Below are 121896 nucleotides of genomic sequence, written 5' to 3'. Positions count from 1 at the left end.
TAGCCCAGATGACATACAGTCATGATTCATACTATGCCCTGGAATACATTACCATCATGTTAGTTGCAGTTGTGGTTTTCATTGATTTTATGAAATAGGTAGACTGGGGTAAAAATTGTTTAAAGGTCTTCAGGACAACTTCCATCATTTGCTGAGATGAGTAATTAATGCACCATACTTGCTGAACACCATCGCCAAAAATTTGCTATTTTCTCAAATTGAACTCCCTTCTCTGCGATGCGGAGGTGGCCCCGATGCTCATGACAAGCCACAAGTCAGTCAGCTTCCCTCCTCAAGCCGGTTTGTGCCGGTTAGAAAAGCTGTTCCTCATCCTGAATGTCATACCTAAATACTGTCTCTTCCTTTTGCTGAGCGCACTCAAATTTATGATAATCATGTATCCTTACCGTGATGGTAATAATAAATAATTTGAATTATAAAAAAAAGTATATTCATTTTTAAATTCCATTAATTCTGCAGATTAACAACAACCATAACATATTATTATTATTATTAATGGTGATAGAGTGACATTGAAATGCTGGGTTCAATGTCTTGGTCAAAGGCAATCCAAGGTCTTTCCCAAAAACAGTCCAACTAAGGTGTGTAAGCAAATCATAAACTCAAAATACTCTGGTGTACACTTACTGCACATTTATACTTGGACATTTCCAGTTCCTGTTTTACACTATGCTGTGGAAAACATGTTCAACCTTGTATTGAAGAACTCAAAGCATACATTTAAAGGTCTAAAACACAATGAAGGGACACAAACTTGTAATACTGTGTTTTACACCATGTCCTTGTGAAAAGTGCAAACATACACAATAATAATACCATCATTGCCATAACCCCGCTGTTCCAACACAAAAAAAAATTGATGCTGCAGATGAAATATATGATTTGTCCTTTAGTAGGAAACAAACAAAAATCAAGATCTAGTGCAGATGACATCCTGTAGAACCAAAGAGTCTAATCCAATGTCTTGGGGCCTGCAAATATAACAATTTTTATACAGTATATTCCCACTTTGCTTCTCTAATCACAATATAATTCAGATTGCGGAAGAGATTCTTTTTTTAAATCTACTTAACACTTTTTACACCTCTAAAGTTTCATTTTCATGTATTGTAGTCAGTGAGTGATTTGCACCATAACTGCCTTTCGGGTTCTGTCTTTAGTGAAGTTCTGCAGCACTCCATTGGATGGTTGCTGGGAGAGAGAGGAGAAATAGAATAACGGGTAAAGAGCATGCATTTGTACGGCAAAACATATCATACCTAGGGTGTGGAATGAGAGGCAACAAAAAAAAAGATGACATATGGGAATTTTGTGTTCAATGTATACCCCACAGTACTGGCTGGAAGTTCCCATGTTGTCATCACTCTGTTGTGTTGCCCTCAAGCGGAGCTGACTCTTGTAGGAGGCACAGTGCACCACGGTGACGGAATTTAAAATGGCCTGCACCAGCAATAACACCAGCAGAATCAGCAGCAAGATGTCGTAGGATTGCTGCAACATGGCCGTGTGGAAATAAGTGATTCTTATTACTACTTATTTGGGATTTGTGCTCCTAAAGCGGTCAGAGATAAATAGATTCATCCAACTCACCTTGGCTGTCGGCACTTCGTGTAGAAAAATGTCAATAAAGCTGATCACACTACAAGAGAGGAAGCCGGAGGCTGAAAAGAGGAGAGGAGATGTCACACTGCTGATGGCGATCAGCACCTCCACCTGAATGACACCAAAGAGAGCAAAGCTTGAAGAAAACGTCTTTAAGGGGAGATGTATTCAAACATAAAGTCACAAGCTGGTCCCTATTAACTTCCTCATAAAATACACCCGGGGCCAAGCATGCCGTAAAAGGTGTTAAAGTGATGGGATGTTGAATGACAGGGGATAAAGAAGACTTATGAAAAACAGAAGTCAGGTCTGTTTGAGAAAAATAATTAAGTGTGTTGTTTCCATTCCATTGCTGTTGTCCCATGGAAGTAGCACTTGCCTGTCCATCAATCGACAGCCTACAGTCTTTCAAGCTCCACCCTTTATGTACTATACACCAACAGTTATTTTGGTACTCTTGAACTGTATCTTTGAAGCCCAGGCAACTGTGTTCAAGATCAAATTATACTTGGTGGGAGAATTTATTTATTTGTTTTAAGCCACATTTTAAATAGGCATAAATTATATTAATAGAGTACAATGCTATGTATATGTATATACTCACCAGGCATTTGTTCGGGTATTCTGACACAACATGACTGGCGATTGCACTTGGAAAACACTGCAAACATGAACAGATCACATCCAATATGTACAATAAGTGACAAGGCCCAGAGACACAGCATTGATATAAACCTCAGCTGCTTTCTCTGTTTTATTATTGTCCATGAGAAGCAATGAAATTCGCTCCTCCTGGAGTTTATTCTCTGAACACCAACCAATCCTCTATATCAGGAGTCACCTCATGGCGTCCGCGGGCACCGAGTAGCCCAAAGGGTCCACAGCAATAGCCTGTGGATCTCTTCTAAAAATAGCTCACCAGTGATGGGACATTGTGATAACCTGGGTATACAGTATCGTAAAAATTGATCATTCAAAAATGTGGCCATTGGCAGAGATCTGTAGAAATAAAAGTAGCATATTCATTTTTTATCCGTTTCCCAATTATTGTGAGAAATCATACACATGATCAGTGTCTTCACATAAGTGAATATCAACAATTAATGAATGATAACGTCATTACAGGTAATTTCAAAAAATGTATTGTTAAAGTGTGTATCAAAGCACAGCCACCTTATGTTTCATATATGCAGTTGCATATATGCTTGTATCTATATCTTATATTGCATTCTACACTGTGTACAGTTCTTTTTCGGAAACTTATTTATTTTGTGCATGCAACACTTTGTTTTTTTGTTTTCTACCCCCGCCCCCAATTTGGCTGCTGTAGACTGCAAATTTCCCCAGTGTGGGACAAATAAATGTTATCTTATCTTATCTTAAACTGGGAGCCTTTAACACTTGAGTAGCTCTCAGATTCAAAAAGCTTAGCAACTGATGCTCTCCACACTTTCAGGGGATTCTACTACATATAAGTGCACGGCATAGGCTATTTTTAATGATTTTTTTTTTAATGGATAGCCAATGGACTTCTTCCAGTGCTCTTCTCCAAACTCCCATTGTTCTATATCAAAGAAAGAAGCATGTAAATTTAGACAATACACTTACTTTATAAGCGACTTTATAATAAAGTTGACTTTCCTCAAAGTTCTTTGCCATAAGGTGATACTGAACTTCTAATAACTGTCTTCTAATATAACTGCTCCCTGTTCATACCCGAAACCTTGTACCACTACTGTGTGACAGAACAATGGGAATGAAAAGAAAGGCCAAATGGGCCGATATGGACATTTGCACTCAGGGTGTACAACCGTATTGGTTGTGATTTGAAATAATACATTCCCTCACTACCTATGAGTTACCACACCACTCAGTTACCAGCTTTCTTGTAAAAAGCGAACAGAACTTACAGCCACAAGTATCCAGAAAAATGTGACGGACAAGTAGGGGCCGGGCAGCAAGGCATCCATGTTGAGCGCAATGATACCTCCAAACACAGCGGAGATTCCTACAATGACTTCGATCACCTGCCACAGATAGATTTCCGTCACAGAGAGCCGTGGAGCATGAAAAGAATGTCAGTCTGGCTGGCAGCAACTCACAGAGTAGGCTTTGAGGAGACGAGTGGGGAATACTGCAGGGGTTGTAACCAAAGTTCGTTGGTTTGTCTCAGACTGGTGGAAGGATTATAAGATGGAATAGTCAGAAGTGCGTGATCTTTGTGGAGGATAACATCAGATGGACACATACGCACCTTTCTGTGGCAGCAGCAGTCCTCTCCAGAGCGAGCTGACAGGATGACAGTCGTAGCCATCAACACCTCTAGCAAAATCATCAAGATGAGATTGAAGTTGATCTAGGCAGTGGGATATGAAGTAGAAAAGACAATGAACAAGAACATGGACTGCAATAGTTTACGTCGACAAGAGGTGTTCATATTATGGAACGCGATTCAAGTCTGAGGATGATTTTACATTGACCGCTGAAGGGCTGAGGACCAGTTTACATCCAAACCAAACCAGGCAGGTGGTCGTTACTGCAAAAGTTGACACATAGACCACCTGGAAATCTGACACCTTGAAAAAACATGAAAACATACAATAATACATTATTCATTCATTCATCTTCAGTACCGCTTGATCCTCACGAGGGTCGCGGGGGGTGCTGGAGCCTATCCCAGCTGTCTCCGGGCAGTAGGCGGGGGACACCCTGAATCGGTTGCCAGCCAATCGCAGGGCACACAGAGACGAACAACCATCCGCGCTCACACTCACACCTAGGGACAATTTAGAGTGTTCAAACAGCCTGCCACGCATATTTTTGGAATGTGGGAGGAAACCGGAGCACCCGGGGAAAACCCACGTAGGCCCGGGGAGAACATGCAAACTCCACACAGGGAGGCCGGAGCTGGAATCGAACCCGGTACCTCTGCACTGTGAAGCCGACGTGCTAACCACTGGACTACCGGGCCGCCCACAATAATACATTACAGATCATATATTTCCAACACAGCACATACAGTATTCTGTAAAAACATCGTCATGTGTGCCATGGGGAAAGTATCCAATTCCACTTCAGTTGTCAAAAATGTGTATTTATTTCCTATAAAAGTAAAAGTACCTTTGTTAATTTATCTATGGCAGGAACGTAGGGACTGGAAGAACAATTCAATGCCCTTCCACTAGATGACAGAAGGCACAATTAACCATGTGTATCCATGCATCTTTTCCATTCATACAACAGAATATTGGTATTATTTTCTCCTAAACAGGCCCAGACTTCACACTGAGGAACTATATTCACGAGTTCATTGATACACGATCACAATTATATGAGGAGATGTTATTTTTGTAATGGTAAATGGGCTGTCACTCACGTAGCACTTTTCTACCCCGGGTCCTCAAAGTGCTTTACACTATTTTACTCATTTACTGTACCTCCTGATGACGCTGCCTCAGGAGCAAGTGGGGGTTCAGTATCTTGCTCAAGGACACTTCGACAACCTCTGGCTCACTCTACCACTGAGCCATGCCGTGTCTCTTTGTGACACTTTTGTTTGGTGGCATGCCTTAAGATTTTTCTAATGCAAAGCACATGCCTCTGCTCATGAAAAGGTTGGGAAGCACTGCTATAAGACACGCGCCACACATCTGGATGAAAGGTGTTACAGTATTAATAATAATAAAAAAAAGTCGTCATTAATTGAAATTAATGTGTCTTTACTCCTATGCATAACTTACTGAAATATGTCTGTTCTTGGCAATAGCAAAGCTAGCAATTGCTGCTGGTATGCCCTGTTAAGAAAAATCACACAGTTCAAAATAAGTGCAAACTCTTAAATACATCTTTTCTTTTGCAAATGGCATTTATATTGAGGTCAAAGACAGTCAGAAGGGAAAAGTTAAGAATGTGATTTCACTTACTGAGCCTGCAGCACAGCGCAGGTAGTCCATGGCAACAGGAAAGCGATTTCCCAGGTACAAAGAGAACCCAGAGGTGATGAGAAGACTGCCCTGTGACCACGTACATGCACCCATTCAGGTGGGCATTGGCATTAAAAAAGGCAATAAATAACACCATAATTGTGTTCTTATACATTGAAGCACATTGATGACATCTAAAGTTATTCTGACCAAAACATTTCCATTGGAAAATTTGAGGGAATTAACCGCAATTTACATATAGATTTCCGTACGTCCATCCATTTTCTAACCCACTTATGAGGATAAGTGGGTTATCCTCATAAGGGTAAGTGGGTTAGGAGGAGCCTATCCCAGCTGTCTTCGGGCAGTAGGCAGGGTACACCCTGAACTGGTTGCCACCAAATCGCAGGGTACACTTACATGAACAACCATCCGCGCTCACAATTACAACTCGGGACACTGAACCTACGGTGCATGTTTTTGGAACGTGGGAGGAAACCGGAGTACCCCAAGAAAACCCACGCTGGCATTACTTGGCATAAACTGTATTTTATTCTTATCACGAACCAAGTTTTCAGTAATACGGTTTTCATGCACATATTGTACTTTGTTTATGGGCATTTGCATTCAAGCAGAACGTCCACATATGTTGCGTCTTTACAATAAAGTTGCCAGGTTTATAAATTTTTTTCATGTAAAGCGTAGTAATGTCATGATCAATAGTTTGTAATGCTGTGGTCACCATGAGCCTCTTCTTTACGAGTAAATGGGTGCCTTATTGGAAAAAATATGAATGATATGCTACAATATACAGTATTATTTTGAAAAGGCGTTGAAAAATTTGAAAAATGCGTTGCAGATAAATGCATCCCATTTGGGATGCAGGATGTTGCCCTTGCTCTTCAGCCTGATCAAACTGTTAACAAAGTACAGTAATGAATAACCAATGCTTGGTAATTAATAACCCCCGCCCCCATATGCCTTACTGTAAATTGCAGCATTGCTTCAACAAGAAACCTAATGAGCACAGGTAACGATTTTTGCTCATTGTACTGTAACATAACCAAGAAGCAGAGAATAAGATTCTTGTTACCATCACACCCAAATTTTCAAGAGTGAGGTTCTTCCGCATTGAAAGAGACCATGCCAAGCTTTTAAAACCTGTGTGGAATAGCCTGAAGTGGTGAATCCTATCATCTGCCTCCTCTTACCCCTATGAGGACGCTGTAGAGCCAGGCCCTGTAGCTGAAGCAGGAGTGCTTTCGAGGCTCCGGCTGGGCCAGCTGCAGGTCACTGGCCCTCACATCCACAGTGTAGCTGTCACGCTCTGACACATCCTGCTCCCCCCTGTCCACTCTCCTCTCCATTCCCCTGCTACCTCGTCTTCCCAGCGAGCCACTGCCTCTTTCCAGAGTGGACATGGGGCTGTAGGTGAACTCCTCTCGTGCCGACACCTCCTCGCGCTGCATCATGCGACTGCTAGTTGATATACAAAATCTAAAAACTACCGGTAAAAGAGCATAGAAATTTGTGATTGGTAGATTTGCGTGTGAACCTGTTTAGTTCCCTTTTCAATTATGCTGCATTTGCAAGGAACATGCCTTTTTGGAAGTACTGTGTGTACGTGACCCATGGGAAATTTACCGAATCTTTATTGACAAAATGGTTATTCTTCACATTTTCACCATGACATTTGGCATATTTTCGGGTCATGTTGAAGTTGAATTCGAATTTTATTGTCATTGCACATGTCACGGGTAAGGAACAGAAAAATTCATTTAACATTTTCAACCCTTCCAAGAACATAGAAGACAATGATGCCACATGGCGGGACAAGTCGCCAGGCACCACCACATTTTTTCGCTGAAAGAAAAAAATGAAAAAAGGAGGGGGGAAAACTAAACTATGAATCCTGTGGGATGTATGACAGAGGGCTCAGTGTGGGATCTCTGAAAAAAACATCAGCACATGTCAAGTTGCGCTTGAACTTACTTAAACTGCAAGATCTCCACTTGCGGATGACGTACTCAGCCGCACATGTGAGGTAAGCAATTGGAGACTGTTTTGCACCCACGACCAGCAACAGCCACCTCCCCCTGCCCAAAATCCCAAAAGTTGTGCTTCGCAGTCAGGGTTGTGCTATTAAAATATTTTCAATATCATAGTGATGACACAGTAAATAATTCAAATGAATTAATTTCTAAAATTATGCTGTTGTCAGATTTATGAATGAAATGTGATGACATCCATGACACAGATGCCGAATCTGTCTGCTTACGCCTTAATCATATAATGTAGACTAAAATCACGTTATTATATCTGCACCTCAAGATAGATGTGGTTGTAGATAGTCTAAAATTTAGTATATTTTTCCGATGTATTGCAAGATGTGGCGAGAGAGTGTAAAAGAAAATGCCCTCGGTCTGCAGAAATGCCAATCAACGTGCAGCGTGATGTACCGAATTCACAAACAGACTAAACTAGACTTTCCCCAGCACAAAAATGGAGATGTGCTCCTTTTTACGCTGAGCGCGGTCTACTTTCTGTTACCAAATTATCAGGTGCATCGGGGACGAGGCAGCTTCGTGTGTGCTGGAACGCCAAGTGTGACGCATTGCCATCACTAACATACAAGACTAGACTTGCCCTGGCTCCAAATTCAAGATGCGCCCGTTTTTAATGTTAAATAGTGGTGAAGAGAGGAAGAAACAAATCAATGCTGGCTGAAGACTTACACACAGCGTTGAAGAAATAAAAACTCAGCCATTTTGGACCACACAATAAGATGAAGGTAAAAAGAGTGCACTTACCTGCTATTCTGTATGTTGGCTGATCCCAAATGCTGTACACTCGATTTATCTTGAAAATCGAATCACTAAATCAATACCACCTGGTTTTGGACTGCAGCTCCTTCTATGCTCCATATCTCACTATTGCCACTCTCAGCCCCATCCTCTTTGCTCTCATTCTCAGAAACCCACACAACTGAAAAGTTTTTCAAAGTGTGGAGCAAACACATGGCTGTTGTCCTGCCAGCCAAATTCTGTTCCAAAGGGAGAGTGCCTGTGCATGACAACAAGGGTGGTATGAGGGGGCTCGCGCTGGGGGCACAGTTTCGGGGGCAAACATCCTTTTTCTTCTCTCATTTACTCCCACTGAACCTCACACTGAAAAGATGTCTCGGTTAAGAAGCGAAAACGCATCAACCCAGAAAGTTAAAAACTCAAGCATTCCAACACAAGAGATATATGACTCGAAGTGAAAATTGCAACATGTAGCCTGTTTGATGCTCTTTAACTGATGGTTGTGTAGAAATGATTCTTAAACTTCAAGTAAATGCTTTTGCGAGACAACACCTTTAGAGCATATGTGGCCGTTTCACAGTACATGTACTTCAGAATTCAATGCAGCCTTTAATGCAGCATTGTCTATGGGTGCGGTAACCATAGCAACACCTTAACAATGGCCTTCACCCCTTTCCTCGGAGCTTCTGGGCCATGCAGACACACTCACTGCAAATGTCAAACAAGAGAGTGGAAATGGGGAAAAAAGTGGTGGCTCAATCAGCTATATCATACTTAAAGCAGTAAATGAGAGGCTTGCTTTTATTTTGGCAGCCTTTCAATCACAGCAGCAGTTGCCTGACCTGAGATTTACTGGAGCACAAAGAGAGGCCTGTTCTTTCTAAGGACCCCTTGATTCCTTTCCTTTTTCTCCTTCGCTTCAAAGGGGTCCGCATCCTTTTGGTGAATTCACTGGTGAGAAAACAAGAGTGTCAATTAATGATGATGCAGCGGTGATGTCATGACGCTTGAGGACTTACTAGGAATCCACTTGCACAAAGCATGATGTCATCTTCTCTGCTGTTCACAGCACTAAGACATGAATTTGTTATTTCAGCAACAAACAAGGTTTGCTGGGGTGGCATCAAGAAAAGAATAGGTGTGATTCAATAGTTTTCAACACATTCACTTTTTTTCTTTTTTTTTGTTGCATTTTCCAGCTAAAGCTTTAGTGGCATGTTTTTTTTTAACTTGGAAAAGAAAACACCAGACAGAAGAAATTAAAATGAAAAAGCGAAACCAGCCATTTGTTTCTGGATTTCTAGCATCACCCTATCATCCCAATTTTTCTGTTACGCACCCCCCCCCCCCCCACCGAATGAAGAAGAAAATATTTCATGGCCCCAGAACTCTCCGCTGTGACTATAGTATCATTTGATTAGTTGTAAGTACACCTCTGCATGACATTGCACCCTTATCATTATAAGAAAAGAAAATAAATACAGATCAACTTACAACAAAGAATAACTCAAAATTGATTTTTTAAATCTCTCCATCTTTCTTTTCATCCGTTACATATTTAAAATGGTGTCTCTTAAGGGGTTTGTGCACTGACCTTCATATCTCCTGTTCTGTGACGTGTATGCACATGCTAGCTGCCAAGACACCTTAGCTCTGAAACTGCCCGCGCATACTCTGACAATGAGTGCCACTGCCACCTACTGTAGTTGGTGTGTAGTTACACTTAATTTTCATACGCCCCCCTCCTCCGCCAAAAAAAAAAAACCCATTATATTCCCAGGGGTCACACAGGCCCTCAATTGGCATTTTGTATCCCTCAATCCTATTTTGTAGACAGTGACGCTTAGGCTCCATAATATTTTGAAGAACATGCGATAAATCAACTTTAATTTACCTGTAAAATGTTGTTCTGTAATACGTTGGACTGCAGTCGATTCAGAACTGCATCAGCTGGATGCCAAATTAAAACTCTCCAACTGTGAAGAAAACCTTTCAGCAGGTGAGAGCCAGCTTTTCACGTCAAACAGAATCAAGGATACCCCCTTGTGGGTATTTTTTTTCTTTTTCTTTTGAGCCAGTTCAAGACAGCAAACTTTTGCACATTATCAATACTCTTTATGGAGGAAAGATAAGTCACACACACACATACATGGCATGTAGTTTCACAATTCCTGATGACGGCTAACAGCATCTCCGTTTCATGACTAAACACACCTTGAGCCTCTCAACAAGAATGACAACAGCGTTAAGAGTTTTAGACATTTAGTAACCCGTGCTGATGACAAATCAATTCTCACTCACCATCCACTCTTCGACGAAGCAACGACCTTCGTCCTCCAACACGTTCCCTTAGACATGCAACATTTAAACATAGATAGATAGCTTTTCTTTCACAGCATTTTTCAACAGTGAGACATGAGAAATTGGATATATACAGTGACTTACGTTACGGATCAATCTGCCTTTATCAACAATATTTACAGAGTAGAGGAAATTCAAGTTCTGATTTCCACATAAAACATGACGGATGCCACTCTATTTAATCTTACAGGTCCGTTTTTTTGGCCTGAAAGAGTAATCATCAGGACGGACAATACAAATGTATTCTTTACCACAGACGAGTGAGCAAGTAATCACAACAGAAAACACCAGCAATGTGTCCTTGCAGCATGGGAAGGATCATCAGTGGTACTGTATATTTATTTACAAAAAGCCTCGTAAATGTCTCAAGAGATGACGCCACATCCTTCCTGTCAGTGTCCATAACTCATCATGGAACAAACACTGCATCGTGATGAGATGAGTGGGAAAGGCTATTGTATGACTGTCATGGAGAGACAGCCTCCACCAGAACGGGCTATAACATGGCAACATGGCAGCCCAGGCATTTATTTATATCCATCCATCCATTTTCCAATCCGCTTTACTCTCACAAGGGTCGCGGGGGGTGCTGGAGCGCATATATATATATATAGATATATATATATATTTTTTTTTTTATTGCAATATCACTTGTGTTCCAAGCCTGCGATGGTTTTTATAAGTTGAGGAGTTCAAACGATGGACCCCTTGGATGAGGACAAGTGAATGGACTGGATGCGAACAGCCAACGTTTTCTCCAAGTTCTGAAGGATGTTATAGCTGGGACTATCTGGAGGTGCATCATACAGCAGCTGTTTAAATGGCTCCAGCTCTATTAACATGACCATGTTCTTTAGGAAATAGCCCTCGATGTAGGATGCTAGGTCTGGTGCATCTAGAAACTGGGGAAAAAGTAAATAAAGGGTTGTAATCGCATTAAATATTCTCAATGTAAAAAAAACCCTTTGTGTTGTTTGTACCTTCGTGTGGTTGTAGAGCTCCACGCAAGTATCTGTGTTTATGTTCTTCGTGCAGATAATCTCACAATGCCTCTGCAGCGCTTCCAACTGGAAGAATTTCGATGCAGACAAAAGCTGCAATAAAAAGTGTCAGGCTTAGGTCATGACGTAATTGGACAGAATTTCTAGGTTTTGAATTTAAGATGATTGAAGTATAGACTTTTCAACCATATATATCAGTATACGGTTGAAAAGCTCAAAGTGAGCCTTTACCAGTTATTTTATCTTCAATGCACACTATCCTCACAACTACCAGAACACTTTATTTCCCAGTTAGACAACATAATGGACGGCAAGAAGAGTTAGTACACGGGCCCGTGAAGTCTATCTACTGCACAAGTACAGAACAAGGGAGACCTGGCTGAAATGATTCCTGTCATTACACTGTGTTAGCCACGCCCCCAATTGGGAGCGTGACATACCTATCAATGAGTTGGAATTTTCCTTTGTGCGACTCCATGATTTTAACTGGTTTCAACTGGTAAGTGGGCAACAGTGCAAATAGATAAGGAAGACCATAAGAAGTAGAAAGGTCACAGCGATATAAAAGTGTAGCTCAACTCACGCATCAAATTACAGTACTTGTAACAAAGAGGCCTAAATCTAACGCTGTGTACACGTGCACATGCCCGTCCGTACGTACGTACATACATACAGACATACATACATTTTTCCTTTCCATTTATTTTCCTTCCATTGCATTTTTTCCCCAAGATGATAAAAAAAAAAAAAGAATTAACTAACCTCCATAACATCAGGGTTCCTAATGTGCAGAGCATCTGCTCCTCCACAGTAGAGATACTGCATCACAAGCTGAGAGGGAAGAAAAGCTAAGCTTTTTGCCACGCACGCATACGTACATTGTGTACACAAAGAAAGGACATGAGCATGGGGTTTGCAAAAAAGTAATTACCTGAAAAATGTGGTATTTCACGTGGCTTATTTCAATGCAGGTGTTTTCACCACAAGGTCGATTTGCAAGCAGAGTTTTGAACCTTCACAACAAGACATTGATATGAAAAGTCATTGAATATCATCTAAAATGAATGTCATGATAACCATGAACAAAATATTTCTTGTTGAAAGTTACCTATTGGAGGCTGTGAAGAGCAGGACTTTGTGGGCATAGAAAGGCTTCCCCTCCACCAAAAATGTCACATCCGACATCTCTTTATTGTTCAGGAAGTGAGGATCTAAAAGACACGAATGTTAATTTTGTGTTTAAATAAATGAAACAAAACAAGCAATAAACGTACGTCACGAATATCAAAAAGCACTATTAATTTACAAGTACCCGGAAATTATCTTTGACTCCCTATTTTTGGCCACGAGATGGCGCTGGGTACTCTTTCCATTCGTTCAGCATTCAGTCAAGCGTTGACCCAACAATTCCTCGGAGATTTGCAATTGCACAGCCATTTTTTTCATTACAAGTACAACAGGATTCAGCAGAAAAAGAAATTGCTTAAAAACACAGTGACATGCTCTCACCGAGGCGTGATGATTGCTTGCGTTTTATCTCTGCAAGTTTGGGGATGGGGTAGGGTCCATAGCACTGGGTAAAGATGGCTGACAGCTGTTGGCTGATCACTTCATTCTGACCAAACACAAAGTATACACAACAGAGCAAACGTGGATTTCATTTCACACATCTGAATGGGTTTTGGACATACATCAGATATGTTTTACACCTCAACTTCCAAAGGGATGAGTGAAAAGTACAACACTGTGAAAAGTGAAAAACGGGAAAGACATGGGCTCTATTACAGTTTTGTTCCCCAACTCTCCTGTGTGTGTTTGAGTTGCCAAAGCAGAAGGGGAAAAGAGGAACACTGCAATTCACGACAAGCCCCCTGTGTGCAGTAAGGCTGTTTGCGCTTAATGTGGCATGACACCAGCAAACAGCTAGTAACATCCACTAGGAATAAATAGGCCTGTCTATACTGTACACTGAGTCAAACTACAGTATAACTGAGTCCTTTCATATCAAAAAATTCACAGTTCCAGGAGGCCTTTCGGTTGTCAATTTGTTCAAATTAACCTTCCCCATTAGAAATGTCAACTGGCAAGCGTCCAATCCAAAAGTTGCCAGATCTCAACATTATCAAACAGTACGGGTCATGTGATGAGTATGAGAGAAGGAATAACAGTACAGTACGGTTAATAGCTGTATATGACTGTAATGTAGTGTCCAATGTGTGTAGAGTGTATACTGTCTTGTCTTGTATATAATTGTCCTAATTATGTTGCACTGTGGGCGGCCCGGTAGTCCAGTGGTTAGCACGTCGGCTTCACAGTGCAGAGGTACCGGGTTCGATTCCAGCTCCGGCCTCCCTGTGTGGAGTTTGCATGTTCTCCCCGGGCCTGCGTGGGTTTTCTCCGGGTGCTCCGGTTTCCTCCCACATTCCAAAAACATGCATGGTAGGCTGATTGGACGCTCTAAATTGTCCCTAGGTGTGAGTGTGGGCGTGGATGGTTGTTTGTCTCTGTGTGCCCTGCGATTGGCTGGCAACTGATTCAGGGTGTCCCCCGCCTACTGCCCGGAGATGGCTGGGATAGGCTCCGGCACCCCCCGCGACCCTAGTGAGGATCAAGCGGTTCGGAAAATGGATGGATGGATGGATGTTGCACTGTGTATGTGTATGTTTTTTGCTCAATGTATGTAGCAGCACAGAGGAAATGTCCTCCGAGGCAAGTTTCTCCTATGGGAGACCTAATAAAAAGTCTAATCAAAATCAGAGCAAAGATAATTTACAAAAGTGTTGTGGAAAGAAAATCGGAAAAACAACAAAACATGAAATAAACCAGCATTTTGATGAGTGGTGCTACCAGTCAGAAGTTTCAGTTTAATTTTTACATTTGACATTTGGATCTTTGGTATATAATCAGTTACCTCTTGTGAGGGTGTGTATGCTTAAAAAAAAAGAGCAGGCAAAACACATTGGGATGTCTCCATTTGCACAACATTTTTCAGTTTTCGGATTCTGGCTGTCATTTTGGACCATGATTGTATATGTTCAAATGCCAAACCATTTGGGACCTGTAGAACCCACTGTCATTTTACACATTTGACAATGGCTACGGAGTGGTTGCTCCATGATGTGACAGCGTGTACCTTGCTGGCTCTGAGGATCTGGAACATGAGCGGCAGGCCGTGTGTGATGAGCTCCTCAGTGTACTCATCTTCCTCGATGCAGATGAATTCTTTGAGAAGGCCCTGGATCAGTGGCCGGCGGTGCTGGGAGAAACATGTGCGCAAAGATTCCAGCCATGTGTGCAAAGTCCATGGCACCCCTGGCCAAGAGGTGTGGATGGAACAACGCAAGAAAAAGACAACAAGACATCAGATATTGAGGGGGGGAAAACAGTAACTGAGGTTTTGTTATTAATAAGTCAACTAACCAAGGCTCCGTATGTCTATGGTGATGTCTACATGTCCATGTTCTGAACTGTGGTACATGGCTTCTTTCAGGGCTTTCAGTTTGGCCTTCCCTGTTCGCATTAGGTCTGTCTCAGATGAACTTCTTCCCTCCAGCTCTGACCCTTCTGCCAGAATCTCTTCTAGGGATAAGACGTCTCCTTTACCTTTCTGTGTGTGTGACAGCAGCTTCCGAAAGACATTTCTGGAAGAAACAAGCAAAATCAAACAAAGTTTAATACTTTTACTGATGTTACTTTTCAATGAATGCACATCTTCCGTTATGCTGCACAGTTTGACTATAAAAGCAAAACACTGATAAAAACATGCCTGGTTTCGGCCATAGTGATGATTTTGAGATCAGTTCACACAATAACTATCGAGTGATTTGCAATAATAAGAAAAAGTCAACAAAGCTATACTTCACATTTAAATGTGATGTGATTGTCTAACAGTTGTGAGAACAACAAAATCTGCTAAAACATCAGCACTTTTGTCACAGAATGTTAATTTGTGTAATGACCAACAAAAACACCTTCCATGTGTTAATTTCATGGTCCTTTAAACTGCTGAGTAGATGAGTTTGTGGAGTGTATGGTATGTCATTTATAGTGCATACCGAGAAGGCGCGACAATGAGTGAGGGTGTGTGCAGCTGACTCATCCGTAGGTGTGCAATGGTGGTTGAACATTTAAGTTAGGTTTTACCATAAAGGTGCATCACCTGTGTCCGTGCGCTGCTGCCAGGCTGTAGGAGTTCATATCTCCCTGCGGCGCAGTAGAGATGCCATTGCGGGACATGGTTCCCAACATGGGGTCGGCCCCCCGCTCCAACAGCAGGCTCACCAGCTCAAAGTTGCCTGAGCATGAAAAGCACATATGCAGATGCGCTCCACAGAACTGAGAATCGACCCGATTATAGAGTCTCTGCCAGCGCTGAGGATAAATTCGCCTTTAAGTCACGAGTCAGCCAAAGATGAGACTGACATTCAGGTGAAGCTGTTAGAAATGGATTGGGAGGAGCAGCTGGATGGAAGTGGGGAAGAGGAGCCACGGTGCTTGCGTATACCTGCAGCAGCAGCCAGCTGCAGCGGGGTCTCAGTGTAGTTCTCCATCCCGTCCTGCAGGGAGCCTTCCACGTTAGCTTTGGCATCCAGAAGCAGCTGCAGAGTTCAGGTGGGGTGACCGAGGAGGACATGATGGGAAGAGAGAGAAAATTATTTAGCTGGGTGACTTTGAGCTTCTCTAACACGTAAGATGCAGTTAATGAATGTTTGATTACTAATTTAGAATACAGGCTGACGTGGAATTAATTGTGCTCTTGTTTCATTTAGAATGGAACTAAAGCCAGCTGCCACTCACTATCTTTAGCCAAATACAAAACAGGCAGACTGTGAGCCAGAGCCAAGAGATGCACTGAGCATCCAAGGATTATTTTATAATTAATAAATTCTCCTGTCCACAGGGGGGAAAAATGCGAAAGCTTCTCAAAGTTCCCCTGAGTTGGACACAATAAATATGAGGTTGAATCATGCTTGCAAAAAGAGAATATGCTTGTTATAAAGGTGGGGCTTTTTTTTTAACGTGAAACAACTTAAACCTCAAAACTCTACAGAAGGCATCATTTAACTATGCATACACATACATTTTTCTTTTTTCTACTTCAAAAGAATCTTACGCATTCACCCATCTCACCATGCGCAGCTATCATGAAACACTACTAACAAGAAACATTTTACAGTGAAAAGCTTGGGAAATTATTTCATGTACCCAGTAGTACATCTCTTTTTAATTCTGAATGGTATTTATTCAAGGGGAGATCAAAATGCCGGTTTAAAGCATTTTCTGTTAAAAGTAAATTACATAATCCCAGTGTGCACATCATTGAGAGGGCAGACTGAATTAGACAAATGTGTTCGATTACAATTAGTCCACTGCGCATGGTTCACCTTTCCATTTACCTAATGGAGCCTGTTCCATTTGCTGGAAATGGAACCCCTTCTTGATCATGTCCAAATAGAAATAAAAAGACAGAAAATGACCGTTGATTGAAGTGAAAATGACGACCAACCATGAGTTGAAGCACAGAGAGAGTCAACAGATGAAAGAGGACATCACTACCTGCACCACAGGCACATGTCCATGTGACACAGCAAAAGTGAGGGGCGTCGCCTGGCGCGTTTCGGGAAAGACTGAGTGGTGCCTGTGCACTGAATTTGGCACCTGGGGAATGGACATCGGGAGCGGGGTAGTTGAAGGAGGGGATGGGGGACATAAAAGGGAGATGAGGGAGAGAGACATGAAGCCATTAAAAACGACGACATGGCCAAGCAAGCACAAGACAAGCTATTGCAGGGAGGACAAAAAGCGCTTCGGGAGCACCTGGAGTAATCATCTAAGAGGCCTGGGGCGGCAGAGGACAACCTGTCAACATGCTGACCTTCTAATGAACACAATAAATTGATCTGTCTAGTTAGGCCTCATCCAAATGGATTTTCTCTGATCCGTCGTCCCTCCACTGTGGTTTCTCCGACAGGGCTTCGACCTACCTCAGGGTTATCTCTCGGGTGTGGGGAGAATGTAACAAATCAAAGTGAGGTTCTTGATGCCAATGAGCACACATTTTCCACAGTTGAGAATGTGTGATGAGATAAAAATAATTTAACATAATTAGCGGATCAATTAAAGGCTAAGTGATGCATAAATTGCACTTAGCATGTCTTTGTGCTTTGGCCGAGTGTCAGTGAACTGCAAATCAAAGCTGCGCGATGGCTGATGATGCATGTTGCTGAGGTGATAATGGGCACAATCAACTTGATGTTGTCTCAGACATCTTTTTCTATGGATTCTGTGTGACCTTCCCTAATCTAAAGGACATCACTGTCTCCCCCTTTTAAATCAGCACAATCAAACAATAACCAAAATAAAGTGAAGGCTTTGTTACTGAAGTAAATTATTCAATATGCATTTAAGTTGGTTTGCCTGCACATTCAAAAGAGCCCAATGGCCAGGCCGGCATGTGGGGTTAACAACATGGGCTGTAACTCCAGGTTTGAAAAACTCCTCCGATTGTCCCTTGTTTGTTTTAAGCCAATGTAGAGGTCCCATTTTGGGTCACATATTCAAAATAATTTTTTGACAGCGAAATGAGAGGGAAAAAAAACAGTAAAGAACGTTGTGGACAGAAAGTAAATAATGTTCATTATTTTTTTTAATGATGTATTCGGAAATACAATCACTATTATGGTGATTTTAGTTAGCAGTAATGTACAAGTGCACGACCCAACATAAAGTGTATTACAGTGGCACCTCTACTTATGAAATTAATTGGTTCTGGAAGAAATGTCTTCACAAGAAAATTTTGTAAGTAGAGACGCGTTTTCCATGTAAATGACCTAATCCGTTCCAAGCCCACCAAAATTCAGACATTGTTTTCTAAAGCATAAAAATGCATCAAAATATGGAACAAATTAATGTTACAAATTAGATTATTGCGCAATGTAAAAAATAAAGAATATAGTAAAGAATAAAAATGAGGGTTATTTAACTTTTAACTGTGTCCTCATCTTCTTTTGCCCTCTTTAGTTCATGTTCTCTCTCAGGAGTGTTTTTTGCCTGGCGTTTTGTAAAGAACTGAGCAAAGGACGTTTGCTTTTGTCGGCTTTTAACAATCCTTCGAAAATGCCCAAGGCAAACATCAGCAGAGTGAGTGATCGCCGGACTGGTGAACACTTTTTTCTGGGGATTCACATTTATGTAAAACTATCGGAACACCTCATGGCCCAAGAGGCGAATGACGAGGATGCTGCATAAACACACATCTATTGATCTACATGCATAGATACATACCGGATAGAGGTCCCTCTTAGCCAATGGGATGCCAGGATGATGATCAGGAATAGCCAATGGCAGAGCAGCTTTAAGTATGTTGCGTTCAGAAAACTGCGAAGCAACGCATACTGTATTTTTACCTTTCGTATCTTGAAATTTCTTTCGGAACTAGAGGCAATAATTTCTTGTTGAGGTGTTTCGCAAGTTGAAAATTTCGTATGAAGAGATGTTCGTAAGTAGAGGTACCACTGTATATCCAACACAAATGATATATAAGCTTGATTCCGATATTTAGCTACATGAGTGAAAAAAAAGAAAAAAAAACACCTCTCAGCTTATGCGGTAGAGTGCAGCGTTAGAACACAAGCACAATAATAAAGACGTTGTGAAATTATTACCTCTCTGTCGGTGTCCATAAAAACAGAACATTTTAAGTGGGATCCCACCATTTTAGGCAATATATTTTCGCAACTCTTGCACTGGAATTACGTTACCTAATGGTGTGTCCACTCAGGACAATCATTCCCTGATGATCATGAGTGCTTAAACAATAAACAGTACAATGCATGGAAAGGAAAATGAGAGAGATGAGGATCACTAAGTCTGTTTTTCTCTACTTGCTGCACCATACCTGTATACATTGAGATAGAGGGTTCTTACACAACAACGCCTTTCATGTCTTGGTACCCTGGAACATGCTATTCTCACTACAATACATAATTCAGTATTGCTGGCTCACATTTTTTTTTTGCTGTTGACCTTGAAATACCTTTGATGTATTACAGCCAAAACACTAACCTCACTGGTAATATTTGCTCCAGCATCCAGCAGCATCTGCACCATGGCCTCGTCTCCACGGACACAAGCATACATGAGTGGGGTCATCCCCTGCATGAGCACAAGCACCGAACACAAGCGCACAGCTGTGTCATATCTGAAGGTAACGCTGTCCTTTCAACATAACATCACATGCACACTTTCTTTTGGCTGCACAAGTCAGAATGGTCATTCTAAAGTGCCAGAAATGTAGCCTCGTGTTGATAAGATTTCTGAGGGGCTGGTAGAGTGGGAGCAACTTCAGATAAATTAATTTGTGCTTTTGTAATGATTTGGACAGCATTGTAGAGAGTGGAGCGAGCATGTCTGCCAAACAATCAGGGAAACTAGCTTGGGCTTTCCTGTATGGAATTAATTTGTTGACGTTGTGCATATGTGGTCCTCCACTTTCCTCCTCTATAAGGTTAATTGAAGACTCTCAATTGTTCATATAGGGTTGAATGCGAGTGTAAATGTTTGCTTGTCTAAATGCAACCAGTCTAGGGTGAACCCTGCCCAAAGTTGGCTGGAATATGCTCCAGCTCAGTCATAACCTTGGACAGGATAAACCTTGAATAGATGGATCTGAATCAAATATTGCAAACATCATCCATCAATCCTGAGCACCGCTTATCCTGTCCAGTGTCATGGGGAGCTGGACACTCAGCCAACTGATTTATTGCAAAATGTGGACTGCACCCTGGATCTGTCGCCAGTCATGCAACCAAGATGTCTATTGCATTAAAAACACTGACTACATACATTTTTTCAAAATTCCTGATCAATTTCCATATACATTGCACCCAAATTCTGGTAGTTACCAGCTCATCTACGGTGTCTGAAAGTTTTAAGGGAAAAAGAAAATCACTTCACATCATCTGTACTTTGCCTCTGGACCAAGGTTCATTCTTTTTTCCAAGATACAACCCTGGCACTTGACTGTGCTCTAATAAACTGCGGTGGTGTAGCAATTCATCATAAGGAGATTTTTCTTTCTACATTTTGACTCTGATAGAGTTCTTTTATTAGATTTCTTTAGAATGTTATTAGTTGCACAGCAGTGGACCCACCATAAACTATAAGCCATATAGGTACAGAAATGTTGTGGCCTTACACCAGGGGTGTGTGTATAGTATTAGATTAATTTTCATTTTAGGCCTCTATACACTCATGGTCTCCCTGAGAAGATTGGACCACAACAAATCTTCTCACAAGCTTTTGTCACGCATTCCAATGAAAACCAAGGTCAAACTTTTTGGCCATAATTCCTAAAGATATGTTTGCCGCAGGGGTAACCGACAGGGGGTGGCAGCATTTGTTTTCAAGAGGAACGAGGGACTTACAACAAGGTGGAGGAAATTATGAACAGTTTGAAATAGCAGTCAGCGTTTGCATAAAACTTTCTGGCTTCAGCTAGAAAGAAAAAAATAAACGTCATGAAAAGCCTGCTAGAACCGATGAACTCTATTTGGAGGGATTTTTAATGGCGGCAGGTGTGTGCTCACTTCCATTTGAATGTGATTACTTAATTCTGACTCTAGCCATATCCCAATTTATAAGAGAGTGTGCACAATTGTGCAATCACATTATTTTGTTTTTGTTTTTTTTAGTTCCCTTCCTGAAAGAATTTCAAGGAGTTGTACATCTTGTAGGTCATATTCAGGGTGGGAATTTTTATTTTCTTGGGCTCATTTTATTGTATGAGATAGTAGCATTTCATCAGAGGTCTGGAGACTTATTTTATCTACTGTATTTTGCATGTCTGCATAATAATCAAGATGAAGCAGCCGCCGTTTACTTTTGTTCCACAGGCAGTGTGACAACTTTCTGTGCACATTCAGCAAGTGTTAATGTGCTTGAACATAAATGATTGAAGTGAGCTGCCTGTCTCTAACCTGCTCACTCATGCTGTTGATACCATCCGGCCCCAGCAGGTTGACAGCCTGCTTCACCAAGTCTGTGCGTCCACAGCTGAGCATATGGAAGCCCAGGTTCTGCAGGAGCTTTGCCTCGGTTGAGGCAGCATCCAGTTTCCTTGAGGCGCTGAAGCAGTCATCCGTTCTGAAGGCCAAAGCGCACCAAGTGAGTTAGGTGGATGTTTTGATGTGCACAACGTGCAACTGATCACCCAAAACACAAAGTTTAAATTTTTTACAAAACCATACAAGCAAAATAATTCCTTGCTGAGATGAGTTGAGTTTTGGAAGGTGTGTGTGCATGTGTGTGTGAGTGCATGCATGCATGAATGTGTGTGCATTGTGAAGCCTAAAGGACTGCAGCTGTACCGGAGCTGGCGGGGCTCGCAGTCCACTCCAGGCAGCAGCAGCCTGGCAGCCTGCCGAACATCATCGCTGTCCACAGAGAAGCTCCGTCTGTGCTCAGTGTGAACAACAGCCACACGCACCCACTCCATCAGAGGCGGTAGCACCATGAACGGCCTGTGGGGGGAGATCGAAACACATGTGGCATCAGCAAGTGTGCAATAGACGTTTTTTTATATATATTTTTTTAAATCCACCTCAGATACAATTTGCATATGTTATCTTAGCTCGATTGCCCAACGAGATAGTACTTTCGTAAAAGATGACCCCTGCCAAGTAAATGGAATTAAAGACTGACTGCATCTGAAAGAATTGCATGAACATTATAGGGTATAGCTCATGCTGACACATATTATCCACCCAGCGGCTAAAAAGATCTTTCATAAATGTTCATGATTTGGCATTTTCATACAAAGTCAAAGCAGAAAAAAAATGTGATTCGCTCAACTTGGAATTCATCCATCCATCCCTTTTCTATACCGTTTGTCCTCATTAGAGCTGAGCTCGAGGCCTTTCCCAGTTGACTTTGAAGAGTTTATCGGGCTACAACCGGCAATGGTAGGCAATTTCTTTAGTCCACAGGTGTCAAATTCAAGATTTGCCATGCCACGTCATTTTATGTCGCTTATAAAAGCAAATTATTTGTATCAGCTTAATGTTTCCTGCTACAATACCACTATTGCACATTGCCTTCACTTTTAAAAATACAGAGACATTGCAAGCATTATTTGTGACCAATCCCTATTTTAAGATAAATGTAATAAGATTTGCTGGCCTCTGATTTCGAAACCATCCATCCATTTTCCGATGCGCTTTATCCTCACAAGGGTCACGGGGGTTGCTGGAGCCTATCCCAGCTGTCTTCAGTCAGTCGGTGGGCGACACCCTGAACCGGTTGCCAGCCAATCGCAGAATAGTACATGTTGCCAATATATAATGCATTAAGATTCCTTGAATTACCACAGTATAATACGTTGTTGTGGTACATTCTTGATTCGTGCTTGGATTACACAACCACAAGAAAACACTGTCATCGAAGCCAAACAAGCAGATGGAGTGCATCTTTCACACATGCCAGCATACTGAGTTGTAAGGTGGTAAGGGTGTACTTGTTAGCAGTCCTGCTGAGACAGATGCAGGAAATGACAACCATATGGCTGATCCTGACCCCAGTGTTTCCACTGTTTAAGATGAGGAGTATCCCTGAATTCAATAATGCAACACACACACTGACACATGGAAGGGATCTTATTCATGCAGTTGAAAATATGCACATTGTACGTATGAATGGCATAAATCGCTTTATTAATCCTAGAGGTAAACACATCCTCGGATTTTACTGCAGTGATATCACTGAAAATACGCAAGCATGGTTCTCTGCATTTCGACCTTCACTGATGTACCAACAGCATGTTATGCATACCAATATGCACTTTTTCCACTTTGGCAAGTAAATGAGCTGTCACCAAAACATGTTCCAAACATGGCAAGTCCCTCCAGCTATGCCTAATTACATTACCGGTACATTCATTTTGCATTCTAAAAACAGAATTTATGTTCATGAGGCATGTGTTCAATGCGGCCATTAGAGGGTACACGTGATTATTTGGTTATTGAATGTTTCATCTCAAATCGGGAAATAAGTATTATTGTGAATGTTATAGCACCAACATATATTATTTGATATAAGTATGTTTTGTGCACTGATTGATACGCAGGGCGTGAACTATCTTCAGGCTCTCATATGGTGATTGCTATTAACCTTTTGAAGAAACTTGGTGTGCTGCCTTAAGGTTTAAAACTGGAATATTAAGAGGGTAAACGATACATGTAGAGAGCTTGGTGTGCAAGTGGTACAAACCTGTCAATGGTTGTTATTTAATCACTTGTATGTGCCTCTCTGAGTTCAGAGGTATCATTGACCTTTCATATATCCAAGCAGAGCCATTTAAATTTTGCTAGCCTCATTAAAAAAAATGCAGAATGCTTGGAATGCTGTGAAAGCCATTCATTTGTTCAAATTGCTTCCCAGATGTTGAAAGATCAGTGTTTTTAAGTTCCACAGAGCTGTGACTAAATGTGCAACATTGTTACAATCACCGTGATCATTTTTCAAACTAACACAGTTGAATAAATGTTAAACTGAGTAAAAGTGTTGGTGAGATTACACATACTATTTTGAGCTCTTAGGTTGTTCATAATTTATTTAGTCAATGAAAATTCATTTAATATAAATATGTTAATAATTGAATTCTTTGCACTAACACAAAGAAAATTGGTCTTATTGTGAGTGTACTGGCCGGACCCACTTGAGATCAGATTAGGCTGTATTCGGCCCCCAGACCAAAACGACTTTAACACCCCTGCTCTTCAGATATCACTTATTTTGAAAAGGTCTAAATCAAGTAGGGCTCTCCCTAGCGGTTAAACCTAATCTAGGCCTAAATCAAGGATAGTGAACTCTGGTGTTTGAATTTTTAGAATTGCCAATATTCATGCCAATTATGAAGCCGTTTATCAAGCCAGTTGTCATGGAATTCAATTCATTTAACCTTATACCTTTCATTACACCCATTATATCATAAGTGCCTATTTCCACCCCACTGTTCTTTCCTCTTAAAACATGTCACCGCTCCACATGTCATGATCGAGCACAGCTTTACTAAATAAAGAGAGGCACTGCTAATGTGTTTAATATGAGAAAACCACAAGTGACATTGTGTGTGTGTGTGTTTTTTTTAAACAAATGTCGTGAATGAAGATTCTAATTGGACATCCAAAAGACCCGCATCAGCTGAAAGCAAAAATGCCCGTTGCCCACAGTGACGGCCTGCTCACACTCAACGCCATTCTTGCATCACACCATGCACAATGCTGCCAGCTGACGTAGTTTTCCGCGCCATTGCAGACTCTGTGCACAGCTCAAGATACTGTCAAAATGCCAAAAGATAACAATATACTGTACATTTGACCTTCAACCAGTGGCGGTTCTGGGGGGGGCCAGCGGGGGGCAGTGCCCCTGTAGCACCGATTCTGACCCCCCCCGTCGCCCCCCCTCCGAGCGCAGATTACGCAGTCGTGCCGAGTCGCCGACGCGAAAGGTGGAACCAAAGTGCGTGATTTAACATTCTAGTCGGACCCTTTAGTGCGCTGCGCCATTTAAAAATGAGCGGGAAAATGAGAAGCAGTCCGCAGAGAAGGAAATTACCACGACACGAGTGCTATTTGCGTGTGTGTGCGCGCGCGTGTGTGTGTGCGTGTTTGTGTGTGTGTGTGCGCGTGTTTGTGCGTGTGTGTGTGTGTGTGCGCGTGTTTGTGTGTGCGTGTGTGTGCGTGTGTGTGTGTGCGCGCGCGCGTGTGTGTGTGTGCGTGCGTGTGTGTGTGTGTGCATGTGTAACTTTTTTAGTCTCCCTTTTTATTTTAATTTTTATTTAACAGGATCAATATATAAGACATTGCCTTTTAAAATTTGGATAATTATATGCATGTAAAACATCTAGCTTCAGTGTATTTGCAATGTTTGTCCCCGGCGGGCTGGTACCATATCATCCCCTGGCTTGAATATTCTCAACAGATGGACACGGCGTATTGTTACGCTTGCAGACATTTTAGCCCTCCTAATACTGTTTTTTTCTCATCACTGTAATGTTATGACTACAATTTCAAAGTCTGAAGAAATAAAAAGTCAAATAAGATTTAGAATCTGTCTTTTTAGCCCTGGGTTGAATGTGCCACCCCCCCCCCCCCCCCCATCAAAACCCCTGGCCCCAGCCCGGCCCCCTCAGTGAAATTGATCCAGAACCGCCCCTGCCTTCAACCATTTACGAAGACTGTCTTGTGCCCCTCGTTATCCCCTGAGACAATTATTACTTGGATGTAAATGACTTGTTCAGAAACAAGCAAGCAATTGAAATAACATGAAATCACTGCCAGAGCCTTACATCATTCTGACATACTGAGGATACTGCTACTGCAGCATCAATCAATACTGACTGCATTTGCCTGCTGCAATGACTCCTTCATGCAACTCTTCAGGTCATTTAAAGGACTTATTCTGTTTTTTTAAAGTTACTTTTAATAGCTATTCTATGAGTGCTTGGGAATCTGGTTGGGCACTGCGGGAGGAGGTTAAGGAGGTAGAAGTAAATACAATCTCAGTTAGCAGAGTTGCATAAGCAATGTGGAGTGACAAAGGAGTATTACCTGTGGATTGTACACACTGTATGCTGAGGTGAGAGGGGTGCATACTTTCTGCAGGGGTGTAAATTGTAACTCCGAGAAAAGTCCCCCAGCAGTTGTCTGCTGTTGAAATATGATGCTGGTGATCATCAAGGATACATTTTGTTTACTCGACACAAGATGGGAAGCAGCAGGAATTGGACAGATAAATCAATAAATATCAGCCCCTATGGGGGTGGTTCATTAAAAACGTGTCTGCAATAGCTAGATTTTTTTTTAAATCTGAATGTGTGACAAATAAAAATGAATATTTAATGAGACAATTTACTTCACTGGGAAGATTTTGCCATAACAGCAACAGTGATTCTGACCATCTGTTTAATAATCAGGATATGGAGTCTTTGTTCTGTTTCGGTTTGTTTCCATTTTCCTTGATAAAGTGCATGTGGTTGTTATTGTAATACTGTATCTTAAAAAGACTAAACTGAAGAGAACTGAATTTCACAGCAGAACCCACAGAGTTAAACTTGGTTAAACATTTACTAAAATAACAAGAACTTGGACCAAACAGCAGGCTCCCGAAGCGTTTTGTTGTACAACGTGACATGTGGATCAACCACACTGTGTTTACACAAGTCATTGAAGTCCAAAACACACTAGTTGCATCTTATTGGGGAAGGTACAGTTTCACACAAATCATCATGTGTGCCACTACACAGGGAGGAAGAACAAAGTGAATATTTAGGCTTGACACGATCAAGATTATGGAGCCGAGACCCGATCAACAATTGAAGGAGGAATGACCCCTGCTGCTTGACAGTTTTTTCAACGATTGTTCGACAGGACCTAAATTTAGATTTTTCATTCTACAAGTTCTTAAAATGACTTTAACATTACAGCGTTTTCACGACCTTACGACACACTGTATTAAAAGTCGTAGTGTCAGTTACGGGTGATATTTTTGTATCTAACACATACACAAGACGCATTCTTTTATTGGATGCAGGAATGGTAAAACGTACGCAATCTTAAAAAAAAAAAAAAACTGACGTATGCATGTACTGTAGTGTTTTTAAAAAGGCACCGGGAGCAAAACTGAGTTTGGTTGTACTTTATTGAAGTACCGGTATTTAACGTTATTTTTTGATCAATCCTCAACCTCAAATCCATCAAGGTCCTAATCTTCTGCATCCGAAATGAACAGCTGGGCAAGTTCACAATCAAACATGCCAGGTTCCCTCGCGTGATTGTCAGAGTAAATCTCGTTGCCGTGCAGCTCCTCAGAAATGATGTCGGCTTTTACGAAAGCTCGAACAACAGCACAAGGAGACATGTTAGCACAAGGATCCACAATCCAATTACAATTTGCGGCGTAACTTGCCCGGCAGTGCCACTCAGTCTTAGTAAAGTTGCGCTCGCCGCTCGCAACTTCACTTGGGCCATTTCTGTCCATTAGCATGGCAACCAAGCACAACGGTAAAAGCCGACTTCACGTGCCCCGTTGTGCGTATCGCTAGCGGGCTGGTTGCCTTCTTCTCTCCAGTGTGGTTCACCGGGATGTCAAAAGTGAACGGCACTTCATCCAGGTTGGTGATGTGGTTGGGCTGGATATGTTTGTTGGCAATCTTTTGTTGTCTTTCAAAATGCAAAGTATGCTTGTCCCACATCACTTGCCGTAGTCCAAGCGGGTTTGTGGGGACTGATTGAGAGAACAGTCGATCATGGCATCAGTCAGTCAAGCGTACCCCTCATCGAAGTCACACAACAACATTCACAGATTTTGGAACTTTGTGCACATGGCCACCCGCATTATTAGACGTGCTGTCCATTTTGGAGAAAATGTAAGACTTTTAAGTGTGTATTTTGGCCATGAAAATATGGTACTCAATTAGCCTGTCTTTTTGCATCATATGTTAGCATTTAAGTTGTGGCCTTTTGTTCGACAAAATTAGATGGGTTGGTTCAAAATGTATGCATTTAAATATATAATTTTTGATTCTCTTTTGTGTGCTATTTTTGTAGAGAACTAGGCGTGACAAATAAACAGCTTGAAAGAGCATGCTTTGAACTGTGCGAGCAAATGATGAACGAATGTGTTTTAATAAGTTTGGGAGGGACAAAATTAGATTAAAAAAATATTTTATGGTCTTTCTATGTTAGGTGTTCATTATTATGGATGCATCTGAAATGTATGCCCCAAGATAAACTGAGGTACAGTGATAACTCGCTCTAACGCGGTTCACTTTCCGCGGCTTCGCTGTTTCACGGATTTTTTTTTTTGTGCAGTTTTTTAAATGCTTTTAACCCTTTAAATCAGAACGTGCCGGCGGCGCCGCGTGTCGACAGTACAGTATTTCCAAAAACTATTATAGTTATTTGTTGAAAACGTTTGGGGGGGTTTTCTTTGTAATTGGGCCTGAAAACAGGTTTTGGTCTTTGATTTCATTGTATATATAGTTAAGTATTGTACAATAACTGTAAAAAAAATAAAGTTCACTAACTCGCGGATTTCACTTATCACTGGTTCTTTTCGGAACATAACCCCCGCAATAAACGAGGGATTACTCTATACTGTAACATTAACCCACCTTCGTGAATGGTGATTCCCCATGAACAAAGAAAAAAGAGATGCAGAAAAAAAAACACCCGCCAAAACATAGAAACTATCCTATATCGTGAATAGTCCCTATCTAGCTTGACAACAAGTTTGTTTCGATTGTTCATTTACGTAACTTTGCCGTTTTGCATCTTACCTCTCAGTTTGTAAGGGAACTTTTGATGGCTCCACGTTGGGGTTCTCCCACTCCATCTGGGGGCAGTGCATGAAGTAACACAATGTGTAGATGGCCTCGGGGGCCCAGTGTATCACTGCGCTCTTCTGGTGGATGGGTGTCCCGTTGTTGTGGTTCTTGGTGTACAGTGGCTGGAGGTAGTGCATAGCTCGTGACACCATGTCACCTACACATCATACCCAACACATTCACACCATGGAGGGTGGGGTGGGGGGGTAACAAAAAAGGACACAAGCCATTAGGGTTCAGTTCAGTTTAGTATATGTTTCTTTTTAGTGTATAACTGGCCTTCATTTTCTTCCAATTTGCATCCTGTTCACTTTCGAACTACCGGTACATTGATTTACAGTGTTTTCCAGTATATTCCAAAGGAGAACAATTCTTTTATCTGTGAGCCATTTGCATTTGAAGAGTCTACCAGTTAGTCCCAATAGAAAAGACGTGAAATTACAAGGTAAAATTATGGACTTATAAAAGGCAACAAGAAATACTTTTTCACACAACAATGCTGGCATTCCAAACTGCGTAAAACAGTATTCAACAAACAAACATTGATGATTACCACAAGGAAGCTTATTCTGTGCCAATTACGATTAGTCAGCAAATGCTTTCCCAGGTAAAAATGCTGAAATTATTTTTAAATCTGATCTTAATATTCTTATCAACAAATAACAGGCATAGCCTGCTGCTAAATGAAACCCATTGTCATTGCTTTACCGTTATCATTTTTGCTGCATTTCCATTTTGCTGTAAAATGATAGTGTGCATGTCTAAATAAATTCACGTTCCTGTTTATGTGTTCTGAGTGCATGCGTGCGTGTGGGCGCATGAGTATAATAGCACAGTTACAAACTCTTGATTACACAGACATAGCCTTTGTTGAGTTCTGAAATTGTGCTATTTGGTTCCGCCCAGGTGTCCATTTAGCCTCAAAGTGAGCGAGGAGTGTGAAATGGACGCCTGAATGAGGCTGGAGCATTTGGCAATGAAGCTGTCTATCTCCTTCAAGAGCAGCAAGGACCGCGACTGGACATCACCAGCTTGTGAGTCGAGGAACTGGAAATAAGCATTGTGTGCAGACCTCTCTGTTGTCATCTCAAAAAAGTTAAAGGTGCAACAACAGTGTGTTTTCCTGAGCCTTTTATAGCATTTCAGCCTCAATACAACACTTTTTAACTCTACCTACTGGCTCTAGCTATCCATTTATTGGTATCTATTTACCAATTTATCTATTGATCTCTATCTATTTACCATCCATCCATCCATCCATTTTCTAAACCGCTTTATCCTCACAAGGGTCGCGGGGGGGGGGGGGGGGGGTGCTGGAGCCTATCTCAGCTGTCTTCAGGCAGTAGGCGGGGGACACCCTGAACCGGTTGCCAGCCACTCGCAGGGCACACAGAGATGAACAACCATCCGCACTCACACTCACACTCACACTGTGGGACAATTTAGAGTGTTGAATCAGCCTGCTATGCATGTTTTTTTGAATGTGGGAGGAAACCGGAGTACCCGGAGAAAACCCACGCAGGCCCGGGGAGAACATGCAAACTCCACACAAGAAGGCTGGAGCCAGGATCGAAGCCACAACCTATGCACTGTGAGATCGACGCGCTAACCACTGGATCACCGGGCCTCCCTTATCTATTTACCAATCCATCTATATGTATCTGTCAGATGTCTGGACAGAATGAGGATTCCAAAATCATAGACACAGATCAGAAGTTTCGCTCAAAAGGATATTTATTAACAAAAACACAAGACCGACAAAGTACAATGAATCATGCTGGTAGCAAAGAACCAGGAAATGGGGAGACCAAACAAAAAGTGTTTGCAAAAGGCAAGGAACGAGATAAAGGTAAATTGCATGTCAGCTAAAAGGACAAGAGCATCCAATACACGGTGAACTCAAACAGAGAATACATAAGGAATACTTACAAGAACCAAAATACTGTACTATGAACAAAGGAGGAAAAATGTCGAGGGGTGTTTAGAAAATCAAGCACTTGGAGACAGAGTCATGAGCAAGGCTAATAATCCGACAGTCGGTTGTCGGCATGGCCTGGCTTTTAAGGTAAGGTAACAGGTAATGAGGCCAGATTCGAGAGAGGTGTGACTTGTGAGTGAAGGCCCACTCACCATCTAGAGACTGAAACAAAAAGCAAACAGTACAGGATCATGACGGTATCTCTCTTATCTATCCATCCATCCATCTACCGACTGACCGATCGACCTACCTACCTACCAACTTGGTATTATACCTCAAATGAATTGTCTACCTCTTTATCAAATTGCTTCACCGCTGCCATTTTACAGTGTAATCTCCACAAAACATCTGTAGTTCAATTTTCTTTGAGAGGCTACTCCCTCCTCCTGACATGCAGTTATTCTCTTTCATTAAAAGTCAACAAAGCCCTCAGAGCAGAGGCTCATAGGACAAGAGCACAGACAGTGAAGCTCTACCTTCACACTACACTGGCTTGTTTTGTTTATGGAAACCAATAAAGCAGTGGAAACTAATAGAATAATGTATATGCTGTCATACGCGCTCCCGGTATGTTCACTAAATTCATTATCATACATTTTTACAAGGATAGAACAGTTAAGACCAGAGTGACACCATTTTGTTTGGCATGACTGAGTGATTTCTCCCTCAGTGTTAATGACATCTGTAGGTATGATAACATGGTTTCAATTCAAATATGCTAATACGGCCTTTGGCAGAAGAGAAAATTAAAAAGAGGCAATTTGAAAGTAATGCTCCACAAGAGAGCGAAATGCCAGTGACTCCCTGAGCAGGATGCAAATTTGACAGCAGAGGAGTATCTCATTTTAAAGCGTCTTCCAAACAAATCACAATCATCTCATTTTATTTTTTCCCCTGCATCTTGCCTTCTTTCAAATAGAGATTGTGACAGCCCTATCGATGACAGCTATGCTTCACTCACAGTTATTCTTGTTGTGTATTTACAAAACACAGTTATTTATGGATCCCCCCAGTGAAGATGACATTACCTCTGGACAGGGCTCTCCTATTATCCACCAGCCGCTGACTTGTGTTGCCCTTGTCAACATATGATGAGTCCATGCTCGACCTCATCAATATAGAATGGATGGAAGGCCCTCAGTGGTTCCCCCACTAACTGTTTACTATCCCGATGAAGCAACATAATGAAAATAATGAAAAGGTTCCTTTTGGCGAATTATTGTTTTTATCTGTATCTGTTTTAGCCCAAGTATATGTACTTTTCAAAAATAAAAACACTTTTTTGTTTCTTTACTTTATTTGCCTTTTATTTAACCTACAAATGTGTCAGATCATTTTGCCTGACCCTGTGTGTGTGTGTGTGTGTGTGTGTGTGTGTGTGTGTGGCTCAAAATAATTCTATTTAATGACACAGCAACTCCTGATGATTCATTTCTGCTTAAGATGCACATTCATACGCACACACAGGGGTTGTACAGTGGCAGATTTACTAATGTAGCGGGGCAATATTTGGGCAGAGCTGAACGCTGCCACGATCATATTAGCCTGTCCGTCAGTAATGTCAGCCAACACAAATGTGAAAAGTTTAAAGCAACAAGATGAGCATATTTGACCTGAAAATCACAGCTTGAAAATGATTTTGCTGCCAGACTGGGGCACAATAACAAGAGTTGCACTTATATTACTGTATTATTCATTGGTGTATTGTGTTGAGTGCTTGCACAAATGTTGTGGGATGCCAAAATTGGCTGATTGTAGAGAAGCAGATTGAGAGCGGTAGTGACAGTGACACATCCATCCATCCATCCATCCTTTTTCTAATTCGCTTATCCTCACAAGGGTCGCGGGCGTGCTGGAGCCGATCCCAGCTGTCCTCGGGCAGTAAGGGGGGCACACCCTGAACTGTTTGCCAGCTAATCGCAGGGCACACATAGACGAACAACCATTCCCGCTCACAATCACACCTCGGGACAATTTGGAATGCCCAATCAATGACAGTGACACAGTCAGAGATTTAACACAATAATAATAATAATAATAATACATTTTATTTATAAGAGCTTTTCAAGACACCCAAGGACACTTTACAATAACAAAAAACACAAAACAATACGGGTTGAGCAGCGGCAGCAATGTTCCTCATTGTAGTTGCAGTTCGTTGTAGTGCACAACACTGAGGTGTGTTTAATATACTTTGTGTGTTTAATATTTTTTTAACCGAGGGGCAACACATTAGAAAACCCTGTCAGTGCTGCAAAACAGTTTCATAGCACGACAAACTACAGTCACAATAATATGTATGCAGAAGGAATCACTCACTGAGTTCAGAGATGCTGCCCACTCGTGTGGCCAGTAAGCACTGTTCAACAGAGCGCAGTTCAGACTGGCTGTAGGCGTTTCCCTCGCCATTCTTTCCTGTTCGCTGCTGCTGCAGAGTCAGACCCTCAGGTAGACTGAGCACACCTGAAAGAGAGAAAGAGTAAGAAAGTAAGTGAAGTTGTCAAAAAAACAAACAAAGAGAAATAGCATTGTTCTAGTGTAGAAATGGTGGTCTGTAAGTTTACATACATTGAAAAAATAAATCATTTTTGGGCTTAATTTTTGTGGATGTGAACGTGAAAAAAACCCCATCCCGATGACACTTTCACTCAAAGCAGTGTTAATGTAGTGGCAGAAAGTTTGGTATATACTGTATTTCAGGTGAACCCAATGTTGGGAGTGGAAAGTGTAAACACCATCTTTGAATATTAGATATGCAAAATAATTTGAATAAACAATGTCATACATAACAGACATAAAATAAGACTGCATCTAAGGTGTCAAATAATAGTAAAAAAAAGTTATATGATAGCATAGAGATAGTTATATGATTATGTTTTCCACTATGATGACATTATTCCCAATTTTGATATCATAATTTACACATATTTTGTCCTCTGGATGAGTGTTTCAGTCCACAGGAAGTTTCCTCAGCTACTGCATTTGATATAGAAAACTAATTCCAAAGAAGTTGGGACTTTGTGTTAAACATAAATAAAACAGAATACAATAATTTGCAACCTATATTTAATTGAATATACTGTACTCCAAATACAAGATGTTTAATGTTCAAACTGATAAAGTTTAGGATGTTAGAATTTTATGACTGCAACATGTTCCAAAAAAGCTGCGACAGGTGGCAAAAAAAGACAGAGAATTGGAATCAGATAAAAATGCTTGAGCATTTGCTGTAGCTGATCAAATTACAGCCATCGGACTCATGAAGCTCAGGCTCAACTGATTGACATGAAAGACACCAATTCACCTGAATTTGCTTGAAATCACATTTGGCTAAAAAAAAATAAAAAAATCATTCAGAAAAAAAGTATCCATTTTCTAGTACGTTGACCAAAAGCACCCCCTCGTTCATGTTTTTTGATTGTTGTTTCATGTTTTTTTCTCCTTTTTTTTAAAAATTTTTTTAAATGGCGGTTCTGGGGGGGGGGGGGGGGCAACGGGGGCCAGTGCCCCTGTAGCACCGATTCTGGCCCCCCCTGTGGCCCCCCCTCCGAGCGCAGATTACGCAGTCGTGCCGAGTCGCCGACGCGAAAGGTGGAACCAAAGTGCGTGATTTAACATTCTAGTCGGACCCTTTAGTGCGCTGCGCCACTTAAAAATGAGCGGGAAAATGAGAAGCAGTCCGCAGAGAAGGAAATTACCACGACACGAGTGCTATTTGCGTGTGTGCGCGCGTGTGTGTGTGTGTGTGTGTGTGCACGTGTTTGTGTGCGTGTGTGTGTGTGTGTGTGCGCGCGCGCGTGTGTGTGTGTGCGTGCGTGTGTGTGTGTGTGCGTGTGTAACTTTTTTAGTCTCCCTTTTTATTTTAATTTTTATTTAACAGGATCAATATATAAGACATTGCCTTTTAAAATTTGGATAATTATATGCATGTAAAACATCTAGCTTCAGTGTATTTGCAATTTTTGTCCCCGGCAGGCTGGTACCATATCATCCCCTGGCTTGAATGTTCTCAACAGATGGACACGGCGTATTGTTACGCTTGCAGACATTTTAGCCCTCCCAATACTGTTTTTTTCTCATCACTGTAATGTTATGACTACAATTTCAAAGTCTGAAGAAATAAAAAGTCAAATAAGATTTCGAATCTGTCTTTTTAGCCCTGGGTTGAATGTGCCCCCCCATCAAAACCCCTGGCCCCAGCCCGGCCCCCTCAGTGAAATTGATCCAGAACCGCCCCTGCCTGCAGGATCAACAGTAGCAAAAAAAAAAAAAAAGATTCCAATAAACTGCTGGTGGGGCAGATTGATGACCCACAGCCATTTAAGACTATCTGCTCTCAATATGCCAATCTGGCACAAATGCCCCAAGGTGCAGTGCGCATTCTGCTCACTGATAATAACCAGGTATTTAGCATATCCAAAGCGCAAAGCAGCTGCTAAGCGAGCATTCGACCAGAGAGATGACACCCACTGACGATGTGCAACAAAGAACAAGAGACACTACCATCTGCTTCAAGTGTCAGGTGTCTTTGAACAACTACATATTGGATCCAAATATCCCAGCCAAGTCTGAAAGATCAATGACTGAGAAAAGCATGAAAGAAAAGTAGCAATTCTTCAGGATCCGCAAAACACCCTTTCTGTTTTGTTAGTTTTTAAAGGTAAAGATCAAGTAAATCCATCCATTTTAAACAACGGGGGGCACCTTGAACTTTCCTCACTGCCACATTCTTCTTCAATATTTATATAGCACAGTGGCTGCATGGCCTGTGGCGAACAGTGGTGCTGTGAGCAATTGCCCTACTCCCAACAACCGTATGCTCACTATTCTCCATTAATGATCAAGACAAGGTTGACAGGAATGTCATTAGTATGTCATTATTTGGCCTGGTGTTCATTTTGTAATGTTTAAAATAACAAATGTAATTATAGTGGAACCTAAATTCCATGAAGCTTATACAATTTTTAAATCCAACAAATCTTTGTGAAGTATGCCATAAATGTCACATACAATGTGACAAAAATATAACCATAACAGCCTCTCGTTGGTTTTAACTCGACATGCATTTTGCTTTTTAGATGTACAGTATAATTCTAGACAACAAGTCATCATTCACAAGTCGCAGTGCTGAGTTTGTGTTATAAGCTTGTCTTGCGAGTTGCCAGCTAGATTGGCTTGCGAGCTCCCAGCTCGCTGGCACATGCTTGTCACGTTCTCAACAGGTCGAGCAGAACACATTTGTTATGTTTTCATTTCAAGCTTATTGAGAAGGTTAAAAAATTAATTTATGAGGAGAATTGAACTTAATGACTGTGAGAAATGGCATTGCCCGTACAGTTAAACAAGGTTTTATAGCAGTGACAGTATTCCATCCATCCATTTCCCAATCCGCTTATCCTCACGAGGGTCGCGGGGGGCTGCTGGATCCAGGGACGTGCGGTCAGGGGAGGCAGGTGAGGCAGAGCCTCACGTCTGAATGCGCATTGCATTGCGCAATCATCACAAACTGGGTTGATACATGCAACTGGCTCGTGCTGCTTGCTGTATGACAAATATAATGTTTAGCCAATTGAATAAGCTATCCTTTTTGCTTTATATATTTGTAAATGTGACACTAAAGAAGTCAGTGCCTCACCAACCATGAACCTCACCGCACGCCACTGGCTGGATCCTATCCCAGCTGTCTTCGGGCAGTAGCCGGGGTACACCCTGAACTGGTTGCCAGTCAATAGCAGGACACACATGGACGAACTACCATTCACGCTCACAATCACACCTAGGCACAATTTAGAGTGTTCTATCAACCTGCCATACATGTTTTAGGAATGTGGGAGGAGACCGGAGTACCCGGAGAAAACCCATGCTAGCACGGGGAGAACATGCAAATTCCACACAGGAAGGCCGAAGCCGGAATCGAAGCCTGCACCTCTGCACTGTGACGTGGACGTGCTAAGCAGTCGACCACCGTGCAGCTCTGACAGTACAGGTATTCCAAATCCGATTAATTTCAATGGTAACATCCATTCATTTCATGCAGCGCTTGTCATAATTAGGGTTGCAGGTGAGCTGGAGACTATCCCAGCTAACTTTGGCAAGAGGAAGTATCATCCCTGGACTTGTCGCTAATTATTGTTCGGGCACACATTGATAAACAACCATTCACACCTGCAATATGTACAATTTTGAGTCTTAAAAAAACTATTATGCATGCTTTTGGAGTGTGTGAGAAACCCATTGCACCCAGAAAAAAAAAAACCCACACACAAGTAGCGGGGGAACATTCAAACTCCCGAAAGGAAACGCATAACTCACAACTGAGGCAGACATGCTAACGACTAACTCACTGTGCTGCCCTCAGGGCAAACATTTGCTTTTACCGGAGACAAATTCTTTGTGTGTTCTACATACTCAACGGCAATGAGGTCAATAAAGATGATTCTGATTCTGATTCTGATTCTTTAAGAATAAACAAATCAGAGGTCGACCAGGATCATAGAAGAGATTTTATTCAACTGCCATCCTAGTGGTGAAAAAGATACCTCACTGACAATCTTTATTAAAACTGATTATTATTTGTTGAAGGTGTCGCATAAAACATTGATGTTTTAATGTCCTGTCACCAAATAATCATAGTACAATAATAATACATTATAGGGTCTCTGAAGTGCCCGGTCACCCATCAAGTGAAAAATTAAATAGCCAAGTAACAAAAATGCTCCAGAGAGCGAGCTGTTTTGCACTACAGGGTAACAAAAGGGTAATGGCAACATGTATGATTTGCAAATCAAAGATAAGAGGTGGGGATTATGAATAAATTAAGCAGTGGTGGCATCACGCAAGGTAAGTAGAGGTATGGCACAGACTGCTTTGTTAATGCTGAGAGATGTTGTAATGTCTCCTTTAGGAAGAATTTCTGATACAGCTCTTGTATTTCATCTTATTGGATTGGATTGGATTGGATTGGATACAACTTTATTGTCCAATCCAATGGCACACTTAAAGATAACAAAGCGATTGTTCATGTCATTCATGAATAAATCGGCAAAATTAAATGTGAAAATAGGAGCATTTAGTTGTTCAGCTCCTTCGCTTTAGTTGGGGGGCAAAACGATGAGGGGCAGAACTGACAGTGAATTGCTGAATGCTCTTCGGGTGGACTGAGGCAAGGTGACTCAGTGGGTCTCCTAATGCGCAGTACTGTGTGCCCTCATGGAGTCACTGAAGGAGCGCTTACATGCCGGTCAGCCAACGTCTGTGTGCATTTGCACCATGAGATGTGTTGTCAGTATCTTACGTCCTGGTTGTCAGCATCTGTTCAACAGAGCTCCCTCTGTCTCATGGGAAGATGCACAAGATATTAGTGGGGAGCCATGATCAGACTAATGTTGTATCAAACTTACTTTTGAGCTGCATAATGATGTGTGGGCTGATATTAGACACCTGCCTTTCTTTATGTGGACTCAAGAGGTCGAGCAAAAAAAATGTGTCAATCAAGTGACGCTACTTTTTTGAGATACGAGCAGTCGTTAAGTCAATTTTTTTTTTCAACCTGTGAGCACAAACTTGATAATATAAATGATATGAACAGTGTTTACTGTCAAATCAAACATAAATCAACGTCAGTTACACATTTTGTATTTAAAACAACCATATCGTTTAGTCTTTACTCCACTCGCTTCAGAGCCATGCTAACATTAGCAATGCTTAACATCTATGTGGCTGTGCTATAGCCAGGGGTGCACATTAGGAGTGCGCAGGTGCGCATGCATACTGTGAATCATCATGCATGCATCAGATTCGACTGCCTCAGCGCGCTTTTACGTTCTAAATATATTGCAGCCATAGACTCTGTGATTGCAAGTCAGTGTCGAAAAGTCAGTCAAGGATATCAGCCACAAAGATTGCTTCCAAGGGTTAACTTCAGAATAAAAGATTCCTAAGGCATCAATGTCCATGTACAGCAGACATCGGCAACTCAAATGCTGAAGGCTGGGGCCACCATTTCTCATCAGTGCTACTGGGGGTGGGGGGGGGGGGGGGGCGTTGTCATTTTGAAGAAATACAGTCCACGTCATTTTATATTGAGAGAGCAAAAGCTTCACAGTACAGTATTCAAAGGTGCTGTTACACTGCCACTGAAGAAAATGGGAGGGGAGACAGAAGGAGGCTGAGAGTCGCTCCGAGCTAGACATCGTTACTGAAGAATAAATAATGTGCAGAAGCTCCCATTAACGCATCCTTCAAAGAAACTTCCTTAGTTTCTGTGACAACAGAGGCAACCGCAGTCCAACACTTGCATACATACAGCTAACAGTTCAAGTAACCCTTTTCTGTGAATGTAAAAATTTGTGCTGCTTTTTAAATGATTAGCCGTATGATTTGTAACACTTCAAGACATGCATCAATAGTATACTTTTGGTCACTGATCGCCATGCCTGGGTCATGACATCAAGTTTGTGCATTTGGATGCACGCTGCACCGTCTCAGGGTTGACTAGAGCAGTAGAGCAGGAATGCCAACCTCGATGTGGCTCCTACCCTGCTCTTAAAATCTATTTTGGAGGGGCTCACTGAGACGACGTACACATCTTCAAATGTAGTGCTGCTCTCGACGAACAACGGACGTGCCTCGACATATCGAGACAGTGGAGTCAGTCCTTGATTTGGCAAATCACAATATGAAAAATGAAGTTCAATGATGTTATTTGATGCATTTCGACAAGCAAAAAACAAAAATGAACAGACAAATGGAAAAGGTGAACTGCAAATACAGGCTCGAAAGAGTTAATCATGGTGTAACGGGACATGGATACATGGAGTACTGGGCTTAGTTCTGTTGTGCCAGGCCAGATGGCTACCATATGTATCTGAGCGGGTGATCATAGAGGGAAAGCTAGCAAGACGGAAGGCTGACATGTGGTGTATCATAACTTCTTTCCTATTTCATGGCATCTTAAACTATTTTATATCTTCTCTGCCGTGCATCCACTGGTATGAATAACGGTGGGAAAAGAAAACAGGGGATCCCGCAAGACAAATGACGTCATCATGGCAAAGGAGACTATGAATAGTTCGGTTTGGATTCTGCGGTGACCAGTTTGGTCTGATGAAACCACAAGCCTGTAATACATTAGTCGTATGTCAGCCACAACGACAAGAAGTACCTAACTATACGAGCAAATGTCAGCTAAAATTAAGAAACTGGGACAAACAGAAGCCATGCAGCAAATACATGCATGAAAATAAGTGGTTAATATCCACCTTATGAATGCAAACATGAAGTGCGTACAGTGAAAAGTCAGAATTTCCGGGACTTGACCAATTATTGATGTGCTTTCTGCAGAGAACATGGTCGGCTAATTTATCTATTGTTGAGCTAACACAGGATCATGTTAAATGCATTTCACCTCTCCGTGTGAAAATGAAAAAGATCGGCATCAGCAGAAACAGCACATTTGAATAAGCCTGATTTGTCATTAAAAAAAATAATCAGTAGGAAATGCAACCGTACTAGGTTGTCAGCAAAACTCTGAGTCATTTTCGCTGTTAAACTACCTTTGAAAAGTAGTCTGATGTCTTTCGTTAGCCTATACGGGGCACTCGCTTCGTGGCTCGCTGCTAGCGACTAGAAGCTAATGCACTCAAACGGTGACGTATGTCAGCGTAATTATTTTGATTTGATTTTACCATCTTTAACTAACTATTGAATGTCACATGATATATCAAGATGACATTTCGATGTTGGTGGCAATATATGAACTGTTCCCAGCTACAGTCAGCAAGATGAGTCAAGGGAGCCGCCACATCACCGCATGCTGCCGGAACATCAAAATAAGAGCGTGCAAAAGCATTGGATTGTTATTATGCTTCTGCAAGGCTTGCTGATAAGATGGTGATTTAAATCAGGTGTGTTAGAGGAGGGAGACATCGAAAACACTGTGGACAGGAGCCCCCGAGGACTGAAACTGGCGACCCCTGATCTAAAGCTTTACCTCAGTATCAATATTTTGTTCAATATGACACTGGACTGAAACAGGAGTTTGTAACATCCAGAGATTGTCACATCCCAATAAAAACAATATATATATATATTTTTTTAATAACAGCTACATAACTGATTGTTTTTGACCCATAGTTAATCACTGGTATTAAGATTAAAATGCCCAGCCCTTTATTGATCAAGTACAAATGAAATTGCTACATTTTGAAGAGGAGGTTTTGCTTGCAGGCTTGCTTTTAGGATAATGGACGCGACAACACACTGATTCCAATAAAGTGCACTAATAAACTCGTTTAATGGTGTCTCCCAATAACTACAGTGCAATGTCGGTTATTTATACACACAAGGGAGCATTTAACTGCTAATGTGCCATATATCTTCATAATTAGAAGATGGAAGTCTGACGAGTCCTGAAATAAGCGTGAAGACCACCATTACAATCCAAATGATTGCTACCATTTATGCGTTTATTTGAAGAAATAAACATTTGGACATGAAATTAAACCATATTCTAAACAGTCTAATAGTTCTAATAATGTGACATTTTGATCCTTATAAAGTAACATCCCAAAGGGACATTTTAGGAAACACGCAGCGTTTATGAATCTAAAAAGGAGCTAATGCAAAAGGAATGTAATGAAAGGGCGTGGCGTTTGTCCCGCTGAATGTTCTCTGACAGTATTTGCAGTCATAATGTTAGATATGCCTTCATAGGATGAGGCGATCCAACAAACGGCTACACCAAGGACTTTGCCCCATTGCAAGCACACAGACAGTAAAAATTGCAGCTTTCAAGAGGTTCTGGGTTCAAACTCCGGTCCTGGAGGACCGCTACCCTGCATGTTTTAGATGTTTCTCTCCTTCGACACACCCGATTGAAATGATCAGCTCTTCAGCGAGCTCTGCAGGAGCCTGATCATGACCATGTACCAAAACATGCAGGATTGCGGCCCTCGGGGATTGGAGTTTGACACCTGAGGTTTGGGCCCTCCTGTGTGAGCTTTCCTCTCTCATCCTCCCCGTGCTTGCATAGGTTCTCTCTGCGTACTCCAACTCCGTCCCACATTCCAAAAACATGCATGTTGGGCAAAGTAAACACTAAAATTAGACATAGGTGTGACTGTGAAGCCCAGTTTTAATGGCAAGATTTTACATTTTTCAGCAGACTTCCAAAGAGACCCCATGCATGATAAGAAAAAAAAATCACAGCTGTACAGCCCCACGGCAAAATCAATACATCACGCACTAACCGATTTCCTTCTTGAACAATCCAACAGTACGCGCGCGCCCGCACGCGCGTGTGTGTGTGTCTGCAGGTTGGTGAAGGTAATTGGCAGCTGCAGCTCCTCAGTTAATCAACTGCTGCCCTTTTAAAACTGGATTTGGATGCCACGGTTCTGCTAGAATTTGTACAATCCATTTCAAGTTTGTCGTGTCCTGAAATTCTTTGTAACTTTGGAGATAGTGATAGTAATCCTGCCTACTTGTCTTTACAAGCTCTGGCCTGCCACCTGCCTTTGTTTGCTGCACATCTGCCTCGCACCTGGTTGCCGCCATCCTTACCTCAACCTTGCGCCCCATGTCTCCCCTGGCCTTAACCTGGACACATTCCCTATAGCCAAGGAACCTGCTCCATTTACCACAAATGTGTAACTCATCATTATATCTGCTGTTTCTTTTCTGCATCTGGGTCCTCCTCACAACCAGCCACCTAACAATTTTTTTGCCGGTTGTCCGAGGTTTCTGAAGCAAGGGTGATATAAATGATAAAAGTCTGACAAAATAACAGGTGAATTGAACGTTTTTGTCTTATGGTGTTGTCCTTCGCGTAGACCCGTTGTTGACTGTTCTCAGCGTTTTGGCCGCTACATTCGTCCAGGGAGATCTGTGCTTGATGGTTGTGCATTTTCGCACACTAGCACAAATTTTGATGGGGGGTGGGGGGTGAATGTCGGCGCTGTTAGACATTCGCCGCCTAACAACCGTGGGGAGCTTGTGCTCTTTTGCGCTTGTAATAGGCAGCTTTTTCCACAGCCCCATTTTGTTCAGAAATGTCAGTGCTGTTGGACAGTCTGCGTTGGTATGGCTGGATGGATGGTTGGTAGAGCTAAGGATGATGAGACTCGGCGCAGAGCACGATTGGATACTTGGAACTGAGAGTGAACGCTTGGAATTGAAGCGGATCTAATTGAACCAATCTCTGTACAGTATTTGTCAATAGACGCAACAGCTTCTTGTTTACTTTTCAAACTTAGCTAGGAACAACAAAGAATAGTTGTTACAATTGTACAATTGTCCATGGTTTATGTTATGTGCTGTCCTATTTTGGTTACATGTTAAATATTCAGTAAAAAAATGAAGATGTATTGTGAAATTCTATGGAATACAGTCATACCTCTGTTTTCGACCATAATCTGTTCCAGAAGGCTGTTCGAAAATGGATTTGTTCGAAATCCGAAACAATTTTATTAGCCCACGATTAGGGTCTGATACACTATGCAGAAATAACAAAAAACAGTCAGATTTGCATAATTCACCACAAACACGTCCGCTCACAATGAACGTTGCATGAGTAAGCGTGTAAGGAAGCCGCCAGGAGTCGAGCGGCGTATTTAGGTTTGCTTTGTTTGGTCAAAAAACGATTTTCGCTCGTAATCTGAGGCGTAAAAATCTCTAAATTTCTGGTCGAAAACCGATTTGGTCGAGAACAGAGACGTTCGAAAACCGAGGTATGACTGTAATTGTTAATTCGGGGCTCGCTTAACTGATTAGTCATGAGTGACCCACTGCCTTCCCACTCCATACTCGGTGCAAAATGAAAGCCTTTTATGAAGAGTATTTGTTGAATAAGTTTAAATTTAGATTTTTTGTTTTTGTTTTCAATTTGCAACAAGAAGCCTATTCAACTTCAGGAGCAAATGGCATGTAGTCACTTTGATATTTCAAAGGATTTTAAAAAATGTTGGAACACCTGTATTGTTACATTTTTACTTCTTGCAGGGTCAAACAAATCAAAATGTAAAAAGACTGAATTTTTCATACGGTTATTGTATTCTCTGCAATAAATAGAATGATGAATATAATGTGGCTGCCTTGTTTGCAAAAGCTGAGTAACACCAAAAAAAATGGGAGGAAAAAAAGACAGTCAGAGTGAAGATAAGCTAAAAAAAATGCACATGCTCGAACACGCAGTTCAGCATCACACAATAGAACGAGCACACACAGATATGACTTGTGACGGGTGACCGGCGCACAACAAGGGCGCAACTATTACGTAATCATATCCAATCAGAGTGAAACCAGTCTCCCTCCTGGCTGTGTCTTACTCAGCCCCAAGGTAGCAGCTCAGTTGCTATTATTTCATTCTTTTCTTTTCTTTTTTTTTTTAAATCTCTTTTCTGCCGCGAAGGGTAATAGGTCTGTGTGTGAAACCCACGAGTAGTGCAATTCCCGCGGGATGCTTTGCAGACAATACTGGCAATCTGCAACAAGAGGGTGGAGGGGAATTGTGAAGTCACTGAGCCATGCGCACACCCTCACCCGTCAACCCCCCACAAAGGTCTACCTTTCGATGAAGGACTTTGCTCGATGCCTCCCATGTCATCTGATTTGTAAAAGGCGCATGGTTTTGAGTGGTCTGTTTTAGTCAATAAAAGGAGGACAAAAACATGGCGAATTTGGAGGGCTCCTATTGACAGATTGTCCCAGCACTCCAGCTAAATGCAACAATGTTTTGATGTAATTGCTCATTTAGCACCGAGGGCACTCGAGTAATTAAAGAATATGACTAATGCCGTGAAAATGGGATTTTGCTACAAGGGGATGCTTTCCTCCGGGCCAGGGATGACATCAGACCCAGCTGCTTGTAAACACAGGCTGCTTTTAAACGAAGCCACTCGTGGACATGAAAACTCGGCAGCATAAACACAAAGCAAAGTGCAAAGCATATAAGACAGTAACACCTTCAGGCAGGAAAGGTACAGTCACTGGCCATGCGTAATGGGCGCATGGTTCTTACGTTTGTGTGTCTGCATCACTTTGTGTCTCTGTGTACATTTGTCTGCCTCTTTTCCTGCATAGATGAACAAAGCAAGTGTGAGCTTCTGAGCCGGCCACTACAAAGGAAAACAATGGTGTGCAAATGTTCACGAAAATATTTTCAAAGTTCCTGCTATAAAGAGACCCGGAAATAACTGTACTCTCTATTTGATGTTTTGATGTGTAGAAGACCAAATAAATCCAAACATTTTCTGGGAAGACCAGATGAACTTAATGTTAAAGGTGATGACAAACGATTCCTCCATCCATTTTCTAATCCACTTATCCTGATGATGGTCGTGAGCGTGCTGTAGCCTATCCAGGATGTTTTCGGGCAGTGGGCGGGTTACACCCTGAACTGGTTGCCAGCCAATCGCAGGGCACACATAGACAAACAACCATTTGCACTCACAATCACACCTCGGGACAATTTAGAGTGTTCCATTAACCTGCCGAGCACGTTTTTTTTGGAATGTGGAAGGAAGCTGGAGTACCCGGTGACGTTGGGGCCTGGAATCAAACCCTGCAACTCTGTTCTGTGAGGCGAACATGCTAACCAGTCACCCACATTGCCGCCCTATGACAAACGATGACAATGTAAAACAATAAGAACTATCAAACAGCTACACAGAAAAGGTCTAAAACCACCAGTCACAAAACACAAAATGCATCCATTTTTGGTACTTGTCGTATTCGGTTGGGTTGCAGGTGAGCTGGAGTGTATCCCATCTGTGCAAAGTTATGACTCTATGGGGACCTAACATGCATTGTTTTTGGAATGTGGGATGAAGCAGTCAACCACTGTAGATTCGCACCCTGGCCACAAAACAATTTGGGATAAAATTAGTCTCAATTGATTTTCAATCCTGCCTTCTCTTTCCTAGTGCTTGAATGTCTACAAATTGGCAAAAACAATCTGTTGTGGTCAGCGTGATGCAGACTGAGCAGATGCTTGCCGGCTCGCACGTCACAATGGAGATGTGATTGCCGCATTCTCACTCCTCATTTCAAATGTCTTGATGCTTAATTTTCTTGTATTTGCTCTAAGAAGGAAAGGTGTAAAAACAAAACCTGACGATCTAAACGTTTATTTCTGCAGATTTGAAAAGGAGACCTCCACTCTGCACATCTGCCCACCCTCACCACCAACTCCTTCATTCATACCCCACACCTGCTCCAGCCGACATAACCTGAAGCTGAACACACTCAAGACTTTATAGATGAATGTGACTTTCAGGAACCATCCTTCGCCACAGCTGCCCCTCACACTATCCAACTGCCCTGTGTCAACCGTTGAGACCTTCAAGTTCCTGGGAATCGCAGTCTCTCAGGACACGAAGTGGGAAGCCAACATCAAATCAATTCTGAAAAAGGCCCAGCAGAGGATGTACTTCCTGAGGCTGTTAAGAATCAGAATCATCTTTATTGGCCAAGTAGGTAGAACACACAAGGAAATTGTTTCCGGCAGTGTAGGCTACACTAGTACACTAGTATCATCATAAACAAGGAAGCACGGCCTGCAACAGCAACGACTGAGACAGTTCTACACAGCAGTCATCGAATCAGTCCTATGTTCCTCCATCACAGTCCAGTTTGGTGCCGCCACATAAAAGGACAACATCGAGCTATGGACACTTAGGACTGTGGGGAAAAAAAATCATCATTCCACCCTACCCATTCCTGAAGACTTGCATGCCACAAGAACCAGGACGAGGGAATGGAAAATTCTCTGGACCCCCACCACCTATTTCCCTCAGGTAGGCGCTATCAAACCATGCTCACTAAAACCAGCAGACATTCAAACAGCTTCCTCCCTCTCGCCATTAGCTCCCTGATAATTGTACAGGCTTGAAAAACTGTCATTGATCAACATTCTACAGCACTAGACACACGCATAATTGCGCATCCAAAGTTGCATTACCATTACTGCTCCTGGCCATTTAAAAATGGTGCAACGATTATCTGTCACATATGCACAACTGTCATAATATTGTAAGTACCGCACCACTGATCACTTTATCTCTGCTCGATGACTCTTCATATTGTTGCACAGCTGTCATTGGGTGTTACTCCTGCAAAAACGTACCCTGACATTACGAACTTACTTGTCATTGTCTTTGTTTATCGAAGTTGCTTGTTCCTGCACTAGTGGTGTAGCTCATACTATCTGAGACAATAAAAATGATTCTGAAATGCTGCGTATATCAGTCCTGTAAAAATACCATAAATTACCATTAAAGTAAACCCACATCTTTCTGAAATGGATTTCAAAATATCACCATATTGCCCTGGGTGGATCACAGCAATAACATGTGTGTGTGAGTTGTTTTGTCTTTAATGTGTCGGAGTTTTTCCTTTTAAAATGCCAAAACAATACAGTTGGAAGTAAAAACAATGGTCCCTGTACTCCTTTCCAAGTCCTAACAGCAGGTAAATTCTTTCACACCTTACTCTGAACTTTGTTCTCCAAACGTTGCTGCTCCCTGAGTGGTTCCAGGTTGGGAGACTCGCAAAATATGATGTATTGAGCTACAAATTGCTCAGTAATTGTTTAAGTCACCTAGTGTAATTTATCATCCAGACCGCGCACAGTCTCTGTGGGGCGCGTCCAAACAGACTGGAAGTGGGCCATGCCTGGCAGAGACTGATGAGGCCTGTGGCCATGTGCTGCTCCTTATTTCTTGCCCACCCCGACTACAGCGCATCCTCTGAGGAAGGACCCTCATTGTTCAGGGCCAACTCTAGCAAATATCTCTGTCACTTTGATAATGTGGGAACAGTCGTATCGGGAATGCCATCATTCAATGTGAAATCTCTCTTCTGGTACTTTATATTGAAACTATGGAAACTTTGATGAAAGTTTGGTAGGTTTGATGCATAAATGACTGATTGATGATTTGCTTTCGGGATTTGAAGGGTGAAGAGAAGTGTTGTTATTTCAGTCTTTTTTGCCAATATCACCTGCTGCTCCTCAGTTTTGGTAGTTCTCACTCCTTAACTTCCTCCTGTTGTAACCCACACCTCATCCTTCCCGCTTGGTACAAACTATGTCCTCCGCTATACTCAGAGTGGCCCTCGATTAATTTTTGAAAATAAAAATGGCTGCTGTTGCTGCTATAATACATGCACCAACCAGAGGATGGCAGACATTGCTTACCAATGCGTTGAAGTCCAAAGCTGTAATTGTGAAGAAGAGCGCGTCATGGCCTCTTTGGTTGTGTCCAAATTCACAGGCCGGGTCTTCCAAAGGCCGCATTTTTGGACACATGACGTCACTTCCGTTGCGACTCGGCCGCAAGTGGTGTCCAAATTCCCATTAAGCCTGTCCAAATTCATCAGTGTTCATGCAGTCCAAGGAGGCTACATGAGGAGGAGCCCTTTTATGGTGTTGAATGACCCAACCTGTGAATTGTCTTTCTAGAATTTGGAAACCGCGTGTGGTGGAGTCGCGCCGGAAGTGGCGTTATGCTGCCAAAAAATGTGGCCTTCAGAGGACACAGTCTGTGAATTTGGACACAGCCTTTCACATCAATCTCAAAAGTACACAACCAAGGTGATTTTATTTCCTTTTCTTTTTTTTTTTTTGGACAGTTCGTTTAAAATGCATAAGGAGAAGTAAATTTGTCTCCTCCAAAATCATGTATATATTCAATGCTTAATAGTGTTACAAACACATCTGGGTGCCTAACTGGACAAGTGATCATTTTGATGGACTTGCCTGACCAAGGGGATGCATCAAGGGGCCTCTTCTAATTCTCGTGTTTTTGCCTATGTTATGGAATTTCCTGTCCTATCCTACCGGAGTGAGATGACCTGGAAGTTCGTGGAGTATAGGATCATTTGAATTCTACAAATGCTAAAGAAAGCTGCCTGTATGTAACCTTTAAAGCCCCATTTAGCATAAGTTACTCCTGATCTACCTTGAGGAAAGGATATTTTCCCAAATTCTTAATGACAGTAACTTTGAAAGCAACAGGACACCGACACATTTGACAGCCTATGCGAAGACACTCAGGTTTCACACTCGACTTAAACCCCCCCCCCCCCCCCCCCGCCCCGCAAAAAAAACCCCCAGTCATTTAAAAAAAATAGCAATAACACGTTTTCTTTTTGTCAAAAGTGGATAATCAATGAGACAGAGAAATACACGTTCAAACCAAAAAGAGAGGTATGGTTCCACATAACAGAAATGAAATTTCCATACATACATACACATACATACATTTCCATAATTTATGATCCAAAATAAATAAAAACATCATAAGTGATCCCTCACATCAATAACAATTACTATTTCTATTATTAAACAAATATTTTGCAGGTTATGTCTGCAAGTCAGTAATACTCCTTGTTGCGCAATGACAACAGTTCGGAAAAGTGGAGTCAAATTAGTTTGAAACAGTGCTGTCCGTAACTATGTTGGAAAGGAAACACCTTTTCATCTCTCATTGGCCTGATGACCTAATCTAACAAAGGTGAAAGGTGGCATGAGTACTTAGTGTATTGTTGTTGTTGCTGTTGTTTTTGTTTTTTTGGATCTTTTCTATAGGCATTAGAAAATTAAAGTATATGAATATCCTCTTCTGTACATTGGTTGAATAAAAAAAATATGCAACATATGCGCATATTTTGTCATACATGTGGTTAGGAAGTGCACGGTCCGATGCAGCCCCCACAGTAGTGCTGATGAAAAATTGTGGCCCCTGCCATTATTCAAATTGGCCATCCCTGAACTAAACCCTTACTCTATAGCAGTGGCGTCAAACTACTTTTTGTTGCGAGCCACATTGTAAGTTAGGATTTCCTTACGTCCATTTTGACTGTGAACCAAAATAAACGTATGATTGTCACATATTACATAAACATAAAGAAATGGTGAATAACTAGTTTTGAAATGAGAGTGCAGTAAAATATTATAACATTAATTTTAAAACAGCTCAATGTTTTCAAAAGTGAAGACAATTTGCAATTTTGGTGTTGTAGTAAGAAACATTAAGTCGATGCACATAATTTGCATTGGTGGGCCACATCAAATGATGTGGTGGGCCAGATCTGTTCCCCGGGCCTTGAGTTTGACATCTCTAAGCTTTCGGGATCATTGCATTTGCCTTATTTACAACCCTCCTCAGTCCCCACGTTTGGTTCACAACTTGGAAGTCAGTCTCACTTGAACACATTAAAGAGGAGCTCAGTTGTCTGAATGCACCCCAGGGATAGGGGACAAAGGAGGCTCCAATGAGAAGCTATAATTGAAGATACACAAGTGTATCATTTGCATGGGAGTCTCTTAGTACATACAACACACAACAAAACACCAACACTAAATCAGTACAGCAAAAGCAGAGACTATTAAATGTGGTTGAAATATGTTTCATAATGCAAGACAGTGTTCCTCAAGTTTTTTTGCGCCTCAGACTGGTTCATACAAGTCCTTACATTTTGCACACTGGCAACAGGTGGGGTGGGGTCAGGGGGAATGATTAATAAAATGCTATAAAAACACAAACACAAATCCACTGTGTTTTTTTTTATGTACTTCACCAGCGGCACTAACACGATAACAAGGGTAACAACAATGCTTTAATAAGGTCACTATGGTAATGCTTTAACATATAACAGACACCACAGAACAATTTCATGAATGATACGAGCAACACAAAAACTGGGGTATTTTTTAGATAGATATACCAAATAAATGTCAAGCTACAGTTTTATGTTACTATAACAGCAGCGTGCACCTAAAATGTGCCAACAAGGCAACATGAAACAAGTACAAGGTGCATGAAAATATTGAATTCACCATAATGCTAAATCTAGAGCCGCTCTGCCGCATATTGTGCAGAGCGGGCTTTCTTCATGCGTGGGAATCACCTGTTGCCATAAATCCATTTTCAAGTATGTCTCCTGCTATTTTCTGTTGACTGCACATTTCTTTTTCTTCATGGGCTCTAGTGTTGCCTCATCACTGGGACTTTTCCCTGGTGAAAGAAATTTTCCAAATATGTCTGGGGTTTTTCAACTGGTGTGTGTGTGTATATATATATATATATATATATATATATATATATATATATGTGTGTGTGTGTGTGTGTGTGTGTGTGTGTGTATATATATATATATATATATATATATATAATTTTGTGGGAAACATTGCAGCTGTAATGTTTTATTTCGCGGAGCTGATCAATGACATCAGTAATCACTCAGCGAATTAAATACATTACAGCCCATCAAAAAATGTGCATAAAATACATAATTATCAGCCGATCAGATCTGTGTCAAGAGATTGACTGTGTAAAATCTATGAGTGATGTTTAAAAGAATTAGCGAGGTACTCCATTTTCAGCGGTGCCGACCGTCCCAAATTTCCTAAGATTTTGAGAGTGAAGACATTTACATATCCATCAAAATAGTTTTTTGGTCAACAGTGTGCATTATTATCAAGATAAAAAAAAGATGAAAACTGTTGGAACTAGATCAAAACGAGATGAAAACAGTCGCTATGTTTTGGTCTTAACAAGCTGTTAAAAATGGGATTAAAAAATTAGCAAATTGAATTTGAGGATTTCTCAATATACTCTGATCAGATGTACAATGCTCTGAATGGCCGCATTACTTTAGAAGGACGTCGATTCTCCCCAATGATATTACATTTTTCACTCAAATTTGACTATGCTTTTTAATAGGTAATTTCTACAATTTAAGGTCTTAAAAGTTTGGACATTTCCCAGCTCTAGCTACAGGTATGTAGCCAAATATAGTATACCAGGCTGCATTGATGAAGTGCCAAAACCAGCCATGCAGAAACATAACTTGTGTTTGCCTGAGCTAGCACATGGTCTGGCCTTGACACACTTCGGACGCCATCATGCCTTAGAGGTCTCTTGAGCTCAGTTTAAGTACCCTGCCCATGATGGGATTACGGTACAGTAAATTTATATTTTGTTGTTAATGGTGCACAACCCCACTGGATTGAGTGTTGCTGCATCGATGCATTTGTTTGATTAAGATGAATGGGCTTTCTGAAGATAGAATATAATCATCATTCCTAATAAAGTTTGGTGGTTTCCAGATGTTTGCTGCTCCATCTTGGGTATATGTGACACTCTTTTAGCAGTGCACTATTTTTGACTTTGAAAGGCTCCAGTATTCCTCTTTAGGTTTTTGAAAGCTTGGAAGTAAAGCCCACCCCAGGAACTAGGCAGAGGTATTAACTCCAAACTGAACAATGGCTCCCTTCTTGAATTTCTTCTCAACTCAAGAGCGATGCGGTACCATATTTATGCAGGGTGCCGTGAGATTTTTTTTTCAAATTTCGCACATTTGCATCTGTGTACAGTATGAACAGTATGCGTGTGTGTGCACACATTCAGACCTCCAAGCTTCGTGACACCATATTTGGGTTGTGGAGCGAAGTGGATTATGCAGGGCTTTTCCCGGCTTGCCAGTCTTTCCCACCTATTGCACTGTCACAGTAGAGCCAGTAATGCTGGAGGAAAATGTGCAAGGAGGGAGGTACAGGGTGTATGACTAGCCTTGAGCAAAATGCTGGAAGCAAAAAGATGATGCTACTGGGAAGGAACTGTGGATGCATGAAGAATATCTAAACAGGAAGGACCATAAGAGAAATTGGCTTGACTCCTTCCTGACAGTGTACAGGTACGCAAGTCAGAAAAGAAAACAGCTCAAGCTTTTTTTTTTTCCTGAACTGAGGTTGCCAAAATACTCGAGGACTTGTTTCAGCCCTCCATCGCAATATGCAAAAGGACGTCGACCGTCTGTGATGATCGATCACTCAGATTAGCTGATAGACTATGCGATAGGACAAAAAAGAAAGGCAGCGAAAAAGAAAATGGCATTATCCAGGAATTTTAAGATCGGCAAAACACTGCTTTTAAACCAAAATGCATGCAAGATTTATTCGCATACTCGTATACGAAGTATCGAGACCGCTCAGGTCTTCTGGGACAGGTCGATTGTGTGTTCCCAGAAGCAGAATTAAAGTTAAGCATTTAGTTATTATGTTTTTTATATCAGAGGTTTGCTTTTAATATCAGGGGTTTACTGAAATTCTGAGTTCATTTAAATCAGGGCTGAAAACATGATTGTTTACTGCAGCATTCTCGTCAATCGTTCTTTTATACTCTTGTTTAGATCTCCATCTGCACGCCATCTTTTAATTTTTTGGATGACTTCATTATGAATTGCACAATATCTTGATATTTTGTTTCTTTCTGTAATGTTTTTAATGTTTTATGGAAAGGACTTTGTATTGTACATGAAATGGGCTGTACAAATAAACAATGCCTTGATGGGCATTTTCTTGGATTTGTGTGAAATGTGCTCGATGAAACCCAGACTGTGGGTGGTATGATACAGAATGACACATGAATGCATGCATGCCTTGGCCACCACTTCCTGGGGTGTTGTGTCACCCTGGCCACCCCACTGAAAAGATTCTGGCTATGCCCCTGCATAGGGGGAAGCCTGACATTTCTTGAATGTCGAGAAAGTAGCAGTGCTCAAGAACTCAACTAGACAGAGGAAGATGCTATGTATCGGGAGATGAGAGTGAGGACTCGGTCACCAATGTTGTTAACTTTCTGAAAACCTGTTAATGTTCTAAACTGGCATGATTAAAGATTGAGAATGTTGGATTCGTTATATTTTTGTGAGTATGTGAACCTTTTTTTTTTTTTTTTGGTGGAATGCTAGATGCGGCACAGGCACACCCAGATTGCAGGTCGAGCGGCCCGGCCCACCTAAATTGAGTTGGAGACCTCTGATTTAGAGCCTCAAATTAACCTAACGAGCATGTTTGGGGAAGGGCATAGTGTAATTGTGGTTTGCACAGCTCGCATGCTCTCCGTGTGATTTCATGCATTTTCTTGCCCACACATGTGAATTTACATGTGAATACTTGTTTGTCCTGCGATTGACTGGCGGCCTGCAGTCGAGGTTGTAACCCCCCGCTCGCCCAAACTCAGTTGGGATGGGATCCATGACCCTAATGAGAATAAGTAGGACTGAAAATGGATGAATGGTTGATGGCAGGTTTCTACAATGTGGGAGGAAACTGGAAAAGTCACACAAGGAGAACCTGTGAATTCGACACCTACTATTACACTTTTGAAAACTCTGCCATCTATTTATTATTAGAAAAAAATCATTTTATAGTTGTACATTATCTGCATCCTGAACCATAGGGCTCTTCGTATGAAACAGTGTCATTCCTTCTGGGTATGTCAGAGCTGCACAGTGAAGCTGTGAAGCGAGCGTGGCTTACATGAAGCATGATCCCAAATGGGAGCCATTTTAACTCGCTATCCAAATGTTCTGCTTCCCTCATTTGTCCCCTCAAGGAAACGTCTGATTCCAAAAAAAGCCTAAAAGCACCTAACGCAAAGTCAGGGAGCTTCAGTAAAGATTACTGCAAAGATGCCTCCAACCAAGATTGTTCAATCAAAGACTGTTTGGTGATGTTGATGACTGCATCTTTTACGCAGTGAGTGCAATTTGCCACGAGGAGGCAAATGACTTCAACAGTCATGGACTTGCACACTTTGTGCCAACCTTATGAGTCCTGTGTCTTGTGCTCCAAAGTGAGAGCAGTAATGCACACTGGCCTGCCACAGATTAATATTGTGCTGTCAAAAAGTCGACATCTCCACTAGTTTTAATAAGCTTGAGATTTTTGTACAAACTGTTCCCGGTTCCTCATCTTTTTTTGTCTCGAGCTGCCACATTTCAGAGTAATGAGTTCCAGAATTGATTTTTATTTTTTCGTCGACACTACTTTGCGCCCCTAAGCCATCAAGAGCAACCTCTTGTGTTTTCACAATAGACACTCTTATATGCATTATATAATGCTGACTTAGCTGCCAGGGGTATTACAGTCAAGGTCTTGATGGAGGGCATGAGCACAGAGGCCTTCCGCCTCAAACTGAAATCCACCCTCTTTCCCAAAACACTCAGCTGCCTGTACAAACCAGAAGCTGTATCAAAGTGCTTCCTCATTCGATGTCTACACCTCCCTTATTTTCTTTTATTTTCTTCCAACACTGTATCCTCGTGAGGAGTGCCTATAGGTAGCCCCTTGCGTAAGTTTGGTATTCGTGCATGTGTGCAACCAATGCGTGCGGTGGTGACGAAGAGCCTCAGAGCATTCGAGCTTCCTCCATGAGCATTACTGTGTTTTCTACCTTACTAGAGATTGGCCTGTCTGCACACAACACTGTAAATCACCCTTTGACTCCTTTCATGTCATGTGAGCATGGCAGTGTGGTAGTAGTCCATATGAATCATGTCATGCCATGTCACATTAGCTACCTTTATGTTAACCAATGCAGGGTTACGCAGTCCCCCAGCCATGTCATAGTGACAGATGGATGACAGTGGCACGTCCTTTAAGCACGTCAGGGACATCAACATATAGAATCTATATGGTTGTTGATATAGTGGTTCCATATAGATGGAACCACTCAAAGACATCAGCTGTTTTGAAAGGCAAAGGTTATGTGAGTCACATCAACTTATATAGAAGACACACTGCTTTCTAATTTCAGAACATCCGTAGGGAAAAGGTGAGTGTATCAAACTTTGCAACATCCTTGAATTATCAAATTTTTAAAAAAGCATTAATGTGTATTTTGAAATATTTGAGGTCTACGGTGAAAAAAATCAAGAAATGGATTTGGTTTCATGTAGGGGTGGCAATTGACGTCAGCTGCAAGCAGTAAATGGTGTGTCATCATAACAGCATAACTCACCAATTATTTCAACTAGGAAAAGAGACAATATGATACAGTAAACACACGGGTGTTTTAAGGGAAAAAAATGGCAAATAAAGAAATCCTCCCTTAAAATTTTTTTCTCTCTAGTTTAAGACCAAAATTACCCTCCCACACTCGCATACACTCCAGTAACAACCACATAAAGAATAAATTGGAGAGTACAGTGCGCACATTGTGTAGTAGAGTTCAACCATTTATCATTTTCACATTGAAATCATTACTCCAGACATATGATCATGTGATCGCCAAAGACGTGAGGGTGCTTCAGCGCTTTTTGCCCCCCAAGCTTACTTCTCAGAGGCAGGAAGCTACTTGTGGACACAAAAACCACTCGGCTCCCAACAGATTAAAAAAAAAAAAAAAGGCACGTCCATTGTTGCACAGTCACCCATCTCACCTGAATTCCTGCTTTCCCAGCTGCTTGCAAACTGTGTGTGTGTGTGTGAAGGGGGGTGGGGGGTGTGAATAGTGACGTTCATCCTGCCATTGCTATGCACACCATTTGAAGAATCGATGTAAAATCACAATATCTACCACAAAAATCACAATTCTTTTCCTAAAATTGTTCAAACCTGCTGTGTAGACTAATTAATTGTTATCCATCCATCCATCCATCCATCCAGCCACTTTCAACACCGCGCATCCTGAACAGGATTGCCGGGGGGGGGGGCAGTACGTGGAATACACCCTGACCTATTCACCAGTCAGTTGCAGGGCACATGTAGAGATGAACAACCATTTGAACCCACAACCAGTGAGTGGGAATCGATTACACGCGGCCCGCACAGAAGTCAGGCGAGTGTACTACGACCCCATCTGCAACTCTAATTAGTTATTTTATGTAACTGTATTATGTAAATGTATTCATATGTAATGCGATTGGCTGGCAACTGGTTCTAGGTGTCTGCCGCCTACTACCCGAAGATAGCTGGGATAGGCTCCAGCACGCCGCGTGACCCTTGTGAGGATAAAGCGGATCAGAAAATGGATGGATGGATGGATATTAATATTTATGCTTACACACATATATAATGGTACCTTGACGTATGGATGCTTAGTCTTAGCATTTTTAGCATATATAAGGCGCATAAAATAGAAGCAGCAAAAGTGACTGCAGTTGCTTAATGCATGCACTAGATGGCGCCACGCTCAAGGAATACAACACAATACAGCTTTATATCGAGCTTTCACAACCGCAGCAGCTGTAACAAAGCGCTTGACAGAATACTTAAAATACTATGTCGAAGAAAACAAAATATTGATCCATATCCAAGTCCCGTCTGATTATAGGGTGCACTGTCATCTTGTGAGAAAATTGAATGCTTTTAGGTGCGCCTTGTAGGGCGGAAAATAAAGGTAATTACAACCGATGCTACGAAACTTGAATGAAAATTAATGATGACTTGATGATTGATGATCTTATCTCGAAATAAAATCCAACATAAAAACGACATGGGACATCCATGAAAAAAAGAATGGATTTGTTTCAAAATCTGATTTGTTTGAGATCCGTGCGTGGCAAGGACCGCTAAGACTGAACCCTTATGTAAAATGTATGACAACAATGGTGAGCATCCTGCATCTTCTTAGAATGTGCCATCTTATTACAAGAAGACAAGGTCAGTGTGAGAAAACAACATCTGCCTACTCTTTGTAGCTGAACCAAACGGTATTGCTTGGTAAGATCAAGGTGGATATCCTGCAATAATAAAAGTGCTGCCATTTCAGACCATCCTGAACACCCTGTACAGAAATTTAAATGTTTAGAACGCTAATGGACCGGACAACAATATGCAATTCCTCACATGCCTGGCAATGTTCACATTCGATGCTTTCTCTCCAAAACTATTTTTGGCACAATTCTAACTTGAACAGCAGCTGGTTGGTCAATAGTGAGATTTCACAATGTCAAGTCCAGCCAACAGAAGCATAGTGAGAAGCAGCACGAGAAACCTATATCTTAATTGTACATTTTGCACATCATCCACAATAATCATAAATTCAAGGCAAAGAGGAAAGACACGGAATGATATTTTATGATGGGATTTAGGAGAGAGGAAACCAAAGGTGAGTAATTATAAGATGTCAACTACAATATGAAAACAGGCAACATTTCATTTTGTTTTATAGTATGCTGAGACAGGGCCTATTTTGGGGGGGGGGGGGGGGGTTGTTGCGCTGTTAAAGTATGATCATGAGCTGCAAGAAATAAGTGTGTTCACAGGAAGTTATTCCCATAAAAAAAAGTGTAAGGCAGCAGAGAATTTTTGGCAAGTGTGTGTTTTGGGAAATTAGAATCTGTTTGTGGTTGATATTATTGTCAGTACTGGAGGAAATGACTTTATACAGAGGCTCATTTTTACTGTTTGGAAGAGAAGCGTGTTGTCAGAAGCTTCTGCAGCAATGGGGAGGATTAGCGGAAGGTGGTGTGCAGATTGACAATGCTTTCTCGTGTTTATCAAGTTCCTGGCTTTAAGAGCCTGAGTGGAAGATAAAAGGCACATTGATGACTGAAACTCTTGATGTGAAGAGGGTGGTAATTGTTACTCTATTACCTTTGGCTGATCCAAAAGCCTTGAATCATTAAAACCGCTGCAATGAGAACTGTTAGCCTGGATTATGCAATGGTGGTTTGTTTCCAGTGTGCATTCATTTTATCATGTTGATACCTACAATAGCCCATTCTCACTTTTCGCTGGACACTATTAAAAGTACGACAACATTTTTAAAAAAAATTAAAAAGCTCAATTTTATGACTGAAACATTTGAATTAATATTGTGACACTGTAAAATGCATTCAGTTTAAGGACCGAGAGAGCCAAACCCTTTCATGTGGAGACTGGTGAATTCACTTCCATTCAGACCACCTTACTTTCTGACTAAACATACACCTTGCATTAGCATGATTATTTCCTCAGATCATTTGAGACAGACTGTGTGTTAATTGAAGCTGTAAATGGGTTGCAATCCAGTAACATGCTCCCGTCGGCCTTATATGTCCATTTTACACTGCACTTATGTTAGTGCTAGTTCTTGGCCAGTACCCAGTTTAACACCAGGTGTTTCTTTTTCCACCATCAAAATTGGTTGTAGCTCTCACTCTGGTGCTTAAAACTGGTGCTTAAGATGGCGCCAATTATTTGTTGGGCCAGACTCTGGCACCAACTACGTCATGGGACGTTGGGCAGGGGGCGGTAAGCGGTGCTATCATGACGATCGCAGATGTAGAGGAATGACTACCTGAACACACACAAGTTTTGCGCAAACTGTTGAGCGGTGAACTCCGGCACAATCGTGCATCACCAGAAGAGCGATCATGGATGGGCCGACATAGCATGCGATCTCCGACTCACAGCCAGCCTCGTGATCCTGTACAATGATCAGGAAAGATCTAAGCATTTGCCGGTTGCATGTACCTGACTGTTATATACTACATACAAATATAATCGATGCTATGCTAAGTTGCCTAGTAGGTACTAAGAGCGCATTATTAGTATTGTTATGATTATTATTATTACGAACAGTGCAGGCGTTCTTGGGTAAACGTCGACATAAGCAGTGACGTTTGGATGCTTTACAATAATGTAATGACATAGCTCCTGCTTGGCTCTTTGCCGGTGGAAAACGAAACATGTTCTTCGGCCCTGGCGCCGACCTTTTTTTTTGGGGAGTCAAAATTTATATCAGCTTTTTTTTTTTAACATTTTGTTCATTCAAAATGGAAAAAAAGTGTTGAGAAATAGCAATTACGGAGAACCGTTGTGAGAATGAGGCACTCTGCGCTTTTTCACTCCTCCCATCTGCCTCTCCTGCCATAACAGCTGCCATCAGCACTGACAAAGAGTCTGCCATCAATACAAATCAGAACAAAGAAAACAAATGAAAACAATTTGCGCTTCAGCAAACAGGCACAGACACAAAGCAGGGTCCAGTTTGTAGCTGAATAAGTAGATGTATAAATACTAAAGACAAGCATTAGCTTATGTTTGTATTTTCAGCTTTGTAGTATATGACAGTCATGCAAAAAACAAACAAACAAACAAAACATTTCACTTGTGAGGCATTAGGATCAATAAATAATGGAAGGCTGAGCGGGCTTAGTGAGGGGGAAAAAAAATTCTGCTTTGGTGATGAGAGACCATCGTCCTGTAAATGAAAATAGTCTGTGGATTCTGTAGCAGCTTGTGCCACATCGGGGCCACTGAGCCCCTGCAGGGAATTTATATTGGCCAGAGATCTTTTATTTGCCAATAACTGATTGGCAAGAAAGTCATACCTTCCTTGAGGGCATTGAATTAGGGCAAAATTTACCCAGAGTCAGGGCTAAAACCTTGACCAAAAGAAATAAGACAATTTTCTTCGGTGGTCTTTTGTCATTTGTCACACACAAGTTAAACAACTTGTCCCCAGAGAGCATAAATACTGTCAGAACACTCTTTTTAAGTGGGATTTGTATCCATTAGCCATAGAACGGGGGGTGGAAGTAATGTAAGATGACATCTTTGCTTAAAATTACAGTAGTTATAAAAGAGGGGGTTTCCAGTGCGCTGCAATAATACGCCCCGACACAATGCATTCCATTTTATTATCATCATAATTGCTTCAAAATGTGTTCCTTCTGATGTACTGATAATCGTGAGCCTTGTTTACACTGAGCAGTATGACACAGTTTCAATTTCCATTTTAAATAGGGACCAAATGCAGCGCCTCCTAATTTATAGCCCGTTTTGTTGGAATTCTAGTTCACTTGTGTAAGATGGAGCTACAAACGCTGCTGTCTGTTAATTCGTCAACAGAGAGTACACGCTCACCTCGGTGTTCGTTTGGAAGGGAAAAAGGTGGAATGGGAGGATACGCGATTATGATACGTTCCCAAAAGAGAGTGAAGAAATATTTAGTTTGACTTCTTATATTTGCATCGTAAATAAGAATGACTTGAGCCCCTTCCTGTGTGCAAGCCAACCGGTAATGGAAAGTTATTTTTCGCTTGTTTTTTTTTTAACTGCTTTTTAAAATATTTTAGATTCATAGCCGAGAAGTGTTTTGTATTCACATCACAAAATGTCTTGACTGCTGCATTAGCTCAACTTGACGACAGAGACTACTGTGTGTTCCATTCAGAGTCAGGTGACGTCGGTCTCATAGAAACAGAAGTACAGAACTGCATCATAAACTCCGGCTTCTCTGTCCAAGGGAGAGCATTTTTTTCACCACGTTTCTTTTTTTTTTTTTTTTAATGGATAATGTCAGCATGAAATACTGTTTCTTGTTGGATTTATCTTCTTCAATTCTTTGAGAAAGTACCTGCACACACTCCAAGACTTACAGAGGAATTCTAATGTGAAGGAAACATGGCTTTTGGGTATGGACATATGCAACTGTTGACTGTTGTATGAGTGGCTTTTCCCGCCTATTTTATTTTGCAGACAAGCTTCGGTCTCATTTGTCCACCATGAGAAAAATCACCAACATCAAGGACATTTGTGTAGAAGGGACTACCGCCACAGAGAGACAGGAGCTACTTCTGTTACACACTTTTTTCTTGCCTAGTGATGAATTGAACTAAAGTGCTTAAAACAAAACGGCTTAACCTCAGACCACCATAAGAATGCGGCGAACATAAACAGATCAAGAAAGGAAATAGTGGAGAGTGACAGGTCAGAAGAGGATACAGAGAGAGAATCATTAAAGACATGGCGACCGTGAAGGCTAGTCAATACATTAGAAAAGATGTGCAGACAAATAATATCAAAACACAACCTTCCATGTTGTGATCGTCAATCGTGTAAGGGGAAAAAATGACTTGGAATGACCTTTGTGATGAAAGTTGCTTGAGTGGAAACTGGGATTGTGGGTCTGCTTCAGTTATGCGAGCGGCAGAGAAAAGCCTGCGGAAGCCTGTGAAACATAATCGTTCCACGTCAGCAGTAGGTCAGCAATGTTTGGAGCACCAAAATAGGCTTTTGTTCGCAACGCTTTTAATCTGTAGTCAGGAGTGCTGCTTCGTTACAGCTCACCTTGTTTTTATCTTACAATAAAACTTACGGATACGGACATTTTGTCGCTCTCAGACGGAAACCACAGATGTCCAATTTCATTTTTTCTCACAAGTCAATACTGGGTAGTTCTCACGTGGTTGGCTCCAACCTGCGGATGGCAGTTTGAGTGTCAACCTTTTTTCCCTTTAAAATAATTCACCAAATTTAGTTATTTCCAATGTTGCAAAAAAATGCATCTATTTTTTTTTTTCACTCCAAGCAAGCAAGCATGCTTGGAACGCGTGCGCGTTCGCGCGCGCGTGTGTGTGTGTGCGCGTGCGCGTGTGCGTGTGTGCGCGTGTGAGTCAGCAGGATTTGGAAAGGTATTTCAGCTGCTGGCATTTTGTATTTTGCAAAGTGAACGCTGATCAGATGATGGTGTCCACTGGACCTCAAAAGTAATGAACGTACACGGCGGCCATTGTTTCTGTCACTTCTCCATTCAGAGGTGATTTTTGATGTCTACTTGGTCATTTGTACCGGTTTACAACTGAGTGTGTTTGCATGAAGGTAGTGAAGCTGTTAAAATGTCATAATCATTTATTTAAAAATAATTTGTTGCCTGTACGCACGGTGTTTGGTGTGCATGTACCATCTGTGCCTACGTATCAAAACAGAATAGACCACGACATTCAACAATCTGCTGCGAACAAAGAGCTGAGTAAAATATCTTTATTTATTCATAGCACACAGCAGGAAGATTTGATTAAAATCATTTATCATGTTTAACTGTTCAGTTCAGTTTTAGTTCCAGTTTTGTTTTCTGAGAACAACCTTGTCAGTCCCACCGGCGGTCTGTTCCTTTTGACAAATTATTAAACTATAAAGTGTTGAAAATAGTTGGAGAACAATTCAATGTCTGATAACTCAAAGGAACATTCCCTTCTAGTTTTTTGGGGGGGTTTTTTTTTGGAGAATTAAAAATTCCACCCAAGGGCTGCCATATGAACAAAAAGAATAAGAAAAAGTTTCAAGCTGAGGGGAATTACTTACCTGCTCTTATCCCATAGAGACAAATAACTAATACGAAGCACATTTCCTTTGGGTGTTGGTAGCACAAAAGCTCCAATGACTTCAAGAGCTGGAGGCTGTCCTTGCCATTGGTTCACAGCCATCAAAGATTAACAGCTCCACCCTCATGCTGTCTCAAGGATCTGAAGAGTCTCATCCAGATGGCTGACAACCACTGGCTCAATCCAACAAGAACATTGCACTGATTGTGCAGAGACAAGAGTTGTGCATGGAACTGACAGAGAGAAGTGAGGGTAGCAGAGTCATTTGCTCGATTGACTTAAGACCAGTGGCAAGGCAATATATCTCACACACACACACACACACACACACACACACACACACACACACACACACACACACACACACACACACACACACACACACACACACACACACACACACACACACACACACACACACACACACACACACATCCCTCCCTATTGTCTTCCCCATCATTTTGTTTATCACTATCCAAACCAGAGGATGAATCAGTCATTTATGAAAAAAAAGAATCAAGCAATGCAGTTGAAGTGATTTTGAAATCTGACATTCTTCATATCGAACCGATATTTTGATTACTGAGTAGATGTTTACAGATATTAGATATATAAATATCTGCATTATTTAAATGGCAGCAGGAAATATTCATAATTGAAATCAGCATTACTTCTGTCAGGATCATTGAACACAGGTATAGAAAAAAAAAGAAAAGAAAGATTACAAAGCAGAGAGGTAGGTAAATGATGAACAAGGGGAATAACAAAGTAGTTCCAAGGGTTGCACACAGCCACTTCATGGGCGCAATGAGTTTCTGACCTGCAGGCGTCCAAGGACGTAAAGAGTAGCTCCAGCCCTTAATCAAACTCAAAAGGCAAAATGCTCAGCAGGCCTTGGTGACAGGGCCAGGCAGGATGATGAATCAATTTTGCATCAAGGTGGGAGAGCTTTCTCTTTCGTTGGTAAACTTTACTGATCCTCATCATTGCTTCATCGAGGCTGATCTGCATAATTAGAGCTGAAGCACTTTAAAATTCCCAATCGAATGATAAACAGCTTGAGGGGTGTTCACACGGCAAGATTTGGTCCGGTGCTACGCCGGGGCTGCCCCAGTAGAGCGTTCACACGTGCAAATTAGCTCCGGCGTAGCCCCGGAAAACAGCTTACACCGGACCAAATTTGATCCACCTCAGGGAGGTGGTTTAAAAATTTGCTCCGGAGCAAATGCTTGTTTGCGAAGCAGCACCGGTGTAAATTTGCACGTGTGGAAATTTAGGTGATTTCCCAAACGACTGGGTTAAATTTGCTCCAGAGCAAATGCTTGTGAAGAGTTTATGTACGGCGAGAATGCGTTGCTTTCGGGCTCTGTCGGACTTCCGTCATGTGTTTGTTTAATAACGACACAAGACTTGGCTGGTAACATCTTTCCTTTTGAAGGAGACTGGACTGTCTCGGAGTTGTTTGTGTAGTTTGTTCCTTTGTTGTGTGTTCACAACCCCCCGCCCCCCATATAATTTATTTTGTGATTTCCTCTCTTGATTTTCTGTTTGGCGCGTTACATTTTTGCTTTTCTGAGTGTCATTGAAGACATCGTTGATTTACGTTTTCGGGGGCGGTCACTCTCGAGCAGAAGGCACGGAGACCGAGAAGGAGAAGGACGTGCCTGTCCAGTAGTCGCTCGAGTTGAGTATACGTTTTAAAAAGAACCAACACGACAGCTCATTTGTTTTCTGTCGTTTTGCTCCGCTGCAGAAACTGCCGTGTGAACGCAAGTGGGGCTGCACCGACGCTGTGCCGGTGCAGACACGCTCAGCGGCTTTGTACGTGTGAACGCTCCACACAATTTGCTGCGGTGCAAAATATATCGCAACAAAATACATCGGTGCAGCGCCGGAGCAAATGTGTGCCGTGTGAACACCCCTTTGGACTCCGAAAAAGTTTACTATCTGTCAAACTTCAATGAATGCAGCTATTCCAACAACACCATTCTATTTATATTATTAGGGCAGCCACGATTAGTCAGCTAGTCACGACAGTAATTAAATTAATAGTTGAGTCATTTCTTTATATATTTATTTATTTCACATTTTGGTTTTCTGTCGAACCTGCCTTGTCTCCTGCTTTGCTGGCTGTAAGCTTTGGCTGTGACGCACATAAGCAGTCAGTCGAACCTCATTACAACGTACCTCGAGAGACATAACAAATCTGGACAGTAATTCGTTGTAACCATTTCCAATAAAATGGCCGCCAACTACGATGTATAATACAGAATGAACATTATATATACAGTAGAGAGAGAGAGAGAGAGAGAGAGAGAGAGAGAGAGAGAGAGATGTATGTATGGATAAACGGAGGAATTACAGTCGTTTGGGAAATCACCTTACTTAATGACCAAAACAACGTTTTTGTATGCAAGGGCTTGGCATCGAACAGCCACGCGCGACCATACACAGAGTGTTGCATTTATCAACTTGGACATTGCAGCACTCAAACTAACACAACATGACACGTTTCCCAAAAACCATCAACGGCATCGCATAATAAAAGACATACCGGTAACCACCTTGGTTCGCTACAATATACAGTAATCCCTCGTTTATCGCGGTTAATGGGGACCAAAACCACCCGCGATAAACGAAAATCCGCGAAGTAGCGTCCAATTAACATAAACAGGTAAAAAATATAGTGTATGTATACTGTAAAAAAATACAGTATATATATATATATATATATATTTTTTTTTTTTAAGTCCGCAAATGGTCCGCGAGAAGCTGCAAAACAACAGCAAGTCACATAGAGCAACATATACAGTACTGTACTCCATGTATATGTAAAAAAATTAATAAATAAAATTTAAAAATTTTTTTTAAATATGTTTGAAAAAATCCGCAATGCACTGAACCCGCGATAAACGAACCGCGAAGTAGCGAGGGATCACTGTACTAATTTACAGTGCTAAAAAATATGTTCCTCCTGAACTTTAATTTCTTTTTTTTTTTTTCATTTCAGGCACATACCACATTTTTATTTTGTTGATCAACTTATGCATTTTGGTGAATCAAAACAAAATTTTAAAAAAACAATACAATTTTTTGGTGTTGTTGTTTTCTTTAGCGTAGTGCAATTTCCTAATTTGCTCAATGGATTTCATTATCTACTACATGCAAAAAGGCTTAGTGCCCAAGAAGACTGATATATGTTTTCAGGCGTATTTCTTCATATATTTATAAATAGTTTCATAGAATTAGTGCAACTCTGCAGAGTGTTTAGTTTTTGGTTACATTTTGAAATGCACTAATCATTTACATCATTTAAGGCCACAGTATCGTCTTCAATTTAAGTGGCTCCATCATTTATAAATATGTCAAGAATGCTGGTACAAGGTGCTAAGTTTTGAACAAAAGATAAATGCACTATCATCTTAATTGTCTTTATTATGTTGTTGTATTTTTACGTACCTTAAAAAAAATTCTAGCTACTGATGGTTATAAAAGAGCCGCTGCTGGCTGGAGTGATATGCCATCATTTACATATGATCCGATTAGTCGACAAATGACGACTAATGTTGGTGATTAGTCGACTAGCTAAATAATCGTTTGTGACAGCCCTACTGTGAAGAAAATGAAAGTTTAAAGAGATGTAGGGTTTGAGTAAGAAATTGAAGGAGGTTATGAGTTTAGTTTTAACAAACAGATTCCTGCAATAAGAGTGACATGATCTGGAAAAGCAACATCATTCAATAAAACACACACACACTTTGCCGTCTGTGATTTGCCACAATGCTTCATTTTGTACCACTTACTCTGCTTAAATTGTCACGCCGCCCTGACACTCAAATGAGCCCGCACCAAAGAGACAAAAAAATATATATATATAGCAGAGGAACCAAAAAATGTGCATAAATACTCAAAAATGCTTTTCCAGTGCAGAAATAAAAAAAAAGAAATTAATTAATTGACCCTAACCATCGGTAAATATTTTGCAGTCCAACAGCAATTTCCATAAGACATGCACATACAGCCCCAGTGGGTGTGAGAAGCAAAGCAATTGAGATAACACCAACCCAATTAGACAAGAAGACTCTTAGGTGATGGAAGATTATCCTTGCTTTTGTCACCTTGATTCTCTTTGCGTAAATAGTAAAGGTCTAATATTTCAGAAGATCGATAAAAATCACCATTATGGAATGTTGGAAACCCATCCATCCATCCATTTTCCAAACCGCTTAATCCTCACTAGGGTCGTGGGGGGTGCTGGAGCCAATCCGAGCCATCTCATTATGTCACTCACCCGCTGCATGAAAGATTTGAGTGTTACTGCCCTGAAATTAGCCCTACTATGTCATATTTTGGAATGTTTTTTTGTTTTTGTGCTGTGGTCCATGACATGACAATGAACCGCAACTTCAGGAAAGCTCCAGTTCAGGAGTTTTGGAGTTTTGGGAAATATAGAGTTCCCAGTACTCCCTGGACCACCCTTGACCATAAAAGTCGCCCCTGCGAGGGACCCTATAGAGAAATAGCAAGGAGCCGGAGTCCCAAAGGCAGTTCATTGCGATAGGCAGCACTGTTCTTGCAACCCCTGCGACGTCATCGGAAGCATTGTGTACTGGCTTTTGCCTCTCCAGTGGATCTTCCTTTCAACGTGGCGAGGGAAGACTCGTTGCGTGGATACCAAGCTGTCTCCCACATTTTCTTACCCAGGCTCCACATGGGAGGTCGCTGTGTCTTCACTACACGACGTTGGAAAAACATGACAAGCAGCAGTTACCGTTTTTAAGTATCAATTGGCCTAGAGCTGGACGCCGAGGACTGCTTCTGACGTCATCGTGCCTCATTGGGTAGCTACAGCCTGCCTTACGCTGGGCAGCACCCAGTTCTAAGGGTGCCTCTCCATGGTTTGCGAGTCCCACTGGATATGTGGGGCTTCGGGTGAAAATTGACAAGCCGTTCCTTAAATGCACACCAAGCGATAAAAAGAAGACAAACTAAACCCTCAAATTGGACATTTGGAATGTGAGAACCACGACGCCTGGTCTTACGGCTGACCTCTAAGAGATGTTCAAAAGACTGTGAAGGAGTCATTTCATGTACATACATGTAGGTCACCAAGTTGACCGTTAGGTATCACCATTGTCACAAATCCTGGCCAATGTGTCTTACCAAGTACCGAATTGGCAAAACAAATGAAAATGGACAGTGCCTGATGGAAGTCTGCTGTCAGCAAAACCGATGCCTATAATGATTATACCAACAATTTCTTCAACACCTGGCCTTAGTACAGAGTATCTTGGAGGCATCCTCGGTCTCAGGACTGGCACCCGTTGGACTTGCTCCTCACCAGACGCCCAAGCATTGCAAACATCAAATTAACTCATGCATGTCTGGATGACATTTGTGACTCTTACAGGATTTTAGCAAAGAGTTTCTCAGTGTCATTAGAGTGTGCCACTCTAAAGAGAAGGCCAGGCCACACATCCATATCAGCAAGACCTGCCTGCAATCAAAAGCTGATCAAAAGAGTTCAAAGCAACAGTGGAGAAACACCTTTCAAAACCCCCAAGCTGTAACTGCTCAACACCTCAGGGACCATGTGTATAGTGCTGCCATAGAAAAAAAAAAAAAAACTTTTGGCAGAACGTAGGACGTAGGCAGGACGTACAAGACAGCAGACTGGTTCCAGGCCTAATCAAAAGATCTTACACCAATTATAGAGGTGAGGAGAAATGCGTTGTGCATATATAAAGCAAATGCCAGCCAGAGGAATCTGCAATCTCTTTGCGCTATTCGTCACAAAGTCCAACAATTTTCTTGACACGGTGCTCTTCAATGACTATTGGATGGATCTGTGCTCCAGCATACAGATCACAGCCGACATAGGATATATATAAAAAGTGCAGTGTGAGTACGAACAGCACCAAATGACAAAAAAAAAAGAAGTCCGCTTTTGTTCTGAACCAAAGAACTTTCTGGTATGAATACACCCTCATAGATCTGGGATGTCCACGCAGTATTGTGTTTGTCCTGTCAATTTGAAATAATTTCCTGTTTTTTAAATAGAGGGCCGGAAATTTTAAAATGTTATTGAATTTGATTCATTGATTAACCAAAAAAAAGTAGTCGATGATTGTAACAATGGTCATTTGCAGCCCTAGCTGTTAGCATTGAGAAGAACCAAAAACAACTCAACACTCACACCATTCCTCCTTCATCCTAAACGCACTGACAAAACAGTTTTTTGATTAATTTGATTTGTGAAGTAGTGTATTAATGCAATCTTTCATCTTGAAATGCTCCCTGTTGCTTCAACTAATCTGCCGACACAGAGTTCATTCGAAGGTTCCCACACCTGACTTGAACTATGCTGCTTATGTTATTTTATCACTCCAGTTCTGCTTGGCACGAGCAGAGTTCTTTTCATGGAGCTGCAACTGTGGGCAAAAGGCAACAAAGCAAGACGAGTGCACGCAGGGTGAAGGATCAGAGACACAGTATGACACGTTAATCTCCATCCCTCCAGGAATCTAACATTCACGAAACACAACAGGTGGGAGAAGATCATTCAAATACTTGTGTGATGTGCTGTCACAGACTCTCTTCCTTCTGTTTATTTATTATTATGATTATCTTGGCGAGTCCACTTCCGGGAACCTGTTTGTCTCTTGCTTTTATTTATCAGGCTGGTCAGAGTGATTTCCGCAGGGTGTTCCCACCCCTGTAGTTGATCAGCAGTCACCTCCTGTGTATAAGACCTCTGGTGATCTGCAAGCAGGTGCCAGATGATTCATGCATTATGAATGAAATTTTGGCCTTTACTAGTGCGCGCGCTTGCCATTTTGAACATTGGCGCATAACCTTTTGATTTGGATTGTCTTTCTACCAGTGCCACCCTGCCCAGCCTGCCTCCGCATTTCCTCCACGGACTACTTGATTCTACAGTACACTTCGTTCCATTCTTTCATCTCGTCGTCAGTTCTGCAACACGAAGCCTGAACCTCAGACTTGGATCATCAGACTTTCACTTTAATTAAACACTCCCTTTAACCTCTGCCAACTCTCTCCCGTTTGCTTTTGTTATCCATAACAACTTGGACTGAGCTGCTATCATACGGTTCATAATACTCACTACCCAATAATCAGTAATCGGTGAGCTAAAAGCGCCCATATGACCCTCTGTTTTTCCAAATAACCTATTGCATATCATTTACTTCACCCATACAATAAAATAACATGAACACAACCATTTGTTCTGACTGGGTGGATTGTATTAAAAATATCTAATATTCAATTAAAAATGTCTAAATACTTTAAAGCCCCTGAAAAAAATGGAGGTATTCTACATAATGGTTGAAACTCCTGAATGGTGAATGCCATATATTTGTGAAGCCTCTAAAATGAAAAGGGACATCTTGTGTAAAACTGCATTTATTGGCTTGGATACAAATACTGTACTCTGGAGTGCCTGCTCACTCATCAATTGTGAAATTAAACAAGAAAGTCTTTTGTTATGTGTTTCTGTCACCAAGCATTTCTTCACTTCAGCCCCACTTTTACATAACAGTGAGGCTAATTTACATAATTACCCACCCACACCAAGTTTCTCAAGCCACTTTCAAGCCATGGCCACAGTCTGTCCGCCAGACTATGTTTGGTGTTTAACTATTATGCAGTAGCACCATCATGCAGAAACGCCCACATGGTCTGACAAAGTCATGTCACAATACAGTACCAAATTTTGACTTTGATACCGTTGCTGACTGTGGAGTGCTACGCTCGCCTGATTTGTATGCGGGCACCGTGGGATTGGTTCCCACTCGGTGACGGTTTGGATGTGGGTGTGAATGTTTTTTTTGTCTCTATATATGCCCTGCGACTCACTGGCGACCAGTTCAGGGTGCAGTCCGCCGTTCGGCGGAAGTAAGTTGGGATAGGCTCCAGCAACCCCCCCCCCCCCCCGCCCACCCTATTCAGGATCGTAAAAAAACAGGCAGGACAGCAGCCCTCGAGGACCGGAGCTGGACATGCCTGCTTTCAAGCTAAAAGTCTATGAGTCACATATTATTTCAAATCCATTCTGGTGGTGAATAGAGGTAAATCCATGAGGTTGCATCTTGAATTAGAAGTGTCTCAATTTATGAGTTTTTCAATATTTTGCTTAGTATTGTGACCCCAAATTTCAATTGAGAGCTACGCCGAACGAAATGAAGTGAAAAAGTGAAGAAGCGCCACAGTCATCGATGAACATTTAACATTTATTGAAAGGTCAAACAGCCAAACACACAAATACAACATGAAAACACTTGGAATGAGCACAGAGCAGATGGTCACACTAAACTAAACACATGGTAAAGAGCCAAACGGGGGGAGTTGGAGCTCCTGATCTCACTCACTAGGGTAGACCACGGCCCTTAAAGGCACACGTCAATACACAAATCCTACAAAGGCTCTATGTGGCTTTCAGCTTCATTTCGCTTCATAAAACCAATTTGCCTTCTGTGTTGTGATGTTTTAATAATTCGTTTATACAATATGATGCTATCGGGGAGGGGGGGGGGGGTTCTCTCGAGAATTAATGGCATTTTAAATCATTTCAGCGCAGAAAATTGATTTGATATACAAATCAAATGAGTTCCAAGCTTGGTCAAGGAACAAGTTACGAAGTCAAGGTGGCACTGAACTGCCACTGTCTATATTCCCCACAGGAAAATAATACACGCTTGCCTCCATCCTGCTTCTGCACTTCGACTAGCTGGAAGCTTGGCAATGAAGAGCATCACAGCCTGTGTTAAATCCAATCACAGCTACCTCAGCTTTCCTCTGATATGGATCCAAAGATGGTTGTGTAGATGGGTAAGATTCGGCAAGATGGCAGCCTGTCATCAGCTGCGATTGTGTCAGGGAATTTTGTTGTCATCATTGAAATTTCTCTCTGCGACTATAAAGCTTCATCAATATGAGCTGAAAAATCCCCAAACCAGCGTGACCACAACCCTAGTATGGGTTGTCATTTTCAGGATTCATTCTCATGCAAACAGGCCAAGGGTGAATCTCTGTGTTGTAATGTCAGGAGATATGTTCATCAGCAAAGTTCTCGGTGAACATTCTGTCATGTTTTGACAATGCAGTTAATGATCTTTAATGACCGCTGTATCCTGTAGCCACTAGACAGAACAGAATGACAATTTCATTTCTTTAAAAAAATTAATTAGCGGGCTGAGTCCTAATACTGAGGATAGTTGGCACACTGAAGATGAGCTACAATATACTTAAGAGCCCTTTCTGTGCAGTGTAGAACGATCCACTATCAAATTAGTAGCAAATGTATTACTATTACTATTTGAGTAAATTCCCTTCCAATGCAACTCTCACTTTGCAGCTAAAGTTTCCAGTCAAGCTTTCCCAACATCCAACGCTATAACAACTTAAGACCCCAAAAGATGACTCTGCTGTGTTTCCCCTCAGAGTAACTTGGCATAAGCCAGGGGTGCCCACACTTTTTCGGCCTGAGATCTACTTATGACATGACCGAGTCAAAATGATCTACCACCTGTTAAAAATGAAAAACACATTATTTATATATATATATATTTTGAATTATTTTTATTTGTACATTATAGATATGCATAAGTGCATCAACCTGTATAGCACAATACAGCAAATAAATGTTTTGTAATTACCTTACTCTGACGACTTGCACTGAATTAAATCAGACAGGGATGCATAGTCCGGACAGTAGCTGCTGATAGCCAGCCTCAAGCAGATTTCCAGATGCTCATCAGTCATGGTGGAACGGTACTTAGATTTAATGATCTTCATGTGGGAAAAGGCTGACTCACATAAATAAGTGCAGCCAAATAATGCGGTCAAAAAGGTAGCACATTTCCTGATGTTGGGGTACTTGTCCTCTGGGAGTAAGTTCCAGAATTGCACTTTGAAAACGACATTGTAAAAAAGAAGTCCTCCTCCCACTCCTTATGGTAGTGGTAGGTCTTCGGATTAGGTCTTAGTCCAGCTTTTCCACTCATATTTAGACTCCTGTCTTATTCTCAAATTTACGAGAGTTGTGCAGTAATTAGCGGAGTTGAATGCGCATGCGCAGTGACGCGTGTGGCAGAGAAAGTTCGAATGTCATTGTCAGGACGGATAAAAAAAAAATAATAATAATTGTCAGGACGGATTTTCTGTGAATTGTAATTGACTTCTTAAATAAAGATTGTTATTTAAAAAAAAAACTGTCAGGGCGGATGGTCGACCTGATCTACCCACAATGCCTTTCAGATCTACCGGTAGATCAGGATCGACGTAATGGGCACCCCTGGCATAAGCTTTGCTGCCAGGCATGTTCAGCAAAGTGGAGCACAAGCCTCTGCTGTTCATTGCGTAGTTTTGTACTTTCGAGTAAGGCAAAGAGTGACTTTCATCTGGTTCTCTCATGATGCTTTATTTTCCGCTGAGTCTGTGTAAGTAGCGCAGACAGAATCCTAATAAAAAAAGGGTTTTGTAGCTCACCGAACACATTCATGAGAGAACTTGTGGCGTTAAATTACAAACCAATCGTTTTTCTATTTCAGGTGGTCAATACCTTCAACAATAACTCAACAAGAGTGCCCATCACTCTCACTGAACTAATCTTATACTTCAGTTCAATTTCAATATTTCATCATCAATACTGTATATCAAGAAAATACTCATAGACTGTCAAAAATCATCGAGAAAAAAAACATTTCAGCTCGCCTTATTTATTTTGCAGCGAAGGGCGTACGAGGCACACCTCTTGTGTCAAATGCTTGAATCTGCATTACACATTATACGCACACACGCACGCGCGCACGCGCGCACGCACACACACACACACACACACACACCACGAGAAGGGTTCACAACATTAATTTCATTTAAAATGATGCTTTCTGTCAAGCATTACTTTCCCATTCCCTCTTAACCTACACTAAGTCTCACCTAAATAGGTATCTCGGTAAATATGTTTCTGGACAAATCACAAATGAAATATTCCTCATAAATTAGGCACGGCAGGTCAACTCCCATCCTGCTATAACTAAAATGCAAATCATTTCAATCTGGTTCAAAATGAGTGTTAATCTTCATCCACAGACAAAAATCAAAGCCTACAGTGTCTTTGGGCTCCCTATATCCGTGGCTGATCTCACTCTGTGAACTGTCGACTCTCACGAATAGGTGCTGCGCTGTAATCAGTGCACCCTACTGTACATTATGAAATCCCAAATACAGTGTAAAATGCAATATATACTGTATATATATACACATATACAGTATATATATATATATATATAGAGAGAGAGAGAGAGAGAGAGAGAGAGAGAGAGAGAGAGAGAGAGAGAGAGAGAGAGAGAGAGATGGGCTGCAAGTGCCACCTACGTCTTATTCAAACTCTCAAAAGCTGATTTCGGAGGCTGTGATATGACCTCATCGTTTCACCAATCAGAAAGGGAATCAGAATTTCACTGCTTAGTTTCATATTCAATGACGACAGGTCGCCAAGAACCAATGAAGATTAACAGAAAGACAGTCTTGTGATGGCCTCAATGAAATGTCGACTCATTCCCTGTATAGATTAAGTCATTTCCCGAGGCACCCTATTATTCATCATTCCCCTCAGCTTCCCTGACATAGACACTGTGATGTCTATGCGATTATCTTTTTTGCACCCTCTGGGGGTAACACTTTGGTCAACATCACTCATCAGCCCCGAGGAGCTCTGCCTCTGTTATTGCTATCTGCGTGGTGGGAAAGGGCAAAGCGTTATCTCGGTGCCTCTCCGATTCATTTTTGTTATAGATGACACTGCCATACTACAAAGCTGCAATCAAGGAGTCAGACGTCATCGTCAGTCATCTGAAAACAACCTTTACAACAGTGGTGCTTCAGGAAGAGTAAAGAAACTCTTTGGAAGGCAATGCATTTTACAAAGGTATGTCTTTGTCTTCACTGGGCGGGGATCAGTTAAAAGCTTAATAGCAGTATGGACACAAATACGAGTGAAACACCTCAATATGATTGAACAACTTCTGACATTTAATTATCTCTGCCAAGCAGAACTAAACTGGAGATCAAATTACGATTATTAGCTACGTGGCTGATTCATTATTTTTCATCATGTTTCTAAGATTAAAAATGGAGTTCATGCAGCTTTGTGATCATGACACAATATACTTTATTAGTAACTGCTGGATGAACTGTTGATGAAAGTTTATGATTCTGGGTTCATATTTTTGCTTTGAAAATACCATTTTCATAAAGTGTAATTCAACTGAAAAACAAACCAAGCGACAAGCATGGATGGGTATTCTTCTGTATAGACAACATTATGCCAACACTTGCTTTCATAACACGAATGCAAGTCAAAGAAGAAACAAACTGCTTCGTGAATGTATTTTGGTCCTTGGGTTAGCATGAGCGGACTGAACAATACCCATGGAAAAATCTGACTGCCCTCCCAGTAGTCTTAGCATGCAAGGGCATGTTCCAGATGTGAGATCATGTGCATCAGAGTTATAACACCGTGCGGATCCAATTCCCCGGGTACAAAACTGATAAGTGAAGATGTGTTTTTGGCAACTCTCACCTCACTTTTGAGTAACTGAGCCCTGTTACATTCTGTCGATTAAAACAATGATTGTGCAATAAGTTCAATCGGTACACCATGGCAAGGCTGGTAGAAGGGTAACTATGTTGATATTTCCCCAGAAAATCTACACCTTGATTTTAATTTCGTGTCTTAAGTAATAATCTTCTTTCAGATTTCAGATATTAGAAACACATTTTTTCCAAAGTGAAGGCAAGTCATTCCGTTAAATCTGCCTCTGTGCCTTTTCACACGGTGGTTTTTCTGTGCCAGTTTTAGGCTCACTTGAAAAATAAAATGGAGGCAGGCAGAAGGCAGCATATGTTAACAATCAAAATTGTCATGAACCTATATACCATATACCTCCTCGTGTGGTAATCTGTACCACATGCAAAGTTCAGACGAGGGTTGCACAAACTCACTTAGGTGGAGCTCAACTATTTCAAAACAAATGTCGAAATAATTGGACTCGGCTAGCAAGCAGGTAGTGGAGAAATTGAGATCATGTCAAACACTCGAGCAGTCTTGCATTGGTCCCTTGTCTTGATGACGTTCTCTCATATGGTGTTCTGAACGCGCTGTCCCTTCAGAGCTTACAGATTGACCAGGAGGTGATCTGGCATGGTGCACACGTACTGTATGTCTGTCTATAGTGTGCGCCATCTCACGGTGTCCACCATTTTTGGCCCAACAGAACTATTACTTTCCAGACATTCGCGATTCTGCTACTGCAACTGCAGTGGATACTCACTGCAAGAAAAATTCTTCTCGTTTGATGTTTCTTTCGGAGTTATTTCCTTAGTCGTGTGGGTGTTCCTGTTCATTTTAATTATAATGCATAATGGTGTCAAAACGCCTGGTTTATCAATCAAACAGCCTAGTGTAGTGCGCATCTGGGCCAATCTTTCCATTGGCCTATAGTGCACAAAATGTTGCGCTCGATCTACGTTCTGCCCAACAGAAAGTGGTCTGAGCAATTCTGCTGATCTATGTTGCTGCCATCTGCTACTTTGATTTCTGGGATCACAAATTACTTGATTTGTGTTGTGTGTGTGATTTAAAAAAAAGAGGGAAAAAAGAAAAGCAATATACAGACAGTAGACACTGCAGTACATGCCCAGGTGAAAACAACCAAAAGGCAGTCTTCCAGTTATTCACCTGAAGACAATCGCACTAAAAGGATCTTGTTATGGTCCTGGATTTGTTCCCTGAAGTGAAATTACTCATTCGCAGCAACTGACGTGCATATATCCACTTTAAATACATGCAGCGACACATGTTTGAAGGTCAGCGCTGTGAAGTCTCAGCGGAGCTAATGAGATCCCCCTCAAGTGGAAAAGAACCACTAGCTTTAGCAGAATCACAGCTTCTTTCAGCTCTCCAAGTCTCAATTGCTTTCTTCTTTTAGATTTATTTGATTGGAAACATCTCTGACGCGGACTCCTTAATACATGCACATGGGAACAACTGATAGAGAAATCTACAAGCAAAATGATATCATGTAATTTGGGCATGTCGAGACATTTGGGTGCAAATTCAGCGCCCCCAAATGCCTGTGCGCAAAGGTGTTGGCCGTTTGTGCGGAGGGCTTTTTGAAGTCCACAGTAATCACGTTAAAGCAAGGGCGCCAACAGATGGAAGAAGGCTAGACTCGGTCACGAAGTGGGAATAAACAATTTGGGAACGAAGTGTTGTAGAACATCAAACGACGGTCTGGGATCGGGTGTCGCGCCCAGGCGGACATTTGTCATCTGCAAAGTCTGTGACTTGCTTATTCGTTGTTGACCAGACTGAAAGGCGTCACCGTATCTGTGGTTCAAAGCTTAAGTTAAGTTACTACCAAGGGGCGTGGTAGTAACCCTTGGTAGTAACTTATGGACTGGGGGGCGTGGTATGCAAATATCGGGGGCAGTGTTTTTCTTGTATTTTGCATATGTCAACAATAAAGGTCCGACAGGAGCACAAGGAACTTTAAGTGTGATCACGGAGCAACTGGCCGTCGTTCGCTCTCAGAGATCCGCTTCCGCCGATCAGAAAGACAATCTTCCCTGTGTGTCGAGTCATTTGTTTAAGTTTGTCCGGGTAAAAAACTGACAACAACCTAGTAAAAACCTGTGGGGGGTTTTCTGAAAAACATTTTGCTTAAAAGGTACAACAAAAAGATCCCTCTTCACACAGATAAAAATGCTACAATAAATCAGGCAGTTGTTATGAATGCCGTGCTATTGAGCGTGTAAAAAGCACATCGTGCTAGAAGTAGCTCTTCCATGTTCCGGAGATTTGCACTAAATTTGGCTACATTCTGCATTGATCTAGAAATAATTCTTTTATGTCTGTTAAAGATTGGTCAGGGATGACAACCATTCATTTTAAACCTGTCCAATATTTACAACAGCAAATCCTTATGTGTGTGTTTGTTGTGCAGCCACTCAGATTTCAAAAATCGGTTAAAATGTTCAAATATATGTGTGTACATTTCAAGTCTCTTCCAAAAAGCAGCCTGAGTTTACAATTAATTGAGACAGGAAAAAAAAAAACCCACCTTCTGGATAATTTTTGCCAAAAGAGTAAGAGTCTAAAAGGAAAGATAAACGTCAATTTTAGCGGCTTGCATATGGGAACTTTTTACGGCGTCGCTGGAATTCACATGAGCCCACAGCACTCTCTCTTGTTCTATTTCTCTCTTGTGTTTTGTGATATTCATATTCTTATGTCTATCCTACATCACCCAGTGTGCACAGGTACGGGCCCACACGCCAGTCCCTCGCGAGGCGGTGAAGTGTGTGGCAGAAAAAGGACGTGAAGAGTAAAGAACGTAAACACATTAGAGCAAGTTGAAACTTTGAAACGAGTTATTTATATGGTCATTGGTTTTAAACAGTTGAGCCCATAAATGTTGGCAAAGGAGAACCCGGACTGGTGATGATGCGAGTGACGATGACACAGGACGACACGATAATCCAGCAAGTGAAGAGCAGCTAGCCAACAGTAACATTAGCGCTGATTCACTTGTCAAATAAGGGGGGCACCAGCACTTATTGTTTCCCCAATAAAATAACTTCCCTTCTTCAAAAACTTGATCTTTTTAACAGTCTTGCTGTTGTTGCATCACCATATATTGCTTCATCTGTCAACAGACGATATTTGAAATACAGACATCAGAAAGGCAGCTGAAAGGGAGAGGAATGTAAAGTGTTCAGGAGGTAAAATTTGGGTACAGCGAGCAATGCAGGGTGGTGAGCAAGCGTTTGGATATTTTTCATGCTGGAATAGATGTTAGATTTTGTGGGGCCTCTTATTTTGGCCTGATTCCAAACCACCAAGCAGCAAAAGATTCAACGATGACAATAGAGACTGCAAGGGTGCTCACTGATGTCTTTATTTTCAAGGATAATGATGTCTTCCAGTGAACGTCTGGGCCTATAATTATTCAATAGGAGGTCTAATATGCAGAAAGAGGTTGTTTATTCCCGCACTAATCCGCTCTGTATTTATAGCCTACAGCTGAATTGTGTACTTAGTCATTTGTCGAGGAAAACCTCGTTGGCATTGAAAAGACTGAAATAAAAGAAGTGCAGATCCCCGCAGTCCTGAATTCCCATCCGTTTGCACCCAAACAGCTTTGTGAAAGAGTCCAATAATTACTTCAGAAAATAAATACATGACATACATGACCGCCATAACATAAATAACAACACGTAAATAACATTATCCCGATACAAATAAATAAAATACAAAATAAAAGTATAATAAAATAACTCAAGGTGCCGTTACACTCCATTGACGGGCATACCAACACTTACCTAATACTGCAGAAATAGCAACTGAATTTAATGAGTATTTTGTCAACATCGGCAGTAACCTAGCAAAACAAATTCCTGATCCAACAAACTTGTTTGAAATAGATAGATATGTAGAAAAAAACTCCTCCACGATGTTCCTTACTGCTGTAAAACAAGAAGAAGTATCAAATATTATAAAAACTTTTAAAAATAAAAAGTCAACTGATTGCTTTAATATTGACATGACAATAATAAAGCAGATTATAGAATATGTAGTGCGACCTTTCACGCACATATGCAACCTGTCATTCAAAGCTGGTATCTTTCCATCAAAAATGAAAATTGCTAAAGTTATTCCAATCTATAAAAGTGGAGAAAGACATCGGTTTACAAATTATAGACCAATATCACTACTACCACAATTTTCAAAAATATTAGAAAAACTATTTTCTCGCAGACTTGATAGCTTTATACAAAAGCATGCGCTGTTAAGTGAGAATCAATATGGCTTCAGGGAAAAGCGGACCACCTCAATGGCAGTTATGGAGTTTGTGGAAGCAATAGCCACTAATATAGACAACAAAGAATTTACTGTTGGGGTTTTCCTAGATCTAAAAAAAGCTTTTGACACAATAGATCACAGTATATTATTGAAAAAACTAGAAAGATATGGCATTAGAGGTGTAGCTTATAAATGGATAAAAAGTTATTTAGAAAACAGATATCAGTACGTGCAACTCAACAATAAAAAAACGAATCAACTAAAAATCACTCACGGAGTTCCTCAGGGGTCAGTGCTTGGTCCAAAACTATTCATCTTATATATAAATGATATCTGCAAGGTCTCAAAACAATTTAAATGTGTCCTATTTGCTGATGATACAACTTTCTACTGTTCTGGAATAAATCTGAAACAGCTCCTGACAACCGTAGAAAACGAATTAAACAAATTAAAAAAATGGTTCGACAGAAATAAATTGTCACTTAACCTGAAAAAATCGAAGTTAATTGTTTTTGGCACAAGACCAATCAAACACCAAGCTAAAATTATGGTAAACTCAATTGAGATAGAAAGAGCGTATGAAACCAAGTTTCTCGGATTAGTAATAGACTCAAAACTATGTTGGAAGCCACATATCGATAACGTAAAAAGAAAAATAGCCAAAACCGTAGGGATCCTCTACAAAACCAAGGAAGTGCTAAATAAGAGATCTTTGTACACATTATACACTTCATTATTATTACCACATATGACCTACTGTGTGGAAATATGGGGAAATGCCTGCAAAACAAACACACTCCCTATTCTCAACCTACAAAAAAAAGCAATTCGAATTATTAATAGATCAAAATATACGGAACCCACAAATCCACTATTTATCAAATTAAATACGATGAAATTTTATGACCTGGTTGACTTTAAAATCGCCCAATTAATGTACAAAGCACACAATAACCTGCTCTGCCAAAACATTCAGAAGTTTTTCGAAATTCGAGAAAGCAGCTATGATTTAAGAGGTACCAACTTATTCAAAAAACTCAAAACAAGAACAAACATCAAGCAAAGAAGTGTATCTATCAAAGGTGTTAATCTGTGGAATAATCTCGAAACGGACCTGAAAATGAGTAAATCGCTTGCTGAGTTCAAAAACAAATTCAAAAAAATAGTACAAACAACCTACATCAATCAGAGTTAAAATGATACATTCAAAACATTAAATATAATGATAAATCAGAACTAAGTTGATAAATAGAGAAAGGTATATAAATATCCATTATGAATACAAGAGAAAATTGACACAAGAGTGTCAGGGTGTGGAAGTATATAATCCTGATACAAACCAAAAGTTGTAAAAATATCACGGTTAAGGGTAAAGTATGAGCCTTAATACACAAAATAAAACTTGACTCCAATAAACAACACAAGGTGCCATTGCACCACCAGGCATAAAAATCTAAGAATCACTTCAATAAACATCGGATAACATAAAAGACAGAAAAAAGGACTATTGAAAAAAAATACAAAATAAATGAGGTCAGAACTTTGCATTTGACTGACTAGAACTTGCTTTTTTCTTTTCTTCATCTGAGCAAATGTCTCAACAACATTGTAAAGTTAGCTCTCTCAGTAAGGTCTCTCTCAATGAAAAGTAATGCCAGCTTTGAGAGATGAGATTCACTTATCGTTGAGCACCGGTATAGCTTGAGATCATGATCCCGGCGTGTTACAGCAAACAGTGCTTGTTTACCTGCTGTGGCCGTGCTCCTGCTCGGACCTGTGCCGTCCCTGGCCCGGCTGCTCCCACCACGACAGAAGAGATCTTTCAGTTGTGTGAATTTGGCCACATCCTCTTTTTCTTCCTTTTTGCCCTCCGCTTATCTGCACCGTACATCTCCTTTTCTGTCATTTAAGGTTCCTTGCAATTGCAAATGTGCTCTACCTGGGGTTTTTTTTTTGTCAAAAAAAAAAAGCGGTGGGCATCTGAGCATCTGTGCCAATCACATTCAATATACGCATGGATCAGCGCTCATATCCCCCCCTCAACACAATGCAGTGACTTAGTCTGACATTACACTCCTGACGTTACGTGCTACCTGACGTTACGAGGGTCGACCATGGAGATATTGCATTAAAAATAAAAAAATTAAAACGTTTAACCGCATGAGGACCCATGGGTTCACAAAACCCACCAACCCTAGGTCAAATATGCCAATTGTTTGACCCGGCCTATTCCCAAAACGAATGCACCGTAAAGAACATTAATGTACATGTTGAAACCATCTTCCCCCATATCTACTTATGGTTCGAACATTAAATCTTAAAACGGAAACTAAAAAAAAGGATTGCTGGAAAATAAATTGATGTCGAATGTTTCATGTGAGAAAATGCTGATCTATGTGAATCGATGGTAGTAAAGTGAGATACTAGGATGTTAGCTGATTCAATAATACAAAAATCAGATAGATAGATTTATGTTTACCCTCATTCACGTACAGTATACAGTATGTATTATGTATATAGTCTTCAACATGGTGAAAACTAAAGCTGATCCCACTTTAAATAATAAACACATGACAGTAAGTGAAACTAAAAGGAAAGCATGGTGTGTAGAAATACAGGCTATGAAGATTCAAATGTACTTTGCACAATACCTGAATGCAAGTAACATTAGCATTGCACATTCCATCCCAATCCCAGAATTAAAATAATTCCCAAATACTGTAACTCCTGAGTTACAGAATGTTTGACTCAGAAAGTGTGCGTCCGCGCCTTTGTCTGTGTGCTTCTTCATGTGTGTCGCTGTTCGCTATTGCTAAGGCCCCAGAGCTGCTGTGTAAGGGTCCCCCCGCACCTCCGAGTTATGGTGTATTATATCTCACCCAGGATTAATGAGAAGTGTACTGGTTTCCCCCGGTACAGAGTGGTACTATTGCCTGTCTTGTTAATTCTTGGCTGTGTTGCCTGCCCACAGCATGTGCACCAGGCACCAAGCTCGCGGAGCAACACACTATTGAATATGGAACAAAACACCTGAAAATGAGTGAGACCATGGCAGACTAATAAAACAGCTCAAAACAAAACAGTAAAGCTCCTGCAGCTACAGCAATTATATATACTAACCGTCAACACCTTCATGTACCAGTATAATCTAGTTTTCTTCTTGTAGAACTGCATGCTAACTATTCTCTGTTTTGAGGCTTAGGTATCATCAGTCCACTGATTCAGAAAAACACAACAGGTAATCATGGAAATTGTTTATGATTAAAGACGGACGGACGGACGGATGGATGGATACCGTAATTTCCGGATTATAAAACGCTACTTTTGTCACACACTTTCAACCCTGTGGTTTATTGAATGATGCGGCCTGTTAAGATAGATAGATAGATACCGTAATTTCAGGATTATAAGACGCTACTTTTGTCACACACTTTCAACCCTGCGGTTTATTGAATGATGCGGCCTGTTTAAAGATTTTTCCAACGGCCGCAAGGGAGCGCTGGAGCAGAAAAGGTAATAGTGAGACGCTATCATGCGTCACAGTGAAAACAACCGGCCATGAGAGGGCGCACTTCACCTGTCTTTTGAGCTGGACTGCAATTCGAAAGCTGTATGGCTGGATCGATGATGGATCAATAATTTGTATGAAGGCTTTATTCAAGACTGAACAGAGAAAATGTACAGCATTAATAAAATAAAAGACTGAGATATGTCAAATGGGACTAAGAAATAGAAAAGTATACAAAAATAGATAACAGTAGTGGCTTGTAGGCACTTTCCGACATGTTTTAGGTGCCCAAAACACGTGGAAAACAACTAATCTCTCCTACTTCACGGCTGGTCACACGACCCACCGTGCCACACCGTTCAAACTCCCAAACGACGATATTTAACTCTTGATATCAGCCGGGTTCAATGCCGATTGCAGATACAGATCAGGTCTAAATAAGCACAGCTCGGCATTCTTTTCACTTCACTTCGTGGTCCAAGACTCGCGAGATTTCCCACGAGATTATCCAACGCTACTTTTAAAGTGACAGTGCTCCATTTATTAAACGAGGCAGGATTCACTACAAGTCATATATTTTTTCCCTTTAAAATGTAGTGGGTGCGGCTAATAATAAGGTGCGCTCGATAGTCCGGAAATTACGATCGATCAATCGATCGATCGATAGATAGATGTTTACTGTACCAAAACCAGATGCGCCTTTTGAGCTGCGTGCCGAGGGCGATACGAAGCTTATGTCCATGCTTTTCATTGCATGCCTTTAATGGGACTATTGCCATATCGAAAATGGTTTTCACATTATGTCCATGCATTGCCTTTGATGGGAACATCGCCAATGCCAGCATGGCTGCCACGTTGGCATGTCTAGTCCGCTGTATAGGTGCAACAGCAGCACATGAGAAAACATGTGGATGACTATGTGATTGTGCCAAAGTGCCATTTGCTGGTGTTGTAGTGCAATTTCAGCCAATTCTGGAACTAACACACTTTGACAGCTAATGTACAAACGGGTGCTTTGAGTGTAGTGGGCACTATTTTCTGTTCGTTAACGCCAGAGTCGGTTGGTTCCAGGTCCATTGAATCGAGGTTTCACTGAATATACCTGTACATACACTGTATTGCACCACCCCAAGAGAGAAAACTCCACCAGCCACCACTGATCCAATTAGTCCAGGGGTGCCCATTAGGTCGATCCTGATCTACCGGTAGATCTAAGACAGGTCCCAAGTAGATCCGAGGAGTGTCGAGGAGAAAAAAAACAAACAACCATTTGTGTGTCTTTGTACATGTTCGCAATATATTTTTTTGTGTTAATGTACACTGCACCCTAATCATCTTATCAGTCTCATTTTCACCCAAAAAATATTTAAAAATAAAATAAAGCAGGGAAATCTTGAATTTACGGTGGCGCGTGATTACGTCACAGGAAGTTGTTAGCTCTCAGCAGTCTGCAATTGCAGCTTGTGATCAGAACTGTTGCGCTCTATCTTTTATCGTCATTATTCTCATTCAGAGTTTGCTTCGTGTACAATTCACCGAGAGCACGGGCAAAGAATAGAAATGTAGGAGCGCCCAGGGAAGCACTTTAAAACGGTACATGTGAGCTACGATATTTAACAGGCTGCAAAAGTGCGTCGCATGCCTCAGTTTTAGGCTGTTTCTCATCATGGCGTGTGTGTGTGTGTGTGTGTGTGTGTGTGTGCGCGCGTGTGCCGGTAAGGGTAGATCCCGGGAGGTTAGTTGATCGAAAAGTAGATCTTCGATCCAAAAAGTTTGGGCACCCCTGAATTAGTCTGTAGAATCAGAGGTCAAATTCTATATTATTTTTCATTCCTCCATCTGAATAACTAAGAATATCTTGCCACCATACAAAGTCTGTCTGAAAATACAAGATAGACCACATTATTGTTTTAAAGCTTCATGTAACATTTTTCATGAGCTGTTTGAGTTCAAGCAACTCAGCCCAGAGTCTAAAGTGAATCGGCACTGCCAAAAAACCAAAAAAATTAAATCTTCAGGCGGTGCTTATTCCTGACCTCCAATGCTTGACAAAACAGTCCGACATTACTAAAAACCAAAGATACCCTGGGCCTTTGCAGGGACTGTAAGAAATATTTCAGCATGTATGATGCTTTCATATTCTGACAGGACACCACCACCATAGAAGGGAAACCCAGCACCCACTTGCAACTGAGTCAGACAGTGAGAGAGGAGCCCCTGACATCTTGAAGTACTGGAAGTGTGTATGTGTGTGGGTGCCTGTGTGTGTCTGTGAGAGAGACAGAGTGTAGGAGGCTGACTATATGCAAGATGAGCCATTGCAGAACTGATGCAGCAGGTAAGAACAGACATGACAACATTGGGTTTTGTTGAGACTTGTTCAGTACATAGGAACTAAGAATCACACACTTTACCTAAGAGGGATCAATTACAGAAATGAATCTATCCACACCGATGTGCAGCATAAAGTAAAACTGCACCAATAATTACAGGGAATTGCTCTTCTTATTTATGACAGAGTTCTCAGTTTCAAAAAAGGTTGATGGGCCCTGCCCTAGAGGAAAGAAAAGCTGTGACAATCCTGCCAGCAAACCATGGGAGAGGAAAAGCAATTGTTAACACAACAGACCATAGACTTAAACTTCTCAAATGATGCCAGCACGTATGAAAGACTGAAAAGGCACCCCCACCCCGCCAGACATTCAAAGAGAATCACTGAGTACCTTCTGTACAAACGTCACAGAAGCAGCTACCATAAAACATGCCCTTTATTACTAGCTATATCCACAGGAGACCATCCTTGGCATTTACGATCTTCCCAAAATAGAGAATGATGGGGCTCTTATCAGACCAATTGTCAGTTTTATCAACTGTGTGGAATCTATTTTCTTAAATTGGCGCATATGGGCTCAGGATAAAAACTGGCGCTGCTTCATTTTCATGCCAGGGCAAGGTTAGATTATCGTGTTTGGGAATTTGGGGGGTCCATGCTAGGCCATGCTGGGCGTTTCGGCGAACCCATGACATTTTTTATTACACGCAGAGGCAGCAGACCTCCTATCTTTGGTTTTGCCTGTCTGCGTAAGTTAACTCTTCCACTTAAACATAATGCTCTGAAAGTGACCCCCCTAAAATTTGGGGGTTAAAATAAGCCACCCACCTAGGTTAACCTCATAAAGGTCTTTTGTTTTTCTTGAAAAATTGTGCCTTGAAAATGAATTTTTAACCATATCCAGCATCATCCTCCCCCATAAACCAATCTTTGATGCACATTTTTAAGCTTGATCAATCAGAGGGTTAAATGTAGCTGAACCGTTGAGAGCAGTGTTTCCCGACCACAGCTATGCATACCTTTTGGGGTACGTGAGCGCATTGCAGGTGTATGTGGAAACATTTTCTAATCCGCTTAACCTCACGAGGATCCCGGGCGTGCTGGGACCTATCCCAGCTGGCTTTGGGCAGTAGGTGGAGGGGGGTGGGGGGACACCCCGAACTGGTTGCCAGCCAATCGCAGGGCACACATACACAAACAACCATTCACACTTGCAATCACACAGAGGGACAATTTAGAGTGTTCCATTACACTTGCAGCCATGTTTTTGGGAATGTGGGAACCGGAGTACCTGGAGAAAACTCACGCAGGCACGGGGAGAACATGCAAACTCCACACAGGAGGGCTGGAGCCAGAATTGAACCCTGCATCTCTGCATTGTGAGGCTCATGTGCAAACCGTCACATGGAAACGTGTAATTATTTATATCCCAGACCTATGCCACAACAGCTGCGCTTAAATCACAACAGACGTGTCAATTCACTTGTCTCATTAACGCTCAGATGACTGATGAAAAGAAAGTAAAACTGCTATCGTGGGTCTAAATACAATTAATGTTCAGCATTTTGTTCCTTATATTTCAGGTTTAAACACACCTGTGTACTGTCCTTGCTAAGACCTATGGGCTTAGGACGCGTTTGGAAGTACACACCGAGCGCGTACTGGTTCATTCCAACCGTTCGGAAATTTAAAGCATGACTAAATTTTTGGATCATTTTTCCAGAGCGCACCAAAAACTTAGTGCCTGTGACTCACACTCCTCTATGGAACGTAAACTGGGCATAATCAGAACCCCACAACACAGCTGGATAATGTTCCCATGAATCCACAGGCCAAAGAGAAAAAACAACAGGCACTTGAGGGAAGGCCTTAAAACCTGGGGTTACCCAAGCTCTATGTTTGTAAAAAAAAAATGCATGTAATTCTAGAAGGAAAACAGCAAGGTGGCTGCGCAAGAAAATAGTCACAGACACAACAACATGGTCAATGGATGCGTCCCGTCTATGTGAGAAAGCTCGAAAGATTTTTAACCAACACAAGATTCTGATCAACACCAAACCAGCCTGAGACAAAGGTTGTATACCCCAAAAACCAGACACCCCATACCCAGAAATACGACCAAAGATGTACAGTGCATGTTCTGAACAGACAAGATGGTTTCAAAGACAGGTGAGTCAGGCTATTTACTGTACATTAGGGTTGAGAGACAATCTGTAAACAGAGGAGGAATCTTTCACCACCACCTACTGTACCTTCGACATACTTAAAATGCCACGTTTTTATCCTTTCCAAAGACACTCAATAATTTTGCCTCCTGCACATGACAAACAACATAGTGACTTTTGGCTTTGCGGTGACGCAACACCAATTGTTACAACTGAATAGAATATAGATGAGGGTGAGGAGATTATCACCCGCAGAGAGAAATGTACCATAACACGTCACACCCAGGTGTGCTACCGGCATTTTAAAAAAGTGGAAATGCTCTCCCTGTCTTGTTCGAATGGACGAACTGCTCCCTCTCCCCTTAATGATTTTGTGTTTGAGAAATAAGACCCAGACGGTTTCCGGAGGAAAAAATAGAAGACAGTGCAGACACATCTGGCCAAAATAATGTTCTCATGGACCATGACTAAAATGTGCGTCCTGATCCAGCTGTTGTCAACTTGCCGTTAGACGAGAACACAATACTGTGAGGGGAAATTCACTGGCCGAGACAACGGTTTGAGAACCTGACATTGAAGCAAAGGCATAGCATTCGTCGTCTTGTGTCTTTGGATATAGTAAGTTCAATTGACATGACTAACATACAGTACATCAAATGAATGCATCTAATAGTTGCTTTATATTGAAAAGTGGTTACAAGTTGACTTTCTGAACTTGTACGAGTTACCCTGAACATGCAGCGTAAAGTCATAGTTATGAATATAAATTGACACAAAGTTGAAGCCTGAGCCCTTCCGGGCAGCTAAAATGGATGAATATGATTTATTTATAATGTCATGTCATTCAACGAAAAGTTCTCACAAGCGGTCATTTCACTTGAAGAAATAATCACTTTGGCTGAATCCGTACAACAGGGAAAACATAAGAGAAACAAGTGCTGATGGAATGGATACAAAAGAAAAATACTCATAGCTTTCCGAACAAAGGTTGGTAAACATAACATTAAAAACATCACCCCAATTACTCCTAATTCATTGGAAGAAAAGGACAATATAGATCATTTAACTTCAATATGGTAGATAGTGGCTCTTATTAGTTATATCCAGCGGCGTCGCCAGACCTTTTTGGCTCGGACACGTGCCCCAGTAATAATGAGCCACAGGCGCGGATTGGCCAATACGGCCTGAGTGGGAAGAAAAATTCAATTGTGTGTGTGTGGGGGGGGGCAATGTATGTGATATTTCGTGGACCAGCAACCATCTGTTACATGCCTGTCACGATGATAACGTACATTGAGGGCATCTATTGTCCAATACAGAATTTTTATTGTCAAAAAATATATATAACTGTTTCGGCTCAGTGCTAAATACCACACGGACCCTTGGTTGCAGACCACTCTTTGTAAGGGGCCTTTGTCCCAGTAAAGCTTTATGCCAAGCAACATCCCTGGTTATTTCCACATCTCAACTTGAATCTGCCACACAATGCTATCAGATTTTGATCTTTTATGTTAAAATACAGCCGATACAATCCTTTCCAACATGGATAATGTACAGTTTGTAAGGATTTGACCAGTTGGAAGCGCACAGCCTGTCTATGATACTACGTCAGATTTAATCACTGGTTCCAGAACCACAAAACATGCCAGTGTTCCAGCATGCATTACATCAGCTTTCCAAACCTCTTCCTCAAAATTCAACGCAGAGTAATACACTGCCAAACACTTGCCACACCTCTTAAGGAGCTGGAAATCTGCTGGATGCCAAATGGACTGAATGCACAATGTGACTCAATATTGGCATTAAACAATACGATTGCACAGTGCAGTGTGATGTTTTATGGGCGCCCTGCCTTGGACGATTGTGCTGTAATTAAAAAAAAAAAAAATCTGGAGTGCAGTCCTTGACAAAAAGAGTTTATTCTCGGTCTAACCTTGGCAAAAATAGTATTAGGCAGTTCCTAAATCTGCTGTCTAATTGGGCAATGCAGACCATGTTGGTGTCGTGATATATTGTGCGTCACTTCAGTTTTTGTCATGAGCTAATTTTCCAGAAACCGGGGGAACAAATGAGACAAGCTTACATTATAAGAGGGTTGGCATGTGACATCATGTATCTGGAAGTAGTTGTCTGGGTAATAGCAGAAAATTCGCTGCAGCATTAGCATTAAGCTAAAATCCATTGGCATAGATTGGAAGGCTTTGTTAGGCTCCATTTGCCATTTACATTCAATTCGGGATGACAAACGAGCAATGCTTAGAAAATACACTTGTACTGAGATTGTATTACGTGAGACAAAACGAAAATCTGGTGACAGTTGCTTCTCTCTTCACCACCATCGTGCCAAAACACGCAGGATGTCATAGGCTGCTGTATGACACGCTTTGACACACTGCAGCATATTCTGTCACTCAGTCTGACTGAAGGGTGTGTTCCAGTGGGAGGTTGAAGTCAGAATAGCCGACATTGTGAGGAAAAATGCAAACGAAAGCAAATTTCCATGGCTCCTGCTTGGCTGTACTAAAATGAATTCACCCACCAAAATGGTGAACATAGTTTGTATAACAAATGTAGCTAAACAAACAGGTGTGTACACCCATGTTTTCAAGCTTCAGGCATTCATTGGTGATGCATCACTACAGTCAGCTTCTCAAACTTCTTCTCTTTCAGTCTCTGTTTATCTCTCTCGCTCACTCAAAACCCCAATTTTATTCACACTGCTCTGCATAATGGATGATAGCACAAACTGTAGGTCCCCAAGGGTCTTTCATTATGTAAACCTGTTGCAAGAAGAGTCACAGCAGCAGTTTTTCAGCATCCATCAAACCAACAACCATGTATTAGAGTGGTGTGTGATGTATTGCCAGTTACACAGCAGTAAAGTCTGAATACAATTACTTTTAAAGGACAAGAACAAAAAGTGAAAACAGAAAGCCAGTGTGGAAATTACAGAGGTGGTATTGTCAGTATCACAGTAAGCACATACACGCGGGCATGTACCACCATTGATTTGGGAAAGATTAAAACGCACATCGAGCTGGAAGGCATTACATCTGCAAGAATTTCAAGGGTAATATATGTGAGACAATGAAGCTCTTAGCATAGGTGTCAAACTCAGGTCCTGGAGGGCCGCTGTCCTGCATGTTTTCCAAGTCTCCCTGTTGCAACACACCTGATTCAAATGAACAGGTTCAATGTCAAGCTTCCGCAGAGCTTGCTGATGATCTGTTCATTTGAATCAGGTGTGTTGCAACAGGGAGACTTGGAAAACATGCAGGACAGCGGCCCTCCAGGACCTGAGTTTGACACCTATGTCTTACAGTATTTACGGATTTTGGAGATTAACAAAAACTAGGATCATATGTTTTATAAGTCTGTGGCCAGCACTAGCTTTGTATTTATGATATTTTCAGAGCAACCCTTTTGTGATACTAAACAAAAAGGTACTGGGATAGATACAGTTTAAAGAATTACACACAAAAAAAAAAAAAAAAAAAAACAATTTCAACACAATTTTGTAGAGGGGTGGTGTTGAGGTAGGTGACATGACAATATATATATATATATATATATATATATATATATATATCGTCAAGACGATTGTGTTACTTGCTCTCTGTCATCTCACTTGTCTACTATCGTGTCGGTCGTCATTTGTCACCAACAGCGAAATAACATTCGAGACTGAGAATGTTTAATTTGTCGGGCAAAAGCTTTCACTTACTGTTCTTATGCCACACAACTGCCACAAGGTGGCAGACAAAACCGCAACACTGAATTGAATTATAATACATAGGCACTATACGTAAATTACTGTGCAAACACAAGGGCACTGACGTTGTAGAATGTGGTGCCTGTTTGCCAGCAGCTAGCCGCTAATCAAGTGCCCCGTATTGGCAAGAGCTGTCGGACTTCTTTTCAAAGGCAGTTTAACAGATGAAAATGACTATGAACACGTTGATACTAATAGCCTGACCCAGATGTAGCGCCTAGTGATCATTAAATATATATATATATATATATATATATATATATATACACATAAACCGGCTTACTTTAATATGTGCTGTTTTTGTCAGGCAAAATGGCTGCTGCAGTTCTGACGCCACTTCATCTCATACCCCAAAGTCTCACTAACAAATGTTTTGAGAGAAGAAAACAGTTTGCTGCTGTGGACAGTTCACATTTATAACAAAAAAAGTTGATCATCTAAAAATGAAAAAACAATTGGTAATTCATAATAAAGTTAAATGTGTTATTTTCTCTTGTACATTCGTAATTGCTCTTTAACCAAGCAAAAGTTTACAGTTTATCTTATCTAAATACTCAATTATTTGACAGCTTACAGTGGGATATCCAAATACCAAAATGAGCAATAGCGGGTCACTTTTTGAAACAACCATTCACACTCCCATCCAGACCCTCATTTTGAGTGATGAACCTATGCTGCCTGAGACTGACCGCTCCTACCTAACAAACTCATGTGACACTCAAGCTCAGCAAATACTGGTTTAGCCATTTACTTGAGGGATCTTTTTTTTTTGGGGGGGGGCCCCCCCCCCCTGACATTTCACACATTCAAACGACAGATAGGAAAGAATGCTAAAACCATCAAGGGTTTTTTCTCAATTGCTCTGCCTTGGTAAAATGGCATGAAAGGCTTTGCTTTCTGGAGAAAGCTTTGGCATTTGCCACCCGGAACTACGTGTGACGTAATGGTGAAAACTCCTATCCTGCAAAACCCCATTAAAAACTGGAAAAAAATCAACCGCCTACAAATCTACAAGGGCTCACAGTGGTTCAGTGTACACTTAAACTCAACGATCCTTCCAGGGTTCCAGAGTCACACGTGCTGGTGGCTTGTCAAGTCTTATCAAACTCCGTATGCACGACTTTGATTTGAAGAAGGGCAAGAGTTAAACTCTCCTGCCGCCGTTACTTACCACTCGCATTCTTCCCACAGATGAGGTGTTGCCAGTGCTGCAATGACCCCCAAAGCTCAGCATCACTGCCGACGGCCTGCTCCAGGCTCTCCACGCTCAACTTGGGCATACTGTTGTCCCGCTCCAACAGCGCACTGCGGAGCACTCGCTCATGTATCTCGCGGAAGAGGCTCTCCATGCACGCCGCCAGATATATGGCAGCGTGTTCGTGGATCCTGACCGCGAGCCTGCTATCGACCATCCACCTGAAGAATTTCCCCACGTTAAAGACTAGCCCGCAGCGCACGGACTTTCCGCGGCCGAACTTGTCCTCCTCCGTGCTCATGTTGTACAAGGACAAGGCGCTGAGGGCGGCGCCGATGCAGTTCGTAGAGACGACCCACGACAGAACCATCTTTATGGCACTTTGGATCTCGTATTTGGTGCATTTGGCGTAGCGCAAACTCAAGCGCTGCGCCTCCTTGGCGACCCTAACGAGGGCCCGACTGGCCAGCGCCGAGAGTCGGAGCAGGACGTCCTGCGGTGGGCTCGGCACGCTCATTCCCTCGTCCCTCTGCAGGGCTCTCGCCACCTCCCCGAGGCTCCACGGCACATCCTCAAGCTCGGGTAGTTTAGCGCACTGGCCGGTGCACTCCAGGATCTCGGCGTCTTCGACCAGGACCGTGTTGACAGTGTCCAGGCTGTTGTTTCGACTGTGCATGGAGTCCGTTAGTTGCCAGCAGTTCCCCCCATGTACCTCCGAGCAGCACAGGGACGCACTGGAAGACCTGAAGGAGTCGGCGGCTCCACCATAACCCGAGTCTAGAGTCAAATCCTCCAGGGTCCTCGCTGTTGTTGCTGACTTGCTACTCCTTGCCATAATTGTGCTTCATAGCGAAAAGGAAAAGTGGAGAAAATCGACGAGTGTACATAGGCGCGCGCCATGCACATGAAATGAAATTGTGGACGGTTGGAGTGTGTCCAATGATTTAATACAAAGTTAAAAGTGTAAGAGCTCAGTGCACCAGCCGTCAAACGGTTTGACCAGCGCAGTGCCTGACAGTTGGGGGCGGGGACAAGGCACCAAGCTGACAGCCAATCGACACGCGATGTTAAGCAAGACCTCTTTCTGATTGGATGAATCGTAGATGTGAATAGAAAGTCACTAATAAGGTGACTTATGAGGCTTATTAATAAAAATGCGCTGTAAACAACATTGATTTCCCTGTCTTACACATCCCAGTCGCAAGTGAATGTAGGTAGAAACACATTTGCACTGAAATATGCAAGATTGCCAAATTATAATGAGGCTGAAAGACATTTCCATAAATGGCTTCGAATTAATTGTATTTATTTTCATTTAACACTAAGAGGTAGTCTGGCGGAGATAGATCAAGCCTTTTAAAATAGACTTTTTCTGGTCCGTGCCTGCTGGTAACATGATTCATGACCATTAATAATATATTACAGGCACAATGTATCATTGTGTCTGTGTGTGGATGTGCAGGTAACCTACTGAGATGATCTGAAGTATTTCCAAGGTCAAGCACAGGATTACTTTCTTTCAGGTTCTAATCTTTATGCTTTGTTTTGATACATGTATAGACTCTGTATGACTCAAGTTGTATATTTATATTTATAACGAGCATGCATAATGTGAACACTCCATTATCAATTGTTTTGTTGTCTTCATTATGATTTGGAGTTTTTGTTTTTGGAATATATACCTCACAACTGATTTTTTAAATTAAAACGTGCATGATTTTAGTTCAATGAAGAAAACATTACTTTAAGTTTAAAAAAAATACCTCGAAGGAAATATTATAAGTTAATGATAAATGAGGATGTCATAAATTGCAGTATTGCGTCTGCAGCAAGATCCACTATAAAGGGACGGAATAATAATCTTTCTGGAGCAACAGTGACCTCCAGAGTCACAGAGTGGTAATTCATTTAAGTAGTGAGGTCATTGTTTGTTTGATGTACAGTAATCCCTCGCTATAACGCGGTTGACCTTCCGCGGCTTCGCTGTTTTACGGATTTTTTTAGTGCCGTTTTTTAATGCTTTTTTAAAAACAGTAAATTGTGTTCTGCATCCTGATTGGCTAAGGGACAGACCAACGTGAACAGTCTCCACACCTCGTCTCTGTACACCTTGCCAAATTTACCTTTGCAAATTTTTGGTCTTTGGTTTGATTGTATCAGTGGCGGATGCTGGTCTTTCAAGGAGGGGAAGCTCAATTTCGGCCTACATCATAAAATGTGTCAGTTTATTTATACGTTAATTATACTCTCTGTTCCTTTTCAAAAATATGAAAAGGATGCCTTCACCATAAGATCGGTGATTGGCTCATTTCGCTGTCAATCAAAAAGAGATTCAGCCTCAGACAGATCATCCAATCATCATGCAGAAAAGCTGAGCTTCCGCCCACTGTCCATAGACTCGCAGAGACACTGAGCGTCCAATGGGCGGGACAAAACCAGCATTTATCCAATGACTCATCTCATTTGAAAAGCATTGGGACAACCTACACTGAACTCTTAAGACGCCCAGCGTCCGCGCGGTTGACGCTCAGCGTCCACAAACTTTAAAGCACAGTGAAGCTGAGGGAATGAATGAGATGAGAGTCGCGCGTAACCAGTAATAAGAAGCTGATTCGGAACAAAAGTTGAGCGCGTTGTAGCGTATATTTAGTCAATGACATGTCCGCACAATTGTACATACACGCATATTTGATCACTTACTTTTTGACATTTTAAGGGAAGCTGAGCTTCCCTTGCAGTCTTAGAGCAATCGCCTCTGCATTGTACACATCAGGGGTCTCAAACTCAGGTCCTGGAGGGCCGCTGTACTGCATGTTTTCCGAGTCTCCCTGTTGCAACACACCTGATTCAAATGAACAGGTTCAATGTCAGGCTTCCGCAGAGCTTGCTGATGATCTGATCATTTGAATCAGGTGTGTTGCAACAGGGAGACTTGGAAAACATGCAGGACAGCGGCCCTCCAGGACCGGAGTTTGAGACCCCTGGTATACATAGTTCAGTATTGTATAATAAATGTAAAAAATAAAGCTGACGATCAAGGACCAAGTACAACTTTATTGTCAAATGTGCTGTATGTGAAACATGTACATACAGCACATTTGAAATTTCATCCCTCTCACATTTTTTTGCTTTTTTAAAATAAATCCTACTTCACGGATTTCACTTATCACTGGTTCTTTTTGGAATGTAACCCCTGTGATAAACGACGGATTACTGTATACCTTCTCAGTTTAGTTTGGATTCGACTTCGGTCTGTAATAACTTGCTTGTACATTTAGTATAAAAACTGCAATATGGCATGTGAATAATTTCTTGATTACACGCAAGTGTACGGATACACAATAATACGAAGCAACATTTAATTCAATGACATTTTTCTGTAAATCAGATCAGGAAAGCAGACCAGGAGAAACGTATTCATGCTTTGATCGCTGGGAGACTTGATTATTGTAACAGTCTTCTAACTGGAGTCCCTCAAAACAGCATCAAACAGCTGCAACTCCTGATCAGAACGCTACAGCTTGGGTTCTCACCAGAACAAATAGAATATATTTCTCCTGTCCCAAAGAATTTATACTGGATCCCAATCAGCTGTACAATAGATTTTAAAATTGTGCTATTGGTCTATCATCTACTGAATGGTTTGGGTCTGTGTACATTAAAGAAATGATAATTGAATATATCGGGCTCTGGGATCTGCAGTCTTGGGTTTTCCTGCAGCCCAGGGTTCAAAGTAAACATGTTGAAGCTGCATTTAGCTGTTGTGTTGCACAAAAATGGAATGAACTATCAATTGATGTCACCCTGAGTGTGCATCCTTTTAACTCCAGGTTAAAAACGTTGCTTTAATTTAGGTCTTTGATTTTTTAACTTTATGTAATTTTAGAAACCTACTTTTCTGTATTTGTTTTACTTTTAAATGTTTTTAAAGTTTTCTGTTAATGTGTTTAAATATTGTAAATGTACATTCATTTGGGTAAGCTACTTTTGTTTCCTCCGCTTTGCTTCTGAAATTTCCTTAACTGTTGTGTCTGTGCTTGAGTGACGCACATTGGGTTCCCTTGGGTATGACGTGCTATTTACGATACAATACTGTTGAGGAAGACTTTTCATTGCTGATTAATTTTGCTATTTTATAAGTACTCTCCCTTTATTAGTACTAAAAAGGCAGTCAAATCTTCAGTGTAAGCCCAAAACAAAGATTTATGACCTTGTCTGCTTCAAATAAATTTTAGCAACAGACTGAATTGTACTTTTTTTATTTGGCTCCTCCATACTTTTTGCGACAATGGGTTATATCCTCGAATCAAATATAACACTGGATTCTGTACTACAATATCTATATCAACTTTTCCAGGGAGTAACATCTGGGTATTATGTGTGTTTTGGCAAATCTAAGTACAGCATGTTTTTTCCCTCTTGTTGCATTCATTATATTTTTATTATTTACGCAAAAAACATAATTCATATTTAATTACTCAAACTTTATCAGTGAAGTTTTGTGTTCTTTTCAGTGGGATTTTGCACCTCGTCTTCAAATTATATTTTGTGACATAAAATGTTTAAATATTTAATGTGACACAATATCTCTATATTTCGCTCGTGTATGAAAGGTGAAATCATGGAAGCATGCATGCATACATGACAGCTACATTCATCAAGTCTGATCAGGTGGAGGAGGAAGAAAATTAGGATTGCTTTGCAGATAAGAGACTACAATTACACAGTATGCGGAAAAAAATATGCTGCCAAAGTAGCACTGAATAATATTGATTGTTTTGTTAACAACAATTAGAAGGAAATCACAACCCAGTTAACGGAATTTTTTAATGACAACTGAAATATATGAAGATGTAAACCGGCGCAAACTGGATAACAAATCGAGCACACCTCAACCGAGCCAGCGCGGTCGGACATGTGCTTATCCGGGTTTCTTTGGGTGTACCGCATAAATCAACACGAACCTTCTGATTGGCTGCCTTTCACTAAGCTTTAATGCGTTTCTTTTTGTGCGGCGGTCTCCGGGATTTTCTTTTAACTCTCACTGTCCAGCAATTCCCCCAAAGTCGACGTTTGAAGTTTTTAAAAGTCACTCGATGAAAATAGGTAAACACTAAGCAGGTCGCAAAAAGCACACGACTGAAACGTGACAGCGAAAGAGTTGTATAACGGTCTGGACTGACCAATCACAGCGCCATTTTTTTCCTGAATATTCCAATGGGTTGGAGATGTTGACACACAATGAAAAGAGATCTTTGCGTGGCTCATCAGGCAGCGTCGCGCAATTCTTTTTTCACAAATAGGTCGCGAGATGAAATGTATGTCTTGTTTTAGACGACGTCTTCTTCGGGGAACCATATAGAAACAAGTTTTTATGTCGGATTTATGTACGCCTCCAGAAATCGGCAGGAGATGACGGGATTACATTTCTATATGCAACGTTGTCGCTGCCATTAACAAGAAACGGTTTGTTTTGGTGGGGGGTTCGTATGCTGTGCTTTTCTGCTGTCTACCCACATACGACCACGACTGCTTCGGAGAATTAACTGTGAGGAGAAATTAATGGAGCTCGGTTAACTTTAGCGCGAGCGCTAATTTACGTTTGCCAGTTCACCGACTTGTTTTATATAGGCATCATACAGGCAGTTGTGCTGCCCTTAACAGTGTAGGTTAGATTTGATCGTCTGTGAACCGTGGGACGCGCTCCGCCTTCCACCGTAGATAATATACATACGTTACAGCGCACTGTCAATATGGTGGCCAACGCAATCCACTGGTTCCGAAAGGGACTGCGGCTACACGACAACCCGTCTTTAAGGGACACGATTCGGGTAGCTCACAGTTTACGCTGCATCTACATCCTGGACCCTTGGTTTGCAGGCTCGTCAAACGTGGGCATCAATAGGTGGAGGTAAGTTTGCAAACATACTCTTTTGAGACAACTTAGTTATTTAGTTGTAAGACTTCGGACAATTGAATGGCCATCCGACAGGTCTAATACGTATATCCCATTGGATTTCAGCAAGTTTACTACTCTGTGGCAGCTGTCATAATGGTGAGCAATTATTCTGCTCAGCCACACGAGAGCATGCGTGGGACGTTCTTAGTATTGCAGGTGGTTTCTTTCACACAAGGTACCTCCGAACTTCTGTTACAGTTCGCTTTATTATTACAACGGTTATATACTATTTATTATATGGCTTCGGTGTCTCACTCAGGGACACTTAGGCAGTAGCCAGGAAACAGACTCGTATCTCTCTAAGTCTAACCACTATTTTTACTTGCTTCCACAAGCTAACTCCCACTAGTTTCAAAACCTACGTCTCTCCCGATGTGCGACTCCCACCATTCATTTCATCCATCCATCCATGTTCTATCACACTTGTCCGCATTGGGTCACTGGTCATCTAGAGCTAATGCCAGCTGACTGTGAACGCTAGGAGGGGCAAACCTTCACTTTAAGACGAAGAAAAAAATGAAACACTTGTAAACTTGCATGTCGACATGGTCAACGCTGAATAGACTGAACTCGGGTAAACTTGAGCATCCTGTATTACATGCATGTACTGTGTAGAGTACTGTACTATACGATCATGACAGGCAGCGGCAACGCAAAGGGGCTGGGCTGCCTGCATGCAGGCAGACAGGATTTGGCACAGAGCAGAACACACCAGACATAGGCTACGCTCGCAGGTCCACCACATTGGTGTCTTTAATATTTCCTCCCATTTATTTTGTTTATTAGTGTTAAATGTTCATGTTTGTGTATGACAGACGCATGGGACAATGCGTAAAATAGGAAACAAACCGACAACATTTGATTCTCAATTAAAGGGTGATTCTGTATGTGAAGGGACAGGTGGCAAACTTAGGCTGCAGAGGTTCTTATCTATACTGCAATAAATGTTGCAAGGATTTATTGTGAAATGATCGTTGCAAACAATAGTGTCAATAAAAACATGGTCTCGCTGCCCACTTGTTTATTTTTGGTATAACATTGTTGATGTGACCCAATTCAACAGAAGAAACAGAGTTGCATATGACACGCATTCTGTCTGCTTGTTTGCAGGTTTTTGTTACATTGCTTGGAGGACTTGGATGCCAGTCTGCGTAAAATCAATTCCCGCCTCTTTGTCATTCGAGGTCAGCCCACAGATGTTTTCCCCAGACTATTCAAGGTTGGTTTGATAGAATCAGAGGGATGACAATTTGCAATTGTTATGGTATTATTAAATATTTGTTACTTTGCACTAGATAACATAGAATACGATAAGATAGATGCACAGATAGATTTTTTTAATCCAACAGGGAATTCTATCCAAAGTGTAAATTGGCATGGATACATGTAATCATACAGCTTTCAAACCAACAATGTTCTTCACTAGTTTTATATCCAAACATTCTGATGGATTAATGAACCAACTATCAAGAGTAATCAGTAGGGATGGGAATCTTGGGCCTAAGGCCGCTTTCTTAACGTGATACTCAGGTTGCGATTTGAATGAAAAATGATATCTTTCAGGGTAGATTGGTTCAATACGATTCAAATAAGTTGCATGCTGACACTGCGTCCATGCGCAACACCGCACGAGCCCCAGTATTGATGACAGGCAATGTGTCAGTGCACAGCTTGTTATAAAAAATGAAAACTGTAAAGCTTCACGCAAGCGATTCATTTACAATCTATGTAATTTAGGAAGTGGTCACCAACCTTTTTGAAAGTGAGAGCTACTTCTTGGGCACTGAATAATGCCGGAGACTACCAGTTTGAGACACTCTTCTGAAAAAACACAATTGCTCAAATTACCTTCAATTATATCTTTCTATGTTGTTGTTAATAATATCGATCTTAAAGAAAGATATCAATCATACTGATGATTTCTCACAATAATTAGGAGGAGGGAATTGTCCAAAGGTAACACTGAACATCTCTGCCAACATTCCCATTTTCAAAGGACCATTTCTGCAGCATTCCTAGAAAATCACAATGTACCATAACTGGAGAGCTATTTTGAGAAGAGACCTGCTGGCTACTTATTGGGGGGCTACCTGGTACCGGCAGTCACTTTGTTGGTGAACCCTGATCTAAGGATACCTTGCAGTTTTTGTGCCAACTGAGGAGTCTGCTACCAGTGCAGTCGTATCGCTCTCCTTGACGAACAGATATCCCACCCATTGACACTTGAAAAAAAGTGTCCCGCGCTTTATTAAAATGTATCGTCCGACAGCCCATTGGTTGAGAAATATGATTAAAAAATAAAAATGCATCTGGACATACCATACAATATAATATACAGAGAAAACATTTCTGCCACAAACCCCAACAAATAATATTTGCAGAAACCAGTCTGGCATGCTCATTCATTTAGTTGGAAAGTTAGACAGACACATAAAATAAATTGCTCCAGAGACAAGTTCATTAAACCAGTCCCTATTTGTAGTCAACTTTGTCATGTCTAGTGTCAAATTTATTCTTGATATGATTTCATTTTCTCTTTAGGAATGGCAGATAACTCATTTGTCCTACGAATATGACTCGGAGCCTTTCGGCAAGGAACGGGATGCTGCTATTCAAAAGCTAGCCACCGAGGCGGGGGTTGAGGTCATGGTGCGGATTTCGCACACCCTCTATGATCTAGACAAGTGAGTGGTGAAACACAAGTGTAGTCACTCAAAAACTGCTTGTGCAGGTTTGAGTTTAATGCGGTGTATTGTGTTGAACTCATTCCCTGTAGGATCATAGAAGTGAATGGCGGTCAACCTCCTCTCACATACAAGCGCTTCCAGGCTCTCATCAGTTGCATGGATGCTGTGGACTCTCCAGCAGAGACCATCACAACACAAGTCCTCAAAAATTGCACAACACCCATCAGTGATGACCATGACGACAAGTTTGCAGTGCCGTCACTTGAAGAACTTGGTAAGTCTTTGAGCTAATGCATGTCTGTTGCTGCTGCTATAGGTTGTACAAATTCAATGAATGAATTGAACACGTTGCGTTAAACATTTGCCGGATACAAGCATGAAATGAGTACAGCTCGTCATTATCCGTACTCAGCCAAATAAAAAAGAAATCCTAATTTGGTAACTACTAATGTATTGACTTGTCACGCTCTGTGATTGACCAGTCACACAGAGAAACCGCCCCTCCCTCGGTAGACTTGCCAGCAAGAGGAGCCCTGCATTATCCTTTCTCACACAGAATGTGACTGATGACCTCTCTGTGCTTGCTTGGCTTGACTCCAGCTCACATTGCTCCAGTCTGTATTGAGTTTCCATTAGCTTGTCTCTATTTCGGTTTGTGTGTTATCTAAAATTTGTTGGTAAACTTGTTTTGGAACGTACTTTGTGAGCTGTATACGGCTTGTGTTGCGCCGGTCACTGCCTATGTTTTATTTTTGACTTTATATTGAAAACAAACATTTCTGTAAATAGTTCCTTTACTGTTGTGATGAAAATTCAATCATACAGTTAAGACTATGTAAAACTATGTTCTGCAAGTGATTCTTTTGCTTTTGTGATCAAAAACCTAATTTGAATCTCAATTTTGAGGCTGTTCTCTAAATCGTCAAATAAACAGGAAATATAGCAATTTCTGACCATGCAGCTAGCCATCCACTTTCTAATCCACTTATCCTCACAAGGGTTGGGGGCGTGCTGGAGCCTATCCCAGCTGTCTTGGGGCAGGAGGCAGGGTACACCCTGAACTGGATGCCAGCCAATCGCAGGGCATGACATAGATGAACAACCATTCGCGCTCACACTCACACCTAGGGACAATTTAACGTGTTCCATGAACCTGCCATGCATGTTTCTGGGATGTGGGAGGAAATCGGAATACCTGGAGAAAACCACGCAGGCACGGGGAGAACACGCAAACTCCACACAGGAGGGCCGGAGCCAGAATTGAACCCTGCACCTGTGCACCGTGAGGCGGACATGCTAACCAGTCGACCACCCTGCCGCCGGCAATATCTGACCAACCCATGTCAATTTCAGACTGACAAAAATGCACTGATTTAAGCCCCGCCAGATTCAAGTTAAACCATGCCCACATCATGTTTATGATCCGCCCACCCCAAGTTCAGACACGGACACAGATAATTTAGATGGTTCAACAGATAGAGATGCAGATAGTGGTGTACTCGCTCATCTCCAATTAGTATCTCTGTAAACAGTTTGTAAAATTTTACAATTTTGCTACAAATGCTTCAGCAGTGTTTAAATGTATCTGAGGAAAAGGTGTGTGAACCCTGCAGCAGGACTCTACTTAGACTGCACGTGTTTTCCTCTTCCTCAGGTTTTGAGACTGAGGGCCTAAAAACAGCAGTTTGGCCAGGTGGAGAAACAGAAGCCCTCTTGAGACTAGAGAGACATCTTGAGAGAAAGGTACAAGGAGCACACTAGACAAGTGATTTATGGAAAAATTACTCAACACGTGTCCAAAAGCACCCTATTTTACAAAAGTGGACAAACCATACAGTTTTTCTTCATGATGTCCTTTATATTGAGACTAAATATATCCATATTTTATGCACGATATTTAGACTGCCCATTCTCTTCATCAGCCTGATTACGGCACGCAAGATTCAAATTTCATTCATTCAGTTCAATTCCAAAGTCATACAGTCCAAAGGATTATTCATTTGTTCAAGGATTGTTGATGTTTGGCAAATCCCTCTTTGTGCCCTTGAGGAGACAAATGGGAAACATTTATAATTTTTGAAATATTCTCAGTGAATCTACAAGATAGCAGGCGCAAACCCTTTGTGCGCTATTTCTTCCTTCTGTTGATAGGCCTGGGTCGCAAATTTTGAGCGTCCTCGAATGAGCGCCAACTCGCTCCTGGCAACTCCTACAGGCCTCAGCCCCTACCTTCGCTTTGGATGCCTGTCTTGCCGACTCTTCTATTTCAAGCTTACTGACCTGTACATGAAGGTAATAGGGGAATTATTGTTGATGTTTTCAAGCAACCTTCCACGACAAAAGATTTTTAAAAACTTTTGTCTGTCAAATAGGTTAAAAAGAACAGCACGCCACCACTCTCCTTGTATGGCCAACTGCTATGGAGGGAGTTCTTCTACACGACCGCTACCAACAACCCGTGTTTTGACAAGATGGAGGGAAACCCTGTATGCGTCTTGATCCCCTGGGAGCGAAACCCAGAGGCGCTCGCCAAATGGGCAGAAGGACGGACAGGCTTTCCTTGGATAGATGCAATTATGACCCAGCTGAGGCAGGAGGGTTGGATACACCATTTGGCCCGACACGCTGTGGCCTGCTTCCTCACCAGGGGAGACCTCTGGATCAGCTGGGAAGAAGGCGTGAGGGTAGGCACACAAAGCTCACTTGTAAATAGCTTGTTGGCATACTGCCTTTCTTCATTCCTAAATGGACCGTGTCTGCATCCTGGCAGGTGTTTGAAGAGTTGTTGTTAGATGCGGACTGGAGTGTGAATGCTGGCAGCTGGATGTGGCTTTCTTGCAGTTCCTTTTTCCAGCAGTTTTTCCACTGTTACTGTCCTGTGGGATTTGGGCGACGTGCAGACCCCAACGGTGACTACATTAGGTGTGTTGAGATTCTCTAAATTTACAGTTGTAATTGTGTCTTTTCCATCACATGCGGACACACACTAACACGCACAGACTCAATCACACAAGGATGAGCGGTGCTCTGTATTGTTAGCTCACAAAAGAAAGCCATTTATTTCAAGATGCTGTTACAATGCATACAGTGCTCATATAAGAAAGCCATTTTTTCCCAAGATGCTATTACAGTGCATTCAAGGCCATCTCCTTGTTTACGATGATGTACGACCGGAGACGAATTCCTTGTGTGTTCTACATACTTGGCCAATAAAGATGATTCTTATTCTGATTCTCTTGACAACCTACACATTGCTACATTCTAAACTTACCGGTCGTACCAGTACAGTTTTGCTGTCAATGCAATTCCAAAATGACCATTCTGTCAGCTTAACCACATTTTAAAAAAAATCTCCTATTTTAGGCGTTATTTGCCCATCCTGAGAGGCTTTCCAGCCAAATATATCTACGATCCATGGAATGCCCCAGAGGAACTACAGAAGGCTGCCAAGTGTGTCATCGGATTGCACTACCCAAAGCCCATGGTGAACCATGCTGAGGCCAGCCGTGTCAACATAGAGCGGATGAAGCAAATTTATCAGCAACTTTCCTGCTACAGAGGACTATGTAAGCGCAACAGTCACACTTGCATGTGATGTTTGTGAAGAGCAAACTCCATTACACCCAGCCCTAGTCATCGTATTCTACAACTACAGCCATACAGTGTGGAATGCGCCGATAGACAATTTGATTTGCATATCTCAAATCTGCAAATACAAGTTTAATTGTAGGAGTGATGTTAGACTTTAAACTCTGTTATACGCTCTAGCTCACAATGAGGACAAGCACTTTAGAAAACGGATGAATGGATGACTGACTGTGTTGCGTATTTTCCAAACAAGATTACTTATTGATTTTAGATGCGAATATCCAGTGAACCTTGTTAAAATGTGCTGCACTTTGTGGCTAAGTCGTGCCGCATTGCTGATCGTTCAGGTCTGCTGGCAACAGTCCCACATAATCACAACAGCGGGACAAATGATAATGCGGGAGGAGTCAACCCAGGAACTACTCAAGGGCCAGAAGGCTCCTCGGAAGACGCATCAATCCAGAAGGGAACATCTCAAGCAGGTAGAGTGGTTGCACCGTTGACCGTGTAAAACTGAGAATCACAGATTTTAAAGGTTTTTTCCGCGGAGAGGATCCAAAGAAGCTTTGCGAGGCTGTACGGCAGACGCGTGCTTGTAATGTGCCGCAGCGCGCTTACGTCACCAAGCACAAGCTCACCACTGCTTATGCCACACCAGCTAACTTGCAATCAGCGGCTAAGAATGTCGCCAAGTTACTCCTAAAACATGAATCACCGCATCCGTGGTGGCGAATAAGAAACACACTTCTGACAAGCATCGTTCTCACAAAGGAATGACTCGGACTAATTAACAGAAGGCAGAGAAGTCACGCTAATCACTCAGCTAACCTAAGAGTGATATGTAGTTGTGAGACACTGGAATTAAGCCCCTGTTTTCCGAGTTTGGTCATGTGGCATTCGCAAGCTCAGCCATGATTGGTCATTAACTGAGCCCTGAGCAACTGGGGTGTCATTTTCAGTCGACATCAAATAGCAAAATGTCCGCCCTGACTTATGTAAAAATGGCTGAACTTTGCTCCTTAATTGAAATTCCACAAACACAGTATTAATCAGAATTCCGTGTTTAGACTTGTGGGGCTGCATAGAAAATATTGCATGGAACATTTTTCTGTTTGACGTTTCCTCAGGTGTGACGTAAACTTGGCAAAACATCTTCTGAGTAATACTTAGGGCTAAAACTATTTCAAGCATACTTTCATTAATTACTTCACTTGTGACATAATTTATTTCCTTGGATATTTTCTAAAATGACTTCACAGTTGCCCTTTAAGTAGAAAGCAAAACAGTAATAACAAAAGCTTTAGGCAGGAGGAGCTCTAATAGCATATATTGATTTTATCCACAATCATGCATTTATTTCTCTAAAAGGGCTTCATATCCTTTTGTGCTTTTGTAGCACACACCAAAAAAAAAGAGATAATATCACACAGATGTTCTTTGTTGCTCATGTGTAATGTGCTTATTCCCGTCAGGTGGTTTGAATGCAGAGAAAGGGCGGTCAAGGCAGAAGCGACGGAGTGAAGAAAGCCAATCCAAGAGCAACTCCAAATCCCTAAGGCTAAGCAAATAGTGTTGCAAAAGACAAAATACAAAGAATCCCTCAGTCAGCCTGAATGGCATCTTCCTCCATTGGGCCTTCAGCTCTTTCTAATTTACTGGAACTGAAACTGCCCTTGGCGGAGTCCCAGTGGGGAGTCAATTACTGACAATTTGAAAGAATACCTTTCAGACACAAGTACGACAGGACAGTCGGTTATTAGCACGAACCAATCTCCTAATAAGACATTCTGGGAATTTTGCCTTCCCACAGACAAAGTTTGGTACGTTGGGGGCTACCAAGCCAACCTTTTGCAAAGCCAAAAGACAATGAAGCAGTGTTCATTCGCCTTACAGGACTATTGGTTCCTAAATGGTCAGCTACACATCTAAGTGAAAAGTTCTTGTCATGCCTTGAGGGTTGAACCCCAACGACTGTCAACATACCATGAGATATATTCAAAAACCAACTTCGATGAGTGAGGTAAAATATCAAACCATTTATAATCGATTGGTTTCACACACATTAAGCTAATAAGAGTTTAGTATAACACAAACCCAATTCCCATGACATTGGGGCATTATGCTAAACATGAATAAAAACAGAATACAATGATTAGCAAATCGTCTTCAACCTATATTTAACTGAACACCATAAAGACATTATATTTAATATTCAAACTGATACACTTTATTTTTAGTCAACAATCATCAACTTTCTATGATTCTTTTTGGCTGCAACCGCAAAAGCTGCAACGGGGTCATCTTTACCACTGTATTACATCATCTTTTAACAACATTCAATAAACATTAGGGAACTGAGGACACTAATCGTTGAAGCTTTCTAGAATTTCTTTCCCATTCTTGCTTGATGTAATGATGAATCAGACATTGCTTGGATGGCAGACTATTAAGTTACTCCAAAACCTGTATGTCCCTTTTAGCATTACTGATGCCGTCACGGATGTAAGTTGCCTATGCATTGACACCTGTGTGTTGTCGTGTATTCAATCAAATACACGTTGAACATGTTTTGCAAATCATTGTATTGTGTTTTTATTTATGTTGAGAACAGCGTCCCAACTTCATTGAAATTGGGTTTGTGCAACAACCCTGAACAAGAGTAATTCAGATCCTGTCTTTTAGGAGATTTTTCTTTGCATTGCTGTTGAACTGTACGGAATTCCTTCATCTTATTTACACAAGCAAATTGAGTCTGTTTCCCAAGATATTTCTTTTCAATTCGGTATCTGATTGAAAATGACAGTATCAAATCCAAATATATACCGGTATTTAAAAAGCATGCTAATGTATGTTTAATGTTCTGAAGAATATGAAATGTTCAAAACCGTCAAAGAAACGTGATCATGGGATCACACATGTAAATACAGTTTTTTTAAAGTGTATATTGGGGGGTTCTGAACTCCTTTTGTAAGTACTGTACCTCCTCATTACCAAACGTTGCTGTTTTGGGATGTTTTATTTGTGTTCGATTTTTTAGTAAAGAATGACCAGATTTATCCTGTTTTGGAAATAAAGCAACATTGTGTTATGTAAGTCAAAACCTGTTGTGTTTTAATCGTTTATCTTTGACAGTTTAGTCACTGAGTCATTTTACATGCGAGGTGCTGCCTCCGGGACACGGTAATTTATGCAGAGGTGTGCGCCCACAAAATCGGAAAGGCGCATGCTCCAACGCTTTGTACAATGACACAAAACACACATGACGAACCAACCCAATAGCAACTCATGCTCAGCGGGCGGTGTCAGGAGAGTTCGCTCATCCGGTAGATAAGATCTGATCGAGATCCAAGCTTCACGTGGGGACTGGGTGGGTTTCTGGATATGGAAGACGGTCACCGGAAAGTGCAGAAGAAACCCGTACGCGTTATCGCAGCGGTGTGCAAAGAAAGGGGCATCGGAAAAAACGGCACACTGCCCTGGAATCTACCGTAAGTCTCTTTCTGCTCAGACAAAACAGTTTTTAAACACTTTTCGGCCCATTAAAACCTGGCGTTGAGGCTTGGTGAAGCCACGTGATGCACAAATATTGTCAGGCCGCCCACAGATAATACTTTAAAATATAAATTATAATCGAAGTGACGTTCATTGGAACGTACAAAGTGAAAATAATGCAATAAGTCACGTCTATTGCTTAATTCGATTACACGTTTATGATAAACCTCAAAACTGTTTTGTTATAGATTACTGGATAAACTTGTCAAGAGATACACCAGTCAGATCAAAGACAGCCTGCGCGTTTCATTATCCAGTCCAAGAGCTGCAGAGCAAATAGAGTCGAAGGTTTTAATCGACACTATCAGAAAGGGATGCTCATCATCGTAGTTGTAATGTACAGACACCCGCAGGGGCAAACGCGGCGCAACCCGCCAAAAGCCGCCAATACAGGAATGCTGCACAAAAAAAGAAAACAAAAACTCTTGCAAACTAAAAAACACAAAACAACTGTAAAACAAACCCCACTGCATGTAAGAAATGCTGCAACCTGCCAAACGCTTCAAATATGCCTAACAACACGCTCAAAGGCCTAAAATCCACTGTACCAGTACAACAGGTTGTGTAGAAATACAGCATATTGTATTTTAAAGTACAGTGTAATAAAATAATGCATCCATCCATTTTCTATACCGTTTATCCTCATCAAGGTTGCATGTAACTGGACATCTCGCTCCCAGACTTTGAGCTAGATGTGGGGTTCACCCTGCACCTGATGCTAGTTGCAGAGCATCCATTAACAATCATTCACCTCAGGGCAATTTCGAGTTTTAAATGACCTAAAGAGCATGATTTTGGGGATGTGGGAGGAAACTTGGGTACCCAGAGGCAGATGTGCAAATCACAATGTTCCCATCAACGCCAAAAGATCAGTCCTTACTCATAAAATACTTTGCCGTGGGTTTCCTCTCACATTCAATGAAGGGGGGGGGGGGGGGGGGGCATGAGCCTTTTTTGGTTTGAGTGAACGCTGGCGGGTTTTGGCTGCCGCTGCTCAACCCGTATTATTTTGTGTTTTTTGTTATTGTAAAGTGTCCTTGGGTGTCTTGAAAGGCGCTTATAAATAAAATCTATTATTATTATTATTATTATTATTAATACGATTATTTTAAGTTGAAAGCCAAGTTCTGGATGTTCTAAGTCACAATAATTGTGGACTAACTAGCGTTGTATCATTTCCACATTTTCTCCAGTTACATTGTTCCTGTTGTGTACCAAGTTGTACGTATGTGAGCATGTTTCACAAATTACAACTAAGACCACATACTGGTTGAAAATGCTCATTTTTCCATTTTAAAATGGAATATATCACCATATATACAGTAGATCAGTGACATGTTTGCAGGGAACAAATGTGAAGCTTCTGAAGACTGACTTGTTCCCTCTTTTATTTTTTTTTTCCAGATCTGAATTCCAGTACTTTCTCCGCAGTGTTACACAAGTCTCCAAACCAGGTGATGTCAACTTCAATCTACAATTCTGAACTGAAGTGTCCGTAACTAGATACCTTCCTGCATGGCTATGTTAAAATGTTATACGTTTACACTTCTAGTACCTTGTACACTTACTAAAAGGGTTAGTGTCACTTTCAATTCGATGGATCATATGGACAGGTCGATTGTGTCGAATGGCAAGTACTGTTTTGTATGATCCAACAATTAGTTTGCTGACATTTTTAAAAATTTTAATTCATTAAATTTCATGAAATACATCCTTCATGTGATATTTTAATGAATTGTGTCCATTGTACAGTGTGATTTTAACTGAACAGTATGATCCTCAATTTTAAATATTAACTATTTCTTCCGTAAACGAGATCACAAATGTACTCTTTCTGTAGAAATTTCAAATATTAGGAGCCATATCAATATGAGAATTACCTCTTTGCATATATTCCAAAAATTAGAAATAAAATGCCTGATTTAAAAATTTTTTTTAAAGTTTTCACTTAGCATTTTATAGTTAGGCCTGTGATGGACACTGATCAGGTCAAACGCTAATATTTATTTTTATTATTTTTACAGGAAAGTTTAATATGTTGGTGTGGGGCAAACTGTGCTGGTTCTCCAACCCTCAGACTATGTTCCCAATGGCTAATGTTTTGAATGCAGTCCTGAGTGAAACACTGGTGTGAGTGCAATTTCTCCTTCGCTAAGAAAAGAGACCACATATGATCGAGATGGATATTGGTGGCAGTCATTATTCATTGTTGTTATCTACTCATTTACTATACCTCCAGTCTCACTCCCTTTACATCTGTCTCACAGGACAGTTCCAGATTATGCCCATTTCCTGTGTCAGGACCTGAAGAGTGCTGTCCTTTTGGCTGCACAGTACCCGCTCGCAGACTTGATTGAGACCATTTGGGTTGTTGGAGGCACTCGGGTCTACAAGGTACATTTTATGGTTAACGGCGAGCCAGGTTCTATCCAGTTGTTGCTGGACACAATTCCCTTCTTGATGTCTCAAAAACCTTCCAACCAAACCAGATCATCGTGTTCATTGGGCAGTTAGCGTCTCTCTCTCTCTCTCTCTCTTTTGCTCTCTCTCTCTCTGAGAGATATGCGATTGGCTGGCAATCAATTCAGGGTATACCCCGCCTTGCTGCCCAAAGACAGCTGGGATAGACTCCAACATGGCCGTGACCCTTGTGAGGATAGGCGGATTAGAACATGGATCTCTCTCTCTCTCTCTCTCTCTCTTTCTTTATTTTAACAGGATGCACTGGATCATCCCTGGTGTGATTTAGTGTTCCTGACGGATATCATGGCTGAATTTGAGTGTGATGTCTTCTTCCCTGAGATGGATCCACAAGTTTTCAAAAAGCAAGAAAGGTGCATATCCTCATACACTTTTGTTCTTCTGCTCTTCTTTCTCCCCATGAATACACGAATAAGCACTTCTTCCATTTAGATGTACAGGTTTTACTTTTTATGTACCCGTCTGTCGAATCCCACTCAAATGTGAGCAGTTGTTGTGTGATTGACTGGTGACCAGTCCAGGGCGTAGTCTGCTTTTTTTCTAAAGTCATCTGGGACCCTTAACAGGACAAGCGGTAAAGAAAATGCCAAATCGATGTGTGTGGATGACATTGTCATACTCTAATATAAAGTGGTTAAGAATGACTTCTCAGTCAAAATTCTAAGTCAATTGTCTTCATTTAAAAAAAAAATCATTTCATGCACTACATCTGTGGTAAAGTTGCGGTAGTTGAATTCGGTCAATCAAGTCAAGCGGTTGTGAAACGAAATAAGGTGACGACATCAGTTTGATAACGTCATGAATTAGCTTTGCTTGAAAGAGTGTGCGTGCCCTGCAGTTGGCTACTGACCAGTCCAGGATGTACTTTGCCTCGCAACCAAAATCAGGTGGGACACACCCCAGCTAACCCGTGACCCGAATAAGGGCAAGCACGATTGAAAATAGTTGGTCAAAACATGTAATATTTTGGGGTACCTTACCTTCACCCTTAAAGTGAGTGAAATATTCCATCTCAGCTCATCTTGTAGCCCACAGAGTTAAGTTTTCATTGTGTAATTTAAGGCCCCTTGCTGTGTTCAAGGAACTGTAACTCAATTGCTTTTTCTTATAGGCTGCATATATTGGTTAATTTTCTTCTTGTTTTGTCTCCAAATAAGATTTGCTGGAGTCCCAAGTGGAATCCACGAGGAGAATGGCATTAAATATCAATTCCAGGTATTCAAGCGGAATGATGAAGAGAGAAATGAAGAGAATGTTTTGAACGACAGTTAAATGTTTTATGTTTTGCTATTGTAATATCACTGTAAAACTTCAGCAGTATTCCAGTTTTTATACCCAAATGTTTTTTATTAGTTTTGACTGTAATGAAAACAAAAAAATGCTGTGCTGTTGTGGGTGAGTGACTGTTTGCTCTAGAGTAGGGGTCCCCAACCGCCGGTCCATGGACCGGTACCGGTCCTCAGGGCATTTGGTACTTGCCTTAATTCCGTTTTATTAATTTCGGAACACGAAAGATGTTTTATTGAGAAAAATTACCGGATTCTCCGTTACATCTGTCTGTGTCACGCATGACACACGTCAAGCCACGCTTCTCCGTCACGTGACCGATTACGCTAAAAACAAAACGCCGGAGCTCACAAAATGAGTGAAAAAACTGCTGGAGATCGCAAATGACGGCGGCCTTAAAAGTACGTTCGAGAAAACTGGATTAAATTTATGGCGGAATACTCTGAGATCGCCACAATAGCACTGTTGCTATTTCCGACATCCTACCTGTGTGAGGCGGGGGTTTTCTGCAGCAACGGCGACTAAAAAAAAATTACGAAGTAGACTGGACATAAACCACACACTTGAGGTGTCATTGTCTCCTAGTACTCCGAGATGGGACCGTATGGTTGCAGAAAATCAAGCTCAGGGCTGTGGCGAGTCGTCATTTTCATGCACTTTGAATTTGCGTTGTATCGTATTTTGAAGGCATTAAACATTACCATAGCGATCAGAGTGCTGCGGCCAGATTAGATGCTCCTTGTGTTTATTATTATATTTCGAAAACACAACAGTTTTCATGCAGCTCATACCATATTATTTTGTTGTATTATTTCCGCCACACCTTAAATGCCGGTCCCTGAAAATATTGTCTGACATAAACCAGTCCGTGGGGCAAAAAAGGTCGGGGACCCCTGCACTAGAGTATGTCACACCCTGGTCATTCTGTTTCACGAATTTTAACAATGGTTTGGATGGTGCCCACCTGAATCTAAGTTATGAGAAACATAATCTTCACTGAGAATCTGTTACTTCAGTTTCCTTGACCTGTTCTGTCAGACCAATAAACTGTACCCACAGTTTACTAATCTATACCCTCAGTTTTGCAAATCTTTGGGGCTGCATTGTAATCCCTCTATATCTGTCAAACCTCACTTCCCCCGTCATGGACTGCCTGCAAAAACGTTGGCATTCTGGGTTACGTGGTCAATGAGATCCGCAATGGACCTTGACAAAAAATAAAATTCCATCTTTTTAAGGCTCATAGTCGCGGTTTTCTTTCCGAGGCTATGAATACATGGCTTTCATGTTGGGACTTGTAGCGAGAATGGGTGATCCCTCATAAAAGTGTAGACAATTAATCACGGCTCAGAAGAGATGCTTGCATTACTCCCACTCAGCGCTCACCTTTTGGGCCAATGAGAGGAAATTATGACAAATCTCGTTAAATCTCGAGAAACGTGGGGGTGGGGAGGTACAATAAAATAAATTGGAAGTTCTTTTACCAAAATAGAGGTTAATACTTGGACCCAAACACACACACTATTCATGATTGACGTCCCTTGATGGATAATGTTTAACTGCAGCAACAAGACATAATCTGCAAATTCTTGTTCTACGGCAAGCCTTAGTGAATGACGAAAACATAAACAAATCAAAATGGATGGGAGGTCAGGAAGGAATGGGGCGTCCAATAGAGAGGCATAAGAAGGTGCTAATGAGGAGTATAGTGACGGTGGCGGATTTTTATGAAATGCACAACATTTGGTCGCGTTCATTCAAATGTGGTATGCAACAAACTGAAGCCCTCGTGCGCTGCCGAGTCTGCACTTACGTTTGGGAAGCGGAGTCTCCCGTGATGAGCAGCTGGAAGGAACTTTGACTTGTTCTCAGATGAAGAAAAGGAAAAATCTACAGGAAAAAAAGGCGGCACCTGGAAACAAGAAAACCAAAGTTTGGTAAGGTTCTCGTGGCGATGGCCCAGCGGAGTCATTAATGCTAAATATCATGATAAGCGCAGTAAGCAATATGCAAGCATACATGCATAAACAGTATTTTGCATTTCAAGGAATACATTGAGAGTTATAACTGCATAGAAAGCTTGCAGCTGCAGTTCCCGTGTCCATCCAAGGGGGTCAGTCTGGGTCCAGCAATGCCAAGTTGACTTGAGTTAACCAAACTGCGTGGAGGGCCTTTCGTTTGACGTGTTCTCCGACTTCAAAGCTGGAGAGATGCCACAATGTCTGGTCCAGGGCAGTTTGAATACACAGCAGATTGTCTGTAGACATTTCCCATGTGCTTAAGTATATCTTCTTATCAAGAGTGTGTTTCTTTCTGAGGATCTTGCATGCTTTTGTCACATCAAATTCCCTCGTGATTTGCTTTCTTTGACGTGAGACTGGAGCAGACATGGTGGGGCGGTCTGGGCTGAGGTTAGTACTTGGATGAGGAGACATGGTCCACTTGTGGTTTAATCATTGAATTGACTGAATATGAAGCTTGTTTGAGCCATTCACCATCTAGTCCAAGACTCCATAACGTATTTGAAACAGAGTTATTTCTTGGGTACCGATTAAGGGCTACTAGTTTAGAAAAAAAAAATTATCTTCCACATTTCCTTTTCATAATGCTGTTATATGTTCACTTTTATGAAGACACTGATCATCATTTGTTAACATAAGAAATATCAATACGCAACATCTCTGCTAAGGATTATGTGTGGTTGATTTAAATGTGCTAAAATAATGACTATTAATATGAAATAAAAGTATTTCTTTCTGCATGTTCCGGTGATTTATTACATCGTCTAGTTGGAGTCAAAGTGCATGATAGAATCAGTCTAGGGTCCACGTTCCTACGGGAAAACACACGACACAGCCCACACAAACACATTTCTCTTCATTTATATCAGCTCATCAATGAGGAGTTAATCTTATTTCTTCATCTCACCGAGACCTGTACGACAATTCCATTGTTCCAACATCATCAAACTCCAATGGCGTTGAGCTCACAGATGAGCTTGAAGAGGCCCATCACATCCGACATCTGACCTCACAAATGTTTTCTGCATGAATGGAAAGCAATTCTCACAGCCCTTCCAACCTCTTGGAGAAAGTAAAGAGTGGAGATTGATATACCTGCTAAGGTGGACTATTTTTTTCTACCACTTTCTACAGTACAGTGTAGTACAATAGCCATCATATGGTTCATTCATTTTCCAAATCACATCCTCACTAGGGTCGCGTGGGTTTCTGGAGCCTATCCCAGCTGTCTTCGGGCAGTAGGCAGGGGGACACCCTGAACCGGTTGCCAGCCAATCGCAGGGCACACAGAGACAAACAACCATTCGGGCTCACACTCACAACTCGGGACAATTTAGAGTGTTCAAGTCAGCCTGCCATGCATGTTTTTGGAATGTGGGAGGAAACTGGAGTACCTGGAGAAAACCCACGCAAGCATGGGGCGAACATGCAAACTCCACACAGGAAGGTCGACTACCGGGCCACCTCATATGGTTCAATAATTTTGTAATAACATTTACTGCAGTGTTTGAATGAAGACTATACTTAAAATATGACATTGAAAGATATTGACTTAAAGTGATTTCAAATTGGGGTTATTTATTACCACAGTACATGTACGCTCCCACTTTAGCTGGAATTCATTGCTTTTAATTGCAGATGTAATCTGTTTGTTGAGATATGTCCCATAACGGCAATAAGTTAAGCATGACTAATATCAACCTGTGCCATGTTGGAAATGAAAAAGGACAATTTATGCTCACCCTTATTAACCTCTCTGGCTCGACTTTGCCATTGAGGGACAGTCAGCAAAGGACAAGTGAACACGGATGGCTTTGCCTCTTCGGAGCTGACCAAAGCCCTGTATCATCTGCTTCCATAGGCAGCTCCAAAACACGCTCAGTTGAACCAAATAGTCATTGATTAGGGAGAACTGTAATTGTGTGTGAGGTTTGTGTGCTTGTTCAAAGTTGTACAAGACCTACTGTAGGCTTACCAGATACAGTATACCAACTGGCCACAATATTATCACTTCTCATAATTTCCAACAACCAAGTCACCATCCATCCATTTTCTAATCCGCTTCTCCTCACGAGGGTCGCGGGGTGTGCTGGAGCCTACCCCAGCTGTCTTCGAGCAGTAGGCGGGGATACCCTGAATTGGTTGCCATCCAATCGCAGGGCACACAGACGAACAGCCATTTGCGCTCACACTCACACCTAGAGACAATTTGGAGTGTTCCATGAACCTGCCAGGCATGTTTTTGGAATGTGGGAGGAAACTGGAATATCCGGAAAATAAAACCCCCATGCAGGCACGGGGAGAACATGCAAACCCCACACAGGAAGTGTGTGTGTGTGTGTGTGTGTGTGATTTTCAAACCAAGTAACCAGCTTTTTCAAAAACGGTATAATAATGCTGAGTTTTCATGTTGTCATGAAAAGATTCTCATGAATACAGTTTATTATTCTAATCACAATTTGTATTGGTTTAGGACTCCAAAGCATCATGCAGAGAGGCTTGTCCAATATTTAAACTCACAGGGCACACGGAGACAAACACGCATTCACACTCACATTTGCTGTACACATACATCTATGACAATTTAGTCTGAGGTTTCGAAAGGTGGAAGAAAAGCCTTGCATGCGTGCAGGGATGTTCCAGCAGGGATTCAAATCACATGAGGCAGACTATTTCGCCATGCTGCCCCTGAATCAGGTGCAACCACAATAATAAATATATAGTTAAATATACATTTCAAAATTGTATTTCTGAAGGCAATTTTTATGTCATATCACTTGGATTGGAACCTCATCACATGAGATGTAGCAGGTCTGATTATGCAGTTGTGGTAAACATAAAAACCGTTCATATAAAATGAGGCTGAGTGACAACAACACAGTTCATTTCTTTTTATACATATTAAACGTTTATACATTTAAACGTTAAGAATATACTACATTGATGATGATGTGAATGTATTACTTGCCACGAGTGTACAACAGACGTTTCAACCGAGCAACATGACAAAGTAAAGGATGTGTAAAATTAGTCAGCTGACGGGTTTATGTGAAGCATCACCCAGGCCCCCTTGAGGCTTTGCTGTTGTGGATGCTCTCAATATGATTCCTATTCAAGCATCCATCTGCTGAGCACACATGCATTATCACCAGATGCACTTCTCACTTTTTCATTATCTGCCCAGTGGCTATCACCATGACTACACAGTCATGCTGAGTGATGACGACAGCAGCAGATGGGGAGTGGAAGTTGTTAACGTATGTTTTCTTCTTGCCCCTCCCCCACTCCGGACACTCAAGTCCTTGCTTTCTTTCTTTGCTCATTAGGTGGTAAAACAAAAGCTATCAGACATGTTTTAAGGGATTTGGCTGGTTACAAAAACAATAGCACACTGTATGACGGAGAACGTCCCACTTGTTTACTCAGAAAGAACGCAACCTTTCCTAACTCAAAAGCTCAATCACATGGGTGCATGTGTTTTCAAATGAATTCAAAACAGTTGCAGTCCCTCTCTTTACATAGACACCTTCGAAACTCAGCTCACTGAATGAAGGTGACACAAAAGCATTTCCAACTCAAATCAAGAGAACTTTTCGTCATCTCATTATGTGCTCTGGTTTAAAACGATAATGATGAGAACAATTTCCAGGTGAAGTGGGTCATAATAAAGTGTCCCCATCTGTAAAGTAAAAATGAAACTGTTTGATTGCTTGCCGGGGGGAAACAGCTGTTCTGCCAAGAAGGTTGTGGTAAAATGAGACATTCGCACAGGCTGTAAATAAAATGGTTTGTTTTCCTTGAAACTCGGCCACACATTTGACAAAGGCATAACAGTCTCTGGCTGACAGCACTAGGTAGCTCCTTCAGCCAGAGACTGTTACACCCGCGCCGCAAGAAGGAGAGATACAGACGCTCGTTCCTACCGACTGCTGTCAGGCTGCTGAATAAAAATAGCAACAATAATATTAATAATAATTAAATGATGTGAAAAACAACTGTAAATAGCACTGCGATTTATCCATTTTGTATTTATATTGCACTTAATTGAACGGTGTTTGTTAGTTTTTTCTTCTTTCTTCTTTCTGCCTACATTCTTGCTGCTGGAGGCTGTAAATTTCCCCAGTGTGGGACAAATAAAGGATATCTTATCTTATAATTCAGTGTATGCAAAATTAATGTGAAGAGGGGCTCAGTTTGATTTTGTCAGTGGCAGTACTTTGACAGACAATGCTTTCACACATACAGTATCTGATTTCACACTAGAGGGTTGTGGGTTTTTTCAACGTAAATTTTCATCAGCAAAAAAATAAAAATCACTAATCCCTGATGACCACACTGGTTTTTAATTTGAAGCACCACAAAAACATTCACGTGGATATTCCGCGTAGACAAATACAGGGTGAGGCAAAATGATCTGACACATTTATAGGTTAAATAAAAGGCAAATAAAGAAACAAAAAAGTGTTTTTATTTTCGAAAAGTACAGATAATGCCTTTTATTTTTTCATCGAATGCCATTTTGCTTTGTTTCTTTATAATGCCATTGTTTTTTGTCGCTTTTTCAGTTGCTGCCATGAATTGGACTGGTGAGCGTCGCGCTTTCATTGTGGAAACGTTTATCAAAACAAACGAATCTGTAACTGCAATACAACAAGCGTTCCATTTGCACTTCAATCTTGGCAGACATGATCCCGTACCAGCTCGAAAAACGATCTTGTTATGGGTTACCAACTTCAGAGCTACTGGATCTGCATTGAAACGAAAATCAACCGGCCGCCTCGCCAGAACTCCACTTCATTTTTAAAACATAATGAAACAGAATGTATATTGATATAATCCTTGATAAGACACGTAACGGGGGCTTTTATCGCCATCTTACCAAGGTTTTTACACATCGGCATTTGTATTGACAGTTGTAATGATGATGTCATTGATTTTTTTTTTTCAATTGGAGTCATTTTAATAGTTCCTGGGGAAATTGAATTGGCACTCATTATATGGGATGCAAAGAGAGGGCCGGCAGCCCTGAACTAAGATGGTGGGGAGCTTCCTGAAGAGTACACAGAGAATATTCTTTTGTACTGTAGACTAGTAAATACAGGTTGTTGTCCCAATATGTTTGTCCACTTGTTTTTCACAATCCTCTCATGATATGTTCTTTTGATCTTAAAGATCAGTCATCATCAAGCTCACATTGTGTTGCAAACATCCTATGGCTAGAATTAAATAAGGTACTGAGACAACTTTATAATTAAATGACTATAATTAGATTACTGTCGAACAGATCAAAGCATTCCAAGTTTAATTTGTTTCAAGTTTAACTCACGTTTAAGATACAGCACTTTGATATAAAGACCGAGTTCCAAAGAATAGTAAACAAAGTTTTAAATTATTCTTTTCTTTTTTTTTTCAAGCTCATTTGGTTTCATGAAGGGGCCACAGTTTGTGCACTTATATTTGCACCTCTCACCCAACTTCAGAACTAAAACTGTTCAACTAATACCTTTCTGACGGTGTCAGAGGCTGGTATCGCAAGAGTCTGTGAAATGTTGGTTAGTCATCTCCTTTTAAAGGAGCAACAGGGTTAAAAAGAGGTCGCTGTCTGCAGAGCTGAAGTTTCCCATAGTTCACCTCAAAGTCCTTCTTAGTACCATTAAGAACGTCTAGGCTAGCAGTCCTTACATCGTAACCACGTGACTTCAGTCTCTGGATGCGATAATTAACGATTTGTGTAGTCAGTTCCAGCACAGTCGGGGTTTGCGTAATTTGATGCATACTGATTCCGGCGCGGAGGAGCCCTTGGAAGCGTTCAGCCAGAATATCTTCAGGGTAGTAGAGTAACGCTGGACAGCGGACAATGATATCTCGCAGCTCTGCCTCCGAGCACCCCAAGGTGTCCTGAGAGTAGTTCAGGGTGTGGCGCATGCTGTCCGGGTTCAGCTCAATAACAAAGCCCTTCAGTTTGGAGAGCAGGTGGAGGAGCTCCGCTGTGCTGAAACCTCTGTCTTGCAGGAAGAGCATATTTTGTCTCAGGACTTCGGGTGGTTTCAGGAGTACAAAGGGGTTCTGGCTTAACAGCTTCTGAAGCCAGATCTTCATGTTGGTCTCATCTCCACCGAGGTCCTGGTAGGTCTGCTGGAGGCTGCAAACCATCTCCTTGTTCTGCTCTACCGGACGACTAAAGCTCTGCGGGGCACTGGCCATGAGCTTGGTAATCATACGCTTGTTGAGGTTTAAGCTTTGAAGGTAAGTGATGTTTTTGCACTGGTTGTCGTGGTGACTTGAGGATGTGAAGAAGGAGGCTGGGAATTTCTCGATGATACCAACCAGCTCTTTCTGGTTGGGACACACTGACAGCCAGAGCGCTTTCTGTGCAAGTGTTTGGTCTGGATTGCAGAGTACAGCCTCAGGGTAAACCGTTAAAATCTGAGAAATTATGGTCCCTGAGGCACCCAGGTCCTTCAATAAATCTGCAACCTCCTTTGTGTAAGATGGACTCTGTTGCAGGACCCAGCCTTTAAGCTTTCTCACCTTTTGGATGTCGACAGAAAGACCATACAGAGCCTCCACAGTTTGTTGGTTCTCTGCTGAGCTGAATGTCCCACATGGTCTGAAGTTTGAAGATAAAGATGTCACACGGTGGCACTGAAGGCACAGTGATGTGGAGATGAGGCGCAGCATTGATGAAAGTTGGCTTTGTCTTGATCACCTATGAAGCAGGAGAAGAAACTTTAGAGAATCTAATAACACCTTTATGACCCCTTAGCAAACATTACAACACTGTTTTGGATATATAACACCGTTTGGAAAAATCGCTCAACTTGGAAAGCAGTGAACAAAAGAAATAACCAATATATATTATATGTTTTTGTTCTTGTTTTTTTTAATGATTCACAACAGCAGGGATATTTGTTGATTTAAATAAAAAGTGTTCACTACTGTGAATCATGATATTTAGCTTAAAAATTTAAATTAATTAATCAAATTAAATATTAAGGGGCCAAGCAAACAATTGCATTGGAAGGTTTTGAAGTAACCGGATTCATTAGTTAGAAATATTTAACATTAAATTGAATACCCTACCAGTAGTATATGGTGTTCCGTAAGGGTCTGTATTGGGTCCAAAATGATTTATATTTACTACTGATATCACAAAATGTCCAAAATGCTAACAATCTATACTCTTTGTCAGTGACACAACTCTCCTATGCTCTAACTTTCTAACTTAGATAATTATCACAACATTTAAATAATAAATCCAAAACTTGAAAAATCGAGATGCATGATAACCGTTTTATTCCACCGATACGGATAACTGATATATTTCTATTTTGTAAACTTAAAACTATACACAATATACATGATTACAGTGTGTGTGTGTGTGTGTGTGTGTGAGACGTTTAATTAGCTTTGCCTCTGCCCTTTCATTCTTGTGTCTGTGTGAGTCATTTTATTAGCTTTGCATCTGCCTTTTCATTTTTAACATATACTTTATTCATTCATGGCC

General features: G+C 41.4%; 5 protein-coding genes and 1 pseudogene across 11 annotated transcripts in view; 3 read left to right on the top strand and 3 right to left on the bottom strand.

The window, feature by feature from the left end:
* Positions 1-632: 632 nt before the first annotated feature.
* On the bottom strand, positions 633-8610 carry mlc1 (modulator of VRAC current 1). Of its 6 annotated transcripts, none has more exons than XM_086109844.1 (13): positions 8357-8607; positions 7539-7642; positions 6758-7458; positions 5547-5636; positions 5364-5417; positions 4098-4199; positions 3878-3979; positions 3726-3797; positions 3534-3650; positions 2228-2284; positions 1612-1734; positions 1348-1512; positions 633-1212 (listed from the first exon to the last, which is right to left on the bottom strand). In XM_086109844.1, exons 3-13 carry the CDS (start codon positions 7016-7018, stop codon positions 1135-1137), a joined length of 1221 nt encoding a protein of 406 aa, XP_085965970.1. In that variant the 5' UTR covers positions 7019-7458; positions 7539-7642; positions 8357-8607; the 3' UTR covers positions 633-1134. The 6 variants fall into 6 exon arrangements, with proteins under 6 accessions (XP_085965970.1, XP_085965973.1, XP_085965971.1 ...); XM_086109847.1 differs by having other exon boundaries at positions 6758-7050; XM_086109845.1 differs by having other exon boundaries at positions 6758-7050; positions 7539-8607.
* Positions 8611-10443: 1833 nt separating this feature from the next.
* On the bottom strand, positions 10444-93824 carry abtb3b (ankyrin repeat and BTB domain containing 3b). 2 transcript variants are annotated; one of them, XM_086109725.1, is made up of 17 exons: positions 92791-93824; positions 33393-33536; positions 29048-29252; positions 22080-22232; positions 21690-21855; positions 19777-19866; positions 17269-17370; positions 16217-16310; positions 15872-16007; positions 15133-15353; positions 14846-15024; positions 13222-13327; positions 12821-12923; positions 12644-12725; positions 12475-12543; positions 11692-11805; positions 10444-11613 (listed from the first exon to the last, which is right to left on the bottom strand). In XM_086109725.1, exons 1-17 carry the CDS (start codon positions 93647-93649, stop codon positions 11404-11406), a joined length of 3033 nt encoding a protein of 1010 aa, XP_085965851.1. In that variant the 5' UTR covers positions 93650-93824; the 3' UTR covers positions 10444-11403. The 2 variants fall into 2 exon arrangements, with proteins under 2 accessions (XP_085965851.1, XP_085965852.1); XM_086109726.1 differs by lacking the exon at positions 17269-17370.
* LOC147205923 (uncharacterized) lies at positions 46044-46945 on the top strand (annotated as a pseudogene).
* A 4221-nt stretch (positions 93825-98045) lies between the features above and the next one.
* cry1b (cryptochrome circadian regulator 1b) lies at positions 98046-108148 on the top strand. Its single transcript, XM_086108886.1, has 11 exons — positions 98046-98725; positions 99884-99992; positions 101315-101457; positions 101550-101734; positions 103115-103203; positions 103612-103752; positions 103833-104144; positions 104231-104382; positions 104824-105026; positions 105396-105530; positions 106521-108148. The coding sequence occupies exons 1-11, from the start codon at positions 98568-98570 to the stop codon at positions 106616-106618; spliced, it is 1725 nt and encodes a 574-aa protein (XP_085965012.1). The 5' UTR covers positions 98046-98567; the 3' UTR covers positions 106619-108148.
* A 154-nt stretch (positions 108149-108302) lies between these two features.
* Positions 108303-113439, top strand: LOC147205920 (dihydrofolate reductase). Its single transcript, XM_086110191.1, has 6 exons — positions 108303-108536; positions 110005-110054; positions 110625-110730; positions 110868-110994; positions 111319-111434; positions 112239-113439. The coding sequence occupies exons 1-6, from the start codon at positions 108430-108432 to the stop codon at positions 112351-112353; spliced, it is 621 nt and encodes a 206-aa protein (XP_085966317.1). The 5' UTR covers positions 108303-108429; the 3' UTR covers positions 112354-113439.
* A 5270-nt stretch (positions 113440-118709) lies between these two features.
* mterf2 (mitochondrial transcription termination factor 2) overlaps positions 118710-121896 on the bottom strand; it is a 3670-nt gene continuing 483 nt past the window's right edge. Inside the window, exon 2 of the mRNA XM_086110300.1 lies at positions 118710-121098. Within this exon, the coding sequence (XP_085966426.1) occupies positions 119943-121070 (1128 nt within the window). The 5' untranslated portion in view covers positions 121071-121098 and the 3' untranslated portion in view covers positions 118710-119942. The remainder of the gene's footprint in view (positions 121099-121896) is intronic.

Source organism: Hippocampus guttulatus, chromosome 4 (genome assembly GCF_054856545.1).
Source record: "Hippocampus guttulatus isolate MCC_2025c chromosome 4, RoL_Hgut_1.0, whole genome shotgun sequence".
In the NCBI taxonomy this organism is placed as follows: Eukaryota; Metazoa; Chordata; class Actinopteri; order Syngnathiformes; family Syngnathidae; genus Hippocampus; species Hippocampus guttulatus.
This window is presented reverse-complemented; position numbering and strand designations above follow the sequence as displayed.

Bases quoted from the DNA above. Each gene is read 5' to 3' on its own strand.
- mlc1 (XM_086109845.1), bottom strand. From the start codon at position 7,018: ATGATGCAGCGCGAGGAGGTGTCGGCACGAGAGGAGTTCACCTACAGC. The intron at 3,651-3,725 runs GTGAGTTGCTGC...TATCTGTGGCAG, and splicing joins GTCTCCTCAAAGCCTACTCT to GTGATCGAAGTCATTGTAGG. The intron at 1,513-1,611 runs GTGAGTTGGATG...GCCATGTTGCAG, and splicing joins ACGAAGTGCCGACAGCCAAG to CAATCCTACGACATCTTGCT.
- LOC147205920 (XM_086110191.1), top strand. From the start codon at position 108,430: ATGGAAGACGGTCACCGGAAAGTGCAGAAGAAACCCGTACGCGTTATC. The intron at 110,055-110,624 runs GTGATGTCAACT...TTATTTTTACAG, and splicing joins TACACAAGTCTCCAAACCAG to GAAAGTTTAATATGTTGGTG. The intron at 111,435-112,238 runs GTGCATATCCTC...TCTCCAAATAAG, and splicing joins GTTTTCAAAAAGCAAGAAAG to ATTTGCTGGAGTCCCAAGTG.
- abtb3b (XM_086109725.1), bottom strand. From the start codon at position 93,649: ATGGCAAGGAGTAGCAAGTCAGCAACAACAGCGAGGACCCTGGAGGAT. The intron at 29,253-33,392 runs GTGAGTGATTCC...TATGATGTGTAG, and splicing joins GGGCAGCATCTCTGAACTCA to GTGACATGGTGTCACGAGCT. The intron at 19,867-21,689 runs GTTAGAGACAGG...GTGCTCATGCAG, and splicing joins TCAACAGCATGAGTGAGCAG to GGGATGACCCCACTCATGTA.
- cry1b (XM_086108886.1), top strand. From the start codon at position 98,568: ATGGTGGCCAACGCAATCCACTGGTTCCGAAAGGGACTGCGGCTACAC. The intron at 101,735-103,114 runs GTAAGTCTTTGA...CCTCTTCCTCAG, and splicing joins GCCGTCACTTGAAGAACTTG to GTTTTGAGACTGAGGGCCTA. The intron at 105,531-106,520 runs GTAGAGTGGTTG...TATTCCCGTCAG, and splicing joins GAAGGGAACATCTCAAGCAG to GTGGTTTGAATGCAGAGAAA.